This window comes from Dendropsophus ebraccatus, chromosome 5 (genome assembly GCF_027789765.1).
Source record: "Dendropsophus ebraccatus isolate aDenEbr1 chromosome 5, aDenEbr1.pat, whole genome shotgun sequence".
Classification (NCBI taxonomy): domain Eukaryota; kingdom Metazoa; phylum Chordata; class Amphibia; order Anura; family Hylidae; genus Dendropsophus; species Dendropsophus ebraccatus.
Window position 1 is genome coordinate 59,966,940 of NC_091458.1, and position 144,179 is coordinate 60,111,118.

General features: G+C 42.9%; 5 protein-coding genes and 1 long non-coding RNA gene across 11 annotated transcripts in view; 5 read left to right on the top strand and 1 right to left on the bottom strand.

Annotated features, from left to right (window-relative positions):
- The first annotated feature begins 8,361 nt into the window (after nt 1-8,361).
- On the top strand, nt 8,362-20,254 carry LOC138794160 (chymotrypsin-like elastase family member 1). The gene is made up of 9 exons (XM_069972929.1): nt 8,362-8,401; nt 9,923-10,020; nt 10,467-10,567; nt 17,110-17,235; nt 17,508-17,644; nt 18,848-18,993; nt 19,202-19,351; nt 19,877-19,971; nt 20,134-20,254. Exons 1-9 carry the CDS (start codon nt 8,362-8,364, stop codon nt 20,252-20,254), a joined length of 1,014 nt encoding a protein of 337 aa, XP_069829030.1.
- Nucleotides 20,255-22,928: 2,674 nt separating this feature from the next.
- On the top strand, nt 22,929-29,127 carry LOC138792645 (chymotrypsin-like elastase family member 1). Its single transcript, XM_069970306.1, has 8 exons — nt 22,929-23,005; nt 23,787-23,884; nt 24,362-24,462; nt 24,541-24,666; nt 25,523-25,659; nt 27,230-27,375; nt 27,569-27,718; nt 29,016-29,127. Exons 1-8 carry the CDS (start codon nt 22,966-22,968, stop codon nt 29,022-29,024), a joined length of 807 nt encoding a protein of 268 aa, XP_069826407.1. The 5' UTR covers nt 22,929-22,965; the 3' UTR covers nt 29,025-29,127.
- A 22,753-nt stretch (nt 29,128-51,880) lies between these two features.
- BIN2 (bridging integrator 2) lies at nt 51,881-79,547 on the top strand. Of its 2 annotated transcripts, XM_069972237.1 has the most exons (11): nt 51,881-52,110; nt 56,766-56,846; nt 57,426-57,480; nt 61,955-62,049; nt 64,232-64,327; nt 66,245-66,352; nt 67,560-67,645; nt 69,057-69,132; nt 70,967-71,049; nt 72,939-73,945; nt 77,960-79,547. In XM_069972237.1, exons 1-11 carry the CDS (start codon nt 52,033-52,035, stop codon nt 77,977-77,979), a joined length of 1,785 nt encoding a protein of 594 aa, XP_069828338.1. In that variant the 5' UTR covers nt 51,881-52,032; the 3' UTR covers nt 77,980-79,547. The 2 variants fall into 2 exon arrangements, with proteins under 2 accessions (XP_069828338.1, XP_069828339.1); XM_069972238.1 differs by lacking the exon at nt 66,245-66,352.
- A 4,784-nt stretch (nt 79,548-84,331) lies between these two features.
- On the top strand, nt 84,332-86,854 carry LOC138792649 (uncharacterized). The gene is made up of 4 exons (XR_011363171.1): nt 84,332-85,235; nt 85,559-85,675; nt 86,322-86,630; nt 86,745-86,854. It is a non-coding gene; the product is annotated as an uncharacterized lncRNA (long non-coding RNA).
- Nucleotides 86,855-102,334: 15,480 nt separating this feature from the next.
- On the top strand, nt 102,335-123,371 carry SMAGP (small cell adhesion glycoprotein). Of its 5 annotated transcripts, XM_069970308.1 has the most exons (5): nt 102,336-102,469; nt 102,583-102,620; nt 113,325-113,416; nt 114,928-115,005; nt 122,742-123,371. In XM_069970308.1, the coding sequence occupies exons 3-5, from the start codon at nt 113,386-113,388 to the stop codon at nt 122,915-122,917; spliced, it is 285 nt and encodes a 94-aa protein (XP_069826409.1). In that variant the 5' UTR covers nt 102,336-102,469; nt 102,583-102,620; nt 113,325-113,385; the 3' UTR covers nt 122,918-123,371. The 5 variants fall into 5 exon arrangements, with proteins under 5 accessions (XP_069826411.1, XP_069826409.1, XP_069826413.1 ...); XM_069970310.1 differs by lacking the exon at nt 102,583-102,620 and having other exon boundaries at nt 102,335-102,469; XM_069970312.1 differs by lacking the exon at nt 102,336-102,469 and having other exon boundaries at nt 102,513-102,620; nt 114,931-115,005.
- Nucleotides 123,372-143,290: 19,919 nt separating this feature from the next.
- The window catches only part of DAZAP2 (DAZ associated protein 2), a 14,813-nt gene continuing 13,924 nt past the window's right edge, over nt 143,291-144,179 (bottom strand). Inside the window, exon 4 of the mRNA XM_069970313.1 lies at nt 143,291-143,674. Coding sequence (XP_069826414.1) covers nt 143,546-143,674 — 129 coding nt within the window. The 3' untranslated portion in view covers nt 143,291-143,545. The remainder of the gene's footprint in view (nt 143,675-144,179) is intronic.

Sequence of the window (144,179 nt, forward strand, 5' to 3'; positions counted from 1 at the left end):
CTGCCGCACAATGTAAGTTCTGTATGAATCACAGCCATTGTTGCTGTTGTACAACAACGGCCATGGTTAATACAGAGCCTACGTTGTGTGAACATAGCCTTAAGCGAAAATCTTTTTTCATTCAAATCAACTGGTGTCAGAAAGTTATATAAATTTGTAATTTACTTCTATTAAAAAATCTCAAGCCTTCCCATACTTATCAGCTGCTGTATGCCCTACAGGAAATGTTGTTTTATTTTCAGTCTGACACAGTGCTCTCTGCTGACATCTCTGGCCGAGACAGGAACTTTGTCTCGGTTTCCTATGAATCCCCATAGAAAAACTCTCCTGCACTGTACAGTTTCTGTCTCAGCCAGAGATGTCAGCAGAGAGCACTGTGTCAGACTGAAAATAAAACATTTCCTGCATGACATACAGCAGTTAAGTATAGGAAGACTTGAAATTTTTTAATAGAAGTAAATTGCCAATCTATATAAATTTCTGACACCAGTTGATTTAAAAGAAAAAGATTTTCGGTGGACAACCCCTTTAAGCTGCATTATCTCCTCATAGCGAACCTAGTTTCAGCAGATCTCATAAAATGAACATTTATCTACTGTACAACAAGTTGCCACAGGCTGCCTTAGTGCACTAGATGCTATATTATGGTTTGATACACATATCAGAGTTGACAGACTCCCTTTTAAATGAGTTCATTATAACTTGCCTGTACCTTCCACCTGACTCCTGAACCACTAAACCAAAGCTAATGGACATACAGACAAAAACAGACAGAGGAGTTTGAGAAAGACACCAGACCGGCATGTTAACTCATTGCTCAGAGGTACAGCTTGTATTTTTATTTTTATTTTAGAATAAAAATATATAGTTCAATTGACCCCAGAGTAGTGGATACCTGCGCCAATGCATACAGTTGTGATCTCTGCTGGTCCCATATTGTACTAAACCAAAGCTGTGTAAAATTTGTCACACGTAGCATTTACTTGCAAAATATTAATTTTCATTTTCTTCCCAGTTAAAGTCAAAGCCATGGCCCAGATTTATCAATCTGTCCAAACTAAAAACTGAAGTGTCCATACCAATTACTGCTCGGCGTTCATATTTTGCTATGGGCAAATCACAAGTCTCAAATTTGCGTCCAAGAATGTACAACTTAAAGTGTACCTGTCATTTGTAAAAACTTTTGAAATGTCTTAGAGATGTGTGAAAAGTTTTGATCGGTTCGGGTCTGAGTGTTCAGACCTGTACCAATTCGGAGAACGATCGGGAGAGGACACGCTGCAGCACGGTCCACTCCTGCTCTGTTAGAAAAGACGAGTCAGGCTCATAAAAGAGCTCTATGGAAGCTGACTCTTTTTCTCTTACTCAATCCAAGGAAAAGCCAGATGCATCCATCCCATTTAAAAAAAAAAAAAAAACACTTTTATTCAATATCGGATAAAAAAACTAATGTCCATATAGATAGTATACAAATACTATCTACAGTATATAGACATTTATTTTTTATCCGATATTAAATAAAGTGTTTTTATGGGAGGGATGCATCGCTGGCTTTTTCCTTGGATTGTGCAGTACAGACCCAGTGAGTCCCTGGGCGTTAGCGGCGCCTCCCTATACCACATGGTTGCACAGGAGACAGTTCACACTAATTAAGAAGGCATAATTGTGGTTGCAGCGGTTTCTTTAGTTTTTTATCTTTTTCTCTTACACGGAGCGGGGAGGGGAAGTGCTGCAGCGTGGTCCTCTCCCTGCTCTTTCTCAGGTCTTTGACATGTCGAATGATTTTACAAACAACAGGTGCACTTTAAAACTACATGTCCAGGTGACTTAAAGCGACTCTCTACCCACAATCTGACATCCACCCCCCCACCCCCCCAAACCGCTTGTACCTTCGGATAGCTGCTTTTAATCCAAGATCTGTCCTGGGGTTCATTTGGCAGGTGATGCCGTTATTGTCCTAAAAAACAACTTTTAAACTTGCAGCCCTGTGCTCAATGACCAGGGCTTAGAATGTGTATGCATTAGGCTGGCACACCCTCTCTGTCCCTCCTCCCCGCCCTCTTCATCATACTGAATACTGAACATGGGCTGGATTGTTAAGGCACCTGTGCAATGTTCAGACAGGAGAAAATGTTCCAGTGGCATTCCTAATGATGAAGAGGGTGGGGAGGAGGGACAGAGGGGTGGTGCAAAGTTAGGGCACAGACACTCTAGGCCACGGCCGTTAAGCACAGGCCTGCAAGTTTAAAAGTTGTTTTTTAGGACAATAACTGCATCACCTGCCGAACAGACCCCAGGACAGATCTTGGATTAAAAGCGGCTATCCAAAGTGGTTTGGGGGGGTCAGATTGTGGGTACAGAGTCACTTTAAGGGGACCGGCATTTACATACTCACAGCAGGATGACAATTCCGCTGCGAGTATGGAATCACATTGAAAATTACAGGGAAGGTATCCACAGCAGATTTTACTGTGAAATCTGCTGCAGATATGGTATGTGTTAATCTAGCCTTACACACGTTGCTGAGCATGGCTTAGGCTGGTGTAGGTACAAAAGTTTTTCACAGAAAAGTTTTCTCAGTTTATTTCACAGGCATTGTAGTTGGTAGTTGGTGCACAAACCTTGTAGAAAGTGTTATTATGCCATATATTTACCTTATCAGGTCAAATCTTGATTGGAACCCTTTAAGTACCAGGGCCAGTGTACATGCCCTACCTCCGCTAACTGATTGATATTATATTATAAAGGATACAATGACCGTGATTTACCAAAACTGTCAAGATTAGACAATCTTTAAATGTGGCAGATTTATGTGGAGAGCTGTTTCATAAATCTGTCACACTGAAAGACTGTCTACTCGTAGTTTACACCAGCTATTTGGCTATTTCAGCCAGATTAAGGTGTATATTTTTGTACAATTTAGGCCATGTCCCCTTAAGCATTAGCCATGCCCTTTTTTGCACCCGAAAGAAAAGTATCTAACAGTGGCAGAAAAATGTCTAAAATGCATAATAAATGTGAAGAAAATTCTGAAGGAGACATGCAATATTCAGTCTATTGGATAAATCTGTTCTACAAAATAACAGGAAAAGACATGTTGGTATTCAAATGCCGAATGATTAAACTCCCGGTCCCATTGGGGTACATTAGTCACAGACACCCTTCAGGATTTTTCCTAAAGGGTGTCCGTTCCAGAAAATAGGTCAGGAGTAGAGATGAGCGAACCTCGAGCATGCTCAAGTTCATCCAAACCCAAGCGTTTGGCATTTGATTAGCGGTGGCTGCTGAAGTCGGATAAAGCCCTAAGGCTATGTGGAAATCATGGATATAGTCATTTGCTGTATCCATGTTTTCAGACAACCTTAGAGTTTTATCCAACTTCAGCAGCCACTGCTAATCAAATGCCGAACGCTCGGGTTCGGATGAACTCGAGTATGCTCGAGGTTCGCTCATCTCTAGTCAGGAGTCTATAGATCCTGTCCTATTTTTGTCCTGAATTCCTGCACAAAGTTGTCAGCAGGGTCCTCTTTGAGGACTGGGCCTTGACAGCACTAGACGCTCCCAAGGCATTCAATTCTATTAAGTGGCGTTTCTTACTTGCAGTGCTCAATAAATTCATCTTTGGCCCAAATGTTATAGCATGGATGGCCCTGTTATACAAAAGCCTTAAAGCAGCAATATCGCTAAACGGGCTAACTTTATCTTTGTTCCCCCTGGGACACAAAACCTGTCAGGGTTGCCCCCTCTCCCCGCTCTTACACACACTGGGCACAGAGCTGTTCGCTGCCATTCTAAGAGCCGATTACATCTATTCTTGAATACAGTATATTGGAGGGGAGGATAGTATTGGGCTTTATGCTGAAGAAGCGTTTGTAGAAGCGTGGTTCCGACACGCGAAACAGCTGTCAGGCTGCCGCGCTGATTGAGGAGCTCTGGCATCCACATCATGCTCGTCCTGCACTTATGTTTGTTCGCATTTTAAGAAGATGAAATAAAGGAAAAGATTTTAATGGTGAGTGCCCTCTGAAACTTTTTTTCTTTTTTGTTTCTACTCACTTTGGGCTTTATGCTGATATACTCCTATTCCTCTCCCATCCTGACACATCTCTTCCATGTGCCTGACACCTTTGGTATTTACTCAGGTCTTTCCATGAACTGGACCAAGTCCTTTCTTATGTATATAAGCCCAACGAGGTTGCATCTGGTGGATTCCACGGTGGAGGGCTTATCTGTTGTTGCTAAATTTAAATACCTATGAATATATATTAACAAGACACCTTAAGATATGCTTGCCCAGAACACAGACCCCTTAATACAGGGGTAGGGAACCTTGGCTCTGAAGCTGTTGCAAAACTATAACTACCAATGCCTGGACTGCCAAAGCATGATGGAAGTTGTAGTTTTGCAACAGCTGGAGGGCCAAGGTTTCCTACCCCTGACTTAATAGGACAATTTAGACACAAATTGAAAATCTGGAGTGCTCTTCCACTGCTAGTAGCTGGTAGGATAAATCTCATCAAAAATGGTAGTCCTCCCATATGTCTTACAACATATATTTGTCATAATTTTCAAGATATTCTTTAAAACGTTAGACTCGGCTATTATCAGTTTTATCTGGGGTTCCAAGATCCAAGCTGCAATTAGCTAACTTGCAAAGGCCCAAAGATTTAGCGGACATAACTATGCCAGATATATACTTGTATTACCTAGCTGGTCAACTTAAATACATGGCCTTGAGGAGGGAGGCAGACCCTCCTACCACATCAGACAGACACCCACTGGACTATGTTGGTATGCCATCCCTGTGGTCGTTGCTGTTGGTAGAAAGAGTGTCTGGGCAAAAACTATTACCTATACACATAGGGGGAGATTTATCAAAAGGTATAAAGTTTAGACTGGTGCAAACTGGCCACAGCAACCAATCACAGCTCAGCTTCCAGCTCTGGTGAAAGGAAAGAGGAAATGTGATTGGCTGCTGTGGACAGTTTGCACCAGTCTAAACTTTACACCCTTTGATAAATCTCCCCCAGAGTCTCCTGTCAACTATGGTGTGCAGCTAGCTATATGGGGCAGCTGTTTTCTGCCACATGATATGGACCTGTCCGTGTTGTCATGCCTTTTGGTGTGAGGTAGTGGAGACTTTAACAAAAATGCCAGTACCCATGCACCCCACTGTATGCCTATTTGGTGCCTTAAACAAGGAGATGTGGACCCACCATTTGAGTATTTACCTTACGGAAACATTATTTTTTGCATTGGAGGCCATTATGCTTAGGTAAATGGATAGGTGATGTGGATATAACTAGTGAGTACAGCAGTATCATATGAGCATATACAGTAGTTTATATGCATAGGAGATGTCCTTCCAAGTTCAGAAAGGTATGGGTGTCAATCCCCTCTGACAATGATTTCGGATTTAGAAATACCTAATTGTGGCTGATTTTCATGTGATGGATAAGCACCTCACTCGCCCACTGTATGCTAGGTTACTTTCCTAGTTCCATGTTTTGTTTCAGTTATGCAGTAAATGGTAATGTTTGTACAATTATATATTCTTGAATACGTTGATGTGGAATAATAGACATTAGCCAGAAAACGTTGCATTGTTTATTGATGTATTCCTTGAAGTACAATACTCTGTATGACTATGTACGTATATTTTGCAAATGGTAACCAAGAGCCTCATTATTTTTGTGGAGATTTTTTTAGCTTTTGGAGGGCTGCTTTTAACTATTTTCATATCTGTAGTGGGTCTGTATCTTGCCATTGCAGTGAGCTGTTGCATTTTTCTGTGTTTTGTGTGTTTGCAAGTTCAGCCATAGCAATGTGCTCCTGCCTAGTGTGAATGGGGTTCTAGGAGAGCTGACCAAATTGTTTTATTTCTGTGTTCCAGATGGGGGAGTGGCTGCCTCTACTTGGTCGTGCACTCCACCTATCCCACCCAGGTGGTGTAATTACTTTTGCCGGTATAAGATGGATCCTGCATGCCCAGAACATAGGCGTATTTCATGCCATGTACAGTGTAGGGTCCGCCCTGAGCATGAGGCCACCTTATCATGGTGGGGTGGTTTACACTGTTTTCAAATGCTAACCAGAGTGTTTTTGTGAGTATGTATGTATACTGTCTGTACTGAAAATACCTTCCAATAAAATTGAATTAAAAAGATGCTTCTGTATCTGTATAAACAAAGAAAGTACTGCAATTCCCTGACTGTTGGCCTCCTTCTCAGGCTTTAATGCTGGTACGTTCCCTTGCTTTCTTTTTTAGGTAAAAAACTACAGCGGAATTTTTAATGTAATAATGCATTCCATAAAAGTCAATGGGAAATTAGACAACAGTGGACACAATATATAGATAACTAAATAATGAACGTGCTAATTATTTATTACTGCTTTTGCAAGAAAAAATCCATTCAGTCTATGTTCAAACACAGTAAAACACCAAAATACTGCAGCTATTTTGAGAGGAAATAAAACAATATGTGAACAGGTGGAAAAAAAAAAATTTTGCTAAAGGAGGTTGTCCAATGGAGTGCATTAATACATTGAAAATATGGTCTTATTTTTACCTCAAAATTATAGATGTATTTTGCTTTTATTTAACTGTGTGTAAACATAGCCTTAGCGTTAAGCAATGCAAGAGGATACTACAATATGCACAATAATAATGGCATATTAATGTTGTTATTTATTTGCAACAACTTCACAATGTGCTGAGTAACACATCAGTGTAAAAAAGGTTTTGTCAAGGTTTCCAAGAAAAAAAAATGCAAAAATAGCCATCGCACAGGTGGTAGATTGTTATGTGCAAAGGTTGAGTTCACTTTTCCTTATATTTCATCACCAGTTAGACAAAAAAAATGTAAATTAAATGTAGTTAGTTTCAGTGAGGTTTAAGGAATATAAACAGTAAGAAATAAGAAATATAATAGGGGACAATACATATCCTTATGTAAAGAAAGGGTAAATGTAGCAATAGCATAGATACATGAATGTAATAAATTAATAATCTATAGGCAAGGAAGCACACTAGTGATGAGCACAGCGAAATCCATTCCATTTATTGTGTGTAAAGGTTCCAAAGGGGATGGTACTCAAAACTCTTATACAGAATAGCTTTCATTCTGAAAAAAATCTGCGAGAGAGAATGAAAGTAAGATTAAGACCAGGTAGGTTAGAGAGCATTTTATTTTTTAGCTCTTGGGTGGAATAACCCTTTAACCCCTTCCCAAACAGCCCATGTTTATTAATGGGCTAGGCAGGGGAAGGCGTGTATGGAGAAGGCTAAGCCCACTTCATACACAACGGGTGTTTGTTGCTATGGGTAGCAGACACTCCGTGCTAATAGCTGACAGTCTTTTAGTCACACTAGTGTCAGTCATTTAACCATTTAAATTCTGGACTAATAGCAATCACAGCATTTAAATGTCCAAATGACAGGGGTTGTTGATCAGCACCTCCACTTTGTAATTGCAGGGGTCTTATCAGCCATTTCTGTAGCCAGAGGGCTTTACTTACCCTCCATAGCTGCGGAAGTGTCTCTGTTACTAGAGTCAGACTATGCTGCCTATAATGCAGACTTATGTGCCAGTGAGATATTGAGAAGGCTAGCACCAAAACATCAGTTCTGTTTTTGAACCTAAGAGCCCTTGAGGTGCTCAGCAGCAGAAAGAATTATGGTTCACGAAGATCAATGGCACTCACCATGTAATATAACGCCAACAATGTGTTCCACGTATGCCAGGGACATAGCAGTAGAGACACAGAACCAGAAGCAAATCTATAATACTAGATTGCTTATACATTGGAGTCCACATTACTATCCAAAGAAAAAGAATCTCCCTTTATGGTGCGTTCACACCTACAGGATCTGCAGCTGATTTTCTGCAGCAGATTTCATTTAAATAACTGAACACAGCATCAAATCTGCTGCAGATCCTGTAGGTGTGAACGCACCCTAACAGGGTATAATATGGGGTTCATCCTGTGTTTCTCTTGACGTTGTAGGCTGAAGGTGGTTAGATGCTGAGCAGTGAAAAATTTAGAAAATATTGATTGACTAGATATATTGGTTATTAGAAAAATACGATGGCTTAGTAAAAACATACACCAGACTTGGGGGGGGGGAAAAAACAGCAATCTTCTTTTCTGTTTATTATTTCTATTTCTGATACTAAACTTATAGGAACATATTTATTTAAGTTACTTGCCCTTGAGAAAAGCTTAAACTTATATTTATCTCCATGTTTAAATGCAACAGCTGGAACTTTTCCCACTATAGGTTAGCACTTCTTTAATAGTATATAAGGAGACACCACCAATAGGTCTGCCACAGGAGAATTCTCACAGAATTGTCTCACAATGTTCAGGCTTCTTGTGCTCGCTGCTCTTGTCATCTGCGGTAAGTGGTTGGATTGTGTGCGGTATCACATCTAACTTTATTGCTAACTAGGAAGAAAAATTAGAAATAAAGATTAAATAATATATTGTTTGCAAACATTCTGATTTATATTGATTATACATGACTCTGCACTAGTGAGCAGCTTTGCACAACAGCCATTTATGGATTCAATGCTGATAAAAAATTTAAAAAAAATCACTAGACTTTTGCTTGCTAACATAGTGATCAGCCTTGCTGAACATTTGTGTCCATTAAATATGTGTATAGCATGTAAAAACTAGTGACTTTACAGTAAGTTTAGCCAAACCAGAACTTGATTGCCCAGCCATAGGTCTTCTAGGGTTTTATCAATGTTTTCCAGGCAGCATTAAAGTGTCACTGTCGTTTATTTTTTTTGCAGAAATCAATAGTACAGGCGATTTTAAGAAACTTTGTATTCGGGTTTATTAACCGAAAAATGCATTTTTATCATGAAAAAGCAGTTTGAAGCTCTATCCCCTGTCTTCATGATTGTCTATGGAGAGGTGGAGGGAGATGAGGCACCAAAACAGGACAACAAAGAGTTAAATTATAGCTACATCACCAAGCTATCTCCCCTGACAGTCAGCACTGACCTCTCTGACCTCTGAATAGGGGCTTTCACACAGGTCCTGCTGTGTAATCCTTTGTTCTCTGCTCTCTACTGGCGACTAATCTCCCTCTTCCCTCCTCCCCCCTCCCCTCTTCATAGAACAGACAGGATCCGACTGTATAGAAGAGTCGAGATTTACTGATAATGAGCAGTGGATGAGAGAGAGAAGGCAAGGGGGGGGACCTGGGGAAAGGCTTTTTGGCATATTTGCCTAATAAACCAAATTACAAAGTTTCTTAAAATCGCCTGGACTATAAATTTCTGCAAAAAAAATTAAACAACAGTGACACTTTAAGGTTGAATCCATCTTCTCCAGGCTGGGAGATTCAATGACCAAGCGATCAGGTTCAGTTTGGCTGAATTTACTATAAGTTCGCTCATCTCTAGTAAAAACAATTTACTTTAATGCAATAAGATATCTTATATAGTCAAAAAAAAGATGCATTTTTATTTCTTGCATACGGTGTAGATCATCATTGCTAGTTTACATATGCACATTATGAGGTTCTCCGTAAATCTGTGTGGAATAGTATCCCCTGATCAGCCATCTCAATCTGACATGGCAGGGAGGGGGTATAACATCTAATGTGTATACTGCTGGTAGTTTTGTTTGGTTTCCAAACACCATGGAACTGTATTACTTTGATATTCTTAACTGATCAAAATTAACAATGTGAATGTACATTATATCATCATTATAAGTCACATTATAAACAATGTAATAGTTATTCTCTTCCTATACATCACATACTGGTATAATACAACATGTATGTAACTACTGTTAATCCAAACACCAACATACAACACACTCTTGTCTTACTGAAAATAGGGAAACCTGCCAAATATTTTCCAATTTCTCCTTTTGTTAATCTGGATTATTCTGTACATAGGACAATGTCATGATGATGACATCCGCTATTTTGAAGACAATGAAAATGGACGCGTAGTAGGAGGAACTAATGCAGCAAAGAACGCCTGGCCCTGGCAGGTCAGTATTACATACTAATATATGTGACATTCTTTATATAAAATCATTTACTAATAATTAGAGATGAGCGAATCTACAGTAGGAACGAAGTGCTTCACTTCGTTCCCATCTGCATTCTGCTCATCAGGCTGCAGGCTTTGAAGTCGGCTCCGCTCTGTGTTGCTCCTCCCCAGGTGCTGAGAAAAGATGGATCCAGTCCTGAGAAACTTTTCCCAGTTCCCTAGGACTAGATCCTTGGTTTCACCAACATTCTGCAGCATTTCAAAGTAAATCATAACTAGCTGTAATGATGGAAACTGTGCCTGTGTAAAGCTGCCCTTGTCTCAGGCATCATGAAACTTTTCCCTTTTGACAATCCTTTCTAAAAATAAATTTGGCCCTAAGAGATGGAGACCCTTTAGGAGATAGTGCCATTTATAGTTTCTTCCTTTATTGGCTTCCTCTAGGTATCTCTCCAGTATCAGTCTGGCAGCAGCTGGTACCACACCTGTGGAGCCTCCCTCATCCGTGCTAACCGTGTGTTGACCGCCGCACATTGTGTGGACAGGTAATCATTGCATTTTGTACTATCACCTGCTATATTATTATATTTGAATAATGTAGGTAATCTACTGAAAAATATCTATAATATATAGTTGCATAATTGAAAAAAAAACAGGTCCTTCGACTACAACCTATAACTAGAGACAGGGGTGATTCTAGCGCCTCTGCTGCCCGAGGCGAACTATAGGATGACGACCCCCCCCCGGGTCAATCCGCCCACATTATAATCCACTACTGCCCCCCCCCCCAACTGCTGTCCCCAATAAACATAATGTTTGGTCCCTTGCTGCACAGAGGATGTCAGGAGAGGAGGGGGCTGATCTTATAGGGGAGGTCACAGCAGCACAGAGGAGGTCAGGAGAGGAGGGTGCTAATCCTATAGGAGAAGTCCCAGCAGCACAGAGGATGTCAGGAGAGGAGGGTGCTGATCTTTTAGGAGATGGTCCCCCCCCCCCTTATAGATGGTCCCCCTCTTCCCTCTCCCTTATATATGGTCCCCCCCCTGCACAGCAGATAAAACAAAAACAAAAAACAGCACACAACTCACCTGCCATCCGTTCCCCCGTCGAGCCTCTCTGGTCTGGTCCCGGCTGATGTGCGGCTGCCCGGGGTGTCCCGTCCTGTCCCCGGCAGCGCGCGCATCAGAGAGCTCCCCGTGCGCCTGTGGCTGTGACTTCCAGTGCACAGGGAGCTCTCTGATGCGCGCGCTGCCGGAGACAGGATGGGACACCTCCGGCAGCCACACATCAGCCGGGGGACTAAAGGCTGCATTCCCACGTTCCGTGGAATGCCGGTACCGGAGACCCCTGAGCCCGGACAGCATCTGTAATTAGATGCTGGGAGCGGGGGAGACTGTATTCATAAGCGCCGCGCTGTAGTAACAGCACCGCGTGGCTGATTCATTACACTGCGGCGCTTATGAATACAGTCTCCCCCGCTCCCAGCATCTAATTACAGATGCTGTCCGGGCGCGGGGGTCTCTGGTACATGGTACAATCAGTGGCGGATTATAATGTGGGCGACCGCCCGAACCGCCCATATTATAATCTGCCACTGAATGCCGCCCCTAGGGGCGTAGCTAATGTCTCTTGGGCCCTGGTGCAAGAGGTCAACTTGGGCCCCCCCTTTCTCGATGCTATTGGTATATATATATATATCTCAAGACTGATATTACCAATAATACCAGTATACAGGAAATATTATCACCGCCATACTGTTACTAAACAAATCCTGTTTACTGAGACCAATATTGCCAATATTACCAGTACACAAGGGGAAATATTACCGCCACACCACAACCATCACCACCATATTGTTACTGACCAAATCCAGTATACTAAATCCAATAAAACACAGTACCAGATAACAAGTAACAAATAATACCACCTCATAGTGACTAACACCACCGCTGCTACTGAATATAATCCTCTGTACATAGACCAATATCACTTCATACAGTCATATAGAGGTGGACGCACTGTACACAGGATCTATACACCATATACATTACAGTGCAGTTATATCAAGTGACTCACAGGGGACGTCTTCTCTGATCGGAGTTCTTCCCTTTTCATCTTCTCCATCTGTTGTGGGCGATTTTGAGAACTTCTCTGGGCCACGAATCCACAGAATCTGCCAGACAGACATATTAGGCTCCTCACACTGACACCATCATCTCTCTAAAAACTGCACATCTGTACTGTCCCCTTTACACCCTCATTTAGTAGGTAGCCCTGACACTATGTGACCCCCCTTAAAGTACATGCCCCCCTCTGTGCATGCCCTATTGTATACACCCCCCATGTAGTCCACCTTATAGATGGCCCCCAATGTTTCCCCCTTATAGATGGCCCCCTGTGTTGTCCCTCTTATAGATGCCCCCCATGTTATCCCCCATATAGATGGCCCCCCATTTTATCCCCCTTACAGATGCCCCCCATGTTGTCCCCTCCTCCTGCCCCTTTATCACCATACTACTACCCCTTTCATCCTCCTGCCCCTCCATCATCATACTACTACCCCCTTCATCCTCCTGCCCTTTCATCATCATACCACTACACCCCCCATCATCCTCTTGTTCCATCATCATACCACTACACCCTCATCATCATACCACTACACCCCCCATCATCCTCTTGTTCCATCATCATACCACTACACCCTCATCATCATACCACTACACCCCCTATCATCCTCTTGTTCCTTAATCATCATACCACTACACCCTCATCATCATACCACTACACCCCCCATCATCCTCTTGTTCCTTAATCATCATACCACTACACCCTCATCATCATACCACTACACCCCCATCATCCTCTTGTTCCATCATACCACTGCACCCCCCATCATCCTCTTGTTCCATCATCATACCACTACACCCCTCATCATCATACCACTACACCCCCATCATCCTCTTGTTCCATCATCATACCACTACACCCCCCATCATCCTCTTGTTCCATCATCATACTACTACACCCCCCATCATCCTCTTGTTCCTTCATCATACCACTACACCCCTCATCATCCTCTTGTTCCATCATCATACCACTACACCCCCATCATCCTCTTGTTCCATCATCATACTACTACACCCCCCATCATCCTCTTGTTCCTTCATCATACCACTACACCCCCATCAATCTCTTGTTCCATCATCATACCACTACACCCCCCATCATCCTCTTGTTCCATCATCATACCACTACACCCCCATCATCCTCTTGTTCCATCATCATACCACTACACCCCCATCATCCTCTTGTTCCATCATCATCATCATACCACTACACCCCCCCATCATCCTCTTGTTCCACCACCATACCACTATACCCCCCATCATCCTCTTGTTCCTTCATCATACCACTACACCCCCCTCAATCTCTTGTTCCATCATACCACTACACCCCCATCATCCTCTTGTTCCATCATCATACCACTACACCCCCATCATCCTCTTGTTCCATCTTTATCATCATACCACTACACCCCCCATCATCCTCTTGTTCCATCATACCACTACACCCCCCATCATCCTCTTGTTCCATCATCATACTACTACACCCCCCATCATCCTCTTGTTCCTTCATCATACCACTACACCCCCATCAATCTCTTGTTCCATCATCATACCACTACACCCCCCATCATCCTCTTGTTCCATCATACCACTACACCCCCATCATCCTCTTGTTCCATCATCATACCACTACACCCCCATCATCCTCTTGTTCCATCATCATCATCATCATACCACTACACCCCCCCATCATCCTCTTGTTCCATCATACCACTACACCCCCCATCATCCTCTTGTTCCATCATCATCATCATCATACCACTACACCCCCCATCATCCTCTTGTTCCATCATCATACCACTACACCCCCCATCATCCTCTTGTTCCACCACCATACCACTATACCCCCCATCATCCTCTTGTTCCCTCATCATACCACTACACCCCCATCATCCTCTTGTTCCATCATCATACCACTACACCCCCATCATCCTCTTGTTCCATCTTCATCATCATACCACTACACCCCCCATCATCCTCTTGTTCCATCATACCACTACACCCCCCATCATCCTCTTGTTCCATCATACCACTACACCCCCATCATCCTCTTGTTCCATCATACCACTACACCCCATCATCCTCTTGTTCCATCATCATCATCATCATCATACCACTACACCCCCCATCATCCTCTTGTTCCATCATCATACCACTACACCCCCCATCATCCTCTTGTTCCACCACCATACCACTACACCCCATCATCCTCTTGTTCCATCATCATCATCATCATCATACCACTATACCCCCCATCATCCTCTTGTTCCATCATACCACTACACCCCATCATCCTCTTGTTCCATCATCATCATCATCATACCACTACACCCCCCATCATCCTCTTGTTCCATCATCATACCACTACACCCCCCATCATCCTCTTGTTCCATCATCATCATCATCATCATCATACCACTATACCCCCCATCATCCTCTTGTTCCATCATACCACTACACCCCCCATCATCCTCTTGTTCCATCATACCACTACACCCCCCATCATCCTCTTGTTCCATCATACCACTACACCCCCATCATCCTCTTGTTCCACCATCATACCACTACACCCTCATCCTCATACCAATACACCCCCCATCATCCTCTTGTTCCATCATACCACTACACCCCCCATCATCCTCTTGTTCCACCATCATACCACTACACCCCCCATCATCCTCTTGTTCCACCACCATACCATTACACCCCCCATCATCCTCTTGTTCCACCACCATACCATTACACCCCCCATCATCCTCTTGTTCCACCATCATACCACTACACCCCCCATCATCCTCTTGTTCCACCATCATACCACTACATCCTCATCATCCTCTTGTTCCACCATCATACCACTACATCCTCATCATCCTCTTGTTCCACCATCATACCACTACATCCTCATCATCCTCTTGTTCCACCATCATACCACTACATCCTCATCATCCTCTTGTTCCACCATCATACCACTACATCCTCATCATCCTCTTGTTCCATCATCATACCACTACACCTCCCATCATGCCCTTTAAAACAAAAAAATCTTTACTCACCTGAATGGTTCCTCTAGTCTTCTTGTCACGCGCGCTGGCGGGCTTACCGCGGCTGGGGGCGGGGCTTCCAGCGGAGGGGGCGGAGCTTCGCGGGACCTGTTTTTTTGCCCTCAAGATGCTCCCAGCCCCGCACGTCAGCCGGGGGCCGTCCCTGCCGCCTCTTGTGATCGCAGGCAAAACATTGCTTGCGGTCACAAGAGGGAGTGGGATGGGAGCAGTACAGTGGCAGTACAGTAGCGGCCCCGTCGCGGCGGCGATGCGACCGTGGTAGCTACGCCACTGAATGCCGCCCCCATGATAGCAGCTGGTGGCGCCGCCTGAGGCAGACGATTCAGGTCGCCTCATCATTGCGGCGCCACTGACTAGAGATGATCGAACAGGGCCGAGGTTCAGATTTGTACAAACCCGAACCATCAGCATTTGACTCCCGCTGCCTTACTGTTCTGTGGGGAAGGTGGAGACAGCCCGAGTACCGCCTGGAAAACAGGGATACAGCCTATTGTACCGCCTGGAAAACAGGGATACAGCCTACTAAGCTGTATCCCTGTTTTCCAGGCAGTACTCGGGCTGTCTCCACCTTCCCCACAGAACAGTAAGGCAGCGTGAGTCAAATGCCGATGGTTCGGGTTCATATGAACCTGAACCTCGGCCCTGTTCGATCATCTCTACCTATAACCTGTATAACACCAAAAAACTTCTTCATAAAGAATAGATATTTGAGCCCACTGCCAGTTGATCAATAATTAATAAAGTTTATTAAATCAATTATTGTAGACAAACATGATTATAAGACGCAATTTCATAAGATTTATTATATACATACATAAAGGAGGACTACACAAGACCGACAATACAAACAAAAGGAAAGGGAAGCCACACGGTTCATGCATGAATAATTGGAAAAATACAGGGCATGCTTTAGCCAGTGAATCATATATATTACAAAGTGCAAAAGTGCAAACAAATGCAAAGCATGCACAAAAAGTCAAATAAAGAACACAGTTCATATATAGTTGAATATCCTGAGGTGATAGTGATAAGGTGATAAGTAAACCATAAACCATAACTGTAGACCTGACGAAGGGTGTACCGAAACGGCATTGGGGTGTTCCTGTGGGTAAGGGAGCCGCACCGCATACATGCATGGTGTTTGTATTCTGTGGTATTTATTAGATCTTGATCTTTGCCTGAGGTGATTGTTAGTTTATATTAAGCACTTTTTGCACTTTATGGTTTATTTCTATCACCTCAGGATATTCAACTATATATGAACTGTGTTATTTATTTGACTTTTTGTGCATGCTTTGCCTTTCTTATGTTTGTTTATTGCATGCTGCACTTTTGCACTTTGTAATATATATGATTCACTGGCTAAAGCATGCCCTGTATTTTTCCAATTATTCATGCATGAACAGTGTGGCTTCCCTTTCCTTTTGTTTGTATTGTCGGTTTTGTGCAGTCCTCCTTTATGTATGTATATAGTAAACCTTATGAAATTGCGTCTTATAATCATGTTTGTCTACAATAATTGATTTAATAAACTTTATCAATTATTAATCAACTGGCAGTGGGCTCAAATATCTATTCTTTATAAAGAAATTTTTTGGTGTTATACACAAAGCTGACATTTTTTTGAGCATTTATTGTGTATCTTTTGAAAATAAATTTTTTTTAGTTTTTTTAGCCAAAGGTTTTTTGGTTTCTACCTATAACCTGGCTGTTTTCATTTAGGGGAAGAAAAAAACTGAAAAATTCCTTTGCAACCTCATATATAGGTGTCAAAATAAATCCCTGGATCAATGATTTATCTCCAGAACTCTCATACCCATAGCTTGTAATACAATACAAAATGGTTTATGTTACGTTATATTACCCGCTAAATATTTTTCATCTTATTTTCTGTAACAGGACACTTTCCTTCCGTGTGGCCCTTGGAGATCACAGTCTTAGTGCTAATGACGGCACAGAACAGTACATTTCCGTCTCTACCATCAGGAAACACGCTAGCTGGAACACCAACAACGTTGCTGCTGGGTAAAAAAAAAATCTTTAATTCACTTATACATAACAGCATTACACAAAACATAGCAAAGGACTGTATGTTTCCAAATACTTAGATTTTGGAATCATATAGGTACTGTTTTTATTACTATTATTGATTATTTAGTGGCTTCTGTAGGCAATGTCTGCTGCAGCAACCTACCAATAATTATTTAATTCATATCAATATTTGCTACACTGAAACACCTCACTTCTCGGGAGATGCAATTTTACCTCTACTACATTTGTATCTTTTCTCTGTACAGATACGATATTGCCGTCCTGTGGCTGGCCTCCAGTGCAACCCTGAACAATTCTGTGAAACTGGCTACACTGCCTGCAAGTGAATCTACCCTGGCCCACAACTACAACTGTGTTGTTAGTGGATGGGGAAGACTTACTAGTAAGTTGTTTGTATAAAGCTTGTCATACAAGAAGCTTTCTTCTGGTTTAAAAATTAATCTTTGCCCATAAGAGCATGGAAATGTACTGAATATACAGAAAGATGGTCACTTCTCAGTTGTGGACACCATCCACACCATGCCTTTCCTCACATGTTGGCTACTACCCATGGTGCAATTTGTTTCCAGAACAGTGGACTAATGTCTTGGGGAGCTAAACCAATGGACAAGCACTCAGGCTACAAGTTGTTTTTATGACCAGAACAGTTGTCACTGTCATATTAATAATGAAAAAGCATGTTGATTGATATTACTGTTCTTTTAAACTAACCCTATTATATTGATATTGGGATGTTGATCATACCCATCTATGAACTAATACATGCTGATTGTAATTGCTGTTTTTGTGCAGTATATTCACATTTTATAAAGTTTCACACTAATTTTATTTATAAACAAACTTCACCCCTTAAAGTTGCTGTTCTTTTAGTTTAGTTTTGTTTAGTGTTTTTTTTCATCACTGCATTTCAAAAGCCATAGATTTTTCAGCATCAGTAGAGTGAATTTGGGTTTCATTTTGAGGCTAAGTTCACACACAGACGTCAGTTACTTGTATAATAACAGTGGTGCGTGAACATAGCCTTAAGGTGCTTTTAAAAGAGTACCTGTACCAGTTACTAACAGCAGGAGCAGGATGGTGCACCAAGAGAGGTAGTCCCATGGCACCAAACTGTTTAATTTTCATATAGAATAAAGTAAAGATTTCCCAAAAATGCTGCTGAGGATGAAGGTAAGAAATTTACCTTCATTCTCAGGTAACCCTGAGGATGTCTTATGGGAACATAACAGTAGGTTAGACTGTTTTTGTGTGTCACCATTCTATCCTCTTGTGCTAAGTGCCACAGAAACAAGAGACTACCACTGTCTTTCTAGTGGTACACATGGTGACAAGTAAGGCTGCTATTTTACATGCTTGCTGCCAGGTTATCCCACAATATACACCTGTTGGAAAGTTGGACACTCTGTGTTAAGTTTTTCTTCTAACAAAAATTGATTTCACAAAGAGGAGAACCCAATGCATATTCTAGTTACAAATTGATAATTGTTGCAATGTAACATTTCATGTGCTTACTGTCACCTAAATAAGAAAAGCACACCTTATTGCGATAGCATGATTATAATAAGAAAATATTATTTCTGAACAGCTGGAGGAGCTCTTGCCACTATTCTCCAGCAAGCCAATCTGCCTGTAGTTGCCCACTCAACCTGCTCACTCAGCAACTGGTGGGGAAGCACTGTCAAGACCAACATGATCTGTGCCGGTGGGGATGGAGTCAAGTCTTCCTGCAATGTAAGTATTATCTTACTTTGCTTTTCTTTAATATAGAACTGCACAAAATATTTGTGATTTTTTTCATGGTTTCTCTACCAACATCCATTATTCTAGACAACCATTTGAGAATGTAGGCTACATTAAAAATTATTATTATACAAAGCTATACTTACTGTACAAAATATTAACATCATGCTCATGCTTATATTTCATCATTGCACATTAGGGTGATTCTGGTGGACCCCTGAACTGTGCTGTCAATGGTGTGTATGAGGTCCACGGTATTGTCAGCTTTGGATCTTCTCTTGGATGCAACTACTTCCAGAAACCATCTGTGTTTACCAAGGTCTCCTCTTACATCTCCTGGATCAACAGCGTAAGTGATGTACAGCCTTTCTGTCATAATCACACTCTATGGGAAGCTCGCACAGCTCCTCTCTCCACGCTGAAGAATGAACATGTTCATTCTTCAGCGCTGAGAGATGCAGCGCGCGAGCCTCCCATAAAGTGTCATTTCGCTGCTTTTGCTCCGTGTTCACAGGGCCTTAGTCATATAGAGATAGATAGATATTTGATACAAATGTAGAAAGCGGAATTTCAGTTACGGTCATCACTGTCATTTTGAAATCACTAGTTACCAGTTTACCGAATTTGTAATGAGCCTTATGGCACCAGTAATTTTAGACTTAAAGGGAACCTGTTTCCCCCCCCCCCCCCCCCCGGGCCAAAATGAAGGCCGTCCGACCCCCGACTAGAGCCCCGGATACTTACCCCATCTTGCCAAGTCTCGCTTCTGGAGCCGGTCCCGGGACGGAGATATCCTTGTCGGAAGCCCGGCATGTGCTCTGCAGGGATAAGTCCAATGCCCATAGAGAATGACGGCTCCATTTATTCTCTATAGGCATCGGACTTATCTATGCAGTACGCGCGCCGGGCTTCCGACAAGGATATCTCCGTCCCGGGACCAGCTCCAGGAGCGAGACTTGGCGAGATGGGGTAAGTATCCGGGGCTCTAGCGGGGGGTCGGGCGGCCTTCACCCCAGCACAGGGGGTGACAGGTTCCCTTTAATTCCATTTTGTAACTATAAACTAACCCAATATCTTGGTATCTTATCCATAAAAATAAATGGCTTACATTTTCTTTGTTTTCTTTTGCAGAATATCTAAATGGATCACTACTTTCTCTCTAGAAGGAAACATGATAACAGCTGCAACACTCAACTTGTCTGTGTTGTATAACTTTGCTGATAGCTTGCTAATAAAGAACTTACCTCCATGAAATGTTTCACTCTGTTTTTTAATAAATAATACTTGGGGACATCTCAGTATTTAAGAAAGAAAAAATCACTGGAGGTAAATCACTACCAAATGTGCATCTACGTAATTCTGACAATAATTTCAACATAGCAGGTTACTAACTTGTTACCGCCACATAAAATTGATGCCCGTCTTTCTGGATGGCATACATTTTAGCGCAAAAAGACAGCTGTCGGTAATGAAGGCCGCAAATAATATTGATGATCATTATGAAATGATGGAGGTCTTCTTTGGCAGCCATACAAAGAGATGACAGTGAAATCCTGTTGTGGGAACGTAGCCTAAAGAATTACCTTATTCAGTCATAAATGATGACAGAATTCTAGTAATGTGAAGACAAGATGTGACCATTCATATGGCTCTTATTAGTATTCTTCTCTAGTCCATGTGCCTAATATTTTTTTTCCTACATACTTGGGTCCATATATTTAACATGCAAAACATGATCACAGAATACAATTTGTTAAAGGTGATCTGTCAGCTGCAATTCACATTCCAAACTGCTTACACTGTTCTATAACTGTTAGGCCCAAAAGACAGCTTACCTTTTCTGTGCATATAGATATACAGATTTTAGGACAGGGGGATAGGCACCCCCAATACCCAGTGCCTCTGTCAACAGCTTTATTCTGACAGAGGTATAGTGTGTGTGGAGTGCTGGCGACCTGTGGCCTGCACACACAGCACATTTGCCCCTTTAAAAGGTCAAGCAGTGGTGCAGGAAGACAGGGGCTCCGTACACAGCTGCTCTGTGCCAGGAAGCCATGTCTGAGGAGCAGATACCAGAGCTGTGTCTACTGAGGACAGTTTGGGAGTATGAAATACTGTACAAAAACCACAGTACATTAAACCTGTTGATGGGGGGGGGGGGCAAAGTCAATTATATCTTAATGGACTCACTGGTGGCATCCTTTCCATATCATAAATAATCGCAATAATGGAACTGTGATCCAACTTAAAGTTGCAAAATTATTTTTATATATAAATCTTGTATCCTTTCCATCCCTCTTCTGTGCTCCATGCTAATCCTGGGAATGTTCATGTCTTCCAGAGTCTTCTTTCTTTCTCCTGCTGCAATGACAATCCAGAGCCACCTGCACCTACTTAAACTAGCTTTACCTGCCGCTCCCCATCTGAGTATTGTTGGATTCTTGTATTCCAAGTTAAGGTGTCCGCCTGCTGTTTTACTATATCCCTGTGTATCCTGACCCTTGCCTGCTCTTTGGATTATGCTTTCTGCCCAACCTGCCTTTGAAAGCTGCCTGCCCTGACCCTTCACCTGTCTGTCTAAGATACCTATCTAACCCCTGGCACTGCTCTGACTATCCTGCTGTCAACCTGGCTTGCTCCCAATGCCTTGCACTGACTCTGTCTGGTTCTAGGTAACCAGCTGCTGCTCATACCGGGACCACAGTTGTGGAGTTACCGGGTGTACCCTAGCCACAAAAGTTCAGCTTCCGCATCCTAGGGGATAAAGGGTGAAGACCTGAAGCGCACTTAGACTTCGCTTCCTGGTAAGGCCCAAAACAAAACCGGTTAAGTAGCACAGCGGGTCCACACTTACTGTCTGTTGCATCATTGTGTTTGCACATGACGTAAAAATTCGCACTCAATTCACAAAGGCATTTGCACTACTTTTCAGCAGTTTGCACAGGCTGTCCCCTTTTTAATTCTTTACAATTGGAGGGAGCATTGTTTCATATTAGCTACTTTGTCATTGAGATTTATCATGTGTGATTTTTCTGTTTTGCGCCAAAAAAATGTCGGCAGCAATACTCCACTCCTACCCTAGCATACTTTTTTCAGCCAAGCTGTTTAAGCCCCCCAAAAATGGGCAAAAAAGTGTTCAAGATTTATCAAGTCCTACGCCTAATGATAATTTTGCACAACTAGTGCAGAATTTTGCACAGCCCATAAAAAGTACCACCTGCTCAAAAAATTGTGCAGAATGATGCATCTGCCTTAGATCTCTTGGGGGCGGGGAGGGGGCAGAGTATGTTATGTCATTGAGAAGGAAGGCACAGTCGGTTAAAACTAAAGGGGGTAGAGTACATTATATCTCACTAGTGGGTGGCACAGTGCATTACAGTGTATCATAAGAGGGGTACAGAACTATCTTATTAAGGGAAACACTGAAATTTTGCCCCAGGTGCAAGATAACCTAGCGAAATAATAGGTAGGTTTAGTCCGCGCGATTCACCATCTGTTCCGCCAAAAGATACGCCGAAAACCTACTCTAGTCCTCAGCTGGCGTAGGTTTTCAGCCATGCGCACCGGAGCGCACAGGATTTATGTAGAGGCAGTCCACCTCTACATAAATCCCCGTAGCGCCGGAGATGCGGGGACATTTTTAAGTCCGGCGTAAAAAAACGTCGGACATAATAAATGTCCCCCTATGTATTGACTAGCGTTGTGAGTCAAATTAAATAAAAGAATTGACCTTGACCTTTTTTTATCAAACCGTTTTATGTTTTTATAATTTTACAATTGTGATATCTTATTCAAACAACATCTTTTTATATTATTTGCCCTTGAGGAATTGGACTTATTTCTTGCCATCAGTTTTATTTAGAACACCTGGAAATATTCTCACTATGAGCGGGCACCTTTCAGTGATATATAAAACAAGGCAACCGGTATTTTTTTACACATCGCCCACAGAATCCTATCAAAATGCTCAAGCTTCTTGTGCTCGCTACACTTGTCCTCTGTGGTAAGTATCTACCCAGAAAGATTTAGTGCTAACAACTTTATATCATAGAAGACTAGACCAATAAAATAAATGACATATTAAATAGGCAAGAAAATATAAAGAACACTAGCTTAGGATTACTTACTTACAAATATACTAAGCCATAGCAGCCAACGAAACCTGCTTTCACTGGCGTATTTATATAGAGAATCATAAAATGTTAATAATACAGGATTTACTTATTTCTGGAACTCTACATCCCCTGCCTCCTTTAATACACAATTAGACTTAAATGATAAATGAAGCTCAATGGTCGAGTCGATCCGAACCTGAACTTTCGGCATTCGATGAGCGGTGGCTGCTGAACTTGGATAAAGCCCTAAGGCTATGTGGAAAACATGGATATAGTCATTGGCTGTATCCATGTTTTCCAGACAACATTAGAGCTTTATCCAAGTTCAGCAGCCCCAGCTAATCAAATGCCGAAAGTTCGGGTTCGGATCGACTCGAACCCGAACCCGGTTCGCTCATCTCTAGTCATATTATCAAGAATGTGTACAGATTCCCAACACCAGGCAAACCCCGGAAGATATCAGGCCCACGGGGCTTTGGGGGCCCAAAGTGATCTGTATACACATGCTCTAGTTCTGATACACAAATAGATATCTAGTTGTATACAAGTTGTATTGGAGTAACATTGCATAAATTACCATATACTGCTATAGCTGATCAATGCTATCTAGTAACATTATTATTATTGCTGTTTATGGAAATTTTATGTATGTATTATTTTACACAAAAGGATATTGTCATGAGGATAACATCCGCTACCTTGAAGATAATGAAAATGTACGTGTGGTAGGAGGAACTAATGCTGCAAAGAATGCCTGGCCCTGGCAGGTTAGTACTGAGAAGGAGAACACTCAGAAAATTAAACAAAAATACTATATATATAATTATAATTTATTACATAGTAATAGTATAATTTCAACCTTCATGTATCATTTTTAAATATTATATTGGTTTCTTCTAAAAATATCATTTAAAAAAAATGTGTGATCCATTATATCACATATAAAGCATCAGTATAAGTATTGTCTTACATTTGTCCTTGTGTATTATTGAGCTTGGCCTTAACTAAGTAGGCTACTCAGTGTATCAACACCAGCAACATATAATGCTATAGCCGAAAAAGGGTTGTCTATCCTATTGTGACTATTGTGAGCTGGCTCTAAAGTCTATATATCATTGTAGGAACAGTTCAAAGTAAGGCAGAACATGAGCCAAAAATGAGGAAAGGAAAGCAAGCACCGAGGACTATTAAAAAAACATAACTATTAATATTGTACTATTTTCCCTATTACTGCCGTCTTCTAGGTATCTCTTCAGTATCGATCTGGTAGTAGCTGGTATCACACTTGTGGGGCTTCCCTGATCCGTGCTAACCGTGTCCTGACTGCTGCTCATTGTGTGGACAGGTAAAAAAAAATACTGGGAGATAACGTTTTTACCCTGTACCCATTATATATAACTTTCTATCTTGTCTTTTCTAACAGTAATCTTACCTTCCGTGTGGGCCTTGGAGAGCACAGTCTTAGCGCTAATGATGGCACTGAACAGTACATTTCTGTCTCTTCCATCAGGAGACATGCTAGCTGGAACACCAACAACGTTGCTGCTGGGTAGGTTTACATCCTACAAAGTGTACAAACATAAACATTAGTCATTATATAAACCAAAAAGCCACACTACCTACACTAAAGTATTAGCCCTTGTGCCCTACTTGAAACTTCTAGTCTTAGGCTATGTTCACACAATTACACACAACGGCTGTTGTTTGGCACTCAAAACCAATGGCGGTGTAGTGAGTGTCAAACAACAGCACTAAAAAACTGCATTGACTGTAATGCACAACGGCTGGAAAAGTTTGAAATGTCAATTACTTCCACGGTCGTAGTGAACAACAGCCATTGTTCAATACATTGTGTAAACAATGACCATTGTTAGCATTGACTTCAATGCAACATATTTTTTATGACAAGAACGGCAGTTGTTTTAATTGCAAACAACGACCATTTAATAAAAAATATGTTGTGTGAACATAGCCTTTAAGGCAAAATCTTATACATGTGCCATTTATAATACTAGTATCATCTTATGTGGGTGTTTGGGCCCCAATGGGCATAAGGGTCTGGGTGTGTCTATCTTTATAATCCATACACCTACATTCGTGCTAATTACATAGACAGCTATAGTACCTCTGTAGCAGGGCTTACGTCTTTCATGCTATTGCACTCTGAAACAAATGGTGCAAAACAGTGTCAACTTAGCTATTTCGGTCTGTCTCAGATTTAGGTAGTTGTTCAGTTTTGAATGCATTTTAATCTCTTTATTACCAGCAATATCTAGTAAGACCGATATCACAAAATATCACATTTTCAGTAAAATGTGATTTCTATTTTAAAAAATGGTTTAAAATTCCTAGAATTTTTAGAAGTACTAGAATACTAGGAATTTTTCTTTTCGCTCTCAATACAGATATGATATTGCAATCCTGTGGCTGGCCTCCAGTGCTACCCTGAGCAGTGCTGTGAAACTGGCTACGCTGCCTGCAAGTGGATCTACTCTGGCCCATAACTACAACTGTGTGGTAACTGGATGGGGAAGACTCAAAAGTAAGTTCTCTCTGTAGAACATAGACAGTTGGACAGATTTACTAAAATTGTCAAAATACTTACAGTTACTTACTACACGTTCTAAGAAAGTACCAGTGTCTCAGGATCTTTCAGAGATTTGGGGTATGTCTAAGAATTTTGGTCTAATATTACCCCACTTACTGGTAATTTATGCCAGAATTTTGTGCCGAAATTCTGGTTTGACATATCAGACCACACCCCGGTTAGGCCATGCCCCTTTGCCACTGAGTAATTTGCCTGCTTGCAAGTAATAGCTCATGAGCAGGCAGTTAAAAAGGTACTCTACTATTATGCTAATATACCCACTTAGTCCTCTCTCTGTATGTATACATGACACATTTTGAATAGGGGGTTTAAAAGGCTAGTGATGGATCCAGATATATACAAAATCACTGGTGGTTTAGGGTTAATAAGTCTTATATCTAGATATATGGATAGAATTTTAGGAGCATTCACAGTGAATCTGCTATTGGTTAGATTAGGTGGATGTGGATTTGGCCCTACATGTAATGGGCCAGATGCAGAGTGCCAGGTAAGGAGATAAGTGGCAATTTATGGCATCACCACTTACCTCTTTTTGGCCAGACAATAAGCAGAAATATTGCTTACCTCCTTTCAGCACAAATCAGTGAAGGTGAACTGGGAACCAGGCATACAATGTAAGCCTCACTGCTTTACAAGGGTACGTTCACACTGAGGAAATCAGGCGGAATTCTGCGGCGGAGAGTTCTGCCGTGGAATTCCTCCTGATTTCCTCAGTGTGCCATAGCTTGTCTATGGGAGAGCGCACGCTCCTCTGCTGCTGCCACCCTCCACTCGAAGAAGTGACATGTAACTTCTTTGAGCAGAGAGCGGCAGCAGCGGAGGAGCGCACGCTCTCTCATAGAGAAGCAGAGTCACACTGAGGCAGAGGGGATTCTGCGGTGGAGAGTTCTGCTGTGGAATTTTGCCTCATTTTCTCAGTGTGAACATATGCTTAGTATAGAAGCCCAAATTTACTGGCAAAAAAAATCGGATTTTGAAAAATCTGATTTTTTGTAAAATTCTGAACAAATCTAATTTGTTCCAAATCACTCATTTTTAGGGATAACCATTATCAATGATGGCCTAGGATGTTTATGGTTTAATCGTGGTTTTGGATTGTGAAGAGGTTGATAGAGATGATCAAATGCTGAAATGGGTGCTTTAAATTATTTTTAATTAATATAGTTGTTAGACCCACATGCAGTGAGACCCCTCTACCAACAGCAAAAAGAACTTTATTGTTTCATTTCAAAGCTTCTCAAGAAAGTAACAAACCCCACAGAGTCCACCAAATGTTGTGCAATATAAAATTGTATATAGCATGATGTCAGAAAGTAACTCATCACTGTAATCATGAAATAATTATGTTTAAATAAAAATGTAAGAACTGTGAGATACAAGTTACAGACCCCAGTCATGTAGCACAATATGGCAAGTACATGTAGTATCTATAGTCTCTATATTGACTATCAAAAATCATCTTCTAAGAGTATCTAAAACCTTAATAAAAACTTGCCATTTGCAGCCGGAGGATCTCTTGCCACTATTCTCCAGCAAGCCAATCTGCCCGTTGTTGCCCACTCAACCTGCTCACTTAGCAACTGGTGGGGAAGCACTGTCAAGACCAGCATGATCTGTGCCGGTGGAGATGGAGTAAAGTCTTCTTGCAATGTAAGTTGCATCTTTTTACCCTTCATAGAAAATAAAGTTAATTTAAGCATTACCCATAACAATTGTTCTTCCAAAATTCTAAATCAGATGAAATACGTCACAATACACATGTTCTGCCATTATACTCTTTCCTTTTGGGCAGGCATTAGCATTAGCAAATGGAAATTAAATTTTATTTTATTCTGTATTTTAGGGTGATTCTGGAGGACCCCTCAACTGTGCAGTTAATGGCGTGTACCAAGTCCATGGTATTGTCAGCTTTGGATCGTCTCTTGGATGCAACTACTACCAGAAACCATCGGTGTTTACCAAAGTCTCCTCTTACATCTCCTGGATCAACAGTGTAAGTTATGTATATAAAGGTATGTTGCTCAATAATTCCAACACTTTAGCCTGGTAGACTATAATGGGGCTAAAGTGTCGGAATTAGCAAGGAGCCGGGGATTGGGTCACACTGCTACCACGCTTCCCCTGTCATAAATTTTGACATGCCATCAGCTATTTATAAAGACAGTGAGTATTTTCTAGACAGTGCTAGTTTCATTTGCAGCGACCAAGGGGCACATTTTGGACTCCAAAATCCTTTTCTTTGGCGTACAAGCCCGCTCACATGATGGCTGAGTGGGGAGAGACGTAACAATTGCGCCTAATTTACCATGACTTAGACCTGGAAAGAGCTGTAAATCATGTCAGAAATCTACACTTGTTCCAGAGGACTTCATCACCCGCCATGCGGCAGGTGCAGGTCCTGCTGGATTAACAACAGCGTGCGCCTCTTAGTAAATCCGGCAGTGTAGAAGGGATCTGGGCCTTATTTAAGACTGGTGTAGGAGTATGCCAGTCTTAATAAATGTCCAATTTTCTAATCTTCTTAGAAAATTGACATAAAACATATTACCACTTTATGGCATATATCTAATATTATGGTATTGAGTATCTGATATTGTAATAAAAGTAACATGTGTGTGTGTAAAAGGACCCTTAGGGTCCTATTACATGTCACCTGTAAGCAAGTGCCAATCTGCTAGATCGGCGTCACTTACCTAGCCTATTACATGGCTTGATAATCGTTTAACAAGGACTGCACGGATATCATTAGCGATGTTCATGCAGCCCTTACCCTTGAACTGTATGCATTACCTCTCCACGGTCCTCAGTGTTCTTCTGCACTCTGCTCACTTCCCGGGACCGCAGCAGCCAGTGATTGGCTAAGTGGCCTGTCAGTCCAGAGACCCGCCATAAAGCTGCAGCAGCAGCTCCAGGAAGCGAGCAGAAAAACACCGAGACTGTGGACAGGTAATGTATACAATTTTTTTTTTTTTACAGAATTGTTAGCTGTCAGCCATGCATCATTATTACATGTAGCAGATTATTTTAGGTCAGGAGCAAAAGACATGATTAACTGATGATAGTTGTCATCGGCTGATCATTGTCTCTATTACACAAAGCTATAATCGTCCGAAATTGCCTGAATCAGCCGATTAATGCTCCATGGCCCTTAGACTTTATGACTCCACCTATGTAAATTGTTTTTAACAAAAACCAGTGAATGGAAAAAAAAATTACAAAGCTAGGTAAATGTATTTGATTTTGCATATTACCTTTTTATATGTTTTAACTTTATATTTTTTATTTATTAGAACATCTAAACGGATGACATCTTTCTTGGAAGGGGAAACCATCAAGAACAAAAAATAATTCCTTTCTGTTGCTTTAAGTGAGGACAACATGCTAATAAAAAAGCAGCAAAAATTGGATGTGTTGTTTATTTATAAGTAATACATGATGCCTGACATCCGTATCAATGTAAAACCAGATCCTGTCCGATGTCTCACTTACTCTTCATCTTAAAGCGACTCTGTACCAACAATCTGTCCCCCCCCAAACCACTTGTACCTTCGGATAGCTGCTTTTAATCCAAGATCTGTCCTGGGGTCCGTTCGGCAGGTGATGCAGTTATTGTCCTAAAAAACAACTTTTAAACTTGCAGCCCTGTGTCAAATTGGTGTGGCCTAGGGTGTCTGTGCTCTAGGCCTGCACCGCCTTTCATTCCCTCCTCCCCGCCCTCTTCACCACTTTCTTTCTCTTACTCATCACTTGTCTGAACACTGCACATGTGCCTTTTTTTTGCGCAAAAATAAAAAAAATTACACGATAATTCTGCCAAAAAAGCTATCTGAAACCACTCTTCCTGCTGTTGCAAAAACTGATTTAGGGTGCGTTCACACCTAACGGATCCGCAGCGGATCCCTGCCCTGTATACACTTAAGAACATCCCGCTGTGAGTATGTCAGCAGCCTGCCCGTTAACCCCCCCGCTGCCAGAGAGTATACATCACCACCTCCATGCTCCGGCTTGCTTCAGGGGTTCCCGGCACGTCCTGCTCGGCCAATGAGTTCACTGCCCCGCTGCAGCGCACTGATTGACTAAGCAGAACGTAAAGCCACCGGGTCCCCCGAAGCAAGCCGGAGCAGGAAGCAGGCGAAGTATACGCTCTGGTGGCAGGGGGCTTAACGGGGCTGCTGACATACTCACAGCGGGATGTCCACAGTGGGATGTCTTAGGTCTGCCCATAAGTGTACAGGGCAGGGATCCGCAGCGAGAAATCCGCTGCGGATCCGTTAGGTGTGAACGCACCCGAAATCAGTTTTTGCAACAGCAGTGGTTTCAGATACCTTTTTTGGCAGAATTATCGGGTAATTTTTTAATTTTTGCGCAAAATGTGTGAACGCACCTTAAGGCTATGTTCACACTGCGTATGAATCCGTCCATAGATCGTACACCGCCGTACATGTGCGGCTGAAACTACGGGCATGGGAAAAATAGACATGCGGCCAGATGCGTAGGAACCACGAACATACGCCCGTAGTACAGTTATGCTTCCCTAGCTTGTTTTGAAGCGATCTGAAGCAGGTCATTTACTTGGAAATCTGCGCCCAGCCCCGTAAACCACACAGAACCTTTTGGATCGAAAAATCTAGTTCAATTTGGCTGAAATAAGTACTTCGTACGGGACCGCATGGAAATCAACGGCCGTGAGTTTCAACATTTCCGTCCTCAAACAATGGTCTTGTTCATTTTTCACGGAGCCGTATACGATCCGGCCGTAAGCTCATTCGTAGTGTGCATTGTGCGGCCGTATATCGTATACTTTCAAGCGAACGCATCAACCTCAAAACTACGGGCGTATATTTGCGGTTCGCACTACGGACGGATTCATACGCAGTGTGAACATAGCCTTATAGTGGATGTGATGGTAAAGTAGAAAAATATAGCTAATTTGCCTTGATAAATGTTGTAAATCAAACAAAAAAGATCCACAAAGGGATACAAAGAATGCAGGACAATCAAAAATAAATATTATTGTAATCTTTATTTAAATAATTAATACTTAATAAAATTCATTAAAACAATGAAAAAAGATGAAACAGAACCATACAATAAAGAAATTGGTGAGGGGACATACATATATACTTTATGGAATAATATATTGCACATGCATAGAGAATGCTCATAGAAAAAAGTATAGATGTTGTAATGCAGGCAGCCTCCACTAGATGGCGAACAAATACAAATGCAGGAAGAAAGACATAGAATGGCAAGAGAAAAATAGTTTTTTCTTCAAACAGGCAAAAACCTATAAAGTGCCAAGGGTACTGGATAGGTACCAAACAACAGGTGAAGTCACCCAATCATGTTACATGTATACTAACCCAGGAGGATGCGTGTATTCAGCCAAGTCCCTCTCACCCACTCACCCTGATGATAAATGTTGTGCTAAAAAATTCACTGTGTGCAAAAACTCAGTATTAGCCAAAAAAGAGCGCAGACACATTAATACATTTGCCATTTAGTGATGGGGGTTCTGCTATAGGCTATGTTCACACTATGTTTAAAAAACAGAAAAGGCATCCACTTTTTCTATTAAGGCTAGATTCACACGTAACACATCCACGAAATCCGCTGCGGATACCGCTTCTGTCAGTGTCAATGTGATTACATTCTCGCATTGTCATATTGTCGTAAGTGCCGCCCCCATTAACCCCGCTGCTAGGAAGATACTTTACCTGCTCCACGCTGTGGCCGCATCAGAGGCTCCCGGCAGATTCGTTACGAACTTTGCAAAAAGTTTGGTTCGGTACCGAACCGAACTTTCAAAAAGTTAGTTCCGAAGTTCGTTAAAATCGCAACGGCGTCGCAAAACTGTATTGTTTTCACAGAATGGAAGAGGATACAAGGAATTATTACTCCTATAATCCCTTTTATCCTGTTTTTATGTGAATATCAAGATGTGTGACTTCACTCCAGGAATAGGAAGTGTCTGAGCGTCCCTGCTCTTTCTCATTATGTGTCTAGACTGCAGAGAGAGAGGAGCTCCGTGCTAGTTAGGCAGGGAAAGCACATAGATAGATAGGCAAACAAGTACATAGCTACAGGGAGGTAGAGAGAGGGAGAAATAGGCAGAGATAGGAAGTAAAAAACTTGTGATATCCAGGCAGAGATAGGGATATAAAAAAAAGACAGAGAAAAGTGAGAAGAGTAAGAACCAGCTACCATTCTGTGACTGAGAGGAGACGCTAGTTGTTGCTGCTGTGGTGGGTGCCGTCAACCCCCGTATAGCTGCAACCAAAAAAGTTGTTAAAAAAAAACCCTAAAAAAGTTTTTTAAAAAAAGGTTGTTTGTTTATTCGTTTGTGATAACCTGTACATTGCTGCTTTGCTGGGTGCTGTCAACCCCGTATAGCTGCAACCCAAAAAGTTGTTAAAAAAAAAACTAAAAAAGTAAAAAAAAAGGTTGTTTGTTTGTGATAACTTGTACATTGCTGCTTTGCTGGGTGCCGTCAACCCCGTATAGCTGCAACCCAAAAAGTTGTTAAAAAAAAAAAAACTAAAAAAGTAAAAAAAAAGGTTTGTTTGTTTGTTCGTTTGTGATAACCTATACATTGCTGCTTTGCTGGGTGCTGTCAACCCCGTATAGCTGCAACCCAAAAAGTTGTTAAAAAAAAAAACTAAAAAAGTTTTTTAAAAAAAGGTGGTTTGTTTGTTTGTTTGTTTGTGATAACCTGTACATTGCTGCTTTGCTGGGTGCTGTCAACCCCGTATAGCTGCCTGCAACCACAAAAGTTCTTTAAAAAGATCATTAAAAAAAAGTTTAAAAAAGTACAAAAAAAAACACAAAAAAAGTAAAAATAAAAATATTTTTTTTTTTTGTGATTACCTGTACATTGCTACTTTGCTGGGTGCCGCCAACCCACAAGATTGTCACTGAAAGTTTGTGCCTTGCGGCCAGTAGCTTCTTTTATTTTCCCCCAACAAAAGAACCATGTCCAAGCGTCCTACATCCAGCACTTCACAGGCAAGGACTGCAACAGGCAGTGAGGCTAGGAGAAATGGCAGCACCAGGCCCGGTGGCAGCCGGGGCAACAGGCGTGGCAGCAGGGTGCAGCTACCCCAGACACCCAGTGGTTCTGTAAGAACCACACAGCCAGCGGTTCTAGATTGGCTTACCCAATCCTCCACTTCCACCGCCCAAAGCTTCCAAACGAGGTCGGCTGGATCATCCGACACCACCCTTACATGGAACAATCAGCGAGAGTCCTCTGCCCCGTCCCCTGTTATTACTATGCCACTCACCTTTGGGGCACCTTCTGCCAGGGAACTGTTGGCAAATCTTTATCTGCCTTTGGATTCTCTACCACTTTTTACTGATGAGGAGGAGGAGGTAGTAGTAGTAGTCCCCCAAAGTCAGCAGGTGGAATGTGCTGAGACTGCAGAGGAGGTGTTGGCTGTAAGCCAAGAAGGGGCATCCAGTGCCACACCTGAGATCCTGTCCCAGCCACTGGAGGACAGTAGCAGTGGTGGTGATGATGATGTCGCTGATCGGATGTGGCGCCCCCAAGCACCCTTATCCTCAGCGTCATCAGGGGAGGAAATCGAGGTGCTACCGAGACAGCAACATCCCACTGGTGCAAGGAAGCGAGGCACAAGAGGGAGGGGTAGAAGACAACCTACCAGGCAGAGTCCATTACCTCCAAGCCTTGGTCCTGGGAGGGGACCCTCAGGCAGCGGTGGCAGTGATCAACCAGCAAGACCCCCCGTGGCTGGCAGGAAACCACGGTCCTCTGTCGTCTGGCAGTTCTTTCACTGGGGACAGATAAGCACATCGCTCTGTGCCTGCTGTGCAATGAGAGGGTCAGTCGTGGCAGGGGTGATAATCTTGGGACAACATCCATGAGGAAGCACATGGAAAGGCAACACCAACAGGCCTGGAAAAAACGTGACCCCAATACCACCTCCTGTCAGGATGCACCATACACTGCAGATCCCATCATGCAGCATCCTCTCACTGGAACTCAGGGCTCGTCAGCCTCAGTTGCCAGCAGCAGCACAGTCTCACTGCCATGTACACCCCTAATGAGGCAGCAATTCCTGACTGAGTCCATGGCCAAACGTCAGGTGTATTTCAGCAGCCATCCCATGGCACAGAAACTGGCCGGACACCTGGTTAAGCTGCTGGTGCTTTAGTCCCTGCCTTTTAATGTTGTGGACTCCCAGCCTTTCAGGGATTTTGTGGCGTGTGCGCACCCCAGATGGCAAGTCCCCAGCCGCTACTACTTCTCTGGCAAAGCTGTCCCATCACTGCACAGTTATGTGAAGAGAAAGGTTGGCGACTCATTGGGACTCTCGGTTTCCAAGACACCTGAGTGCTGATGTCTGGTCCTCTAATTATGGGCAAGGGCAGTACATGTCCGTTACTGCCCATTGGGTCAACATCCTCCCAGGAGACCATCAGGAAGTCGTCCCATTCTTACCACTGTCACCTCCACGATGCTTTAGGGGGCCAGCAGCGGGTAGCACAAGTTCTGCCTCCACCACCACTGCAGTCCAACCCGCCCCGGTGTCTTACCACCGATGTCAGGCCCGGCGCTCTCAGGCTGTCCTCCATTTGGTTAGCCTGGGTGAACGAAGCCACAGTGGGCAGGAGCTCCTCCGGACCATTAGGGAGGAGATAGCTGAATGGCTGACCCCATGTCGACTAACGGTGGGAAGTGTCATAGCGGACAATGGGAGGAACATTGTCTCTGCACTTCAGCGGGGAGGGCTGACTCATACACCTTGTATGGCACATGTGATCAAACTCATAGTGCACAGGTTTCTCCGATCATTTCATGCACTACATGACCCTATGAGGATGTCATGTAGAGTGTGCAAACATTTAAGCCACTCCTACGCTGCAAGGAACACCCTGCTCAGAATCCAGAGAGCCCCAACATCGGCTAATCTGCGACGTGCCAACCCGCTGGAATTCTGCCCTCCGTATGCTCGACCGCCTGTATGAGCAAAGGTCAGCCGTAACAGACTACCTCATGGGGTAATCAGGCAGCCTCATGCCACACTGCGACTTCCAAGTAACACACTGGCAGTTAATGCGGGAAGTCTGCCATTTGTTGATCCCTTTTGAGGACGCAACTCTCTTTGTGATGGGATCAACGACATCATCCCACTCCTCCATGTTCTGGAAAGTGCGCTGACCAACATCATCAGCAAGGATTCCCAGGCCACAACTCCAAGGCTGAACATCGCCTTGAGCCCAGAGCTGGATGAAGTGCAGATGGAGGTTGAGGAGGAGGAAGATGTCTACGCCCAGCCATTCCACACACTGCCACCTGGCTTCTCTGCCTCTCCATCACCGGAGGAGATGGAGGAAGAGGTGGTAGAGGAAGAGGAGGAAGGCCCCAGCAGACCCTGTAACTATACCGAGGACAGTGGAGAGGAGAGGCGCTCATTGTCCTTGGTGCAGATGGCAAGGTGTCTGCGGGAGTGTCTGCGGAATGATAGCCGGATTGTGGACATCCGCCAGAGGGACCAATACTGGCTGGCCACCCTGTGGGACCCTCGCTTCCGCCACAAAATGGCAGAATTCTTCTTGCCATCACAGAGGGAGGCTAAACTGGTGTACTACAGGGACATGCTCACCAGTCAGTTGGTCTCAACTTACCTGCGAGACCAGCCAGGTTCCCAGACAACATCCTCTGGGGGGGGAACCAGCGCGCTCCACTCCCACCACCACTAGTGAAGGCGTCAGAAGCCGCTACAGCCTGAAAGCCCTCATGAGCGATTTCATGCAGCCAGCTGGTAAAGAAAGGACACAGCACCGGACTCATGGCATGGACCAGCATGAGCTCAGCCACCAGGTCACTGCCTACCTTGATTCTGCCCTGCCCCAAAGTGTCACCGACCCCGTGCAGTACTGGGCAGAAAAACTGGAGATTTGGCCTCAACTGGCAGAGTTTGCCTTGGCTCTGCTTTCCTGCCCAGCCAGTAGTGTGGCGTCAGAGAGGGTATTTAGTGCAGCGGGTAACATCGTAACACCGCAAAGAACGAGGCTCTCTTGCCACAGTGTGGAGATGCTCACTTTTGTAAAGATGAATCGTGCCTGGATTATATCGGATTATACCACCCCCCTGCCTCATGTGAATGACTAAGTCATCAGTCACCCGTCTTGCATGGCAATCCGTGTGTCCAAGAAATTGACCTTAATATCCTAAATATGTGCCCAAAGTAAAAATCCATAATTTAACTTAATAAGTAATGTTTCCCCCTTAGACCCCAAATTAAAAAAAAAAAATCACCTTAAAAATTCCCTACTTAATTCGGATACATTTGAAAAAACAGATCCCCATTTCCAAATTTGATGGCCATGGTGTGTTGGCCCTTTAACATCTCCACACCAGATTAATGCCTCACACCAGTGCACCGTCCAACCCATACCCCAAGAACAGTAGCAACCCTAAAATAATCCCCACGACTATGCTTCAAAAAGTGTGGATTTCACCTTTTGTGAACTATAGCCGTGGGATTCTATCCCTGGCACCTGTGCCAAGGAACACTACTCACCGTTTTGTGAATGGGTACTAACTGTTTTTGAGGTATTTTGTGGATATCATGAGAGTAGTGAAATCTTGCACCGCAAATCCCGATGGGGTTCTTCTGTGTGCAAATTATTTCACGCCTCTCATGCAGTCACGCGTGGAATAAGGCTGTCTATGGGGTATATATCATGGAGGCTGCTGTCCTTCAACTGTGATATAAAAAACCACCACAGTTAGTTACAGCAACAAACAGTTGCTGAAAGGCAGGTTAACTTGCCTTATTTACGGGTGCCTTTACAATGGGAGGCTTTTTTGTGGTTCCCTGCTGGCTAAAATCCACAGCGCATCGTTGGCTGATTTTATGCCACCTTCAGTACTATGGGGCTGGACGCAAATACCCAGTTCAGAGCAGAAATGCATATGTCTGGCCGGCAACCTAGTACTGAATGCCATTTGGTGAACGGTATAAAAATGCCCTGTGGATTTTACTCAGCAGACCCGCAGCCACATGTGAAGGTACCCATAGGGTGAGGTTTTTTGGGAGTGACAAAAGCGAGGGTGGGAGGTCACTCCCATACCCCTTCAGGGGTTTTCCCCCTACCCACTTTAAAGTCCAGGCAATCATTTTTTCAAGGCAATCAATAATTTTCTGTACCCTTACGTGACCCAGAAACTTATAAATTGACCGGACTTATCCTTTAAGCCAGCTGGTGACATCACTTAAAAAACACAAAAGCACACATCCATTAGATTGGACGCTACACTCGGTTAGGACATCAAACTGGTGTTAAGAAAAAAAGTAAATATATATACTGTATGTATATATATATATATATATATATATATGTGTATCGCCAACAGCCATAGGCCCAGATTCAACAGGTTTGACACCAGAGTAGTTGCGTCAATTTGTAAAGCAAGTGCCAGTGAGGTGTCAATTTTATGAAAATTGGACATGTATTTTTGGATAATGGAACTGGGGTAAAGCCTTCTTGAATCTGTGCCTTTTTAAATGTCCTTTCTTCACCTCATGGATTCTGTGGGTGAGGTTCTCTCTCTATTTTACCGTATCCTGCTAGACTAGGTGTAGGTGTAGACTGTCCTGTGCTGAACTCTACATCAACCTGTTGTCATGTTTAAACAATGATTTTTACAAACGTGCATATCCTTAGCTTCAAACTTCAGTTGTCTGTAATAGGCCCTTCTGAGCCCAAAAGAATACTACTCCTACTAATGCCCCCACCGTCAATTGTCTATTTGGAAACATACTGGGTGGAATCAAGAGCTGCGGAAGCTGCCTTCTCAACTTGTCTGTTTTTAACAATACTGGCCTGAGAGCCATCAACTGCTGCCTTCTCCTGCTCCTCAAGTAGCAACCCCTCAATAATACTGGCCTGGAATCAATCAACTGCTGCCTCCTCCTCAAGTAGCCTTTCCTCAATAATACTCGCCTGGAATCGATCAACTGCTGCTGCCTCCTCCTGCTCCTCAAGTAGTCTGTTTTTAATTATACTGGCCTGGAATCGATCAACTGCTGCCTCCTCCTCCTCAAGTAGCCTCTCCTCCATAATACTGGCCTGGAATCGATCAACTGCTGCCTCCTCCTCCTCAAGTAGCCTCTCCTCCATAATACTGGCCTGGAATCGATCAACTGCTGCCTCCTCCTCCTCAAGTAGCCTCTTCTCCATAATACTGGCCTGAAATCGATCAACTGCTGCCTCCTCAAGTAGCCTCTCCTCGATAAAACTGGCCTGGAATCGATCAACTGCTGCCTCCTCCTCCTCAAGTAGCCTCTCCTCCATAATACTGGCCTGGAATCGATCAACTGCTGCCTCCTCCTCCTCAAGTAGCCTCTCCTCGATAAAACTGGCCTGGAATCGATCAACTGCTGCCTCCTCCTCCTCAAGTAGCCTCTCCTCGATAATACTGGCCTGGAATAAATCAACTGCTGCCTCCTCCTGCTCATCAAGTAGCCTCTCCTCAATAATACTGGCCTGGAATCGATCAACTCCTGACTCCTTCTGCTCCTCAAGTAGTCTTGTTTTTAATTATACTGGCCTGGAATCGATCAACTGCTGCCTTCTCCTCCTCAAGTAGCCGCTCCTCGATAATACTGGCCTGGAATCGATCAACTGCTGCCTCCTCCTGCTCTTCAAGTAGTCTGTTTTTAATTATACTGGCCTGGAATCAATCAACTGCTGCCTCCTCCTCTTCCTCCTCAAGTAGCCTCTCCTCAATAATACTGGCCTGGAATTGATCAACTCCTGCCTTCTCCTGCTTCTGAAGTAGTCTGTTTTTAATAATACTGGCCTGGAATCGATCAACTGCTGCCTCATCCTCAAGTAGTCTCTCCTCGATAATACTTGCCTGGAATCGATCAGCTGCTGCCTCCTCCTCCTCAAGTAGCCTCTCCTCCATAATACTGGCCTGGAATCGATCAACTGCTGCCTTCTCCTGCTCTTCAAGTAGTCTGTTTTTAATTATACTGGCCTGGAATCAATCAACTGCTGCCTCCTCCTGCTGCTGAAGTAGTCTGTTTTTAATTATACTGGCCTAGAATCAATCAACTGCTGCCTCCTCCTCAAGTAGCCTCTCCTCAATAATACTGGCCTGGAATCGATCAACTGCTGTCTCCTCCTCCTCAAGTAGCCTCTCCTCCATAATACTGGCCTGGAATCAATCAACTGCTGCCTCCTCCTCAAGTAGCCTCTCCTCAATAATACTGGACTGGAATCAATAAACTGCTGCCTTCTCCTGCTGCTCAACTTGTCTCTCCTCAACAATACTGGCCTGAGAGGCGAGCAATCTACTGCTGCCTCCTCCTGTTCCTCGACTTGTCTATTCTCAACAATACTGGCCTGAGAGGCGAGCAATCAACTGTTGCCTCCTCCTGCTGCTCAACTTGTCTCATCTCAACAATACTGGCCTGAGAGGCGAGCAATCTACTGCTGCCTCCTCCTGTTTCTCGACTTGTCTCTTCTCAACAATACTGGCCTGAGAGGCGAGCAATCAACTGCTGCCTCCTCCTGCTGCTCAACTTGTCTATTCTCAACAATACTGGCCTGAGAGGCAAGCAATTTACTGCTGCCTCCTCCTGTTCCTCGATATGTCTCTTCTCAACAATACTGGCCTGAGAGGCGAGCAATCAACTGCTGCCTCCTCCTGCTGCTCAACTTGTCTCTTCTCAACAATACTGGCTTGAGAGGCGAGCAATCTACTGCTGCCTCCTCCTGTTTCTCGAATTGTCTCTTCTCAACAATACTGGCCTGAGAGGCGAGCAATCAACTGCTGCCTCCTCCTGCTGCTCAACTTGTCTCTTCTCAACAATACTGGCCTGGGTGCAATCAAGTGCTGTCGCATCCTCCTTGTAAACTTTTTTTTTCAATATTTTTTGTCACTATTTTGGCACTTTTATTCACTATATTTTATTATTATTATTCCTATTATTATTATTATTATTATTATTATTATTAATAAAAAAAATTCTCATTATTTTTGCACTTTTTTTCCCCCCACTTTTTTCATTGTAATATCAACTGCAACTAAATGAAACTATACCCTATCACACTCCCACTATTGTAGCTGCAATAATTCAGCCTAGCTCCCTGCTCACTGATTGGCTGCGTGGGCCCCCTGGAAGCCGTGAGCCTCAGATGCTGTCGGAGCATGGAGCAGGAACAGTATGTTCCCAGTGGTAGGGGGTTAATGGGGGCTGCACTTACATACTTTCAGCGGGATGACAATCCCACTGCGAGTATGTAATCACATTGACACTGACAGGAGAGGTATCTGCAGCAGATTTCACTGCGAACTTGCAGCCTAAAATCCGCTGCAGATACGTTACGTGTGAATCTAGCCTAGAAAGATATCCGTTATTGTCACTATTTAATTATTTCAATGCAATGCATTTAAGTCAATAGGATGACGGATGTCCAATGCACAGTGTATTAAATTACAGACATTGTCTGCGCAGATGTCAAAAAATGTCCAAATGGTCTACCAAATGGTTAAATCGTTCAATACAGTGAAATCCTAGGTGCATTGCTCCCTGGGAAATATGAATATGCAAAAAGACCTAAGAAGCTTTAGTTATGAGTCTCAAAAAATGGGAATAGCCAGATATCCCTCCAGGGAAGGATCTAGAAAAGGGATGACTACTATACGGAGACCACCAAAATCACCATTATAAGTGGACCCTTCAGTCAATATCCAACCCAACAGTCTGATGATATAAACAGGGAAATACCAAAGCCAGGTATCAATCCACAGACAGCTGTTTCGGGGTGTTGCCCCTCATCAGTGTGGAGCAGGATTTTGGCTAGGTGGGAGCAATGCCTAGTAGACCAATATGCCAAACAGATCACTGATCTCAGGGAGACCAGCCAAAGAAGACACTGTCGGCTGCTGCTTAAAGCGCTTAATACAGTGAAATTCGCTTGTCGTATCATCAGACTTATAATTGGGTTATTAGAATCTAATAGTGTGCTACATTAATGTCTATGGAAAAACACATGGCTTTTTTTTATGTGTGCACAGGCTGACATTTTTACACAGACCTTAGGGTTATGTTCACACAACGTTCTTTGAAGCAAAAATACGTCTGTAATAAAGGTAATTATTGATCATGCTCTTTATTTAGGGCTGTGTGTGAACACAGCCTAAGGTAACATATTATCAGATTCAAAATATGTCCATGTTTTATAGTATCAAACATATATAATGTACCAAAGTGTTGTTGCACAATTCTAGTATAATGTAAGTCAATTAATTGGTGTATACAAATACAAAAGGTTTATAAAACAACCGGATCCACTGTGATAAATCGGGCACATTGCAAGACTGTCCATCTTGGTTTTCACTGCATAAGAATTAGGCTGGGGCTATACAATGACTTTGATCACGTGACACCTCCTTCCATCCCTTACGGCCCTATTACACCAAACAATACCATACTTGTCCGAATACCGGCCGTTCTGGCTGATAATAATTTGGTGTAGTTGAGCATGTTAAAAGGCCACAATCAACTTATAGCTGATCTTGGTCTTTTAACATCACAAATCACAATCATGTCAGCAACGGTCTGCTGCTTGTCACTCTGTGTAACAGGAATGGCGGCACCAGATGGCCGCTGACTTCAATGGGCAGCCCAGATTACCTAAGGATTGTCTGGGCCACCCCTCCTGCTGCTCCTGTATGTGTGTGTAACAGCACAGGCAGCAGAAGATTAGGAGCTGGGAAAGCCTCTCTCACACATTTCACGTTAGAATAAATGCATTTTCTATGTTCTGGAAGCACAGACAGATATGAAAGGTACCAAGTGTCTCCTTGACCTATTAGCTGTGTAATAGTATCAGCATTTTGGAATATGAATTGCATCTGGCATATTCACTTAATATATTCATGCTGGGAGAAGGAAGAAAATTCAGTATAGAGGATCAAGGATACCATATTGAATTATACATTATAGGATGGTACATTATAGGATGAAAATAAATGAACTGTCAAGTACATATGTCATGTACAGTCTACTTGTGGCCTAGAGTGCATATTTCACAATATAACTACCAGTATTACAGGAAACTTGGCTTAGCTGTCACAGATATGGATCTTCTTGTTACTAGTGTGTGCAAGTGGATTGCATATCTGTATTTGCATACTAACTGGTTGCCTGATTTGTTACTTCTCTTCATATTTTCTCTCCATTCCAATGCTGCAGGGAGGCAAAGAAATAGCCACAAAGGGTAAAAATGACACCAGGGAGCATTGTTTTCCCGTGGGTAGAATAGTGGTGTGTATATTTCCAAGGCATTACATTTATTTTTCCATTTTGTGGGATAGCCCATTTAAGGCAGGCCATCAATATTAGATCAGTGAGCGTCTGACTCCTGACTCCCCACCAATCAGCAAGAATAGTGCCCCTTCGTTTTTTTACACCAAATATGGCTCCATTCTGTTAGTAGTTGCAGTTTACTACAGTTTCATTTTATTCAAGTAAATGCAAGAGATGCAATACCAGGCAGAGCCCGCACACATAGAAAAGATAAAATAACTCTGTATGTCTTCATAAGGATAGAGGAGGATCCAGCTACAGTAGAGTGGGATACCACTGGGTGAGTAAGTATATATTGTCTATGAATCGTGGGTGAGTAAGTATATATTGTCTATGAATCGTACATGCCAGTACTAGTTGACAATAACAGAGGCCTAATAGTAAGAAAATAACCTGATTCAGCAAGGTAAAGTGTATAATATCACAATGAAAACAAAATTAGAGGCCTATGTATATGCAAACCAACAAATAAACAACATATTAGGTATATACATAAACAGGACTATATGAGTGCTAAACGGTAGACAAGAGGTCAATGTGTGTATCCACGCAGATAACACAATGCTATTGACAGCATATGCGAGTGGCTAAAGTACAGTACAGAGAAAATCAATGGTACATACACATAAACAATAATGTAGTGCTACTGAAAGCTGAAGCAAAAATACACACCTAGGGGGCCGGCTGGAGGGGGGCTGGCATCAGGGAGGGCTGGAGCAGTCAGGCCGGCCTCCTGAAGAGTGACGTTATCGTCCCAAGATGGTATCCGGGACTGAAGGGGTCGACAGTGATTTTGCGAGTATGCGGTATTACACTTCCAGGTCGAGTGGGGGGGTGGAAACATGGGGAAGGGGGCCATTCACATAAATAACACACATTACAAATCAGGGCATTACAACAACCATATCAACAAAAAGGAAAGTAAAAATTTGAATAGTCATATATGGATGTTTGCACAAAGGTCTGTTGTTTACAAAGCTTGTTTTGCACTATGGAGCACACAAAAGGACTACGGAAATAGTGCATATAAAAGGTGTTACAAGACCAAGAGACTGTTGCAATATATGAACTAATGTTTACATGATGCGTTATTTGTACAGAGGCCAGAATATTTAGAATATGATGGTGGCCGGTTTAGAGTAATAAGAGGAGTGAATCACGTGTGTTCAAAGGTTTTTTTATTTTTTTTAAAAGAACTTAATAAAGATTAAAGTTTTAATGTTTTCTACAAATTTAGTGATTTATAAAAGTAACAAGAAAACCTACATATTTATACAAATTCATTTTGCAACACACATTACAATGTTGTATAACTTTGTAACGTGTGTTATTTAGTGAAAAAACGTTTTACACCGCACCACTCCTTTAAATAAATCCCTGCCCCCAGTTTACGGACTGATTTGCTAAGAGACATGCACCTCTTAGTAAATTCGGACAGCCCTACGTGTGGCACAGGCATTGCACAACAACTCTACACCTGCTTACACGCAGGCATAAATCATGATAAATCAGGCGCAGGAGGAGGCCATGCTTCCTCCCAGCCTAGTCACACCCCTCTACCCACCCATCAAGCAAGCGGTGAATACAGCTTAAGTACGCCATCCTAGTCACATTAAGTTTAACCATTCATTAGGAAGGTATCCTACTAAGTATTGCACTCCACTGTAGCTTGATCCTTCTCCATTGTTGTGACAATATACAGATCTAATTCATATTTTTTATGTTTACCGTTTTTGTTTAGACAAATTAAATAAGATGTTATTTGTCTGGTACATTTGGAGTTATCTTGGGTATTATCTTTCAGATTACTGCACACTCACAATAAAATACATTCACAAAAACCTTCAGACATCACAAGATTACCATGTTTAATATTGCTGTGCATACAACCATCAGTCAAAGCTTTTGTTTATACCATTACTAACACTTTCATCAGTCTGTCCTTGATAGTGAAATTATCTATGAATAACATAAACAAAGAAAAAGATCACATGTACTATTTGAAACACGTGCAAATGTTCTCATTATTACTGTGGATGAAGGACAATAAACCACTGCCATATATTCTCTACACTGCTCAGCTAGAATAATAAAACTACAAGTCTCATATTTTTTAGGTTCCCCCTCATGCTACCAAAACAACTCAGAAGGTGTCCTGTGGTATCTGACAACAAGACCCACGCAGCAGATCCTTTAAAGTGACTCTGTACCCACAATCTGACCCTCCCAAACCACTTGTTCCTTCAGATAGCTGCTTTTGATCCAAGATCTGTCCTGCGGTCCGTTCGGCAGGTGATGCAGTTATTGTCCTAGAAAACAACTTTTAAACTTGCAGCCCTGTGTCAAATTGGCGTGGCCTAGAGTCTGTATGTCATAGGATTGCAACGCCCCTCCGGCCCTCCTCCCCACCCTCCTCTTCACTAGGAAAGCCCCCGGGCAGGATTTTTCTTATTCATCACCTAAATACTGCACACAGGGCAGTTTCTAGGTCATTTTGGCAACAGGGCGAATTTTGATAAAAGCGCCCCCCCCCCCCCCCCCCCACCTCACTCAGTTCCGCTCTGGGGAAGAAAGGGGGGCTTTTATCAAGATTCGGGTTACTAGGAAGAAGCAGTGTGTGTATTGCAGCATAGAGCAGTGCAGCGCTCCTAACAGATAATGTTCTACTCAATACAAATTCATCATACAGTGACTCACAGGTGACGTGTTCTTTGATCTGAGGCGTCACTTTCACTTTTTCTCTCCATCCGGCTCCGGCCTCCATGACGGTTTCTTGCAGCTACAATTCATCTCTTCTGAACCTGCCAGACAAACATCTCAGGATCCGCACTTCCAGAAACTTCCTTCCCCTTTCCCACCTATAAGGTCCCAAACTGTATGCTGGGAGAGCTGGATGACCTCCATTACACTGACATACAGGATGCTGGGAGAGCTGGATGACCTCCATTACACTGACATACAGGATGCTGGGAGAGCTGGATGACCTCCATTACACTGACATACAGGATGCTGAAAGAGCTGGATGACCTCCATTACACTGACATAGAGGATGCTGGGAAAGCTGGGTGACCTCCATTATACACTGACATACAGGATGCTGGGAGAGCTGGATGACATCCATTACACTGACATAAAGGATGCTGGGAAAGCTGGGTCACCTCCATTATACTGACATACAGGATGCTGGGAGAGTTGGATGACCTCCATTATACACTGATATAGTGACATACAGGATTAGGGGAGAGCTGGGTGACCTCCATTATACACTGACATACAGTATTAGGGGAGAGCTGGGTGATCTCCATTATACTGACATACAGGATTAGGGGAGAGCTGGGTGACCTCCATTATACACTGATATACAGGAATAGGGGAGAGCTGGGTGACCTCCATTATACTGACATACAGGATTAGGGGAGAGCTGGGTGACCTCCATTATACAGACATACAGGATTAGGGGAGAGCTGGGTGACCTCCATTATACACTGATATACAGGAATAAGGGAGAGCTGGGTGACCTCCATTATACTGACATACAGGATTAGGGGAGAGCTGGGTGACCTCCATTATACACTGACATACAGGATTAGGGGAGAGCTGGGTGACCTCCATTATACTGACATACAGGATTAGGGGAGAGCTGGGTGACCTCCATTATACACTGACATACAGGATTAGGGGAGAGCTGGGTGACCTCCATTATACTGACATACAGGATTAGGGGAGAGCTGGGTGACCTCCATTATACTGACATTCAGGATTAGGGGAGAGCTGGGTGATCTCCATTATACACTGCCATACAGGATTAGGGGAGAGCTGGGTGACCTCCATTATACTGACATACAGGATTAGGGGAGAGCTGGGTGTCCTCCATTATACTGACATACAGGATTAGGGGAGAGCTGGGTGACCTCCATTATACACTGACATACAGGATTAGGGGAGAGCTGGGTGACCTCCATTATACACTGACATTCAGGATTAGGGGAGAGCTGGGTGACCTCCATTATACACTGACATACAGGATTAGGGGAGAGCTGGGTGACCTCCATTATACTGACATACAGGATTAGGGGAGAGCTGGGTGACCTCCATTATACTGACATACAGGATTAGGGGAGAGCTGGGTGACCTCCATTATACACTGACATACAGGATTAGGGGAGAGCTGGGTGACCTCCATTATACACTGACATACAGGATTAGGGGAGAGCTGGATGACATCCATCACACTGACATACAGGATTAGGGGAGAGCTGGGTGACCTCCATTATACTGACATACAGGATTAGGGGAGAGCTGGATGACCGCCATTACACTGACATACAGGATTAGGGGAGAGCTGGGTGACCTCCATTATACTGACATACAGGATGCTGGGAGAGCTGGGTGACCTCCATTATACTGACATACAGGATTAGGGGAGAGCTGGGTGACCTCTATTATACTTTGACATACAGGATTAGGGGAAAGCTGGGTGACCTCCATTATACTGACATACAGGATTAGGGGAGAGCTGGGTGACCTCCATTATACTGACATACAGGATTAGGGGAGAGCTGGGTGACCTCCATTATACTGACATACAGGATTAGGGGAGAGCTGGGTGACCTCTACTATACTTTGACATACAGGATTAGGGGAAAGCTGGGTGACCTCCATTATACTGACATACAGTATTAGGGGAGAGCTGGGTGACCTCCATTATACTGACATACAGGATTAGGGGAGAGCTGGGTGACCTCCATTATACTGACATTCAGGATTAGGGGAGAGCTGGGTCATCTCCATTATACACTGCCATACAGGATTAGGGGAGAGCTGGGTGACCTCCATTATACTGACATACAGGATTAGGGGAGAGCTGGGTGTCCCCCATTATACTGACATACAGGATTAGGGGAGAGCTGGGTGTTCTCCATTATACACTGACATACAGGATTAGGGGAGAGCTGGGTGACCTCCATTATACACTGACATACAGGATTAGGGGAGAGCTGGGTGACCTCCATTATACACTGACATTCAGGATTAGGGGAGAGCTGGGTGACCTCCATTATACACTGACATACAGGATTAGGGGAGAGCTGGGTGACCTCCATTATACTGACATACAGGATTAGGGGAGAGCTGGGTGACCTCCATTATACTGACATACAGGATTAGGGGAGAGCTGGGTGACCTCCATTATACACTGACATACAGGATTAGGGGAGAGCTGGGTGACCTCCATTATACTGACATACAGGATTAGGGGAGAGCTGGGTGACCGCCATTACACTGACATACAGGATTAGGGGAGAGCTGGGTGACCTCCATTATACTGACATACAGGATGCTGGGAGAGCTGGGTGACCTCCATTATACTGACATACAGGATTAGGGGAGAGCTGGGTGACCTCCATTATACACTGACATACAGGATTAGGGGAGAGCTGGGTGACCTCCATTATACTGACATTCAGGATTAGGGGAGAGCTGGGTGACCTCCATTATACTGACATTCAGGATTAGGGGAGAGCTGGGTGACTTGTCAGCTCTGGCGCCAGGGGTGGGGCTTATCACAGGGGGGGCGGGCTTATCGGGACATATCGGGGCTCCCTCTGTGCTGGATCCCGCACCAGATACTCACCTGTCACCCTGCAGCCTCCAGCTCCTCTTCTTGGTGAGTCCGTCCTCTTCTGGCTTCCAGTGCAGGCAGCCACCTGTCATACAGAGGCCGCCTGCACAGGAAGCCTCTCTGTCTCTGCCCCGGCTGCTGTTTCCTTTAGCTGTGCGTGCTGTACGCACAGCTAAAGGTCTCTCTGGCCAGGGGATCTGGAACTTAGATTCCAGATCCTCGGGCCAGTCCTAATGATGCGGGCGCTGCAGGCCGGGTACTGTCGGGCGCCGCCTGGCGCCCCCTAGCTGTGGGCACCCCGTGCGGTGGCCCGGCTCGCCCGCCCCTAGAAACGGCCCTGACTGCACAGGTGCCTTAACGATCCAGCTCATGGGCAGTGTTCACACAAGTGATAAATAGGGGAAATTGTTCTAGGGGCATTCCTAATGATGAAGAGGGCGGGAAGGAGGGACGGATGGGTGTCGCAATCCTAGGGCATAGACACTCTAGGCCACGACGATTTGACTCAGGGCTGCAAGTTTAAAAGTTTTTTTTATTGCAATAACTTTATCACCTGCCAAATGGACCCCAGGATAGATCTTGGATTAAAAGCAGCTATCTGAAGGTACAAGTGGGTTTTTTTTGGGGGGGGGAGCAGATTATGGGTACAAAGTCGCTTTAAGTCCTGTAAATTGCGAGGTGTGGCCTACATGGATTGGATCAGATGCTCAATAAAACTGAGAATGTACCTTGGCTAATCGCGCCATTCTGACCAGCTGCAAACTCATTGACCATCACCATGTATCTCCCCGTATAAGAGGTGAAGTGCAGGCAAAGGCTGATCGCAGGAGAAAGCTGCATGACTCATAAAGACTTTGGGGTAGATGGATCAATGTTTGTGTCTAGCACAAGTTGACAAAAAGTTGCATATTTTCGTTCAATGACCCCCCCTTGTGCAAAAAATGTACACCATGTTTGTTTACTGGGGAAAAAAAAGATGAAAAAACAGCTATAATACGTTTTGATCTGTTTTTCCATTGAATTCCATTATACATTTTGTGTACGTGAACCTTTTGATAAAAACAGCGAACCTGGGAAGATTTTTTAAAAAGTGTGGCACAAAAAAGCCACCTATTTATGCACCTGCCCCTTCATTTTCAAATGAGATACCAACCAAGAAACACCAACATCCAGGCTGTGTAGTGCTTCCGCACAGCAAAAATGGCATGAAGGAGGAGATTTATCAAAGGTGGTAAAATATACACTGGTGTAAACTGCCTAAAGCAACCAATCACAGCTCACCTCCCGGCTCAGTTTACCTGCACTGTACAATTTCCCTTCAGTGCCATCACTGGGGATATAAAGCACTACGCAGCACCTATTCAAATAAATAGATTATCTGTGAATTGAAGGATAGGTCCTTCAGAGTGAGGGATGTACTTTGTGATTGCCCTCCACTCTATCCAGGAGGTGACAATTCTAAACAGTGCATACCCCTCAATTATCACAGAATTATATGTGTTATATGGAATGGGTTTTCTAGCCTGGACATACTCTGTAAGCAAACCAATTCCATTGGAAGTTTCTTCTTTGTAAAAAAGTTTCGGTTACCAACGGATAAACAGAGAAAACAAATGGAGGGGAGTTTATTATTATGGGAAAGAAGTTTATTATCATGCGGGAAAAGGTACAGATTCTTGCAGAAACCACCCTGTTTGCACATGTGCTTCTTTTCCCCGAACGTACATACCTGGACTCCTCCTGAACCTGAGTCATCATGAGTTACGCATGCTAGCAGGCAGAAATCATGGCAGAAATCTACACCTGCCCTTGCGCATCCGTCGGGATGCATGGGAGTGGGGTTTTACAGACTTGATAAATTCCCCCCATGGTCCCTGCTTATTTAAGCTATCCCTAATAAAGCACTAAAAGGGGAGGGATAGTTAGCCAGTTCCATCAAGTCTAATATGTTTTATCTAATATATGGGCACATGATTTGTAAAACCCATATCATGCAATCTAATGGACAGTAGAAAGTTCTATTATTACATTTATAATGTTGCAACACGGAGTATACTGAGTCATTGTGCAGCTGCTCAGGTTGAACATATGGTTAACCCCCGTATATGCTCTTCCTTTCTTCTATTGTCTTCCTTTAACTTCTTTCACTGAAGTTTTCATCACCAAATACTAATACAATGCAAATACAAAAGTCACCTGCTGCCATCAAGGTAGTGATGAAAATATCATTTTGTTTTTCTGCACAATATTTTAGATTCACAGTATGAATTAGTTACTGAACATTAACAACTCCACTGAATCAACTGTAAGATAAATATTCAAATAATGTGATGGCTTTTAATATCCATATATATATCCCTGCAGGTTTCTCTGCAATGTCTTTCTTATTACCACACCCGTGGGCGCTCTCTGACTCATAATAACCAGGTGTTAACAGCTGCTTATTGTGTAAACAGGTGAGGTTTGTTGCTTACAATTCTAGATATTCTTTTATATGGCTTATCTGATTTAAAAAAAAAATGTGCTCATGTGCAGGGGACACAGAGACAGCTCTATATTTGCACAGGGCAAGATGGGTATTCCTTTCACATATAGGTTTCTTTTTGTGATTTTCTCAAAATCTGGGCAACAAAACAAAGCATGAATAAAATCTGCAGGTGGCCTCTCCTTACTGTGTAGCATTTACCGTAGCTAGACAGATTATTTTTTTACTTTTACAGAAGTTACATTTCAGTACGTGACATTAGAAATAAGGAATTACTCTCCTTCCCCTCTCATGAGCATGGCACAGGCATTCATTGTGAATTCAGATCTCAGGAGCATGTGTTGATGGCATGACTCTACTTCTGCTTTACACTCCAGTGCTGTATCTGTTAACATGACCTCAGTGTATCTTATATCTTTACCATCTGTTTTTTCTAATTATTTCATTTTTTTCCCCACCCTGATCTGTCTGGGCTGATCAGACACTAATTGCGCTATGAAGAGGACTCCCCCCCATCCCCTTCCCCCCGTTCAACAGATATTGTGATTGATCTGGTTGACTATCTGCATTGAATAGTCCAGTGAGCATGAAATTTATTAAAAAAGGGTGTGAATGCTAGGCTCAAGAGATATGAGCCTGATTCACACAGCCTCAACCTCATAGCCCATATGCCTGATTCATGCCCCCTAAGACTTATATTCACACACCCTAAACCCGATTCATGCCACGAAACCTCATATTCACACCCCTGAGTCTGATTCATGCCCCCTTACCCTCGTATTAAAACCCCTGAGATATTTATGCCCCCACAGGCTCATATTCACAACCCCTGAGATATTCATGCCCCTCAGCCTCATATTCACACCGCTGAGCTATTCACGGCCCCTCAGTCTCATATTTACACCCTTTTTTAAAATAACATTCCCGCCCATCTGGCTCCTCAGGGAACAGTGCAGGTGTTAAACCAAATAGAAAAATACCTATATTTCAGGAGTAGGGTAGGCTTATAGCAACAAAATAAAAACAGGGTTAGAATTACAGCAAACAAGGATTCAGAACAGCATAGAAACTTTTTTTTTATTTTGACCTGCATTACACCTAACACAGTGTTCCTTAAAGAAGAAGTCTGGTGTAAATTTTTATTAAATTACTGAATTGCACCGCAAAAGTTATACAAATTACCAGAATACACTTATTATGGTAAATGTTTTTAAAGTCCTTTTTTCCCTGCACTTCCTACTGCATCAAGGCTTCACTTCCAGGATAAAGTGGTGATGTCATGACCGGACTCCCAGAGCTGTGCAGGCTGAGGCTGCTGGAGAGGATGATGGCAGGGGATGCTCAGTGTCCTCCAGTGCCCTGTGTCCCTCAGTGTCTCTCTGCCATCATCCTCTCCAGCATATATACAATTATATCTACATGAGACTGGACGGGTCTCCTGTAGGTCCACAGAACAAAAAAAATCATTCCAAAACAGTTAAAAAAATTTTTCATCTAAAGCTGCAACAAAAAAAAAAAAAAACAGGAAAAGAGACACTAGTATTGGGTAATGATACACATGGATGTATAGATTACTACTACTATACATTGTTGGTATAACTGGTTTAGTTACATTGCACAATACAGAGTTTTGCATAGCATACTAATAAGCAGAGTTTAGTTTCAGTCCCTGCACAATCTTTTTTTCAGCACAGAGAAAAGTAATGCAATAGAGAGACATCTAAAAAAGTGAAGTGGTTTTAGAACCCTTGCAGCGGAAGATGTAAAGCTTGGGAGGCGTTGACACTTCTTTCTTTTAGTGCAAACATCCCCTCACCGAATTAGATATCCACATATACTGCCAAACAGCTATGGCAGAAGCCAAGCAAGGAGGTGCAGGGGTGTTTGCCAAAAATGTCCAGAAAAGATTCTCCCGAGCACAGGAAAAGGTATTGTAGTAGCTCTCTATCTATCTATCTATCTATCTATGTAGCAAAAATACTCTGCAGCACTCGGAAGTTCTTGAGCAAACGTGACGTGGGTTTATTTAAACATCGTAAACACAGCAAACAAGAAGTAAAGAGACACCTGTCTCTTTACTTCTTGTTTGCTGTGTTTACGATGTTTAAATAAACCCACGTCACGTTTGCTCAAGAACTTCCGAGTGCTGCAGAGTATTTTTGCTAGTGTCTCTTTACTTCTTGTTTGCTGTGTTTACGATGTTTAAATAAACCCACGTCACGTTTGCTCAAGAACTTCCGAGTGCTGCAGAGTATTTTTGCTACATATCTACTTTGGTCCGTTGTCCAGGACCCGTCTGCGGGCACCTATCTCGTGCATTCAAGGTGCTGCCCATATTTCTTAAGATATCTATCTATCTATCTATCTATAGTATCTATCTTTCTTGTACACTGCAAATAGTTGTGTTTCTGCAAACATTTACTTGCTAGTCTTTTGAACATAGCACAAATAAATGCCAACACATTACCACACATTTTATGCAGATTTTTTGCAGACATATTATGTACTGGAAACATTTAAAACTATTAAACCCTCCAGATTCCAAACGGTCATCATTACATTAAATTAGGTGGAATGCTTTAACGTTATAAATGTGTAAGGTTCAATTATGATGGGTTTCCTTAGGTTCAACAATGCTACACTGTAAAGGGTTTCTATGATTCTACTATTAGGTGTCATTAAATGTTACCTAAATTAATAATATACGTTATTGTGAACACTATGATGAGGTTATATTTCATAACCTCAGCTGTTTCATCACTTATATCTGTTTATGAACATAATATTTACATCTATCTCTATATACACACCGACAAAAAAAAGTGTCAGCCTTGTCCATAGTGGGTTCCAGAATTCTTTTCTTTGAAGTAGGGTTGAAAATGAACATATTGGCACATTTTATTAGAATTCTTTTTTTACATGAGGCCCACTGTGTACTGCCTGCTGTAGTGGTTAAGATAATAAAAAGCATTTCATAGTAATTCACATAAGAGCTAATAGATAACTTTTTTAAAATTTGACTTAAAGGGATTATTGAAAAACAATGCCACACCTGTCATCAGATTGTGCGTGGTATTACAACTTGGTTCCCTTTGCTTCAATAAAAGCTGCAATACCACACGCACAATCTGAGGACAGTAGTGTTGTATTTCTAGAAAAACACAGTTTTTCAAATCCTGGATAACCCCTTTAAACCTTAGCTTTGGATATAATGTGAATGGTAGTGGCTGTATGACTAGGTTGCTATTATGCTGCTGTACTTGAAAACAAGAAAGGTAATGCAGTGTTACACTAGCATTTTCCTTTCATTCATGTCATCAGTGAAGGTCCTAAAGTTAAGCCCCTATTACTCGGGGCAATTTAGAGGTGCAAGCCAGAGCCGACCTGTCAGGTCAGCGCTCGCTTGCTCCTCGTCCCCACTCACTGCCAGCACTATTACACGCGTTGGCGGCGAGTGGGAAAGAGTCAGATCTTCCAGGCAGCCCATAGATTATAGCATCGGTCTGCTGCCGCCGTTACTATTACACGGAGCGACGGCAGCAAATCGCTGCTATCTAGATCTTTGACACTGAAAGACAACAATCAGCCAATATTGTGCATGCCGGCTGATCGTTGTCTTCTTTTACACAAGACAATTATTGACCGTAACGGCCCATATCGGCCAAATACAACCTTTATATTTAGGGGTAGTAATTTCTGCCAAACTCACATTCTGTGTACAGTAGGAAAAAAAATTGCAAACAAACTGCACCAATTATAAATCCCCCTCAAGGTATATCACACACTATAGTGAGAACCTTGTTGTAAAGTACATCTAGATGTGGAAACTTTCTTTCATGTTGCAAGCTACTATTACAAGTGATGATGCACTGTCATATGTTTAACCCTATAACCTTACCCTATTATACTAAATATAATCTGGTACCTTTTAGAGCCTAGGTTTTGCAATGAGAGCAACTTTTTCTGTGGGTTACACTGCATCGCTTACATCCTTTCATATAGCAAAACAAAACTATAAAAATGTTGCTGCCTGAAGTGTGATATTGTGGTTTTAACTTCCTGTTAAACATACAAGAGCAATACAGGAAGTGTACTTACTATACAGCTAAAGAACAATGTGACTGACTTTCTAAAAATTATCATAGAACGGCTTACAATATATTTATTCATAAAATAAGCAATACAAGAAAACAGAGGAAAAGGGGGCTTTAGTGTTGGAGTCCATACCAATCACAACCCCCTAAGAAGCAAAAACTATTCCTCTTCTATCTCATTGCAAGACAATGAAGACCTGTGTTACCCTTCCGGTGATTGCTATTATTGGAGACCCAAAAGGCCCCATTATACAGAAAGCGATTAACGTCCGTATTCAGATGATATTTACCATTACGGTTGATAATCGTCTAGTGTAATAGAGGACAACGATCAGCTGACATGCACGATGTCGGCTGATCATTGTCTTGATGTTGAAACTATCTAGATAGCAGCGATCTGCTGCCACCATCCCGTGTAGTAGGAGCAGCGGCAGCAGACCGCCGCTCTCTTCTATGGCCTGCTCAGACGATCCAGTGATCACCCGGGAAGCCCCCCCCCCCCCCCCCCCCCCCCCCCAGCTCCCCATGGCAACCTCAGCTCTTACCTGCTTGCTGCTGGCGCTATTACAGTGGGAAACGAGGAGCAAGCGCTGTCCTGACAAATTGGCACTTATTTGCTCCTCTGAATCACCTTCTGTAATAGAGGCTTAAAGGGGTAGTGGGGCGCTAAACATTTATTCACTAAATAACACACATTACAAAGTTATACAACTTTGTAATGTGTGTTATGTAAGTGAATGGCCCCCTTCCCTGTGTTCCCCCCCCACCCCGGAAGTGTGGTGCATTATACTCACCGCATTACTGTGGAGACCCCCAGCTGTCATCTTGGGACAAAGACGTCATCTTCGGGAGGCGGGCTGAACCGCTCCAGCCGTCCCTCATGCTGGCCCCCCTCTGCCGCGTCATCAGCTGCTCAGCCGCGATTAGCTGAGCATAACTGTGGTGGCCGGGGGTCGACAGTAATGCGTTGAGTATAATGTACCACACTTCCGGGGTGGGGGTGAACATGGGGAAGGGGGCCATTCACTTACATAACACCCATTAGACAGTTGTATAACTTCGTAATGTGTGTTATTTAGTGAATAAATGTTTAGCTCCACACTACCCCTTTAAGGAAAATAAAGGGCCTTTAACACAGGCTGATTAACGGCAAGTGGCATTGCTAGAAAATATTCCTTCAACCGATATTTAGCCTATGAGTGCATCTTCTGTACTGCAGCAAAATATATCGCTATTGGACGAACATCTCTCTGTGTAAACCAGGGATGTGCAGCCGATAGAAAAACATTTAAATGCCTGCATGAATGATACAGCGATCGTCTGTATGGCCCAGCCGCTCGATACTGCAAACAAGTGTTAATTTCGCTGATTGGCCATTGGCTGATCATTTGTGGCCATGGACGGCCAAAGATTGATACATGTAAAAGGACCCTATGCTGTGTGACTTAGGTGACAAAGTTTCCTAGCAATGATTCCACAGAAAATGTCCCCTTTATAATGTGTAAAAAAAAAACCTTTGTCCACCCTTTCCCAACCCCATTTCACAGCCTCCCTGCCCCATCAGATTTGACTGACAGGCAGGGGAAAGTTCTGTTGATATCCTGTGTAAAACCTATATAAACCATAATAATGCTTGCAAAGGTTTTCAGCATAGGATTCTCTGCTTCTACTACCACCGTCATCACTGACTATCTGCACTCTTCATGTCGTGCTTCCGTTCCGCAAAAAGAGACAACAAAAGTGCAGGTCCTCCTTTTTTGCAAACAGATAAGTGGTCAAAAACAGATCCATTTTCAAAATGGATGTGTGGATGACCACATTAAAATCAATGGGTCCCTAATCTGTCCATAAATCAGGAAAAAACTGGGGTGTGGATGAAGCCTCATAACTAACTCTGACTGCAGTCATATCACATTTGGGAGCTTGAATTGTCTGACCATGGGTTAACTCCAGGGAATTATTACTTTTACATTTTGTAACTCCTAGTATAAGTGAAAGCTTCCATATTGCATAGTTCCTTTAAACTAATCATTGGACACATATAGCATAAATTGTTATTACCTATTATATTATTATGACTTAAAAATAACTGCTTTACCCTTTTAGGCTGGGTTCACACTACGTATATTTCAGTCAGTATTGTGGTCCTCATATTGCAACCAAAACCAGGAGTGGATTGAAAAACACAGAAAGGCTCTGTTCACACAATGTTGAAATTGAGTGGATGGCCGCCATATAATGGCAAATATTTGCTGTTATTTTAAAACAACAGCTTTTATATTGAAATAATGGCAGTTATTTACTGTTATATGGCGGCCATCCACTCAATTTCACCATTGTGTGAACAGATTCTTTATGTGTTTTTAATCCACTCCTGGTTTTGGTTGCAATATGAGGACCACAGTACTGACTGAAATACTGTATACGTAGTGTGAACCCAGCCTAAGTGTAGACAGTATTACAAGAAACATTCTTCTATTTACTTTTAGGTTCTACAAAAATTGGGAAGAACAATAGAAACCAAGGATGAGCTGTTTGAGCAGTGTGCTTATGAGTTTAACAAGCAACAGGTAACATCATAGAATTCAAGCAAGTAACACATAAGACTAACAGAGAAAAGTCCCGTCTTTTATAGTAATGTTTAAATCGGTGATATGTAAATCTGTATGAAAGTTCATCGTACATCTATAGGATGTTTAAACATGGATATTATACTTTAAAGGGAACCTGTCATCCCCCGTGCCGGGGGGGACAGGCTCCCGACCCCCGTTAGAGCCCCCTATACTCACCTAATCCCGCCAGGTCCCGCTTCTGGAGGTGGTCGGGTGACGGAGATCTCAGCCACTGCAGCCCGGTGCGTGCGCTGAGAGAGTCCAACGCTCATAGAGAATGACGGAGCACTGGACTCTCCTGTCATTCTCTATGGGTGTTGGACTCATCTCTCAGCGCACGCGCCGGGCTGCAGCGGCTGAGATCTCCGTCACCCGACCACCTCCAGAAGCGGGACCCGGCGGGATTAGGTGAGTATAGGGGGCTCTAACGGGGGGGTCAGGAGCCTGTCACCCCGGCACGGGGGGTGACAGTTTCCTTTTAATAATACTTTTTATAGTTAATAATAAGGAATTCTCATTAATTTTTTCTTATTTCAGAATGAAGGTAACAGGTTGTATAAGGATTTAAAGGCGGCTTTTAGCGCTGTAAAAGGTAAGACACTTTATCTGGAAAAATCTGTAAACTAAGATAATATTGCACTGAGCCAGGTTCACACAAATTCATGCTCAATGCAAGGTAAAGCCATTGAGAGATTCTCATTTTACAATGTGTAGTGTTAAAGAACAATACATTTTATGTGAAATTCTTTTCAATAACCCCCACTTTCCTCCAATAATTGTTACCTCAAATGCATAATGATTTCCTCAAACACTATCTAAAGGAAAACTCTGTAAAATAGAAGTCATCCACTGTTTATAAAAAGGTTTAAATTCTAAAACACCTTGTTAGATAATTTGAGTTAAAGGGGGTCCCGATGACCAATTCCACAAGCCCTAGGGCCTGGGGTACAAGATGTTAATAAAATCAGTATATATGCTACTACATGGCCACCACCCTCTAAATGTGGCTTCCTCTCTTAATTCATTAGTGCTATACTCACTCTATACTCACCCACAGCTAAAATAAAAGTAAATAGTATCCTATCCCCTCCCTTTCTCATAAGTAATGGCACCAAGCAGGGCTGCCCCCTTTCCCCCACATTGTACATAGTTATGGAAACTCTTCTTCAGAGCCTTTGACAAGATAACAATATTTTAGGGTTGAAAGTAGGTTCCCATAATCACCTGGCTGCAGCCACGAACTCTGAACAGGCCCTACCCATCATCCAAATTATCTACCTTTGAGACACTCACATTTTAAGGTGAATTACAGTAAATCAGAGATTCTGAGTTCTGAAGGCCTCCTTTCAGTTTTTCTGGCCAGACCATTCCATAAAATATTTAGGGGTGCAGGTTCCACCATTCTTTTCAGCTTTGTATGGAGCTAGTTTTAAACCACTTCTTAGTAGGGTCTCTCAGCTTCTTTCTTCATATACCCTTCCATACCTATCTTAGATGGGAAGGAAAAATCTCCCAGAGATATGTATTGCCTATTGTACTTTACACACTGTCAATGATTCCTATAGACCTTCTATGTGCCTTCTTTCTGGAAATTAAGCGTTTTATTCAGAATTCCTTTGGAACTGACGGAAGCCTAGGCTCCCAAATAAACTACTTATCCAAAAGTGGGTTAGGCCTCCCTGGCATTGAACTATATACCCAAGCTATCCATTTGCAGAATTGGGTTGACTTAGTTACAGTTAGGAGTCTATTAAGGGGCTCTGATTTGGAAACAGCCACACTTGGCGCCAATGATTTTCGCCTGCTATGTTGTCCCACAGCCCAAGATGTTAAAGCACAATCCAACCCACTCCTAAAGGGGATGCTTAGGTATAGAGCGAAATATATAGCTTGACCACCATTCTCCCTATCCCCGTTAACTCCCTCTTCTCTCCTACCAACTATTCTTCATTCTTCTTTTCAATCTGGTTCTGTGTGGAACACTCTGAGAAAAATACCACTTTCTACTTTGATGAAAGATAACTCAACCCCATCAGATTCTCTTATTGAAACATTGGTATCGCCACATACTTTAAACTTGCACGTGCTTTTTACGACTTCATAAGGCTAAAAGGGAGCTTACCGGGGTGGAAAAAGCCTGCCTCGCCAAAGCTGCCATCAAACGTCGTTTATCTTTCTTCTACTCCCAATTGTTGCAGGAGTTAGCCCCCTCTTCTCCAGTGTTTTTGCTATCGTGGGACAGGGAATTGAACCTCAACCTGATAGATACTGAGAGGGCAACAGTGCTAAAGAACATGGTTTTTCTTGTTGTGTGACAACCATTGCAGGACAACCATTACAAATTCTAACACAGTGGTATAAAACCCCTGAACTCCTGTACCACATGGGGCTTTCACCCACTCCTGATTGCTGGCGCTGGTCCTGGCTGTAGGTATCATCTTGCATATTTGGTGGCATTGCTCACTAATCAAACCTTATTGGGCCAAGATTGAAACTACAGCGGTACCTTGGTTTAAGAGTAACTTGGTTTAAGAGCGTTTTGGTTTAAGAGCTCACAGTTTTTCAAAATTTTTACTTGGTTTAACCCCTAGGCGACCTAGGACGTACCGGTACGTCCTGGAAGTCTGTCTCCAGACGACCCTGGACGTACTGGTATGTCCTGAGCTATGAAGCTCGCTCCGGAGCGGAGCGCGCTTCATAGCAGGTGGGGGCCAGCTGCAATCAGCAGCCGGGACCTCACTGGTGATGACACGCTGCAGCGTTTAAGTGTTAGTGACAGGGGGAGTCCCCTGTCACTTGCCGATCAGGACCCCCGCAGTGTGATGCCACCAAGTCCGCTAGTTCTCTTTACCCATTATTCCATCTCAAACCCGCTTCCCTACCCCCTCTCCCCTACCTCCTTCCACTGCTAAATATATTTCATTGCCCTTGCTTCTTACCAATGGTGTTACTAGAAAGTGTCCTTCTGACATGACCCCATAGTCACAATACACCTGGACCTTAAATGGACATGCTCAGTACCTACATTGCAATGCTTGTTAAATCTCCATGTGCATCAAGCTCATTGTAGACTTCCTTGTAGACTTCTTGGACTGTACCCTTTTCAAGACTTTTTGTCCCATTCTTTGCCATCAGAAAAGTATATAAGGTCTCGACCATTGAGACTAATTGAGAATACACTCACATCGAGACCTGTGATGGGTCTCTGTGGTGTTTTTTGGTTGATCTCCCTGAGGTCAACCATCATCCCTTTTTGCATGCACTTACTAGCATTGTTCCCACTAGCCAGAAACCTATTCCACACTGATGAGGGGCAAATACCCTGAAACAGTTGTCTGAGGATAGATACCTTGCTTGTGTGGTTTCCTTAACTGGAGACATTCCTTGGCTTGGCTGTTCCTTCCCGGAGGGAAGGTCTGGCTAGCTCACTACGTTGAGACCTGTAATGGTGATCTCTGGAGTGTTCTTTTGCATATTTGGTTTCCCAGGGGGCAATGTCCTAGAATACACTCACGTCGAGACCTGTGATGGGTCTCTGTGGTGTTTTTTGGTTAATCTCCCTGAGGTCAACCATTATCCCTTTTTGCATGCACTTACTAGCATTGCTCCCACTAGCCAGAAACCTACTCCACACTGATGAGGGGCAAATACCCCGAAACAGTTGTCTGTGGATGGATACCTTGCTTGGGTGGTTTTCTTAACTGGAGACATTCCTTGGCTTGGTTGTTCCTTCCCGGAGGGAAGGTCTGTCTAGCTCACTACGTTGAGACCTGTAATGGTGATCTCTGGAATGTTCTTTTGCATATTTGAGACTAATTCTTTGTAAGCCTTTGCACCATCGTTTTTTTCCCTCCTCCTCTCCCCCCCCCCCTTCCCGCTATATTAATTGTTACATGTTTGCCATTGTATGATTATGTGTCATGTTGTTGCTCTTGTACCTTGTATTGTCTGAAATCTTAAAACCTTCTTAATAAAAAGAGATTTTACACACAAAAAATCTGTATATATGCTGATATAACATGTTTCGTCATTTCTTACCAAGGCAACATCCTCAGGAAGAAATGCTGCCACATGGCTGTATAAGTGCAGTCGCACAAAGATTTAAATACTTTCTGCTCAATATGATGTCAGGAGGTCTGCAACTCCACTGCACAGCTTTAGAGATGAGCGAACCAGTTCGGCCGGTATGGGATCCGGGTCGGATTTCCCCAAAAGTCTGAGTCCGTTTGGATTCAGATTTTTGGAAGTCCGCTCTGAATTTTATTTGTTTTTCTCTTGCTTTCTAAAATGGCAGCCGCCATTTTAGAAAGCAGGAAGTGTTCTGAAGGGGAAAAGGGCTTTCCCATGATGCCCGGAACACTTCTGACCAGCAGGGATGTTGAACTAGCCCACCCCCATGTTCACTACTGCTGCTCCTGTACTGGCCTCAAATGACTATTGCTGGACCTCCACTGGCCTCCAATGACTACTGCTGCTCCTGTACTGGCCTCAAATGACTATAGCTGGACCTCCACTGGCCTCCAATGACTACTGCTGCTCCTTCACTGCATTTGTGACCTTTTTCCTGCATAGACACTGTAATGGTGAATTTCCTGCATAGACCCTGTAATGTTGAGTTTCCTGCATAGACCCTGTAATGGTGAATATTGAAGTCTAAAAAAAAAATTGATTTTGAGATATTGAAAAGATAATGATGTTACTGACATGTAGAGCCCTAAATTCAACCAAATACACTACCCCCGTATCATATAGATGCTTTAAACTATGAAATCCGATGAAATCCGAAATCCGGTTGAACCGAACTTTAAAAAAAAATCCGGAAGTCCGGTCGGAACAAACTTTTGAAAAGTTCGCTCATCTCTACACAGCTTTAGGCTCCATAGGGTCCATGCATTACAGAGTGTGTGAATGACTATTGGTAACATGTATGGCTATGCAGACGCTGGTCCCCAGTTTGGCATTATGATACAGTGTTTTAGAGAGATATTTATATTTGTATGAACTAATTCAATAAATGAAGATTGCATGATTATAACCTGTATGTGTAATAACCTTCCTATGTGTAGCAATGCATGAAAGCAATAAGAGATTATCAGAAACACTTCAAGTCATCTACAGACCAGACTGGGATGGATATGATTCACTCAAAGCAATTGTGGAGGTAAAAATTCAGGTGGATCATATAACTAGCATATTTTTCCCTTTATGTGATTCATTCATTTAATAATCCTTACACTGGTTAAAAACTGTAAAATAACAATACTTAAGTATTTGTATAGATAGACAAATATAAGAAAAAGAGATGAATCACAGCACTTCAAATGTGGATCAAAAAAGTATTTTTTCCCTTTATTTGAATATTCTCTCATGATATCTATCAGAGATTGAAATGGCTGTGGGGATTGAAACGTTGCTGTGTTTCTCTTTAGGCATGATGGAATAAAGCAGCTTTTTATTCATCCACATTTGGAGTGCTGGGGTTCATGCCCTTTTCTATATTCAGTTTGGCCCTGGGCCTAGAGCTGCGTGCACCACATTTATTTTATCTAAACTGCTGTGCTGATTGTTTTGGGGAAAGATAGATATTTAATGTAAAAGAATTATGCATTTGTACGCTGTAGTATGTTACGATGTATTCCAAATGCTTCTGGTCAAAGACCACACTTCTTAGCTTTATTGACTTCAGAATCTTAGCAGTCAACAAAAGCTGAAGTCAGTATTTGGAGACATTGGGGATTTTAGCATCCGCGAGCCCAGCATTGAAAAAAAAAATTTGATCATGTACAATGTTCTGTTTGCCTGTTGAGCAGACAGGGGAGTGCAACAAACCGGGGGGTGTGGAATCCTCTTGATGTTCTATGATTTACGCTAGCAAAGAGGTGGAAATAATGGCATAAATCTAGAGTAGCTCAGATCAGATCAGAGCTAGTGTAGATTTTTTAAGCTGACGCATTGCAGCATCGGATTTGCTAGATATACTGGGAGGCATGCACCTACATCTAGCGTAGAACATTGGGGGGTGGGGGAATTTAGCTTAGGTCCCTATTCCACGGAACGATTATCGTTCGCATAATCGTTAACGATATACGATCCAAACGACCGCTATTGCAAAAGACCTGAAATCGTTCACAATTGTTCTTGCGGTAATCTTGTCGTTGCTATTGCGTTTGTCACTACTGCGAACGACCGAACAAAATCGTATTCAATGCGAAATGATTTGCAGACAAGCAACGATAAAAATAGGTCCAGGTCTTATTAAACGAGTAACGATTTCTCGTTCGGACGTTAATCGTTAACTGCTATTCAAACAAACGGTTATCGTTTTAATTAAAACGATTTAACGATAATCTGAATGATAATCGTCCCGTGGAATGTCCCTTAGACTGGTTTACAGATATGCCAGTCTTGATAACCCCCCCCCCCATACCGAGTTAGGGGAGCAATGTGGTCAGTGAGCTCTATGAGCCCATACTGTAGCTTTGTGTTCCCCCCAGGCACAATACAGCAGCAAGATAATATGGCCTGGAGAGGAATCAGAATGCTATTCTATATGATCAGTGTTCAGCTATAACTTTGCTTAGTTTGTATGAGCTCTTAGTCAAAGTGCTGTACCTAAATAATACATTGCATGCCTGATATCAGAAAGCATAAACTGATACAATATGATTATTATTTTTTAAGTAGCATAAAACAAGTCTGTGTTTCCACATTTGCCTTTGAGAACACATTGAAAACCACATGTTTATTTCAAGACATTTTCTCTTTAGTTTTTAAATGCAAATGAGAAAGCAGCCTAAGGCCTTATTCACACATTCCGTAAATATATCCGTAATTGTGAATTTGCAATTACAGACAAATTTACAGTACATTCATTTCTATAGGGCTATTCACGCTGTCTGTAGTTTCACAGATCTGCAATCCGTGATGAAATAAAAAAGAATATCACTTAGTACAGGTGACAATTGTGGCACAGATTCACCCATAGAAGTCTATCACCTTTCCATTTTTTTGTGGATTCACAGAAAATATAGATTATGAATGCACACAGAATTTTTATGTGGATTGCGGACGACAATTGTGCACATGATATATGGTCCTGAAACACTACTGAATGTGTGAGTGAGGCCTGAGGTATTCAGACAGTGGCAGCTTGAACAGCTTAATTTCAGAATAAATACATATGGTAGGCATGAATACGATGTAACAGCAATGGGTACAATTCCACTATTGGCAGGGTGCAGTAAGGGACTGGTAAGGTTGTGCTTGTTGTCTTCCACTATTTCAGTAATACATTGATTTCACTTCTGTTATGCACAATGAGCCTTTTTGTGATTTGTTTTTAGAGCAATGACCTTCTCTGGAGTGATTATGAGGAAAAATTAGCTGACCAGACCGTCCACATAATGGAGAATTACATGTCTCAGTTCTCAGAGATGAAGGTGATATGATCATTGCACTTACTTTTACATTGTGATAACATAGCCTAATAATGTCCTTTTCACATCCTGATGTAGAAATACAGATACCAAATGATAGGGCACATGAGCACATAAATATTTGACTTCATATAGACTATGGAAGACTAACCTTCTCTGGAGTCATACTGTCAGATTCTGTATAAAAATGCTACACACTGTTGGATGTCTATTTCCCTAGAAGCTTAGCTTTGAGTCCACATCTGCATTGAAAGCTCCATTGCAGAATCCATCTAAGGGTATATTCACACGAACGGACTCGCAGCGAGATTCTCGCTGCGAGTCCGGCAGGTCCTGGCAGTTCCCACACACTATATACTCACTGCGGTCTAAACGACCGCAGTGAGTATATAATTCTACCACCCTTAACCCCTTCTGCTCCCGCCCGGCTCCCCCGCTGTAAGCATACATTACCTGTCCTCGCTGCACGGGTTCGGCGTCCTGCTCTCCTGTCCGGCCAATCAGTGGCTGCGGCTGGGCAACACACTGAGAGCAGGACGCCGGACCCGTGCAGTGAGGACAGGTAATGTATGCTTACAGCGGGGGAGCCGGGCGGGAACAGAAGGGGTTAAGGGCGGTAGAATTACATACTCGCTGCGGTCGTTCAGATCGCAGCGAGTATATAGTGTGTGGGAACTGCCAGGACCTGCCGGGCTCGCAGAGAGATCCTGCCAGTCCGTTTGTGTGAATATACCCTAAAAGACAAGACAAAAACCTCAGCATGCAGTGTTTTTTGTCTGGTCAAATGCAGTCAAAAGACAGACACCATGCGGAAGACTATTAAAGCCAACAGGATCCATCAGGCTCCTTTGGTATCCATTTTGCAACAAATTTACCTGCCTTACTTTTTTTGTTCTTCTGCTCCCAGACAGAGCAGATGAACATAAAAACCCCAGATGTTTTGATGCATATGTGAACTTAGTTTAAAGGGGGTTATGCAAAATGAGAAAAATAATGTCCAAAATAACAGATTATACCAGCTCACTGTGTGTCTGTAGGATTAGCAGGATGGGTCCTAGAAAGTGCAGAGCAGGTGGAGAAATAGCACAGGCCTTTCACTGGGATAATGAATGCAAAAGAGTGAAGTCCACAGCTCCATGCAGTGAAAAAATCATAGAAAACTTGATTCCATAAGCTTTAAAAATCCATACAGTGATTAAAACAGCGCCGACGCCAATGCATCTGCGCTATTTTAATCACTGTATGGATTTTTAAAGCTTATGGAATAACGTTTTCTACGATTTTTTTCACTGCATGGAGCTGTGGACTTCACTCTTTTGCAAGAATTAGAAAAAACAGAGATGTTTTCTTCCCAGGAACAGTGCCTCTCTTATCCTCAGGTTGAGTGTGGTATTGCAGCTTGGTTTCATTGAACTGAATACAGATGAGTTGTAATACCACACAAAGCTTGAGGACAAGGGTAAAGCTGTTTTTGGAACTTTAATCCTGAATAACTCCTTTGTGTGACACTGTATGGTCTGGCACTGTTCACTGTTTATGTGCCTGGAGTGGCACAAAACTCCAAGAGCCTTGGTATAGCTTCCATTAATGAGTTTGGTGTGTCTGTAAACTGTACTTACTAGTTTATATAGTCCTGTGATAACAGCAGAAGTTCCAGTGCTTACTGCAGTGTCTATGAGTTCAGAAAGATAACAAGCAATGATAACTTATTCTGTAATCAGATGGAGAGAAGGCCCTAAAGTGAACCAAGGATCACAGGTAATACTAATACCCCCAAATTAGTTTAAAAAAAAAAATCAACAACACCCATACCTGTGGTCTAGGTTCACAAAAAGCTAAAATAATTTAATACAATAATAAAATGCAAAAAAGGAACAGTTAGAATGTTATACTTATTACACTGTATGGTAAATATTACAGGAAAGAATAGCTAAGCGGGGGAGAAAACTTGTGGATTATGACAGTGCAAGACACCACCTGGAAGCGCTGCAAAGTGCCAAAAAGAAAGATGAGGGAAAAATTGCAAAGGTAAAACATTACAACCACAGTACAAGAAATGAAAACAATGTAAGGCCAGTGTTACCGATTGCAAGAATATATGTTGGCCGGGTGTCTATGGGATCCCGGCCGGAGCGTATACACATAGTATACGCTCCGGCTTGGACCCCTAGTGGTGCTGCAAACAACTGACATGTCAGTTTTCTGCGGCCGCTATTCAGTGAATAGCAGCTGTAGAAAACCATGTCAGTTGACACTATGAAGCGAGCGCCTGCGGCCGGAAGCTTCATAGCGTGCAATAGGGAGTTCCGATGCGGGCGAGCCCGATGCGCCCGCATCAGAACTCTGCGGGCCGAAAGATCATCCGGCCGATACTGCAGTACCGGACTGGATGATCTTTTCCGAGACCGGCCACTCCGTGACCCGGCCGGTCATGGAACGCCCGGTCTCTTACGCCATGTGAACATGGCCTAAGAATGTAATATAAAAATACAAACAACAAATGCACACAAAACCTCATCATAACCACATATACTTTTCTGGGAAAAAAAATCATATTTAGTTACTAGCTTAGTTTTTGACTGAAAAAAAAAACCTGTCTACATTGGAAGGGACTATACACACATGCAGTTTTGCAGGGGATTTCAGGCAGTGAGTTCCGCAGCAAAATCCGCCACTTTACTGAGTACTATTAAAGTCTATGGCTGCGAAAATGGAGTCCATAAGCTTGTAAAAATTTTGTAAATGTTCTGCGGGTATAGTTTAATAACAATAAAGCACCCATACTTATCCATCCGTGCTCCCCCATGCCCTCTGGCGCCAGCTCAGCTCCCCCCACTCACCCCAATCATTGGCTGCGGTGGGACAACGCAGTGTTTGGCTGATATTTATCAGTGATGGTCAGATACTACAAGATGAGGCGGATACTTGGAAGTTAGCTCTTAGGTGCCCTGCATGCTGGGAAATGTAGTTTCTTGGCTGGCGCCATCTTGGATATAGACTGGCTTTTAGAAAAACTTGTAGCTCAGGAACAGCAACAGCTAGAAATATAGGATATGTCTCAAATTACTCCGGAGGATTTGGTGAGTAAGACCAGCTATGTTTGGGAGCATTTCATTTTTTAGCTCTTCAGTGGAATACCCATTTAACAGTCCTGAAATATTCTGTACAGTAGTGGGCATATGTAATCATTTAAATGTTTTGGTCTATAATTGAAGTAAATCACTATTTTCCTTAGGCAGAAGAAGAGTTTAATAAAGCACAGATGATATTTGAAGATTTAAACAAAGAGTTAAGAGAAGAGCTGCCAGTTCTCTACAGCAGGTAAAGAGGGACAAAACAAATGTGTTCAAATCTCAGTTTAAATGATAATTTTTGTAATATAAAAACCTTTCTTTATTTATCTTGTACTGGTAGACCAGAGTCCAATTCACAAAAAGAAGCTGGTTGCTATTAAATCTAGGTGACAAAGTTGTTGACAGACACACCCCTTGAGTTATTTTCAACTAGTGTACAAAGCTAAGTACCTGGTAGAAAAAAATTTCCTAAAATGCAAATCACCAAATCACGTTCTATAAAGATACTAAACAAGTAGAATGATGGGGAAGAGTCGGCAGCAGGGAATTCTGGGGTTGTCTACAGCTCTCGTATTATGACCAGTTGGTGATCATCTCCAGCTGAGATAAGGGTTAAAGTGGGATAAAGCATTTATACAGTATTTAAGATGGCCTACATTTGTTGTCCAAAAGCCTAAACCAGACGTAATCTAGGTGTGCCCAGCAACCTCCAGAATTGTGAACAGTGTTGGAAAAGGATGTACTGTACTACATCCTCCAATTCAGGATTAGCAAGGCTTCTTTTAAAAGGGCAATGACTTTACGGCCAGGGCTACACAAATAATCACTGGATCATTGCTGCAGCCCTACATTTGCATTATTGCATCACCAACCATCATTTTTAGCGCTGCACTATGCCAGTGATCAACCAATGAAGGAGCAATTGTTTGTTCTTCCGTTGATCGCTGGATCTTTTACATGGGGCAAGAATTGTATTATGAATAAAAAATAAAGTCTGAAAAGTGAATAATCCATTGAACAATATTTGAGTGTCACACGGCAATCTTATTCTTATTCTGTTATACTTTTTTTTTTTTTTTTTTTTTTTAAGTATTCTTCAAAACTAATAGATTATTGAAGTATGCTGTAAATAATATCACTGCTGCCATCTAGTGGTTATATGAACAACCATTACTTTTTAAAAGTACTATACCTGGAAATCAGAACTAGCTAAAGCAATTCTACTAACAGCCAGCATGAGGAGCGCAAAGTCTCTGTGACTGCTTTCTCAGAGGTTGTCATGATGTGCCACCATCATTGAAAGCATTCATATAAATTTCACATTGACAGCTTCTTTCTTTCAGAATTGATCAGTCTTGTAAAGGAGACAATTTGGTTACAAATTAGAAAGTTATTATAGAGGATATATGTATTAGGTGACTGTTGTTTGTAGTGTTAAGCTACCAATTTTATTTATTAGTAACAAATAAATATATTCTATAATCCAGTACTGGATAGTTCTGATGGTGTCTTTGGTGACCTATTCAATCTTACTACTTTACTTGAACACACAGTTATTTGATGTTATTTGAAGATTTCACGTCTTGGTGTGTGTCCATTTTCATGGGCTATAAATATTTCACACTGATGCTATAACTCGTGTTTTCTGTGTACTGCAGTCGAATTGGATGTTATGTGACAATTTTTAAGAATATTTCCAATCTTAGAGATGTTTTCTACAAGGAGATGAGTAAGGTAAGTGTATGCTATCTGCACTGAATATACTTAAAATATTGAACTGAGAAAGGAGAAATGCAGAGCCACTGCTAGTTATGCACCAACAAGAAATAGGAACTTACTGGTTTTCAGGATCTATTTATGAATGCATTTGGTTCCTTCTTAAAAAATACTAGAATAGAATATATACCCCCTCTTAAACACAGAATTTTAACATAGACAGTAGCACTTATTCGCTGAGCACTGAGATACGTCGGGAGCCCCCAAAGCAAGCCGTAGCGGGGACCCAGTAAAGCATGGGTCTCCAAACTGCGGCCCTCCAGCTGTTGCAAAACTACATTTCCCATCATGCCTGGACAGCCAAATCCAAAGCTTTGGCTGTCTAGGCATGATGGGAATTGTAGTTTTGCAAGAGCTGGAGAGCCGCAGTTTGGAGACCCATGAAGTAAAGTATGTAAACGGCGCTGACTTTGACATACTCGCAGCAGGATGACAATCCTGCTGCGAGTATGTCATGCCATTGAAGTGAAGGGGAAAGTATCTGCAGCGGATTTTGCTGCGAATTCGCAGTGAGAAATCTTCTGCAGATAATGTATGTGTGTTTGTAACCTGAAGGTAGAATATGTTATTAAAAAGTATGAAGTAAAGTCTAACTGCAGGATCAGACCAGTTCAGTAGTACCATGGATCTGTTACAGTCACCATGGTGCCTGGTACCATCAGACCTTGTTTAGGCTGGGTTCACACTACGTATATTTCAGTTAGTATTGTGGTCCTCATATTGCAACCAAAACCAGGAGTGGATTGAAAACACAGAAAGGCTCTGTTCACACAATGGTAAAATTGAGTGGATGACCGCCATTTAACAGTAAATAACTGCCATTATTTCAATACAACGGACGTTGTTTTAAAATAACAGCAAATATTTGCCATTAAATGGCGGCCATCCACTCAATTTCAACATTGTGTGAACAGAGCCTTTCTGTGTTTTCAATCCACTCCTGGTTTTGGTTGCAATATGAGGACCACAATACTGACTGAAATATACGTAGTGTGAACCCAGCCTAAACAAGGTCTGATGGTACCAGGCACCATGGTGACTGTAACAGATCCATGGTACTACTGAACTGGTTTGGGTTTAGGCCATGATCAGAAGTGGAGTTCAAGTAGCCTCTAGATTTTCCCTGTGTATCCTGCTCCAGCATGCAGAAGCTGAGCTGCTGCTAGAAGGTACCAGTGCACTTCCGAGGTGTGCTCTTGGTGTGGGTAGTGGCTGTTTGGGACAGATAAGGGAAGAATTAGGGGTGTGCCTACTGGGCCTTTAAAGGGGTTATCCAGCGCTACACAAAAATGGCCACTTTCTTCCAGAGACAGCCCTTCTCTTGTCTCCAGTTTGACTGGGGTTTTGTAACTCATTTCCATTGAAGTGAATGGAGCTTAATTGCAAACCGCACTTAAACTGGAGACAAGAGTCATGCTGTCTCTGGAAGAAAGTGGCCTGTGGCATGTTTTTGTAGCACTAGATAACCTCTTTAAATCAACCAGATTATGCAAGTTAGTTTAAGTTGCATATTCTTTGTGGTTTTGTCATTGATTTGAAATGAATAGCGGGGGGGGGATAAAATCTGCAAATCCATTATTCAGGCCATTTTTAAAATCTGCTACTAAATACGCACCAAAATCTCCACAATTGAGCAGTTGAGCAATTGAGCAGTTGTGAGCAGCACAATTGAGCATTGAGCAGTTGTCTATAGCAGACAATCTACGGTGCACAACATTTTGTGTATATGCTTTTTATACATGTTGCAGTTTATAGCAATTAATTCCAGGAATCTGTGCCATCCTCCCTGCAGCTGAACCATGACCTATATGAAGTCATGAATAAACTAGACCGACAACATTCCAACAAAGTCTTTGTTGTTAAAGGAGTCAAAAGGTATGTTGTTAATGTAATTTATACAAAATATGAACCTAATAAGTGTGTTGCCAAAATGATTTCCAGTTACCAAGACTTTTTCTTTTTAGTCTATGTTTAGCAATTACCGACCAACTAGGAAATTCGAAATATATACTAAATCATTCTGCCCTTGCTGTAATAAAAATGAGCTCTCTATGCACTTCCTGTTGTGCAGGTGACACACTTGTGTTTCTATCCAGCAACAAACTGCAATGGCATGGAGAGAGCAGTATGAATTATACTGAGGCAGGAGGAGGTTGTTATGGTGTGTTCACACGTACAGATTTTTGTCTGCAGTCGGTCAAAACGAAGCCAGGAATGAATTTGAAAAGATACATCTCAGTCTTTCCTTTATGACCTGTTCACTATTTATAGTCTGTTCGTGGCTTAGGGCTTCAATAATTGCATTAGAAAATTAGTCTGTGTAAACACACCCTTACACTGTCCCAGACTCCAACTAGTCAATTTAACTAAACAGTGGTTACAGATCACAGCTGTGCTCTAATGTAACTAAGCTAAAACACTCAAGCACTGATTGTAATACATGTCACACAAGCATAATTTACAAAATTTACTGGGCAATTACTTTTAGGCTGGGTTCACACTACGTATATTTTAGTCAGTATTGTGGTCCTCATATTGCAACCAAAACCAGAAGTGGATTAAAAACACAGAAAGGATCTGTTCACACAATGTTGAAATTGAGTGGATGGCCGCCATTTAATGGCAAATATTTGCTGTTATTTTAAAACAACGGCTGTTGTATTGAAATAATGGCTGTTATTTACTGTTATATGGCGGCCATCCACTCAATTTCAACATTGTGTGAACAGAGCCTTTCTGTGTTTTTAATCCACTCCTGGTTTTGATTGTAATATGAGGACCACAATACTGACATGGTGCGTTTACACAGACAGATTTATCTGGCAGATTTTGAAAGCCAAAGCCAGGAATGGATTTGAACAGGGGAAAAACTGAGGAAAAATGAAGTAAAGTCTAACTGCAGGATCAGACTAAGGCTGGGTTCACACTACGTATATTTCAGTCAGTATTGTGGTCCTCATATTGCAACCAAAACCAGGAGTGGATTAAAAACACAGAAAGGATCTGTTCACACAATGGTGAAATTGAGTGGATGGCCGCCATATAACAGTAAATAACTGCCATTATTTCAATACAACGGACGTTGTTTTAAAATAACAGCAAATATTTGCCATTAAATGGCGTCCATCCACTCAATTTCAACATTTTGTGAACAGAGCCTTTCTGTGTTTTCAATCCACTCCTGGTTTTGGTTGCAATATGAGGACCACAATATTGACTGAAATATACGTAGTGTGAACCCAGCCTAAAGGGAATCTATCAGCACCAGGCCCTCCTAAGGTGCTGACAGTGTGCTGTAGCTCACAGTCCCCTAGTGAGCATGGTGACTTTTGGTAATTTGTCAGTGGATTATGTACAATCCTACTGTAATGAAGTGTCAGAAATGAGTTGTTTGTGCCACACTATGGCTGCTTCACCACTCCTTACTCCTCCCTCATCTTCATAAATAAGCAATGCTGCCCGGCCTCCTGCTCACTCAGTTGTCAGCCAGTGTATCTGATTGCAGATCAGTCTTCTGTAGGCAGGTTATGTCTGAAAGAAACACTAAGATATAGTTGAATCTCTGAGCCAAAATGTGTTGGAGCTGTGGTCTAGGGGTAATTAACCTGTGGACGACCTGCCAGCAGTTCATTCTTTGGTTCAAATGCCCTGATGGAAATTAAATATAGGTCCTAATTTTATTTTTATTCTCATTATTGTATTTTGTATTGTTTTTTCCTGCTATTCAGCATCTAATTCTTAATGTAAACTACTCTTATTTTCAGCAAAAGAAATTCTCTGCTAATCTCATCACCCATAAGTTCATCCAATTCCTTTTTCATGTCTGCAATAGACCCTGGAACAAGCATTTTAATTGGTGAAAAGGGTTCCTTAGATGAAAAATATAAGGACCGTCGCATATCTTCAACTTCAAATGAAACCCAAGACTCCAACACAGATGAAAATACTTCTACTTCAACTGAGGAAGTGACTCATGAAGAATCGAACGTTACTCCAGATGTGAAACAATTGGAAGAATCTGTACATCAAAAAACAGAGGAATGTTCACAAAATGATCCTTCTGCATCTAAAGAAAGTGCACACTTGGAGACTAAAACAGGGAGTGACTCAAATTGTAACACTAAGGAAGAGTCTCAACACCATCAGGTGATAACAGATGAACAGGTGTCAGAAACTTTAACGCAGGAAGATAATGACGTCAATACACAAACTGAAGACAAGGACACATGTGATACATTAGGGCACGTCAGTGAAAATGTGAGAGAAGAAGCCCATGAAGACACTAGTGATACAACTGGGCAACTGCGCACTGAGGACATAAAAGATGAAGATATTCAAAAAGGTCTAAACAGTGAACAAGAAGGCTGTAATGGAAGTCCCAAAAGAGACTCTGGAGAGTCAAAGAATGAAAAACATACTGATAATTCTAAAAAAGAAAAAGAGGATGGCGAAAGCAAAACCGTTAGCCACGAACAAGTTGCTACGGAAGGCCTTAGAACAGAACTGCCTCCAGAATCGGAAAATATATATGAAGGTGATGGTTCTGAAAAGCAGATAGATCCCTGCCAACCACGTATAAGTGATGGAGTGAAGAATCCATGCGATGAACCTTCTTCGGTCCTAAATGCATGCCAGCCATGTAATACTAATGAAGTGAAGCAGAATCCAAGTGATGTACATTCTTGTAAACCATGCACCACGGATGAAGTAAAGCTTAATCTAAGTCATGAATCATCTGACAAAATAACTGGGACACTTCAAAATGAATCAGGTAAGCTGCAATGTTTTAATACAAAGCACTTGTACTAACCCCCTGGTACTGGGAAGAGAATACTGTGCCCCACCCCCCTTCCGCCCCAACTGTTGCAAAACTACATTTGCCATCATGACAGTTGGGGTCTGGGTGTTTGAACCCCCACTGGTTGCTAGAATGAGCCATGAGAGGTACTTTTGCCCTGCTGTGCCCTTGTGGCAAGGTAAGGACTTCTATAGTAATTTTATGGACCTATCTTTGGCAGCAAGAAGAGACACAGGAAAAGAAACGCTCAGCTGCGTACTTCTCCTTGCTGGTTCTAGCAATTGGAGCCCAGATCCTAGCCTACTAAACTGGCTATACACATCAGATAGGTGTCAGTCAAAGTTGACTTTTCCCGGATAAAACATGATGTAAAACGGGGGATCAGGCATGTACACTTTTAACTTTTTTTTTTTCTTAGGAAAATAAAGGTCATCTAGTAGTCTGGAAGTGGCTTTATCTCTGCTTCCGAAAGCCTATGGGGGATTAGGGACATAGCTGGGAGCTGAAGCTACTGGCATTTTAGGCTGACAGCTATCTTATTGCCTGGCCAGTCCAACTTTAAGACAGTAACATGGTGCTATGGCTGTAGTTTTGTGAAAATAAAGATGTTAATGGGGTATTTTTATCTCAACTAACATAGTTATACTTGTAAAGCTCACCAAATAAAATATTTTTGCAAATACATTAATTTAGCAAACCACCCCCTTCTGATATGCTGTTCTTTCCCTTACATTGTTGACAGCTCCCTGTCTCTCTTACTGACCAACACTCTGCTCTAAAACCAGCAGTCTGGCTGGTGTATATGTAGCTATAATGTAATTGTATAGTGAGATAGTGTATATATACTGTATTATCCCTACAAATATGTATAATATCTAAATATACACCAGTCAGACAACTGTTTTTACAGAAAAGTGGCGGTCTGTAACTTTGACAACGAGCTGTCAACAATGTAAGGGAAAGAGCAGGAATATCAGGAGAACGGGGAAAGCTTGATAAATGTTTCCAAAAATAATTAGATTTATTTTATAAAAACAAAAAATTCACACACACTGTGTATGATTTTAAAGAGACTCTGTCACCTTCAAACCACCCTCCTCAAAACCCTAAACTAAAGCCAACAGATTCTGCAGCAAGGGGGGGGGGGGGGTGAAGTAAAGGAAGTATGGTTGTATGGTTGGAAGTATGGTTGGAAGTATGGTTCACCAATATATATTGAGGTATATCAATATATACTGTAGTATATATGTATATGTATATATGTATGTATGTATACTGGTGTAGTCATTGATTGCCCAAAGCCAACTATTTGCCAAGAAACCATACTCCACAGGGGGGGCTAGTGTCCAGAGCTCTCATGGTCCCTAAGTGAGAAAACCTTCACTCTCATAGACCGGCAAGGATCCAAAACCCTGATAACAAATCCCCCTACCTAGAACAGAGTAAATAACTCCAGACTGCATGGCATCACAGTTCCATAACAAGTTATGGAATTAATGCACGGCCTAGCCAAATAAGACTTACATCTTCCGAGTTGCCTCACCCCCCCCCCTCCCCAAACGTCGTTCTGCGTCTTGCTCCTCTCTGGGACTCCGGGATAGGGAGATACAGGGAACTAGTAGTCCGAGGTGTGTAGAGGAGTCATGTTTGGTCTCCAAACATTTTAGGGGCCCAGCCGGACCCAATGGTACCTGTACCATCTCCCTATGACCCGGTGTTATGAGGATATGACCCACTTTAAGGTTATAGGTTTTTGGGCTGTAAGCCGAAGAGGGAGTAGGTAAGACCAGCCTACACCTGGGAGGGGGGGGGGGGCGTGTCGGCCAGGTGTATAGGCAGGATTCATTGTTCTTTGTTCGGGGAGAAGTTCCTGAAAACCAAGCAGCAAGCACATGCCTCCCATGCTTTGCTTTACCACCCAGACCCGCAAATTATGGTAACGACCAACTGCCAAAACTGTCTGTACTACCACCTGTACTTTGTCTTTGACCCCTGTATATATTATTCCCTGTGTATATAGTGTTTTGTTTAGCACGCCCTTAAGGCAATTAAATATCCCATTTAATCTGTGGCTGTTCTTTTGTCTTGATCAACGAACCCCCATGCCCATGCTGACTTCTGGCCCCATATATTATTATTATATCTTAACAAGAAGCTGGTGGCAGCTTTACCAGTTTCCCTGTGCCCACGTGGACAGGGTGTCGGTGTAAATCAATACCCAGCTGACCTCCTGTACTCCTGGTGGAGTGTGGGACTTCCCATATTGGTAATTAGTAACTTTCTACTCCTTTGTATTTCCCCATTGTAAGCCTACAAACTGTTCATGTTGCTGCATAGAGAGGACTACTTAGCTCATGAATATAATGGGGAGGACTACTAAGACTCCATTATTGGTGGGCTTATAGCAAAGGAAAGCAAGGACATAGAAAGATATAAATTGCAGATACAGAATCAGCATTGTGTACTTTACTGGTGTATAATCTACTGATAACTTAAAGGACAAGTGCCATGAAAAACATTTTCCCAGTAATTGAAGCACATTACAAAGTTATATAACTCTGTAATATGCTTCAATCACCTATCTGCCTCCCTTTCCTGTCTTTTCCCCCCTCCACCCCCCACCAGGAAGTGTCCTAACTCACACAGACCTGATTACTGTCGTCACCGTCACCAAGCTCTTCTCTCAGCTCCTTCTCCTGTTACACTAGCCTCCCCCCTCCCCTGCCTTGTCAGGTGACAGGCTTGCTCAGCTCCCATTGGCTGAACAACTGCAAGCCATCACTTGGACTGGGGAGGGGGAGGCTGGTGTAACAGGACCTAGAGCAGCCCTCCTGCTGATGACTCATCCTCACAAGAAGGAGCTGCCTGGTGACGGTGACGACAGTAATCAGGTCTGTGTGAGTCAGGACACTTCCTGGTGGGGGGTGGAGGGGGGAAAAGACAGGGAAGGGAGGCAGATAGGTGATTGAAACATATTACACAGTTATATAACTTTGTAATGTGCTTCAATTATTGGGAAAAAGTTTTTCATGGCACTTGTCATTTAAGTTTAGTGGGTGTTTTGGAGGTGACAGAGTCCCTTTAAAATGACTCTGTACCCACAATCTGCCCCCCCCCCCCAACTGCTTGTACCTTCAGATAGCTGCTTTTAATCCAAGATCTGTCCTGGGGTCCGTTCGGCAGGTGATGCAGTTATTGTCCTAAAAAACAACTTTTAAACTTGCATCCCTGTGTCAAACTGCCGTATCTCTTCCCTAACTTTGCACCATCCCTTCGTCTCTCCTCCCCACCCTCTTTATCATTAGGAATGCCACTGGCAGGATTTTTCCTATTCCTCTGCAGTGAACACTGCAAAGGTGCCTTAACAATCCAGCCCATGTGTCGTCCTCACACAGCTGATGAATAGGAGAATACCTGCCTGGAGCATTCCTAATGATGAAGAGGGTGGGGAGGAGGGACAAAGAGGTTGTGCCAGCCTAATGCACAGACACTCTAGGCCACGCCAAATCGGCACAGGGCTGCAAGTTTAAAAGTTGTTTTTAGGATAATAACTGCATCACCTGCCAAACAGACTCCGGGACAGATCTTGGATTAAAAGCAGCTTTCCGAAGGTACAAGCGGTTTGGGGGGGACAGATTGTGGGTACAGAGTCGCTTTAAAGTTGCGGTAACATGGATAGGTTGTTATGCTTATATCAACTATTGGCTAATAGTAGTAAGTCACCCTGGTATTGTTTTCCTTTCCCATTGTTGTTTTTTCTTATTGTAGATCTACTGTTTACCTTGTGTTATGAGATTTCTCTCTAAAAAATAAGTTACAAAAAATATTTTCTAAATATTTGCAGAAATATTTCATTTAGTGAGCTGTATAATTATAAGTATAATTATGTTAGTTGAGATGAGAATACCCCTTTAATGTACATGCATCCTAAAAGCCATATAGTATATGCTATACATACATAATTTCTGTATGTTTTGTTTTATATAGGTACAAGTACTGATCTATAACTTCAGACACCAAAAAACAGCAGCAAAAGCTGGTGGCAGTAACTAGGATATTGCTTCCACCCTGGATTACTCAGTCTACAATCTCATGCTAATAATCTGTCTTTAGAGACTTGTTTTTTTGTTTTTAAATGAATTTTTATTGGTTTGAAGAACAGAGTACAAGGAAGCACATTTAGCACAACTATGTCCACCACAAAACCGAGTATCAAACTTTCTACTTATAACTAATGCATGTTTAGCCTTGTTGTGTGTTAGTAGTTATTTAGTAAGGCTATTATTTGGTACAGTTGTGGATAGAACTCCAAGTGGTTAATCAAACCTGTTAGTCAGAGACTAATATACTGTTATTAATGTCCATTGGAACTATTGTGTATAAATTATATCTAATGCATGCATAGTCTTAATGCATAATGAAAACTTTTGGAAAAGGACAGTGTTATAGTTGTATATCATGGCTAAATTGCTTTAACACAACAAGCAAAACAGAACAAAATCTGATCTGAAACCGTAAAGGGTGAAAAGGTAGGTATCTGAGTATTTTATATTGATATGGACTATATTAGGCCCTAGCCACCTGTACCAGGTTTACAATGTGCCTGACTTCATCCAAGGCCCTTTGCAACCAGCCACAAATAAAACTAAGTCTGAAAGGGAAGTTTATAAAATGAATAACAATGATTTTTACATAAATGTTGAGATCAGTATTGAGAAAGGATGCAAGATGAATTTAGCAAGGTTTTCAGGTTTTAGGATATTACTGTAGATACTGAAAACATTTCAATAAAATCTTCCACCATTTGCTACTTTATTAAAGGCATCTCTGGTATTAAGAGAGGCAAAAAGTGTAATGGTGGTTTTACACGGAACAATTATCGTTTGAATTAGCACGATAACGATCGCATTTGAGCGATAATTGTTCCGTGTAAACACAGCGAACGATCAAGCGACGAGCGAGAAATCGTTCATTTTGATCTTTCAACAAGTTCTCAAATCGTCGTTGGTCTTTTGCAAAAAATTCGCAGATCGTTCCGTGTAAACACCGTCTTTCACCGATGTAACCTATGTGTGAGATAGGCTTAAATGTTTGCAAAACGATTTTTCCATACAATATACCGTTCCGTCTAAATGCTGATCGTTATGAAAAACACATCCTTCATTCGGAATCGTTAATTGTGCGATCAGACGAATTATCGCACCGTGTAAAAGTACCTTTAGGGTGGTACTAGACAAAGCCATTTCCACATTCTCCAATCAATGATAAAAGATCGCTTCTGAAAACAATCTGAAATGAATCACCTCAATAGTGGGGGCAGGTTTGTCAGTACGCTAGTGTGAACTTTTAAACTGTTTAGGAGCTACTGACGTCATAATAAATCATGATGCTGGGAGCTCCTAGGTCTAGTCCGCAGAACACTATCCGCCTCTGAATCTCACCTGCCTCAGTGTCATACAGTCTGTGTATGGGAAGGCTTGCGCGCCTCTGCTCTGTTAGTTGTTAGTGTATCCCATTTTGGACGCAAGCGGGGTATGCGTTAATGCATCTTAAGTGTTTTTAAAGGGAACCTGTCACCGGGGACGCAGGCACAGAGCCCGCCCGACCCCCCGGTGCAGCCCTGGGATACTTACCCTTTCCGACGAGTCCCGCTCCTAGAGCCGGTCCTGGGACGAAGATATCAGCGCCCGAGAAAGTGCCCACGCTGTATGCAAATTACCTAAGGTGAGTCCAATGCCCGTAGAGAATGAATGGAGCTGTCATTCTCTATGGGCATCGGATTCATCTCTGCAGCATGCACGCATGGCTTTGGGCGCTGATATCTTCGTCCCGGGACCGGCTCCAGGAGCGGAACTCGCCGGAAAGGGTAATTATCAGGGGGCTGCATCGGGGGAATGGGCGGGCTCTGTGCCCATGTCCGCGGTGACAGGTTTCCTTTAACCCTGTAATGGTCTTTTAAGGAGACCTGCCTCCTTTTGCCTTCTTTTATTAATTTTGTGACTAAATAAAATATTGTTTGGATGTGCAGCTCGTGTGCATATGCTTTTTTTCTGTCTTTGAAATTTAAAAACCTAAACTCATTTTTATACTAATTTTCTTATACACATTTTCAAAATACGATAACAAGAGCATGAAGCAGGGAAAACAACAAGGGCACATTAATGACATGAGAAAGATCCAGGGGGAGATTTATCAAAAATATACACCTTTTTTTTGGAGTGGAAAAGTTGCAAAATTTTGAGCAACCGCATAGCTGCGCAAAATTTTGCGACCTTTCCCCACATACACTGATCATGCCTGCTTCAGCTTACACTGAAAGTAGGCATGATTTATTATGTGCGACTATCTAAAATAGTTGCACATGGGTTGCAGACTGACTCCACACTAGAGGTGGAGAGTTCATAGTGGAGAGTGCACTGCATCTGCCCCAGCAAGGAAGGGGGCACATAACCCCCTTCCTTGCTGGTGCAGGTGCAATGCCAGAACAGTCTGGTTCCCAGGGAGCCAGACTATAACTCCCATGCCCATGCTGAAGGTCACCCAGCTTTCCCAGCATCCTGTAAGGGTTAACCTTACAGGATGCTGGGAAAGCTGTGTGACCTCCAGCATGGGCATGGGAGTCACAGTCTTGCTACCAGGGACTTAACCCCTTACTTGCTGTTTGTTTTTGCTTGTGTTTTTTATTTTTTAGATACCGGTATGCAGAGGATTGCGTCGAATTTGTTTGGACTACGTCGACGACCAGCGGACTTTAATGTACAATAAAATAGTCAATGAGGGGTGTGGCAGTGTTTTAATTTGAATAAAAAAAAATTCTAGGTGTGTTGTGTTTTCTTTCATTACTTTACAGAATTAGAAGTGGAAGATAGACGGAATCCATCACTAAGTCCAGTGTTAGCTGGTATAAAATGGCTAAGACTAATCCCCCCATTATTATACATCCAAAATGGATACACACATATACACATGTATAAATACTCAATGTGGAGTTATTGTAATATGCATAACAAACACAGTCTCAAATACAATAATAATCCTATGAAGCAAAAGAAGACCTTGCGTGTAATAATAAATTGCAATCAATACAAGTAGAATATGAAGGTTCAAAATTTTATTAGCTAAAAAAATTTTTTAAACATTGGCAGTAAAAAATTCAAAAACCACACATGGAAGACAGCATCACAGGTATGGACAGATCCGGGTAACCTGATAATACAGGCTGCAACACGCTGTGAATTATAGGGAGATAGTCAAATGACCATGCACTGATGCTATATGTAACCTGGATAAATGGCTCTAAAGCCCGAACAATAACTTAAATAGACCATCCATGGCAAAGTGACTAAGTGCTAAAGTGCATAAAGCAAGGTGCAGAGCATACCCATCTACAGTTCACTGCCCGTCCTGGATGCCGCCAAACCCCGACGTACGTTTCGTCTCCTTCATCAGGGGGTCCATATCTGTCCATACCTGTGATGCTGTCTTCCATGTGTGGTTTTTGAATTTTTTACTGCCAATGTTTAAAAAATTTTTTTAGCTAATAAAATTTTGAACCTTCATATTCTACTTGTATTGATTGCAATTTATTATTACACGCAAGGTCTTCTTTTGCTTCATAGGATTATTATCCCCCCATTATTACCCCAGTACGTCGTCTGTCGTTCGCTAAAAATTCGCAGATCATGTAAACAGTCTTTCACTGATTTACCCTATGTAAAACATGGGTTTAAGCGATCTTAAAAACGATCGCAATAACAATTTTTCTTAGGAATTTTCAAATGATTTTTCTAACGATTTATTCGTCTAAACGCTGATCATTATAAAACCCAAATCGTTGCTTCAAAATCGTTAAATGATCGATTGGGTGAATGATCGCTCCGTGTAAACGCAGCATTATTCCTGATAGTAAATTGCACTTTAAATAGACCAGTCTATTCTTGCCAAAGAAGAAATAGACCACACCTAGAAAATTCCCCTGTTGATTAATCCCCCCCCCCCCAGTCTTCAGATATAACAACACAAATAGAGAAATAAAAGTATAGCCAAAATATTGGACTTCTCTCATAACTTCAGTGCTTTACTTGTTTTTTGTGTTGACTAAGGATAATTTTAATTACAGACTGTACAACGAAGGAAGCGAATAAGTGGAAGCAGATGGTTCTATTTTCTAAAAGCAGGCATTTTTCATCATTAATCCACTTTCAAAATCTATAAAGGGTCTAGTTAATATCAATTACAGGGTGCAGGCACAAGCTTCTAAGCTTAGTTGACAAGTATATAGATGGGCGGTACTAATAATTCACAGTCCACCAAACCCAAACAAATGTTAGTGTTCAAAATAAAAGCAGGACGGGTTGGTTTGGGTTTATATTTTTCTCTAAAGAATGTTATGCTTTTCAGCTGTTCCATATACCATGGGAATAATGTAGACTTCACAGTGTACTAAATACATTTGTAATTTTACCTTGATTCTAAAAAGTTTATGTTTGATTGCCTTTCCTGTTCTCAATGCAGATATCACAAAGCTGAATTTGTTGTTTTGCTCAACTCATGGAGAGATATCATGTGTTATCTGCAGATTTACATAGGCCCTAGGGAGTACAGGAAAACATGGATGCAGCCTATGCTGTATCCATGTTTTCCAGACAGCCTCAGGGCTGCATACAACTTTTTCAGCTGCCATAATCAAATGCCGCATAATTGGGTCCAGACAAACTAGAGTATGCACGAGGTTCACTCATCTCTAGTGTGAACATCTCCAGCCAGATGCCAGCAGGGCGCACGGTAATAAACCATTTCTCTGTCAAATTGCACTTCTATGGACAACGCAATCTTTTTTTCTGGGGGTCCACAGAAGCGCATTGTAAAGGGGAAATTGGCTGTCACCATGCACCCTTCTGGTATCTGGCTTCAGATGTTCGCACTATTAGGCCAGGTTCACACACAGTATGACACCGGCCGTTCTGTGACACGGCTGTGTCACAGAACAGCCGTTGTGAATGAAGTTCATATCGGCCTGTACTGCACGGCGCTCCGGTCCCCGTTTCCCGGCCGCTTCCGGGTGTCTGGCGCCGCCCGAAACGCTACGTCTCAGGGCCGCTCAGCCACTCAGTGAAGGAGGCGGGATCCGAGCGGACTTCAAACGGATCCCGCCTCCTTCACTGAGTGGCTGAGCGGACCTGAGACGTCACGTCTCGGGCCCGCATCAGACACCCGGAAGCGACCGGGCACCGGAGCGCCGTGATGCGGGACCCGCCGCTGGAACCGGGGAGGTAAGTGGACGTCTTTTATTTCAGCCACCTCCTCCCCGGTCCCCCCAAAAAAGTGCCCCCCCGCTGGAGCACCCCTTTATTTCTTTAGAATTGGGATGCGGGCACATTTGGGTGCACCGCATTCCAATTACCCATAGCCGACGATGTAAAGGGCGGCCGGTCTTGTACAGCCACTATTCAATGAATAGTGGCCACACAAAACTGACGTTTCCGTTTTTTCTGTGGCTGCAAGGAATCCCGGACGGAGTTTATACAGAGTGTATACACTCCGGCCAGGATTCCATTACAATCAATGCAATGTACTGTATTTTTTCATTTAATAAAGGCTGGTATTACAACGGCCATTATTAAATGAAAAAAATATGTTGGGTCAACTTAGCCCTAGGGTTCATTTAAACAGAAAGATTATCTGACAGATTATCTGCCAAAGATTTGAAGCCAAAGCCAGGAACAGACTATAAACAGAAATCAGGTCATAAAGGAAAGCCGGAGATTTCTCTTCTTTTCAAATCTATTCCTGGCTTTGGCTTCAAGTGTTTGGCAGATAATCTGTCAAATAATTTTTCTCTGTAAATGGACCCTTAGTGTGAATTGTTTACAAAAAGTTTATTAAAAAACAAGCAGCACCTGGCCACCACTACGAGAAAGAACAATCAGGGCCTTTACTTGTCTCTGATGGCATTTATAAAGTAAAAAAAAAAAAAGGAGTTTTTTTTCTGCAGCTGAAGTGCTATAAAGACACCACAGGGCTGCAGCAGCACACCTCCTACATCAATCATACAGGGCAAGAAAGAAAGGGGGAGGAGGTAGGCATGTCTGCCCAATGCACGTTTCGGTACGCCGTTCGTCACGCCCCTGACGAAGGGTGTACCGAAACGTGCGTTGGGGTTTTCCGGGGGTAAGGGAGCTGCACGGCTCTAATGCATGCTGTCTGCACTTTTAACTATGTATCAAACCAAAAAAGATCCACAAGGGATCACAAAAAATGCAGGACAGTCATAAATAAATATAATTGTAATCTTTATTTGAAATATTGCTTATTAAAAAATACCATGAATATGAAGGGGTTGAAACATAACCAAATACATACCTAGGTGAGGGGACATAACAAAGTATTTTATGGAATCATATATTGCACATACATGAGAATAAGTAAGGACTGAAATAAACTGCAGCAGTGCAAACAACCTCCACTGTGTAGTAAGCAATGTAAACAATAGTAAATAGTAGCAGAAAAAAAATTCTTAGTTAAATAAATATATATAGTGGATATACACAGAAGACCTGCTCTAAACAGTTTCTGCAGCTCATTATTGAGCTAAATTTTAAAATATTGGAGGATGTGGAATTAGAAATCGAGAGGACTCAGAATCAACTAACGGCTGACCAATCACCGGAGGAAATTGACAAAATGCGCAAAGAGATGGACGAATGGTTTAATGACTGGGAGAAAACTATCCAAGGAATAAAAGTCAAAAAATATTAAGGAGACCTAGCTGACTTTACTTCCAAACGGGCGTACCGATGGCGACAACAGAAATTCAAGATCACCAGGTCTATGTCTATTACATCTGTATCCTCAGCTGGAGGGGAATCCAATCTATCATCAGTGAGTTCACATGAAAATAGAGGCAATAAACGGAAATGGGAACACAAATACCATGGCGATCAAAAGAGGACACCAAGGCGTGGGGGGAGTGATCAGCGTCCATCATCCTCAAAGGTAATCAATTTATCCTCCATTATCCTTTCCAAGCCTCAACTAGAGGTCCTTGAATATGGCTTAACATTTTCACCTGTGGCCAATTTTGATTGTTTTACAGCCATAAAGGATTTACAATTATTTGGAAGAAAGTTGTTTTACAAAAAGACTTTCTCTGATGGAAATAAGGCGGATACAGTGTTCTCTACTCGGGAAGAACAACAAGCCATACATACACTTGTGGAACTACTAAATGAACAAGAGACGGATATCTCATCAGATACACTAGGTAAGTTTCCCAAAACTTTACTTCCTAAATCCACTAGGTTTCCGATGCTATCCCTATGTCCAGCCATTGATACTTTTGTGAAGTTGGTGACAGCCGAATTTGAAAAGATCTCTATGTTTCCCAAGCAGGATAATCTTAATCATGCCCAACGCCGTGCGTTACAAGAACTGTCCCAGATGAAAGAGGTTGTCATAAAACCCTCCGACAAGGGGGGCAATGTGGTCATTTGGCCTACCCCCCTATATGAAAAAGAAATGCTGAGGCAGTTTAGAGATATAACATGCTATAAGAAACTTACCTTTAATCCCCTTCTTTCCTTCAAGGGCCAACTTGAGGGACTCCTGGCATCAGCGGTTGGACATGGCATCTTGACATCTGCTGAGAAAAAAGCATTGACAGTGGAGTCGCCAACAATCTCGACAATATATCTATTACCGAAGGTACATAAAGACCTTAACAATCCTCCGGGGAGGCCTATTGTGTCAGGGAATAACAATTTGTGTGAGCCCCTGTGCAAATACATAGATTATATCTTACGTCCCCTTGTGGAAGTCCTGCCATCCTATATTAAAGATACGAGTGACTTCTTGGCCAAAATGGACGGAGTACAGCTTGATGATAATATGCTCATCGTCACCTGTGACGTGGAGTCATTATATACTTCAATCAGACATGAGGACGGCATAAGAGCAGCCCATTTTTTTCTATCAACTAGCTGTCAGAGTTCGGAAACGTGAATTTATTGCAGAAGCTCTGCGTTTTGTCCTTACCCACAATTTCTTTATCTTCAGAGACTCCCTCTACCTGCAGCTCCAGGGCACAGCTATGGGGGCGGCTTGTGCGCCCTCCTATGCTAACTTGTTCCTGGGGCTGTGGGAGAGGGAGATCTTTCAGGTGGACCCCGTGCCAGGCATTGAGCAGGTTGCTATGTGGGGACGCTATATCGATGACATTGTCATGGTATGGCAGGGGTCATCACTGGAGTTACAGACATTTATGCAGTCACTTAATCAAAACGACCGGAACATCAGGCTTACGTACAAGTTTAGCCGTACAAAAATTGACTTCCTTGATGTCTCATTACAGATTGACCAACGTGGCTTTGTCCAAACTGACCTATATCGGAAAGCGACATCTGCCAACACACTTCTACATGCATCCTCCTCTCATCCCTCACATTTGATCAAGAATATTCCAGTTGGCCAGTTTCTCAGGGCCAGGAGAATATGCTCTACTGATGAATTATTTGAGAAACAGGCTGAAGACTTGAAAATACGTTTCCGCGAACGGGGCTATAGCAATAGATGCATTAAGCGAGCGTACTTGCGAGCGAAACATTCCCATAGACCTGACTTGCTCCATCCTAAGAAGAAGGCAGAGACTAATGAGACACAGGTGAGATTCATCACAAACTTCAACGGACAAAGCCGCGCAATTGTTCAGGCATTGAATAAATATTGGCCTGTGTTGCGCATGGATGAATCACTCAATACAGTCTTACCTCCACAGGCATCTATTACCTACCGTCGTTCAGGGAATTTGAGGGACCAGATGGTTCGTAGTCACTATCAACCAGCAAACCCAGCTGAAATCTGTAAAGGAATGAGGAGTAAGCCTGAATCTATCACTTGTGGTAAGTGTGTGTCTTGCCCAAATATGTGTAGAACTAATCTCTTCTATAATTCCGACCACACGAAACAATACAAGATTAGACACCATATCTCGTGATACAAAGGGAGTAATTTATTTTGCTACGTGTCCGTGTGATAAGATCTACATCGGTATGACGACACGTCAACTCAGAAGACGTGTCCGGGAACATGTTCTGGACATTCGAGCAGCCAAGGACACAACAGAAATTGTAGGTCTTAAATCACTGCCTAGACATTTCAAATTGATGCATGACTGTGACGAAAGTGGTCTAAAAGTGCGGGGGATTGACATGATCCCTGGAAATATACGTGGCGGTGACATTAAAAAACGCTTGGCACAAAAGGAGACAAGATGGATTTATCTTCTCAAAACAATGGCCCCGGTTGGTTTAAATGAATATAACAGTTTTGCCCCTTTTTTATAGATATGCCTTTTTTGTACCTACATGTAATTTAATAACTTTGCATCTATATCCTCACAAATAATTTACTTTGTTGAGGAAACCTTCTTCTTTTTATTTTAATCATGTGTTTGAGCCTTCGGCACACACATTTTTATCATCTTTTATTTATTTTTTATCTGGTATGTATGTCTCATTTATGTCTATTATGTTGCAGTTTTTTATGGTGGATCTTCAATCAATTGAGACCTGGTGGTCTTTCAAGCCAGCGGATGCAAGATGGGAATGATGCTCAAGGACAATTTTTCCTTATTCTTTCATGACACTTTATGGAAACATTGATACCTCTTGTCCCCCTATTTATTGGCACTTTATGTGATCATATATTGCACTGCAGATTTGCACATTCACATGCACTTTTGTATACTATATAGATATATAAGTGATGCTTATGGACAACTTTTTCCCATCTCTCCTGACCTATTATAATATTTATGGAAATACTGATACCCCTTTTTTTCACTTATTATTACTGGCACTTTATGTGCTCATACCATGCACTTTAGATTTGCACATTTATATGTAATTTATATACTGTATAGATATATATACATATATTTATTTATTTATTTTTTATACACATGGAGTAGGAATAAGTATACACATATCTAATTGTTTTATATGGCACTTAGATATACATACTAGAAATAATATTTATGACTAGCATATGGCACTTTCACTTGTAACACTGACTGTTCATGTGTATATATATACACATGTACATAAATACAATATTAATGTTTTTGCACTTGGCACTTTCATATGTAACACTGATTGTTCATGTATATGTACACATAATCCTGGTTGGATATATATATATATTTTTTTTTTCATATATATTTTTATATATGATTTTGTGTCTAATTTATTGATTATTTTAGATAATAATTTTGTTTTTGATATGGTGGTAAGTATGCACTTTATTTTGGTTTTTATTTTTATTTTTGGCACTTTTTTGTTGCACTGAGCACTCTGCACTTTATTCACATTTTTCACTTGTCATTTATGAAATTTGGTGTTCGGGTTTGATGTGTGGGTGATCGCTGTCTGTTGGCCATTGCATTGCATATTTATGTGTTACTATGAATGGATAGGTGCGTTTGCCCATGCGCATGAATTTGAGTCGATCACAGCAACAAATGGGACACTGTTTGATATGGGAGGAGCTTTCGCTCTAATTTACTTGGATATAGCTATTTGCCGTTTTAAATCTTTTAGGTTTCCATTCTTTATTTCTATTTCTTTGGTCATGTGTCTTTTCGGTCACATGATCGCATGTGCGGTCATGTGACCTGACTATGTTGACATCATTTCCAGTTATGTATGACGTGCCGTATCACATGATCGGCGCGTACTTCCGGTTGTTTCCGCCATGTTGGTCTCCTGGGTCTGCTGCTATTACTAAGGTGAGTTATCTCACCTGTGTTTGAGTATTCCGATTGGCCGCTTCCAGAATAAAAGAATTAGGTTTCCCCTCACTACTCATATCCCTTGACAAAGCGAGTCACGGAAACGTGCGTAGGGTGAGTGGGTGAGTGGGATCTGTTGCAGTGCACGCATCCTCCTATTGTCCATTTATTTATACTATATAATTTTGGTGATGTCACCTACACATGTTGCTCATTGAGCAACTGTGATTTAATATAGGATTTCTTCTGTGTATATCCACTATATATATTTATTTAACTAAGAAATTTTTTTCTGCTACTATTTACTATTGTTTACATTGCTTACTACACAGTGGAGGTTGCTTGCACTGCTGCAGTTTATTTCAGTCCTTACTTATTCTCATGTATGTGCAATATATGATTCCATAAAATACTTTGTTATGTCCCCTCACCTATGTATGTATTTGGTTATGTTTCAACCCCTTCATATTCATGGTATTTTTTAATAAGCAATATTTCAAATAAAGATTACAATTATATTTATTTATGACTGTCCTGCATTTTTTGTGATCCCTTGTGGATCTTTTTTGGTTTGATATATATTCTTTTGTGCGGTAAGGACCAAATAATCTTTTTGGGCAATCTATTCAGGTTATTACTTTTAACTATGTGTTGTATTTTTTTCTGAGGCACTTTGCACCTTTTCCCCTCTTTTACCTCTAAAACTATTTTTGTGATTTATTATACCTACTAGTAGCACGCTTTGCCTCCGTCATTTTCTATTACTACATAATGCACTTGGCACTTTGAAATATATAAAATTCGCTGGCTAAAGCATGAAATTCATTTTTCTCATGACACATGCATGACCCGTGTGGCTTCCCTTTCCCTGTGTTGTGCTGTCTGTCTTGTGTTGTCCTCCTCTTTATATAAAAAACTTGTTATGAATTTCTTATGATAATCATGTCTTTAAACAAATTGTTCAAATAAACTTTATTAATTATTTCTAAAATTTGCTCGGACGTTTCTTTTTGAAGAATTTTGGGGGTGGTAAAGTTGGATGCAGCCCTAGGCTGAAACAAATACAGTATTATGACATCACAGTAGAACTGTGCTTAGATTAAAAAATAAATACAATTGAAGTCTGCAGAGGAAACAATACATAGTCTTGTGATGTCATAATAGAACTCTGCTAAGAAAATAAAATAGGCTCATGCATACAACCGTATCAGTTTTTAATGTCAGGAAATACTGATCAGAAAGGGTTTCATGAGGCTTCAAGAAATCATCAGTAATTCTTGACAGAGAAAACAAAAAGAAAAAAAGAAAAGTCCATACTTACCTGCTGCACGGCTGAAGTTCTGTTCTCCTCTCCTTTTCCAGTCATTCATGTGCCAGAGCAATGCAGGAGAGAAAGAAAATGCCTCTTGTGGACAGAGGCATAATCACAAGTGTGGTTGACAGGGCGGGGAGCCATTGGCTTCTTTCCCTGTAAAGCACAACACCACATTTAAATGTATGTGCGGAGCCTCCCTGGAGACGGAGGCCTGGCACTTGCCTGGGTGCTGATACAGGTTTGGGGGCCTAGCAACACATCCGGAAATCTGGCCACTTTCTGGATGCACAAAAATAGGGCCAGTTAAATTTTTCACGGTCCTATCTTCTGTGATGGACACCCTTTAGGAAAAATAATGAGGGATATCCGTGCCTAGTATAACTACGAAAATTTATCGAGATTTTCTGATTTCACAGCTGTGTGCATAGGGCCTTTAAAAAAGAAAACTGTTTCTGGGAAAATCACCACAATACAACTCTACTGAATAAAATAGGCACAATATTGTGACATTACAGTAGAACTTTGTTCAGGAAGGAAAAACAGTATTGTCACACCATAATGGAATACTGCTGAAGAAAACAGAAAACAAATGCTGCAAGCTCGAGGCCCAAATCAGCCTGTATCCTTATGGGGTTAACTATATTAAATTGCCTGTGTGAGTTTATCTGACTCATTATATTAGATATTATAGATTATTATTCTAAAGTAATAAATAACTAACCTCACTCATTATGTAATCCACACTGCACTTGTAGTTAAACTGGAAAGTCAAGAGCAAGGAAACGCCTTAAGCTATGTAAGCATTAACCTCAATATTCAAAGTTGTCAAACTCAGTTCAAGAGATTTCCACTGCCCACAGAGCACATACAGTGGCCAGTTGTTTCTATTCATTATGTTCCTCAGAAGTTAAAAAAAGTTGTTTATTACATTATATGCACCTAAATATGATGCTATTAAAATACACAAGAAAACGTAAACAGTAAACAGTGCTACTCGGTGAACAATTTTGTTAAAATACAGTCAATATTAAAAAGGGCAAAGGCTCAGATTTATCAAAATGTTTAAAATAGAAACTGCCCACAGCAACCGATCGAAGTTCAGCTTTTATCTCTAATAAAATTAAAGCCGAGTTGTCATTGGTTGCTTTGTCCAGTTTTGGAGACCTCATCTAAAAAAGGATGTTGATAAAATAGCCGACGGGCTACAAAGATGGTCAGGGTATCAGGCATAGACCATATCAGGAAAGACTGAAAGTGGAACTATCAGCAGGTTAGAAGGAATCTAGGTATGAACGTATGTCTGCTACCTTCATCCTCTGCAGCGTAACCGTGCACTTATAGTCATTTACTCCTTGGTCTGTTAAGACTGTTAGGAGAACTTCACCGCCCCCTAGTAACGATCTGGCACACCCCCTTTAGAGGGGGCCAGCCAGGGGCAGATCGGCACTATGGGAGTGAGGGCAGTGCCCCTAACAGTGCCCAAGTGCCCCAGTGCTCCAAACTGTCTTACCGGACTGTGGAGTAAACAACTAAGTGCACAGGAACAACGCAGAGGATGAAGGTAAGAGACATACCTTCATCCTTGCACCTCCTGCACAATAGGGAGCTATCAGCAGGTTAGAGTCATCTAACCTGCTGATAGTTTTCCTTTAACCCCTTAACGACATCGGGCGTAAATGTACGCCCCCCGCAGCGTGGTACTTAACACAAACGGACGTATATTTACGCCCGATGTTTACCCGATCGCTGTGTGTAACTTACGGCAGGCCATCTTAGCTTGTCGCCACGGGGGGTGGTTACAAAGTGGTTAAAAGGGCAGACTAGACGGTCTTTTTCTGCCCACAATCTTTTCTAAAAATCTTTACACAGTGCCTTTTAAAGTCAATCTGACATAGAAGATTGTCGAGAGAAACCTGGTCTGCCCTTATAGTATTTACTTCCTTATTATCTTTCTCATGCTCCTTTTGATCTTTCCACAACCAGGTTCAGATTTAGTCTCGTTGTTCTTGTGTTTAGTTTTTTATTAGTATGATTTCTTTCTCAGGAAGCATTTCTCAAAACACAATAAGAGGTTAGACTGGACCTTGAGACATGTAAACAAAAAAAAAGGTTTTTATGTATTTACTTTTACACTCAAGTTTTATAAACAGCACCTCGCACCTGGCTTATGTACTGTAACATACCATTTATCCAGAAACAAATGAGACCTTATATAGCAATTTTTTTTATTGAAAAAAGTTATAGCTTTTAGAATGAGAGTAAAAAAATACTGATATTTTAAGGCCCATATCAGGATGCGACCATATGGGGTTAACTGACTTAGTTTCTCATTAATATTTATCTGGTGGTTCCTCCCAATCAAAAGATTGTATAATACATAACTTGGCAGCTTCCTATACTATAAATGAAGCCAAGAGAAGAAATGAAAAACAAATAGGTGGAGACAATAGTCAATATTTGCGGCGGAACTGGTAGGAAACGTCACAACTTAACAGTAAGTATACACACACACGTATATATATTGCTGAAAAATTAAGGAAATTGTAAAGCATTACAGTATAAGGGTCATTGTACACTGAGTTAAAAAGAGGAGGAATTTATGAACAAAGTACGCATGGTGGCTTCCGCTTGTCCTCATGCCTGTCCTATTGTTTCAATGGGATTTTTCGTGCAACTCTGCTCTCCGCTCAAAGAAGGAACATGTTCAAGAGGGAAAATTAGTTTATTGCTCAGGGCGGCAGATTTTATGGAGTGGCCATAAACTATACTGTCTGCTACACACTACTGTCTCCATTGACTCCATGAACTTTATAGCTGGACACAGACTAGAATGCAAGGATGTCAGGACTGCAAACACTTTGCCGGTATTGTTATATGCTTCAGACATCACAACTAGAGATGAGCGAACATGCTCGTCCGAGCTTGGTACTCATTCAAGTATTAAAGTACTCGATGGTACTCGTTACTCAGACGAGCATCTCACGATACTCGAGAAAATCTCATCATCCGTTTCCTGTAAGTTTGGGCGCAGTTTCTCAGCCAATCAACATGCAGGAGACTCTTTGGTACATCCTGCGATCACGTGGGACCCATACATGTCGATAGCAGCGATTGGTTGGCCAGATCAGATGACCCTGCCATATGAAAATCTCGGCCGCAGACGCTCGGCTCACATGCATGCTGTAAGAGAATAGGGACAGAGCTGCTGCTTGTCAGGGAGAGCGTTAGGGCGGGAATAACTGTTCCAGTAGACAGGGAATACTAGACAAAGAACCCAACAGCCCTTTTAAGGGCTTAAAATCTTTATTTTTTTTGTATTACTTCAGACTGCTGGCTGAGACTTGCAGTGCAGCTACCACGATTTTAGCAGCACACGGTGGTAATCGGCTGCTGGCAGAAAGGGGACAGCAGGTGTTGCATACAGACCCCTAAGAAGTCCTCAGTACTATTATATTATATTGTGGCTGGTGCTGCTGCTGTTGTACATTATATTGCTCTGATTTGTAGTACAGCTGCATGGAACCTCACTGCTCATTGTCCTGTGTAACAGGTGGCATAGACCATATACCACCACCACATACACACAGACTATACGACAGCCTCCGAAAAAATAGTGTGACCAGTATATGTTCTTATTTCTTAGTGCTGCCATATCCAAGCTCACTGCTAATTGCCCTGTGTAAGAGGATGGCATCCACTATGTACCTCCATTTACCAACAGATTGTATACCACAGCCTCCAAAAAACTATTGTGACCAGTATATGTTCTTATTTCTTAGTGCTGCCATATCCAAGCTCACTGCTAATTGCCCTGTGTAAGAGGGTGGCATCCACTATATACCTGCACTCCCACACCCATACACTATATGACTACCTCCAAAAGTAGTCTGAGTAATATATTTTCTTGGCTTGCTGTGATCTTAAGTGCAGCTATCTCAGTCTTGACTGTGCAGTGTCCATAAAATAGTGAACCCCAGGGGTAAGGGTCGAGGACGAGGGTGTAGGGTTCCAAGCGATGCAGTGGGCAGAGGCCATGGTTCAGGGTAGGGTGACACAGTAGCACCCGTTGAGGAGGGAGCAGTGGCACACCGCAGACATTCACTTCTTCTCGCAACTTACGGGGTCTCAGGGTACACCGCTATTGAAACCGCAGCAGTGTGAACAGGTTATCACGTGGATAGCGAATGTGTCCAGTAACTTATCCACCACCCAGTCCTCCACGCAGTCCACCCACGCTAGCCAAGGGAGTGGAGCCCTTGTTCCAGCAGCTCAGCCTCCTTCCCCACAGCCTGGCCCCTCTAGGGAAAGGAGGAGGGATTCAGATCCACCACCACCCAGGAACTCTTTTCTGGACCCTTCCCTGAGTCTGAGCAGTCACGTCACATTGTTCCATATTTGTGCCCGTCACCAGTGGGGTCCATATGCTCACTGCACCCCTTGTTAGATTCCTTGAGGGGTGTAGTTTCCAGAATGGGGTCACTTGTGGGGGGTTTTCCAGTGTTTTGGCAGCACGAGGGCTCTGTAAATGCGACGTGGCCCTTGAAATCCATTCCAGTGAAATCCAGCTTCCAAAAGCCAATTGGCGCTCCTTCCCTTTGGAGGCTCGTGCTGTGCCCGCTTGGCACTTTATGTCCACATGTGGGGTATTTCCGTACTCGGGAGAAACTGCGCTACACGTTTTTTGGGTTGTTATTCCTTTTATCCCCTTGTAAAAATGAAAAATTGAAGGCTAAAACAACGTTTTAGTGTAAAAAACATTTCTTTCTTTTTTCACGCCATATTGCTCTGAAAATCTGTGAAGCACCTATGGGGTCCCGATCCTCACCGCACCCCTTGTTACATTCCTCGAGGGGTGTAGTTTTGTAAATGGTGTCCCTTTAGGTTTTTTTTTAGGTTTTGGCACCCCAGAGCCTCTGCCAACCTGAAGTGGTACAGTCAAAAATGACCAAATAAAATGGAGGCATTGAAATTCACTAGGCGCTCCCTTATATCTGAGGCTTGTGGTTGCGTCAAATAGCGCAATAGGGCCACATATGGGGTATTTCTATAAACTGCAGAAATGGGGCAATCAATATTGGGGTGCATTTCTCTGGTAATAGGTTTACAATTATGAAAAATATTGGATTACAATAAAATCTCGGCACAGAAAATTTAAATTTTCAAATTTCTTACGCACTTAGCTTTTATTTCTGTGACTCCCCTAAAGGGTTAAAAAAAACTTTCTGGATGTGCTTTTGCAGAGTTTGGGGGGTGCAGTTTCAGAAATGGGGTGCTTTGTGGGGCTTTCTAACATACAGTCCCCTCAAATACACTTATAAACCTGAACAGGTCCCTAAAAATATCTGATTTTGAAATTTTACTGAAAATTTGGAAATTTGCTGCTAATGTATTTAGCTTCCTATTGTCTAAAAAAAAAGAAAGATAGTTTAATAAATGCTGCCAACATAAAGTAGACATGTTGCTAATGCTATTTAATATATAATTTATGTGGCATAACCATTTTCTGTATAAGCAGAAGAGTTTCAAAGTTGGAAAAATGCATTTTTTCACAATTTTTCATGTCATTTTGTTTTTTTTTATAAAGATTTGTTATAAGTATCGACTCCAATTTACCAGAAATGTGAAGTACAATATGTCACGAGAAAACAATCTCAGAATCAGCCGGATAGGTAAAAGCATCCCGAAGTTATTAATGAATAAAGTGACACAGGTCATATTCATAAAATTTGGCTCGGTCCTTAAGGCCATTTTAGGCCTGGTCCTTAAGGGGTTAAGGGTGCCCCCCGCAGCGCACTGATTGGCCAAGCTGGACGTGAAGATGTCGGGAGCCCCAAAGCAAGCCACAGCGTGGAGCAGGTGAAGTATACGCTCCAGCAGCGGAGGGTTAACGGGGCAGGCTGCTGACATACTCACAGCAGGACGTCCATTCCGCTGAGAGTTTGTCTGCCCATAGAGTTTACAGGGCAGGGATCCGCAGCGGATCCGTTATGTGTGAAGGCACCCTAAGGCTCAGAATATATGCAGAGGGAAACGGGTTAATGCCTGGAATCAGTAGTGGATTATAATAGGGGCGTTTTGGGCGGCAGCCCGGGGCCCTGAGCTCCTGGGGGGCCCATGACCACCCAAAAAGACTTATACTTTCAATGGTGTACTGTCTCCTGGCTACACTTCTGCCATTAATTGGAAAAAAAATCACAGTTTTTTTTATGGCAATTTTGCACAAATCAGGACATCATGACATTATCTATCCTGTACTATGAACACCAGGCTAGTGCTTCCATAGTTACAGTGGGGTGGGGGGGCCCAGGTTTGGTGAACAGCCCGGGGCCTATGGTAAAGTTAATCCGCCCCTGCCTGGAATATGTGGTGCAGTAATAGTGTTGTCATTGTCTGAAATAAACTTTTGGTCTGGCGCAGTGTTAGTGTCACTCTCTGAACTGCTGGAGCATAGAATGACATATGCCAGCTCCGCACTCAAACAAAAACAATTATACATGAAAGAAAATACAAAGGGTACTCACCATAAAACCGACTCTCTGTTTTGCTTAATACAATGCATGAAAGCTATGAAAAGTGGCAGCAAACAACAAACACCAACACCTCCACAATCACTCTGAGGCTAGGTTCACACTACGTAAGTTTCCGGCCGCAGCGCGCTCCGTGAATAAGCGGCCGGAGATTTACGTAGCTTGCGTACAATGGAAAGTATAGGATCTACGGCTGCACAGTTCACACTACGTAAGAACTTACGCCCGGATCGTATGCGGCGCCGTAAAAAAGGAACCAGACCATTGTTTCGGGACGGAAATGCTGTAACTTACGCCCGTAGCGTAACATGCGGTCCCGTACGGAGTGGTGATTTCTTCTTTTTTACACTTTGATTTGCCGATCCAAAAGGTTCTGTGGGGTGTCCGGGGCTAGCCGAAGATATCCAAGTAAAATACCGCTGTCAGATCGCTACGTACGCCGCTCGGGAAGCGTACGTAGCTTACGGGTGTAAGTTCGCAGACCGTACGTAGCCAGCCGCAACTTGCGTAAATCCCGGCCAGAGTTTTACACGTATATGTCTGGCCGCGAAAAATATGCGGCCGGACATATACGTAGTGTGAACATAGCCTTAGGGTAGCTTCACACGTACTGGATCCGCAGCAGACTTCATGCTGATAGTTTGCAGCGAAATCTGATGCGGATCCTGGTAGTGTGAAGGTCTATGGGGTTACATATCCGCAGTGGAATGACGCTGATCCCGACTAGGCCTGCTGCAGGCCAGTGCAATGTATCACCGATCTGATGGATCTTTGCTGTGTATATACATAGCATTATTCTCTATGAGAGATCAGTGCTGTGTATATACAAGTCCCCCAGGGGGACTTCTAGTTAATGTAAAAATAAAAGTAAAAATGTTTTTTTTATTAATAAAAAATCCCCTCCCCTAAAAAAAGTCCAAATCACCCCCCTTTTCCCATTTTATAAATCTAAATAAATAAATGAACAAATAAATAAACATATTTGGTATCGCCGCACGTGTAGTCACCCGAACTATTAAATTATCACATTCCTGATCTCACACGGCAAACGGCGTCAGCGCAAAAAAATCCAAAGCGCATTTTTGGTCGCATCAAATCCAGAAAAAATATAATAAAAAGTTATCAAAAAGTTGCATATGCAAAATCAAGGTACCAATAGAAAGAACATGTCATGGTTTGAATTTTTTACAAATCATCTAATAAAATAAAAGTTATACATGTTAAATATCGTTGTAATCGTAACAACTTGAGGAACATGCATAACAAGTCGGTTTTACCCCAGGGTGAACGGCATAAACATGAAACTCCCTGAAATAAAAACAAATTCCTTTTTTTTTCAATTTGACAGTGCAAATGATTTTTTTCCGGTTTCGCAGCATATTTTATGGGAAAATAATGCCTGTCATTGCAAAGTACAATTGGTGTCGCAAAAAATAAGGGCTCATGTGGGTCTCTAGGTGAAAAAATGCAAGTGCTATGGCCTTTTAAACAAAAAGTGGAAAAAGCAAAAGTGCAAAAACGAAAATTGGCTTTGACCTTAAGGGGTTAAATACCCGTCCGCTCCTGCCTCTCACTGCGGGGACGCCCTGTACAGAAGGAGGCTGCAATGACCTGTGTCTCCACATCCCCCCCCCCCCCCCCCCCCGCCGGCCCTGAGCACTTCCTATACGCCTACTCAGCTGGTACACTTCCATAGCCTGCGGCACGCCCGCTCTGTTGCGCCCGCGGCCCCACTCACCAGCTTCCCGCCGCCTCTCTAGGGTGAAGGAGAGTCTGCAGAGGCGGTGGGGAGCAGCAGGAGCAAGAAGCTAAGAAGCTGGTGAGCAGAGTGAGCGCAACAGCACGGGCGCACCGCAGGCTATAGAAGTGTACCGGCTGGGTAAGCGTATAGGAAGTGCTCCGGGCCGGCGGGGGGGGATGTGGAGACAGGTCAGTGCGGCCGCCTTCTTTACAGCGCATCCCCACAGTGAGAGGCAGGAGCGGACGGCTATTTAAACTTGCTGCCGTGCTCCTGCTCCTCTCAGCTTCGGGGGACATCCTGTAAAGAAGTGGGGATTCCCCTCCTTATGATGGGATTCCCCACTTCTTTACAGGGTGTCCCCCGCAGCTGAGTGGAGCAGGAGCATGGCGGCAAGTTTAAATAGCTGCCTGCTCCTGCCTCTAACTGTTGCGGGGAACATGGAGCGTTTTTACGCTCTGTGGGCCAGGTGCTCTGCACCTGACCCACAGAGTGTAAGAACCAATTAATCAGATTTACATTGTTCCCTATGGGAACTTACAGCTCGGTTCTCGAACTGCTCGGTTCTGGAGCAGCCTTCCAGAACAGATTATGTTCGAGAACCGAGGAACCACTGTACATCTATGAGAGATCAGTGTGCTTATACTAGAAGTCCCCCAGGGGCTTCTAGTATAAGTGTAAAAAAAAAAAGTGTTATTATTAATAAAAAGCCCCCTCCACAATAAAAGTTTGAATCACCCCCCTTTTCCCATGTTATAAATAAAAATAAACATGTTTGATATCGCCGCTTGCGTAATCGCCCAAACTTTTAATTTATTTAATTCCTGATATCAGACGGTAAATGGCGCAAGCGCAAGAAAATCCCGTAGTGCAAAATTGCGCATTTTGGTAGCATCAAATCCAGAAAAAATGTAATAAAAAGCGATCAAAAAGTCGCATATGCGCAATCAAGGTACCTATAAAAAGAACACATCATGGCGCAAAAAATGACACCTCACACAGCCCCATAGACCAAAGGATAAAAGCGTTATAAGCCTGGTAATAGAGCGACTTTAAGGAACATATATTTGTTAACAATGGTCCAAATTTTTACAAGCCATCAAATAAAAGTTAAAATGTTACATATCGTTGTAATCCTAACGACTTGAGGAACATAAATAACCAGTCAGTTTTACTCCAGGGCAAATGGCGTAAAAGCAAACACCCCCCAAATAAAAGAAATGTGTTTTGTTTTTTTCAATTTCACCACATATAAAAAAAAATTCTGGTTTCGCAGTGTACTTTATGAAAAAATTCAGCCTGTCATTGCAAAGTACAATAAGTGGTGCAAAAAAAAGGGCTCATGTGGGTTTCTAGGTGAAAAAATGCCAGTGCTATGGCCTTTTAACCTCTTAGGCTGCATTCACACTTAGGTTACAAACCCACTTGGCGGGTCTGCAGCGAGTCTCCATGCTGCGTTTTTGCAGCGAGACTCGCTGCAGATCCCGGCCCTATGCTTTTAATGGCAGACAAACACGCAGCAGGGATGTACATCCCTGCTGCGAGTTTGTCTGCAGCCCACCCCATTAACCCCCCGGCCGCCGGAGCTGATACTTCACCTGATCCCGGCTCCGGCGGTTCCCGATGTCTTCAGCAAGCCGGAGCGGGGACCAGGTGAAGTATATGATCCAGCCAGCCGCCCGCAGCCCCGGCCGCCCGATCGCCCCCCCGTAGCCCGATCGCCCCCCCCGCAGCCCCGGCCGCCCGATCGCCCCCCCCGCAGCACCGATCGCTTACACGCCCCCCTGCAGCCCCGGCCGCTCGATCGGGGGGGCGTGCGATCGGTGCTGCGGGGGGGGGGGGGGGGGCGATCGGGCGGCCGGGGCTGCGGGGGGGGCGGCCGGGGCTGCGGGGGGGCGATCGGGCGGCCGGGGCTGCGGGGGGGGCGATCGGGCGGCCGGGGCTGCGGGCGGCTGGCTGGCTGGAGCATATACCTCACCTGGTCCCCGCTCCGGCTTGCTGAAGACATCGGGAACCGCCGGAGCCGGGATCAGGTGCAGTATCAGCTCCGGCGGCTGGGGGGTTAATGGGGAGGGCTGCAGACAAACTCGCAGCAGGGATGTACATCCCTGCTGCGTGTTTGTCTGCCATTAAAAGCATTGGGCTGGGATCTGCAGCGAGTCTCGCTGCAAAAACGCAGCATGGAGACTCGCTGCAGACCCGCCAAGTGGGTTTGTAACCTTAAAGTGTTTTTCCCGGTCCGTGATTGTGGTCCGGCAGCAACCTCCGTGATCCGTACAAAACAGTCCGTTTTTCATCCGTTTTGTATCCGTGTCCCTTTTTTTCATTGATCTGTGTTAAAGCATTTTAAATTACATTGATTACATCACATCCGTGTTTTTCACGGATGAACACGGATGTCACATCCGTGTACATCCGTGAAAAACACGGATCTAATTGATTTCTATGGGGAATCCTTTACGTGCATCCGTTCCGAGTAATGACATGTCCTATTTTTTAACAGAACGGATCACGGATCCGTAAAATAACAGAACATCTGAATAGCCCAATAGAAAGCAATGGCCTGTAAAATTGTCTGTGCGCACGGATCCGTGAGCACGGACAACTTCCCGGAACGTGTGAATGCAGCCTTAAGGACATATGACATACCCGTACGTCATATGTCCCCAGGAGGTGTTCCCGCCGCGATCCCGTGTGCCACGTGTAGCCCGGGATTGCGGCTATTAGCGGGCACGGTCTTATTGCCGTGCCCGCTAATCAAGTAATCGGAGGCAGCCGTTCCCTGGTGTCTAGTGGGGGAGATCGCTCCTCCGGGACGTTGTCCTGGAGAAGCGATCTCCGTGTCTGCAGCCAGCCGGGGTTCGCTCCAAGATGGCGCCGACCCCGTCTCGGCACTCGTTTGTGCCAATCTCATTGATCTTTGCTGTATAAGTATACAGCAAAGATCTCAATGAGAGATCAAAGTGTATATACTAGAAGTCCCCCAGGGGGGCTTCTAGTATATGTGTAAAAAAAAGTATTGTTATTAGTAAAAATCCCCCTCCCCTAATAAAAGTTTGAATCACCCCCCTTTTCCCAGGTTTTGAATAAAAGTAAATAAATAAACAAACATGTTTGGTATTGCCGCGTGCGTAATCGCCCGAACTATGAATTAATCACATTACTGATCTCGCACGGTAAATGGCGTAAGCGCAAATAAATCCCAAAGTGCAAAATTGCGCATTTTTGATCGCATCAAATCCAGAAAAAAAATAATAAAAAGCGATCAAAAAGTTGTATATGCGCAATCAAGGTACCGATAGAAAGTAAACATCATGGCCCAAAAAAACGACACCTCCCACAGCCCCATAGACCAAAGGATAAAAGCGCTATAAGCCTGGAAAGGGAGCGATTTTAAGGAACGTATATTTGTTAACAATTGAATTTTTTACAGGCCATCAGATACAAGAAAAGTTATACATGTTTCATATCATTTTAATCGTAACGACTTGAGGAACATGCACAATGAGTCAGTTTTACCCCAGGGCGAATGGCGTAATAACACAGTCCAACCCCCCCAAATAAAAGAAATGTGGTTTTTTTTTGTTCAGTTTCACCACACGTTGAATTTTTTCCTGTTTTTGCAATATACTTTATGCAAAAATTCAGCCTGTCATTGCAAAGTACAATTAGTGACGCAAAAAATAAGGGCCCATGTGGGTTTCTAGGTGGAAAAATGCAAGTGCTATGGCTTTTTAAACACGAGGAAAAACTGAAAACGCAAAAACAAAAATTGGCCCCGTCCTTAAAGAGTTAAGCACAAGGAGGAAAAAACCGAAAACGCAAAAATTGTAATTTAGCCCAGTCCTCGAAGGGTTAACAGTCTGTTCAGCTGTTTACCAATGGACTTTGCAACCAAGGGACACAAAGATCCATTGACTTGAATAGGGTCCCTCCGCTCTCCTACATGATCTACAGTGTTTTTTGTCCAGTACTTCAAAACTGAGGGAGCCTGTATACAATGTGGACTAGGGACTTTTAGCCAAAAACCGGTCAGGAAATGCCGTAAAAAAAGTAATATGATTCATCGTACGTTATCCAGCACACACCACCGGTGCATGATGGCTGCTATAATAGACATCCTATGGATGAGGTAACCCGCTGTGTATTTATAGTGTGGGGATAATGAAGGGTTACGGGGCGGACGGCGCTGGGTGTGGCGGGAGCGCCATATAACGCGGCTCACCACCTGTCGCTCTATTGTAGGCGCTCGGTGACGGGAGGCTGTGAGGAGACGTTAGACGGTGAGTAGTGGCGGGAAGTTTCCGTATCTTTCCCCCTCATACAGGACGCGGTGTACAGCGGGACAGTCCGCTCATAACATGAGGGGCGGTGAGGCGGACACAGGTGTCATCTGCTGACAGACCTGCGAGTGTGGTGACCGGGAGGCGGAAGTAAAGGGCAGAGCTAACACCTGTGTCATACAATGTATCCTGCGCGGACCCGACGACTACAAGTCCCAGCAAGTAGCTGACCGACCCCGTGTATCTATGTCTATGCGGGGCGGCGCTCCTGCTCCTTAGAGGCAATTGTTCGGTTGCAGTAGCCGCCGTATGTCGGATGCTTATGGCGGAAGTATATGCTGCTGTGTGTTGTAGTGATCCTGTGGATGCCGGTATACAGTATTTACCTGCAGTGCTGTGTTGCGTCACAATAAGGTATATACTGGATGTGCAGTGGTGTTTTATGTTCTCCAAAACGACATCTGACAGGGCACAATGGAGGAGGCACTTCACGACAGCTGGAGTCCTTTGGCGGTCAGGGCACGATGGGCGTTGTAGTACTGGGGACACTAAAGTGCTACAAACTTGCTTCATGGTACCCAGAAATGTCTGCCAGCAGCCACCTGCTTGCATCTGGCTTTCTTCAAAGTTAGTAATGGAGGACACCTGTGAGGCCCCTAAGGATGAAGTGTTTTTCCCTGGGAGTTTCTGCTGACCAGTCTTTGCTGTTGAGGAGAAGATGAAGTCTTCAATGGACTCTGGTTACAATGAGTGAACAAAGCTCTATGGCTGCCAGTCCCTGCTGCCAAGCCCTTCCTGTCTTATACTCAATTCAGGAAATGGCTGCTCAGGCCATCACTGAGGCGGTCCACCATTACCACCAGTATTTGGCTGGTACTGGGCATTTCCTATCTGTTGAAAACAGAGCAGGAGGTGATCAGCAGTATGGGACAGACATTGGTGGGGGATTGGGGGCAGGTGAGTATGTGTGTTATCTTTTTTTTCTTTAGTTATGATGACTTGACTCTGGAAAAAATTGTGAAAAAAATGCATTTTTCCAACTTTGAAACCTTTCTGCTTATACAGAAAATGGTTATGCCACATAAATTATATATTAAATAGCATTAGCAACTTGTCTCGGAAAATGGAGAGAAAGGAACGGCTGCACATCCCATCTATGGCTGATACTAATGCCGCTAGGCCTATATTAAAAATCAACACCAGAGTGTCTGTATATGATTTGATCAAGCCATAATAGCCCCGTGTACCAACGTGCAGGTCCTTGTAGCAACTTGTCTACTTTATGTTGGTAGCTTTTATTAAACTATTTCATTTTTTTTTTTTTAGACAATAGGAAGCTTAAAACATTAGCAGCAATTTTCCAAATTTTCAGTAAAATTTCAAAATCAGATATTTTTAGGGACCTGTTCAGGTTCAAAGTGTATTTGAGGGGACTGGATGTTAGAAAGCCCCACAAAGCACCCCATTTCAGAAACTGCACCCCCCAAACTCTGCAAAAGAACATCCAGAAAGTTTTTTTTAACACTTTAGGGGAGTCACAGAAATGAAATAAAAGCTAAGTGTGTAAGAAATTTGAAAATTTTTATTTTCTATGCAGAGATTTTATTGTAATCCAATATCTTTCATAATGATAAACCCATTAGCAGAGAAATGCACCCCAATATTGATTGCCCCGTTTCTATAGTTTATAGAAATATCCCATATGTGGCCCTATTACGCTATTTGACGCAACCACAAGCCTCAGATATAAGGGAGCGCCTAGTGAATTTCAACGCCTCCGTTATATTTGGTAATTTTTGACCGTACCACTTCAGGTTGGCAGAGGCTCTGGGGTGCCAAAACCTAAAAAACACCCCTAAAGGGACACCATTTAGAAAACTGCACCACTCAAGGAATGTAACAAGGGGTGCGGTGAGCATCTGGACCCCACAGGTGCTTCACAGATTTTCAGAACAATGTGGTGTAAAAAAAGAAAAATTCTATTTTTTTACACTAAAATGTTGTTCTAGCCTTCATTTTTCATTTTTACAAGGGGATAAAAGAAAAAAAACACCAAACGTGTAGCGCAGTTTCTCCAGAGTACAGAAATACCCCACATGTGGACATAAAGTGCCAAGCAGGTGCAGCACGAGCCTCCAAAGGGAAGGAGCACCAATTGGCCTTTGCAAGCTAGATTTTACTGAAATGGATTTCAAGGGTCATGTTGTGTTTACAGAGCCCTTGTGCTGCCAAAACACTGGAAACCCCCCCACAAGTTACCCCAATCTTGAAACTACACCCCTCAAGCAATTTAACAAAGGGGTGCAATGAGGATATGGACCCCACTGGTGACTGGCACAAATGTGGAACAATTGTTCGGTTTTTTTTTTTTACTTTCACGGCACAAATGTGCCTGTCATCAAGGGGTCCATATCCTCACTGCACCCCTTGTTAGATTCCTTGAGGGGTGTAGTTTTCAGAATGTGGTCACTTGTGGGGGGTTTCCAGTGTTTTGGCAGCACGAAGGCTCTGTAAATGCGACATGGCGTTTCATCATCCATTCTGGACAAATCCAAAATCCAAATGGCGCTCCTTCCCTTCGGAGGCTTGCCCTGCGCCCACATGGCGCTTAATGTCCACATGTGGGGTATTTACGGACCTGGGGGGGGGGGGGGGGGGGGAATTGCTCTACACATTTTGTGTGTTTAATCTTTTAACCTCTTGTGAAAATGAAAAATTTAAGGCTAAACCAACATTGTGTAAAAAATGTAGTAATTCATTTTCATGACATATTGTTCCACATTTGTGCCCGTCACCAGTGGGGTCCATATGCTCACCACACCCCTTGTTACATTCCCTGAGGGGTGTAGTTTCCATAATGGGGTCACTTGTGGGGGGGTTCAACGGTCTTGGCAACACAGGGGCCTTTTACATGCAACATGGCCCTCGAAATCTATTCCAGCCAAATCCAGCCTCCAAAAGCCAAATGACGCTCCTTCCTTTTGGAGGCTTACCCTGCACCCGCATGGCGCTTTATGTCCACATGTGGGATATTTCCGTACTCAGGGGAAATTGCTCTACACATTTAGTGTTTTTTTTTGTTTTTTTTTTTGTTTTTTTGTTTTTTTATCTTTTAACCCCTTGTGAAAATGAAAAAATCAAGACAAGATCAATGATTTGGTGTAAAAATAAAAAATTTTTACACTAAATGTTGGTCTAGCCTTGATTTATTTTTTTATTTTCCTTTTCCACAAGGGGTTAAAAAAGAAAGTGGACACAAAACGTGTAGGGTAATTTTCCCCTCAGTACGAAAATACCCCACATGTGGACATAATGTGCCATATGGACACAGGGCAAGCCACCAAAGGGACAGATCGCCATTTAGAGGCTGAAATGGAGGATGGAGGCCATGTCGCAATTAAAAGCTCCTGTGCTGCCAGGACAGTAGAAACCTCCCACAAGTAAACCCGTTCTGGAAACTACACCCCATAAGTAATCCAACAAGGGGGTACAGTGAGCATATGGACCCCACTGGTGACTGGCACATATGTGGAACATGTGCCGTGAAAATAAAAATTACAATTTTTTTTTTTCATTTTCACACCACAAATGTGCCCGTCACCAGGGGGCCATATCCCTGCTGCCCCCCTCGTTAGATTCCTTATCGGGTGTAGTTTCCAGAATGGGGTCACTTGTGGGGGGTTTCTACTGTCCTGGCCGCACAGAGGCTTTGTAATTGCATCATGGCATCCTCTAATGGGAATGGCGGCCATACCTATTTAGCTGGGGAAAAGGGACAATTCTAATTTATTTGGGGGTATTAGGCCAATTATTAGTTTATAAGGTTGAAAATGACAGGTGTCCATCAAATTCAACCTGTGTTGATCCAGAGGAAGGCAAAAAACCTCGTGAGGCACAGTAGCCTCATCACAGGGGAAAAATTCCTTCCTGTCTCCATATTGGCAATCAGAATAATCCCTGGATCAACGTGACCCCTGAAATAGGAATAAGGGAGAGAATTTAGAAAATGTAGAACCCCAATGACGTGTGGTACGCCTTGAAGCGATCCAGTATGCAGAGGCCGGGGTGATCAGGACAGGTGTCACACTGGAAAATGGTGTCCTTCCTGATCCCCCTGTTACGCCACACTCTGCACTTCTTCTGGGGTCTCCTGTCTTCCAGTGTGGGGGACGTCAGCTGGAAAATGTTTTCCTGGTGCGATACGGGGTTCTTCATATCCAGAAGCGCTGGGTCCGCTCCATGGCTGCTAAATATTAGGGCTTTATTACGGCTTCTGATATTTTCGGATTGTGCCGCAAGCTACAGTAGCTCGGGCAGCAAGGGACCAGAAGAGGGGGTGCTGGTATAAAAGTTATCCCCGTACAGGTGGTAACCTTTATCCAGCAGTGGGAAGATCAGTTCCCAAACTATCTTCCCACTAACTCCGAGGATGGGGGGAGGGGGCATCTGGGGGCTGGATTCGGGTGTCCCTTCCTTCATACACTCTTAAGGGTACGTGCACACTGTGGAATGGCGAAGTATAACCCTTTGTGCATTCCGCAGCTGGCACCCACTGGCGGACTGATGCGGGCGCGCGTCTCCTCTCGTGTCACACTCCATTCTATGCACGGGCGGATTCCGCCCTCTGTCCAAAGAATGAACGTGTTCATTCTTTGGACGGACAACGGAATTCGCCGGTGCATAGAATGGAGTGTGACACGAAAGAAGACGCGCGCCCGCATCAGTCCGCCGGTGGGTGCCAGCTGCGGAATGCACAAAGGGTTATCCTTTGCCATTCCGCAGTGTGCACGTACCCTAAATCTGTAAGTGTACCCTGAGCTAGTCTCAGAGTTTGTAGAATTTCACGCCATACCGTGATCTTATTGGGACAGTACTGGCAGGAAAGACGTGTCTGGGGGGGCAGCGTACGCTACGCTACCCCCAGACATGTCACTGGATGATGAGGATGAATGGAGGAACGAAGGATTTCCCCCCTCCCCCCCCATTTATCCTCACTGGCTGTTTCGGTGTCTTGAGGCAATAATAACATATGCCTCTGACGCCGAAAACACCCTGGGGGCCATCTTTATATGGGGATTGGTATATGGGGTATGTAAATGTGTAATGTAGTGTAAGCCTTTATTCCGTGTAGTGTTTCTTACGTGTTTTTTTGACAGTAAGAAAAAATATCCCTACGCCAAGAAAGGAGCTGCTGATAAATGCCGCACTTATGTGCGGCACTTATCAGCAGACAGTGGTGGTAGGATATGGGGAAAAAAATGCCCTACGCCAAGAGTTGCTGATCAGCGGCGCACTTGGGGGAAAAAAAAAAATCTTTTCAACCCAAAGCAACTGATCAGTGAATATTCACTGATCAGCCGCTAGGGGGCAGTAGAGCGACACTGGCGGAGATTGCCGAGGCCCGCCGAACCCGAGCGTTTCCGAAGATTTCCGACGCTGGACGACCGAACCCGGAAGTGACCCGAAGAAGATGCGCAGATCGTCGCTCCGGACGCCCAGATCAGGTGAGTATGGTACACCTGTTCTGCACCCCTCAGCTACCTAGCTGAGGGGTGCAGAACCTGGCAAAACTGTTTTTTTACAGTTTGATCGCCATGATGGGCCGGGCGGTACTGGCCGGCCTATCAAGGCGATCGTGGGGGGTGGCATCGGCACCATCTTTCCCCGGGACACTAATGGCGATTGGTGCTGTCTCGGACAGCACCAATCGCCATTGCTTTCCGGGTCACCGATGACCCGGAAAGCTGTTTTTAGCTGCTATATGCTGATCTGTATTGATCAGCATATAGCAGCGATAGTCAGCACGGCAATCTTCCCCGACCGCTGTGTGTGAACACACAGCGATCGGGGAAACATCGGGCGTAAGTATACGCCAGTTTGCGTTAAAGCCCACCCTGCGGGGGCGTATACTTACGCCCGATGTCGTTAAGGGGTTAAGCCCATCTCACACATGGGGGTTAGCTGTTGAAAGACTGTTTACATGAGGCTACAGTCGGCTACAGTCTATCTGTGACCAACGACTATTTGAGAACTTGTTGAAAGATCAAAATGAACAATTTCTCGCTCGTCGTTTGCTGTGTTTACACAAGCCGATTATCACTCAAATGCAATCGTTATCGCTAAAATTCGAACAATAGTTCAGTGTAAAAGCACCATTATTTTCACAGGAAATCTGGTCCATAGCGGTGGTGGGGAATAGTGATCACTTTTCAGATACCTGAAGGTCTCATTGTAAAACCAACCACCAAGCTTATCTTAAAAAAATAAAATAAAATAAATCCTTTTATTTATTTTTTTTATTGGAAAGCTTTTTTGATTTTTGACTGATCCAATTATCATTTTCCATGTATACCCTTTTGGCTTGTCTTTCCTAAAAGTGAGTTTGCTAGTTTATTACATAAAGACAGATGCCAAACAGGATGCCTATCCCACAGCATCCTGTTGCCATGGACAGCCTATTTGTCTATGCTCATGTTGGGGAAACCTATGTGTTTCCCCACCATCTTTACAAATTTTAAGGCATTTTGTTTGTGATACAAAGTGTACATAATGTGGTGGGGGTTTTTTTGTTTACCAGCTAGGGAGCTATGAAAGGCAATCAGATCGTGTATACTGACTAATGCTAGGCCTGTAAAGCAAAGATTTATCAGCGGTGTTAATATGGCTGTTAGAGGCCTACTAAAGGCTTCTGGTGCCATAGTAATTGACTGGCACCCCACAGTTGTGTAGTGGGGGTGCTGATTTGACCCCAGACAGGTAGCTTTCGTTAATCCACTGTCTACATCTTTCATAAGCAAATATGACTACAGCTGACCTGCTTCTGACCTGGGCCAGGGTCTGCACTGTAATGGCGCTGATCCCGACTCTGAACGCTATTGCTTTGGGCTGCAGCAACTGAAGGCAATAGGTGCAGTATAACTATACTGCATAGGATTCAATAAGAGATCAGTGTACTTATACTAGCCCCCAGGGGGGTGTCTAGTATAAGTGTAAAAAAAAAAAAAAAAAACTCCCTAAGTTTGAATCACCCCCCTTTTCCTATTATATAAATATAAATAAACATGTTTTATATCGCCATGTGCGAATCGTCCAAAATATTAATTTCATTCTTGGTCTTGCACGTAAACTGTTTAAGCGCCAAAAATCCCAAGTGCAAAATTGTGCATTTTTGGTTGACTCAAATCCAGAAAAATTGTAATAAAAAGCGATCAAAGTTGCATAAAAAGCTATCAAAGTTGCATATGCGCAATCGTGGTACAGATAGAAAGTACACATTATGGCGCAAAAAATTACTTCTCACTCAGCCCCATAGACCAAAGGATAAAAGCGCTATAAGCCTGGGAATGGGAGGGATTTTAACCCCTTGCCTCCGCAGCCTGTTTTGTCCTTAATGACCAGGCTCATTTTTCAAAATCTGACCTGTCTCACTTTATGCGCTTATAGCTCAGTGATGCTTTAACGTATGCTAGCGATTCTGAGATTATTTTTTTTCGTCACATATGGCACTTTATATTAGTGGCAAAATTTGGTCACTACTTTGTGTGTTTTTTGTGAAAAACCTCAAAATATCATGAAAAATTTGGAAATTTAGCATTTTATGAACTTCTGAAATTCTCTGCTTCTAAAAAGGAAGTCATAGCACATAAATTAGTTACTAAATAACATTGCCAATATGTCCTCTTTATTCTGGCATAATTTGGAAAACATATTTTACTTTTTTAGGGTGTTATGGGGCTTAGAAATTTATTAGCAAATTATCACATTTTGTGAAAGTTTCCAAAACTGATTTTTTTTTTAGGGACTTTTTTTTTTTTTTTTTTTTTTTTTTAAATGGATTTAGAAGTCTGGTATCCTGAAAACCCCCATAAGTAACCCCATTTAGGAAAATAGACACCTTAAAGAATTAATCTAGGGTTATAATGAGCATTTTAACCCTACAGGGGCTAGAGGAAAGTGCTCACAATTAGGCCGTAAAAAAATCGAAAATGAAAATTTTCAAATATATACGTTTAGATTAAAGTTTCTCATTTTCAAAAGGAACATGAGAAAAAAAGCATGCCAAAATCTGTAACGCAGGTTCTCCTGAATACAATGGTACCCCATATGTGGGCGTAAACCACTGTATGGGCACAGAGCCGGACTCAGAAGGGGAAGGAGCGCCAATTAGCTTTTTTAATGCAGATTTTGCTGAAGAAATTTCTGAGCGCCAGTTGCGTTTGCAGAGCCCCTGTAGTGTACGCAGAACAGAATCCCCCCCCCCCCAAAAGTCACCCCATTTACGAAAGTACACCCCTCAAAGAATTCATCTTTGGGTAGGATGAGCATTTTGACCCCACAGGTATTAAGAGTAAGTATTCAAAATTAGACAGTAAAAATGAAAAACACGAATTTTTCCAATAATGTTCGTTTAGTTTTGAAATTTCTCAATTTCACGAGGAACAAGAGAAAAAAAGTACTGCAAAATTTGTAACGCAGGTTCTCCTGAGTACAACGGTACCCCATATGTGGGCATAAACCACTGTATGGGCACACAGCAGGGCTCAGAAGAAAAGGAGCGCCAATTAGCTTTTTTAATGCAGATTTTGCTGAAGTTTCTGAGCGCCAGGTGCGTTTGCAGCGCCCCCGTAGTGTCCGCAGAAGAGAACCCCCCCCAAAAGTCACCCCATTTTGGAAAGTGCTCCCCTCAAAGAACTCATCTTGGGGTGCAGTGAGCGGTTTGACCCCACAGGTATTAGAGGAAAGTATTCAAAATAAGACAGTAAAAATGAAAAACTCGAATTTTTCCAATAATATGTTTGTTTAGTTTAAAATTTCTCAAGGACACTACCAGGGGCAGGTGCATAAGCGCTCAGGTAACGGGTATTACTTGTATATACAGCTTTGAGGATTCAACATGTGTGGGTCTTGATGTAGGTAAGGGCATTTAAAGGTAACCAATTAGCATGATTGTGCTGTTATGGTTCCCAGCTGCTTAGTATAGGTCGCATTTTCAGAGTACACTTGCTTACAGTTTTCCCCAATGTAAATCTACTGCTGCATTCACTCTAAATGATTGACAGAGACCACCAGACCTTGCATGCTAAATTAAAACTAATCTTTCCCTGATGTAAACCTACTGCCGCAGACATGGCAGGTAGCCCTGGCGGTTGCACAGTAGCTCTATAGTGTGCAGCTGGGAACCATTGTGCTGACTGGTTCCCTTTAAATAGGGATGGGTGATCATGGCCTAAAGCAATATCACAAACAATTGAACATTTAACCTAGTGCTGCGTTTACATGAAGCGATAATTCGCCCAATCGATCGTTTAACGATTTTGAAACTATTTGCTTTTTATAACTATCAGCGTTTAGACAAATCGTAAGAAATCGTTATCGCGATCGTCTTTAAGCTCGCTTAAGCCCATCTTTTACATAGGGTGAATCTTTAAAGACTGTTTACACAAAGCGATCTGCGAAATTTTAGCGAACGATAAACGACTATTTGAGAACATGTTGAAAGATCAAAATGAACGACTTTTCGTTCGTGGCTTGATCGTGTGCTGTGTTTACACAGAACAAATATCACTCAAATGCGATCGTTATTGTGAAAATTTTAACAATTATCGTTCCGTGTAAACGCAGCATAATTCATGATTATTGAACAGCAAGTCATTTTTCTATACTGGGTCATGGAAAGTGGTTGTCCCAACCTATACATACTAAATTGGCCCGACTGCCTATGGATCTTGTCAGCAGGGACCATTTAGTTTGATCTTAAGTGGAACTCCAGGTAGAGGTTAAAAAAACGAAACTTCTGCAGAAGCATAAAGCATTACTTACCAAAAATGCATTTGTTTTGGGGGGGGTTTGTTTCTGCACTTCTGGTTGAGCAGTTGTACACAGTACTACAGGTTCCAGAATGCAATGCTTTCCCTCAGCTGTTCATCCCAGTCTCCGCCCAAATCTGTTGCAGAACATCTAGGCTGTGTTCACACATTGCAGTTTTATAGTGTTACTGTATTATTTGCAGTACTTTATCATTCCATTGTTGTGCCACCCACACAGCACGCTGTATTCTCTACCTGTACCACCACACAGCGCTGTATTCACTACCTGTAACGCTAATATTGGAATAAAGAATTTTTTTTTCGTTACTTTTCATTTCCACGCACATTATGATCAAGCATCTCTTTATCTTTTTTGAATTTGAGCCCCACAATTGGGCTCTGATCCCCTATGCCGTTAAGCATCATTTACTTGTGTTACTGCATCATTTTTGTGAATATGCTGCAGTACTGCAGCGACACTCCAACCTGTGTGCAACACCTACTTTTGGCTGGTCAGAGGTGGTGAATCACTCAGCCAGCCAAGCCTCCTGTGAGATCACACCCTGCCCCCTGTCTGCATCATCAGCCTGCACTAAGCAAACACACACAATGTGAGACAGAGGCATGGAAGATTTGTCTCCTAAGGGGAGATAGCAGAAGGGAGCAGGAGACTATGTGGACTGCCACGGAAGCCATTTTTCTTCACTTACTGGATTTCAAACAGCTGCCAGTGTGGCAGAACAGTACAGATATGGTAATACATTATATAGACACGTCTATATAACTTTTGATGTACTAATAGAAAACAAGTTTTCCTTATCCAGCGTTCCCCTTTAAGGACTGGGCAGCTCTTCCTATGTGTTTAGATATTTAAAGTATCTATTATGCTTATTTGCAGAGTAGACCACTATACGCATCCATCTGATTGGCAACTGGAGGAAGACTAAGACCTTTTAATTATGGTGTTTTTAACCACAGTGGCTTCTGCAGGTAAGGAAACATTCAGCTAAGACTATTGTTGCCCAAGTTAATTTACTTGTATAAAGAAATAAAGTTCTGCAAACGCCCATAAAGTTGGTCATCATTGTTGTAGACCAGATGACCTTGTTACATCACGTGTCATAATGCTATACAGTGACTCCTGCCATGCAATAAATTTTGAACAAACTTAAAATGTATAAAGAATACAGCTAAAAAAAAAAAAAAAATATCCTTCAAGGTTTTGTTAGCATAACAATGTACACTATGTTTGAAACAGCAGAAGCACAGAAAGTAATGGAATGCCCTGGAATGGTGATGACAAGCTAAGTTGAGGGAGATTGCCTTCTAAGCAGCAGCAGTGTGTACATACAGTATTCGGAACAGCTGCCCAAAACTTTACCGATGGTCAGAAATTAGAGGGGAGCCTTAACTTTCATAGTTTAGATCCTTCGGAGGAGGTATACAGCCCAGGCATTCTGCTTTTCACCTGCACATAACACTAGCAAAGCCCTTCTGTGATTTACTGTATCCCTGACCTGTTACTAGTGACCTACTGAGTAAAAGGGGTATTCCATCTGGTGTAGTTATACTCTATCCTGTGCTTGGGGCATATAAACCCCAGATGGGAATACCAAAATTCCAATTGGTTATGTGAAATGCCTTATAATGCAAAAAAGTGGGTGACTGTCACTTTGACTTTACACGGGTGTGAAGGGTAAACTTTGCAGTTTTTGCTTGTTCCAGTAAGTGATCTCATCACCTGTGGATTGTGCTACCTGGGCGGGGCTTTACGGATGCAGCGCCACTTACCCCCGCCCACATCACCACAATATGGCCTGCCATGACATAGGCCCCGCTTCTCAAGGGCCATTGGTATGGTGTGACCTACACCTTTGGGCTGGCCCGTTCCAATGACTGTCGAGGGGGTGGGGCCTAAACGGTGATTATGTCAGAGGGGTGGGTCTATGGCTCCATTGTAGGCAGGGCTAAGTTGCGCTTCGGTCGAGAAGACCGCCCAGGTGGCACAATCTGAAGATGATAAAAGCTTGCTTTTTACTGAGAAAACAAGCACCATGATGTATGAAAACTGCAAAACTTACCCTTTACACCTGTATAGACAAGTCATAATGCAAATAGCCTTAAAGTGACACACTCACCCCCCTATGTTCACACTATGTACTGAGAAGCGCTAACAACGTCCATTGTAAAACAACCAGAAGATATGTTCATAACCATTAATTCCAGCTGTTTTACAACAGCTGTTAGCACCTCTCGGTAGATAGTGGTAACATAGCCTAAAAGAGGGCCTGTTGCCATTCCAGAGGGATATAAACCGCTCCTAGTATCTTTTAATAGAGCAGACAACCAGCAGTTGGACTTTTTTTTTTTTTTTTTTTTTCTTCAAAACGAATAATAAAAATTTATAATCAGCAGGGTGCAAATGGGCATACAGTTGCTGTATTTAATAGATTTTCCAAATGTTAACTAGCATATTAGCTTTTTTATTTTTTTTTGTTTAGCAGAGGCCCCGCCAGATGTGAAAGCAACTACAAGCTCTTCGTCTGATGTGGACAGTTTTGATACAGCTATTATTGCAGGTAATTTTGAGCTATATTTGAAGTAGCTGGTATAAGACTCCAGGAGTAGAGGTTTGTGCTTAATAGAAACAGAGTAAACACGTTTGCTTTACTGTCAAGTGAAGCAAAGTAAAACAGAATCCACATGAGATATTCATGTAGAAAAATAGGACATTATGCACATCAAGTGAACAAGTACAAATTGTGTAACAAAGGCTCCCTGAATTCTTAGAGTGAATCTCCCTAGGTTTATGCTGTCCTCATTTAAGGCAGCATAGTGACCGAAATGCTGAACAGATTGGTGTATTACTTACACGATTTTGTTCAGCTGTTCTCCTAATATGCAGAAGAATAGGATTCTTGCCACCCCCCCGCCCTCCAGCTGCTGATTGACTGTTGATCTACCTATACACAACATGGATAGATAACTGCTAATTAGCAGCTGGTGGGCGGAGTTTGAGTTTTCTGCTTATGAATGAAGATTAATTGGCTCATTTACATAATGGAAAGGATTACTGAATCAGCTGCATGGAAAGATCCAAAAGATGTAACGCCAGTCACCAGTTTATGCCACCCTGAGATAGGACAGTCTAATTCTGCTGACAGTCTCTTTACAGGGAATCCGTCAGCTCCCGGGCACTACCTAAGGTGCTGACAGTGTGCTGTAGCTGGCAGTCCCCCAGTGAGCATGGTGCCTTTTTGGTAATTTTCCGTCAGCGGATTATGTACAATCTTATGTCTCTTACTATCACAGAGAATTTGTTCATGCCACACTTGTCATGCATCCTCCTCCCTCTTCATGAATAATCAATGCTGCCCGACCTCCTGCTCGCTCAGCTGTCAGATGGCAGATCAGTCCTCTGTAGGCAGTTTGTCTGAAAGAATCTTTCCTCTGTAATGTGTTGGAGCTGTGGTCTAGGGGTAACTCACTTGTCTAGAGACCTGACAGCAGGTCATTCTCTGGTTCGAATCCCCTGGAGGAAATTAAATCTGTCGTTTTTTTTCTCATATCATTTTTAAGGCTATGTTCACACAGTATTTTTGCTCAGTATTTTGGAACCAAAACCAGAAGTGGATTGAAAACACTGAACGGCTATGTTCACACACTGTTGAAATTGAGTGGATGGCTGTCATTTAATGGCAAATTACTTTTTTTTGTTTTAAAACAACATCTGATATTTGCCATTAAATGATGGCCATCTGCTCAATTTCAACAGTGTGACAACATAGCCTTTCTGTGTTCTCAATCCACTCCTGGTTTTGGTTGCAAAATACTGAGCCAAAATACTGTGTGAACATAGCCTTAACAATGATACAATAATGAGAAAAAAACATCTATTTAATTTTCATCAGTGGATTTGAACCAGAGAATGAACTGCTGGCAGGTCTCTAGACAGGTGAGTTACCCCTAGACCACAGCTCCAACACATTAGGGAGGAGAGATTCTTTCAGAGATAAACTGCCTACAGAGGACTGATCTGCAATCAGCTGACAGCTGAGCAAGCAGGAGGCCGGACAGCATTGATTATTCATGAAGAGGGAGGAGGATGCATGACTAGTGTGGCACGAACAACTGCTCTGTGACAGTAGGAGACATAAGATTGTACATAATCCACTGAACGGAAAATTACCAAAAAGGCACCATGCTTACTGGGGGACTGCCAGCTACAGCACACTGCCAGCACCTCAGGTAGGGCCTGGGAGCTGACTGATTCCCTTTAACTAGGCTCATACAAAGATATGAATATCCTACAGATTGACATCACATCCAAAATTTTGTTTCATAATTTTAAGTATAAGTCCTGGTAAGACACTAAGAAGAATATAGTAAAGAAGAGATCAATAGAGCAAACTTTAAATGGCAAGTATTGCCTAGATTTTATTTAACTGATTTGGAGCTAGATCCTAAAACCTTGTTTGTTTTTTGTACATTATGAGGGGCTGTTAACTATTTAGTGATATTCTCTACATCAAGCCCCATGGACAGACTGGTTCTGTATATTGAGATGAATAAAACACCCCTGAGCATATTCTGTGGCCTTTTGAAGGGAGCTGCCATTGTCTTATGCTGTCTATCTACAGGTGAAACCTGTGGCCTCCTGCTTATTACCACAGACACAAAGTCTCAGCTTGGGTTTAAACCTAGTGGTGAGAATAGAAGCTGCAGGTTTTCAGGATTAATTTATAATATAGATAGTAAAATGGAAAATTAGAAACCTCACCAAAGCATTTACAGGGGTAGTGCGGTGCTAAACAATTCACTAATATAACATACATTACAAAGTTGTATAACTTTGTAATGTGTGTTATTTAGTTAATTGCCCCCTTGCATAACTGCTCAGCCAATCGCGGCTGAGCAGCTGATGACGCGGCAGAGGGCGGCCGGCACGAGGGACGATTGGAGCGGGCCGGCCGAAGATTACATTATTGTCGGAAGATGGCGGACGGGGGTCCACACGCATCAGGTGAGTATAGAGCACTACATTTCCGTGGGTGGGGGGGGGGGGGAACATGGGAAGGGGGCAATTCACTAATTCACTAATAAAACATACATTACAAAGTTGTATATAAGTTGTAATGTGTGTTATTTAGTGAATAATTGTTTAGCGCCGCACTACCCCTTTTAACCCTTTCCCGCATATGGACGTACCGGCACGTCCAAATCTGCATACAGTTCCTGCAGATGGACGTGCCGGTACGTCCACGGGATGACAGGGGCGCAGGAGCTGCACTCCTGTCATCCTCGACGGGGCCCGGCTGTCAGTGATAGCCGGGCACCCGCCGCAACTGCCGAGATCCGTGCCGTGCCCGGATCCCGGCAGTTAACCCCTTAGTGACCGCTGATACGGCGGTCACTAATGGGCCGGCGCTGTACTGCATTTCATCTCCCCCCACCGTGAATCCACGGCGGGGGGAGATGAAATAAGTCAATCAGACCCCAGATCAGCCCCCTAGTGCCCCAGTCACTAACCCTCTCCCTCCCCGCGGCGGCCATCAGATCCAAGATGGCCGCCGCAATCACTGTGAACAGACTAATGTCTGTTCACAGTGATCAGAAAATAAAAATGAATGAAAGCCCCATGCTCTCCGCCACCGGAGGTAGCGGAGAGCATGGGGCAGTCATCGGGACCCCCCCTGGGGGGTCCCGGTACAAGCGATCAGCGGTATATACTATATACCGCTGATCGCTTGTGCCATGTGGAACCCGGCACTTTTTATCCCCTGTCACCATCAATGATTGGTGACAGGGGATAAAAAGTGTCACCCTTGTCCCTCAGTCACCCCTCCCTTCCCCATATACTCACCGGCTCCTGGAGCTCCTTCCTCCTCGACGTCCAGGCTGGTTATGAAGTGCGCATGCGCTCCACAACCAGCCAAGCTCTGAAAATTTAAAGTGACAGAGACCAATTTGGTCTCTGTCACTGAACTATGATTACTGTGATAGAAAATATCACAGTAATCATAGTAATACAGTGAAAATGAATGTATAAAATACAAAAAGTGACAAACATACAAAAAAATAAAACACACACTTTTTATTATAGTAATAATTGCAGTTTACTCCCAAATTACCCTTAACCGCCCCAGGTTGTCCGTAATCACGCCAGATTGCACGTAACCCCCCAGATTACACGTAACCACCGCATGTTGCCCGTAACCACCGCACGTTGCCCGTAACTACCGCACGTTGCCAGTGACCCCCTCCAGATTGTCCATAATCACCCCAAATTACATGTACCCACCCCAGATTACCTATAAACACTTCAGTTTATCCATAACAATGCCAGATTGTCTGTAACCCCCCCCCCCCCCCCCCCCCAGGTTTCCTGTGACCACCCCAGGTTGCCGTAATCATGCCAGATTACATGTAACCCCCCCAGATTGCACGCAACCACAGCAGGTCGCCTCTGACCACCGCACGTCGCCTCTGACCACCGCACGTCGCCTCTGACCACCGCACGTCGCCTCTGACCACCGCACGTCGCCTCTGACCACCGCACGTCGCCTCTGACCACCGCACGTCACCACTGACCACTTCACCTTGCCTCTAACCACCCCAAATTGCCAATGACCGCCTCCAGATTGCCCGTAACCACGCCAGATTACAGGTACCCACCTCAGATTACCTATGAGCACTTCAGTTTATCCGTAACCACCCCAGATTGCCCGTAACCACCCCACGTTGCCCGTAACCACAGCAGGTTGCCTGTAACCACCCTAGAATACCCGTAACCACCCCAGGTTGTCTGTAACCACAGCAGGTTGTCCGTATCCATGTCACATTGCCCGTAACCACCCCAGGTTGCCCGTAACAACCCCAAGTTGCCTGTAACCACCCCAGGTTGCCGCGACCACCTCATGTTGACCGTATCCACCTCATGTTGACCGTATCCACCTCATGTTGACCGTATCCACCTCATGTTGACCGTATCCACCTCATGTTGACCGTATCCACCTCATGTTGACCGTATCCACCTCATGTTGACCGTATCCACCTCATGTTGACCGTATCCACCTCATGTTGACCGTATCCACCTCATGTTGACCGTATCCACCCCATGTTGACCGTATCCACCCCAGATTACCAGTTACCACCCCAGGTTGTCTGTAACCACAGCAGGTTGTCCGTATCCACCCCACATTGCCTGTAACCACCCCAGGTTGCCGGTAATCACCCCAGGTTGCCTGTGACCACCCCATGTTCACCGTATCCACCCCAGATTACCCGTAACCACCCCAGGTTGCTTGTAACCACCCCAGGTTGCCTGTGACCACCCCATGTTCACCGTATCCACCCCAGGTTGTCCGTATCCACCCCAGACTACCAGTAACCACCCCAGGTTGTCCGTATCCACCCCAGGTTGCCCATAAGCACCCCAGGTTGCCCGTAACCACCCCCAGACTGTCCGTAACCACCCCAGACTGTCCGTAACCACCCCACATTACCTGTAATCTCATTTTTTTTATTGTATTTTAGTAACTGTGCTATTCTAATAACCATTACTAGCTGCGGTTTTGCTCCAGCAAATTGGCGCTTCTTCCCTTCTGAGCCCTGCTGTGTGCCCATACAGTGGTTTATGCCCACATATGGGGTACCGTTGTACTCAGGAGAACCTGCGTTACAGATTTTGTGGTACGTTTTTTCTCCTGTTTCTTGTGAAATTTAGAAATTTTAAACTAAATGAACATATTATTGGAAAAATTCGAGTTTTTCATTTTTACTGGCCAATTTTGAATACTTTCCTCCAATACCTGTTGGGTCAAAATGCTCACCACACACCAAGATGAATTCTTTAAGGGGTGCACTTTCCAAAATGGGGTGACTTATGGGGTGGGTTCACTCCACTGGCACTACAGGGGCTCTGCAAACGCACCTGGTGCTCAGAAACTTCTTCAGAAAAATCTGCACTGAAAATGCTAATTGGCGCTCCTTCCCTTCTGAGCCCGGCTGTGTGCCCATGCAGTGGTTTATGTCCACATATGGGGTACCGTTCTACTCAGGAGAACCTGCTTTACATATATTGGGGTGACATTTCTCTCCTGTTCCTCGAGAAATTGAGAAATTTCAAACTAAAGGAACACATTATTGGAAAAATTCGCATTTTTCATTTTTACTGTCTACTTTTGAATACTTTCCTCTAATACCTGTGGGGTCAAAATGCTCATCTTACCCCAAGATGAATTCTCTGAGGGGTACACTTTCCAAAATGGGGTGACTTATGGCGGGATTTTACTCCGCTGGCACTACAGGGGCTCTGCAAACGCACCTGGTGCTCAGAAACTTCTACAGCAAAACCTGCATTGAAAAAGCTAATTGGCGCTCCCTTCCTTCTGATCCTCGCTGTGTGCCCATACAGTGGTTTACGCCCACATATGGGGTACCGTTGTACTCAAGAGAATCTGCTTTATAAATTTTGGGGTAATTTTTTTCTCTTGTTCCTCGTGAAATTGAGAAATTTCAAACTAAACGAACATATTATTGGAAAAATTCGAGTTTTTCATTTTTACGGTCTAATTTTGAATACTTTCCTCTAATACCTGTGGGGTCAAAATGCTCATCCTACCCCAAGATGAATTCTTTGAGGGGTGTACTTTCCAAAATGGGGTGACTTTTGGGGGGGTTCTATTCTGCTGACACTACAGGGGCGCTGCAAACGCACCTGGTGCTCAGAAACTTCTTCAGCAAAATCTGCATTGGAAAAGCTAATTGGCGCTCCCTTCCTTCTGAGCCCCGCTGTGTGCCCATACAGTGGTTTACGCCCACATATGGGGTACCGTTGTACTCATGAGAACCTGTGTTACAAATTTTGGGGTGCTTTTTCTCTCATGTTCCTTTTGAAAATTAGAAACTTTACTCTAAACTCTATATATTGGAAAATTTTAATTTTCCATTTTTTTACGGCCTAATGGTGAATACTTTGCTCCAGCCCCTGTAGGGTTAAAATGCTCATTATACCCCTAGATTAATTCTTTAAGGTGTGAAGTTTCCAAAATGGGGTCACTTATTGGGGTTTCCAGTATACAAGCCTCCTAAATCAACTTAAGATAAGAACTGGTCCCTAAAAAAATCAGTTTTGGAAACTTTCACGAAAATGTGGTAATTTGCTGATAAATTTCTAAGCCCCGTAACACCCTAAGAAATTAAAATATGTTTATGAAATGAAGCCAGAATAAAGAGGACATATCGGTAATGTGACTTAGTAACTAATTTATGTGCTACGACTTTCTTTTTTTAGAAGCAGAGAATTTCAAAGTTCATAAAATGCAAATTTTTTTAATTTTTCATGATATTTTGATGTTTTTCACAAAAAACACACAAAGTAGTGACCAAATTTTGCCACTAATATAAAGTGCCATATGTGACAAAAAAATAATCTCAGAATCGCTAGCATACGTTAAAGCATCACTGAGCTATAAGAGCATAAAGTGAGACAGGTCAGATTTTGAAAAATGAGCCTGGTCATTAAGGCCCAAATAGGCTTAGTCTTGAAGGGGTTAAAGAAGGTTCCCAGGCAAAATTAACTGACCTATCCTCAGGATAGTTCATCAGTATCAGATGGGTGGGGTGCCATTACCCAGATCCAACGACACTGTTTGAGCTGTGGCATATGTATGCACAGTGAAAAATGGCAGGAGGCAGACCACTCTGTACACTGTAGTGGAAAAGTTGCATAGAATTATTTACTTCTATTAAAAAAATCTGAGGCCTTCCAGTACTTATCAGCTGCTGTATGTCGTGCAGGAAATGGTGTATTCTATCCAGTCTGGCAAAGTGCTCTGTGCTGCCACCTTTGCCCATGTCAGGAACTATCCAGAGCAGGAGTGGTTCTTTATGGGGATTTTACTTCTCTGGACAGTTCCTGTAACAGGCCGAGAGCACTGGATAGAATTCACCACTTCCTGCAGGGCTTACAGCAGTTGATAAGCACTGGTATGCATCCACTTTTTAATAGAAGTAACTTATAAATCTATATAAACTTCTGAAACCGGTTGATGTAAATGTCCAACAATTAGCCTTTCCACAGATCTAGTCATTCATGCCACACCCCCTCACAGCTTCAACAGAGATCTGTAACATACAGGTATCTATGGGGCTATAGAAATGGCTGGGACTACTTTTGCAGGACAGAATAAACTACCTAAGCAGACAAAATGTAATGCGAAGGGGGCAAAATGAGGCAAAGCAAATACAAATCTATAAGGGAACTACTTAATACTAGTGACTAACTGTAAGCAATTTGCTGTTTTTCCTTTAGGTGTAATATCTGCTGTTTTTGTAACACTGCTAATAGTGCTGGGGCTGATCGCAGTCTACCTGTACAAACACAAGGGCACCTACCACACTCATGAGACAAATGAGGAAGTTGAGGCACAGAAGGCCTTGCCTATGAACAGTGATACTGGTGAAGAAGAGAAGGAATATTTTATGTAATCTCTGCCCGTGATTGACTAAATGAATCCTATTTATTTGGTATGTTATTAACCTATAACAAAAAAAATTCAGTGGAGCAGCGAATACTCTGGATGCCTTTTCTGTGGACATGTGGCTGTGCAACACCAATCTGCTTTTCCTAAAGCATAAGAAATTTGAAGGAATTCTGTGTATATACTTCCCCCCCCCCCCAAGTAATTTTAACACTAACCACACTCCCCATACCACCCTGGTCTTATTTTCGCACCGTTTGTACCATGTATAGTTAGTTGTAAATATCAGTTTGTTTCTTTGTTTTGGCAGTCTGGCTTTTCTTGTTAATATTGATAACTTTTGTTATACAAGAATATTGTTTATAGTCTGTTACTTGTTTCTAAACTATGTGAAACTTGGTGTAATACTGCATCCATGCCTGATTCAAAATATTCCTGAATAAAAGTTTGATTAAGATCTTTGCCTGTAATGCACTAAATATGGACTTGCTGCCAGTTCCATGTGTACATATTGGGGATTTCTAACTTCAGGTAAGTAAACCTGCTGTCAGGCTTTGTCGGAGACATTAGTACAGTCGACCATAGTATGGGAACATTAGCCTGCAGTTGACCATAGTATGGGAACATTAGCCTGCAGTTGACCATAGTATGGGCACAAAAGTGAAGGTGAGATGCTTGTGAGACTGGTCCCCCTTTCAGTGGCACATCAACAGAGGTTATAAACTTCCCCTTTTACAGCCCAGCCAGCAATACAGCCAGCATGGTGGGCAGATGAACAGTGTCGGACTAGGGTATCTGGGGCCCAACAAAAGGACCAGTGAGAAGCGACATGTCAGTCAGTGTTAATGCGGGTCCTAAAGCTGGGGGCCCATCGGAGGATCCTCTGGGGGGACAGTCAAACACTGGATGAACAGTCTGGCCCTCCTAGGCATACAGACCTGCATTGCACAGTCATCTTTACAGACAGTCTTCTGCTGTGTTTATCTTACAGCGGCTTAAAGAGAACTTAAGTCTATAAAGATACAGACTGCCTTTGCATCTCTATCTAATACTTTACCTAATCATCTGCCCCCTGGCTGTACCATTGGGTGCCGCCATCTTGGTGATTTCACTGCGTTGGTGACCTGATCAAGATGGTGACGCCCAACGGTGTACTTCCAGGGGAAGATGATTTGGTGAACTATTGGATACAGACTGCAAAGGTAATTTATCTTTATAAATAGACTTGGGGATATTTAGAAATGCACTCCGATCTCCTGCTGGATAGCATGCGATCACTGTACAGACAGAGGGGCGGGCAAGGGATCATAGGAGTTGGGCTTGTGCCGCCTCTAGCTCAAAGAATAATGGATTTAAGTACAAAACATGGCCACACTAACTATATTTAGAAAAATTAAAACTAAGTAGCAATAAAATTAAAGAATTTTTAAAAATGGTTTTATTGTGTATTCTGCTGAACCGGGCCCATGAGATTAGTTATGCCCCTGTCCCTTTGTACATGCTATGGCACATCTGTACAGGATGTGCTTCTCTAGAGAAACTACTGAAAAGACTTAAAGTGACTGTACCCACAATCTGAACCCCCCCCCCCCCCCCCCCCCAAAAAAAAAAACTGCTTGTACCTTCAGATAGCTGCTACTAGTCCAAGATCTGTCCTTGGTTCTCTTTGGCAGGTGATGTGCAGTTATTGTCCTAAAAAACTACTTTTAAACTGGCAGCCCCATGCCCAACAGTCAGGGATTACATTGCATATGCATTAGGCTGGCACAACTGCTCTGTACGTCCTCCTCATCATTAGGAATGCTCCAGGCAGATTGCCTCCTATTTATCAGCTGTGTCAGTGCGGCACATGGGCTGGCTTATTAAGCACATGTTCAGCATGGAGAAAATGTTCCAGTAGCATTCCTAATGATGAGGGTGGGGAGGAGGGGTGGTGCAAAGTTAGGGCACAGATGCTCCCATTTGGTACAGGACTGCAAGTTTAAAAGTAGTTTTTTTAGGACAATAACTATCACCTGCCGAATGGACCGCAGGACAGGTCTTGGATTAAATGCAGCTATCCGACGGTACAAGTGGTTGGTTTGGGGGGGTCAGATTGTGGGTACAGAGTCGCTTTAAGCATCAAGAACGGGGCTGGTTTGACATGGATGCAATACGAATTCAAAAGGTGTCCATATTACCATGTGAAACCACCTTAACTTTCCTGACTTGACTTTTCTTTTGCTAATGTGCTTGTCACTTCTGCAGGGTATGAGCTGCAGGTACATCAGTCAGGTTCCACAGGTCTTTCTGGATGGCACATCCATAGCTATCATTGCAGGAAAGGTTGCGGCGTGACTCCATAAAACTTTGTGTGAAGCAAATACTAGGACATGGGCTGTTGCATGAAGAGGAGCAGGACATGAATGTAGAAGGGTATAAACCCAGCAGCAAGACCAGTATCTGCTGGTAACTTTATCGGCCACTTACATAAGCAAACTTACTAGTGTGCAGGGCTTTGACACACGTCATTAAAGGCACAGTGCTCTTAATGTGATCTGTGCTCACAGCCCAGAATCAGGTAGCTTGACTAGTATTTGCCAGAAAACACCAAACTGGCAGGGCTGATGTTGGTACCAGTTATCTTCATAGAATAGGTTTCCTATGAGCACATATGAACATATGGGGATGCTATGCTGCCTGCACAATAATCCAGCAAGTTGGTATTTGTGAAAATTCTCTGACAGCTGATAGTACCCTAAGGATTTTATTTTACCTTGGTCAGGGTTTTTATGTTGGGGCATTGCAGCCTAGAATCCTCCTGGTGCAGGACAACACCTGGCCTTATGTGACCAGTTTGTAGAGAGGTCATGGCTGATTAAAAACCTGTCAAACAAAAATATGACCACTTTTTTTCAGAGACAACATGACTCTTGTCTCCAGCTCAGGTGCGGTTTGCAATTAAGCTCTATTCATTTCAATGGAACTGAGCAGCAAAACCCCGCCTAAGCTGGAGACGAGTGGGGCCATGTCTTTGTAGCGCTGGATAACCCCTTTAATCCAACTGAGAAACTGTCATTAATTTAGTGCATCTGCCTCTGGAGAGTACGTTTTCTAGACATGCAGGTGTCTCTGATGTAGCTAGTGGTGATCTAATAATGACTATATAAGAGACTAGAATATAAGAAACAAAAAAGGCAGAGTGCCTCATTAGGTAACACAATATTACAAGGTGAGCACGGTGCTGTAACTAGTCTCTCACCTGATTAAGTTGTGTAAAACTCACTGTATGCACTCATCAACTTTAAGGTAAATGGTTGTTGCTGGAGTACAAACACCGTAACCCAGCCGGCTACAAGCAAAGAATCCAGAGAAAAAGATTGAGTCCTCCGTGCAGACCAGTATAGTATGGAAACTTGTAAACATCTACAGGTAACGTATTTCAGGACTTGAACTGTTCCTTCATCAGACCTCAAGAATAGCCTATGCATATATGAGACAAGGCTTTCTGTCACTGGTATAGATTTGGAACATCTTACCCTGGGGACAAGCACACAGTAGTGGCCCATACTTCAAGGACCACTTTGGCCCTTACTTATTATTACGCTCCCCACATCAGTGCAGGGAAGGTAGATGGCCACCCGCTCCCATACTACTTTCAGCGGCAATCCTCTGACAGTCTGAATAACACATTCGGCCCTTCCAGTCATTTGTAAACCGGGAATTCCTACTGCGCCCTGTGAAGGTGTCAGAGGTCTCTTTCCTGTATAAGTATATGGGATGGCTTAGTGCTGACATGGAACCGTTCCATAGATTCACATTGATAAAATGAGTTTTGTCCCCTTCACAGAGCACAGTAGGGATTTCCTGGTCACAAATGACCGGAAGAGCTGAAGACTTGGCACAGTGCTGCTGGCCGAAGGACAGGTCTGGGTTGCACTGCACTGCACTGATGTGAGGACGGTAATAATCGGTAAGAGTGGAGTGACCACATTATATTGAGTATAAGATAGTGGGAAAGCTGGGTGACCGCCATCATACTAAGTATAAGAAACTGGAAAAGCTGGGTGACCTCTATCATACTGAGTATAAGATAGTGGGAAAGCTGGGTGATCACATTATCTAAATATAAGATGGCGGGAAAGCAGGGTGACCTCCATCATACTGACTACAATACAAGTTGCTGGGAAACGGGTTTCTGTATTTTCACCATAGTTCACTTTTTACTTCACATTATCTCTTGCTGTCAAAATGGCCCCCCCCTTAAGCAATCCCCCTGTGGGTATGAGTAATCCCCCACCCATAGTTCATTCCTCCATTTAGAATACCCCCCCTCATGTGCGCACCCCCTATTAGTAAAAATAATAATAAACAAAACAGCTGCAGGGTGCCCCTAAGGCCACCTGTCAGTCACTGGCAGCTGTGTGGCCCTATACTGTACTGGGAAAGACCAGCCCGGGGGTAGATGCCACCCTGCCCCCTGACCCAGCCCACCCCTGCACTTACTTATGTTACCTCTTAACTTTTAAAAAGGTATTCTCATTAGCAGGGCTGTGGAGTCGGTAAGGCTGGGTTCACACTGCGTTATTGCAATTTGTGTTCTGTGTACTAAATGTAATAGGATGTATTAATATATGTTGTTCTATGTATTCTGTGATATCAGTCTTAGGCTGGGTTCACACTGCATTTTTGCAATCCGTTCAACAAATCCGTTTTCAATTGGTTACTTTCAATGGACAGAAAAACATAGTCAACACTACTTTTGTGTCTGTTAAAAAAAACGCATCTGTTTCAATCCGTTTTTTTTTTTATAATGGAAGTCAATGGAAAAACGGATCCAAACAGATGACACACAATTGCATCCGTTTTTCTATAAAACGTATACATTAAATGGATTGCAAAAACCGCAGTGTGAACCCAGCCTAAGCCGTAGCTCTGACTCAAACTCCGACCCCAGCTCCTTCATGAATGGCCAGTCATATACCAGGGGAGTTATTTATCACACTGGCTCAGCAGCTTCTCCCTAATGTCCTACATGATCCTGGGGCGACTTCTGAGGGAATAAGGAAAGATATAAAGCACCTTCTCCTGTGTGTGCAGTGGATGCAGCTAGTCTCCAGCCTTTATGTCCTGAACTACTCACAACTAGACTAGATGGAGCAGGTGGTCTTTTTCTGCTGACAATCTTCTATGTTTCTAACTAAATATAACTAAAAAAGACTGCTAACAATGCCAGATACCGATACCTGTAATAGAGGGGTCAGCCAAAAGCCCAAATTTATCAGCTCTCTGTCAGTGTCCACACTCCTGAATCATCGCGGCACCACAGGAACTACCCGCTCAGCCAAACAGTGACTGCAGCTGTGTCCCATCTCACTGACTGATTGGCTAAGTGAGACCGTGATATCACATGATCAGTTGCCTAGCAGGGGACCATGACGCTGCACTACAGGAGGGGGGGATATGAGACTTCTTTATTATGATCCCACCACCCCCTGTTCCCCCTGAATTTTTCACTGTTAGGGTATGTTCACACTGAGTGAATCAGGCAGAATTCCGCTGCAGAACTATCCACCACGGAATCCAACCTGCCTCAGTGTGCCATAGCCTGTCTATGGGAGGGCTTGCGTGCCTCTCCTGCTGCTGCTGCTGTAAATACTTAACATGTCAATTTTATAAGCGGAGGCGTGCGAGTCCTCCCATAGACAGGCTACGGCACACTGAGGCAGGTGGAATTCCACCTGATTTACTGAGTGTGAACATACCCTTACCCAGAATACCCCTTTAATTTCTGCCTCTCTAAACCCCCCCCCCTGCTGCAGCCATAGCGCGCACAAACACACCCTGCTGCAGTAGCCATAGCGCGCGCGCACACACACACACAGCCTGCTGCAGCCACAGTGCAGCACAGATCTCCCACACACATAATGGACTCTTCCACCTCAGAAACAAACTGACAAATAGTGACCTAGAACTTTTCCCCAACCCCCCTTATCTAATAGGCACAGTGCTTTATTACTGATATATGGAGGAAACTAAATGTATGGGAAAAAGTGTTTTTCTGATTTTAATAAATAAGGTCCTTAGATTGATAGAACATAAATTATATAATTGAGGAACATTCGTAAAATTCATATGAAAATTCAATTTAAAAATTTTAAAAGTTTTTTTTAAAAACTGGAGTCACAGGCCTGCTCATTACCACTGTATAGGTCATTAAACGTAAAATTTTGGTTCTCTTCACCTTTTTATATTTGTCCCCCTGCTAGGCACTTAGAGCTGTCTGGTTACAGCTGCTTGTCTAGGGTCCCGCCCACTTTTCTGTGTGATCAGCTGTGGCTAGGCTGATGACTTAGGGCCCTATTCCACGGGACGATTATCGTTCGCATAATCGTTAACGATAAACGATCCAAATGACCGCTATTGCGAAAGAACTGAAATCATTCACCCATTTACATGGAACGATAATCGTTACTTATGATCGTTCATGCGGTCGTCTTGTCGTCGCTATTGCATTCGTCACTACTGCGAACGACGTCTTATTCAATGCGAACGAGCAAAATAGGTCCAGGTCTTATTAAACGATCAAAGATTTCTCGTTCGGTCGTTAATCGTTAACTGTTATTCAAATGAAAGGTTATCGTTTAGATTCGAACGATTTAATGATAATCTGAACGATAATCGTCCCGTGGAATAGGGCCCTTACTCCCTAATGTTTGGCAACTGAGAATATCCCTTTGATTTTAAAGTGATTGTGCCACTTAAGAGGCTTGTGTGTGCCTATATGTATACATATAATCTCCAAAGAACCCACCGGTAACTATTTCATCACACAGTGCAGAAACTTCAGAAAAATTATGCAGCATAGCAAACAACTAAACACTTGAAAATGGTGGTGTGACACCGTGGAAATGTTATGGAAGCACAGACAGATATATGAAAGGTACCATGTGCCTCCTTCCCCCAACAGCTGTCTAACATTGTCAGCAATTTGGAACCTGAATTGCAGCTGGCAGATTAACTTTAACCCCTTAACTCTGCAGCCAATTGTAAGGACCAAGGCCTAGTTTTCAAATCTTACTGATCTCATTTGATCTAATACCTTTGTGAAAGTTTAACTTATCCAAATGAGTTGTGTGTTTTTTTTATTTTTTGTTAGTGACACAATGTATTTCATGTTAGTCGCAACTTTTGACTGATACATTTTACTATTTTGTTAAAAAACTAAAATTTCATCAAATAGAAAAATTTATAATTTTTCTAGGTTTAAAATTCTCTGCTTGTAACAGTTGCGCAATTAAAATTTACAATAAGTCTTTTTTACTTTTTAGGTCTTTTAGGGCTTAGATGTTTATCATCAAATTTCATGTATACTAACAGGCTACAGTTAGGAACAGGACAGGGTGAGAAGGTACAGCAACAGAAGATTGGGACAAGAGATGATCGAACATCAGGAGTTTTCAGGCCTAGGTAATAGGCTGTTATTCCTGTTTTCCAGGCGGTACTCGGGCTGTCTCCACCTTCCCCACGGAACGGGAAGGCAGCGGGAATCAAAAGCCGAAGGTTGGAGTTCAAACGAACCTGAAAATTCCCGATGTTTGATCATCTCTAATTGGGACAACTCAGGTTAAGAAGGGCTTAATTTGTGTTTGTACTTCAGTAGCCACTCCCGACATAAGTCTAAAATGCTGTTACCAGATAGGTTTGACGGAAACCCTGATAGATTTCGGACTTTCCGGGAGTCCTGCAACCTATACTTTTGCTTTGACCCATATCCCTCTGACACTGGGAGAGTTTCAGTTGTTTCTCTCCTTCAAGAGTCTCCTCAGGATTAAGCTTTGTCTCTCCCTCTTGAGGCCCCTGTTGAGAGATTTTTTTGTGGCCTTAGGCCAAGTGTACGCTGACTCCAATTATGCAAAATTGGCGGAATCTTACCTCCTATCTATTCAGCAAGGCCACCGTTCAGTGGAAGAGTATTGCTCGGAATTCTGCCAGTTGTGTGCGGTGACAGGATTGCCAGACTTGCCGCTAAAGACACTTTTCCGCCAGAGCCTCTCAGACACCACAAAAGATGCTATGGTCAGTCACCCCATTCCTGACTCTCTCAATGACTTTATGACTCTAGCTGTGTCAATCAATAGGAGACTAAGAGAGAGCTGAGGAGAGAAACAGGGTGACCGCAGTCCTTACTAAGCTGAGTCAGTGCGTAAATCCTGCTCCTACCCTTCCTAAAGCTGCAGTGTCCTCACAATCTCCCCGAGGACCTGGCGAGGAACCTATGATGTTGGGGTATATACTTCAGGTGCCCTCTATAGGAAGCATCGACTGGAGAACGCTTTGTGCACAAGCATACAAGCATCTGCTAATCTTGTTAGCTTACTCCTCGGCCTTCAGCCCTGGGACCAATGGGAAAACTGAAAGGCTCAACCAATCTCTAGAGCAGAATCTTAGATACTATGTTTTAGATTGCCCAAATTTTTACCCATGACAGAATTCGACCTCAACAATCACGTCAACTCCTTGACACAACTGTCCCCCTTCTTCTGTAATTAAGGATTCATCCTAAGTTTTCTGCTGTCCCCAATTAGGAAACTCAATCCTCATCACTTAAAGAAGTGACAGATAAACTGCACATAAGTCCCATGGCACGAAACGATTCTATACTAGATGGAAGACCTTCCTGGAATCGCATTACCAACCACAGGATATTAGAGATATAGTTTTCCTGTTTTCTAACAGTACTGACTGGTGCTGTTAGAGTGATTTGGCAGGGACACTGGATCTCTCTTCCTCCCGCTGCCACTGGGGAAAATAGGAGTGATGGTAGGGAGATATAATAGGGCTTTTGTTTCAACGTCAGGTCATTCAGGGATAGTCCTGCTATGGTCGCTGTTGGATAGAGGTGAAATGGTGTAACTTCTTGATATGTTTATAGCTACTCCAGAAGTGATGATGTTATTTGTGCTCCAAAAAGCTAGATGTCCGTATGTAATATCTTGACCATATCTGTGTACTTTTTGTATGTTTGTTATAACTTTGGATTATATGTTTAGACAAATGTTATTCTCTTTGTTTATATAATATCAAAACACAAATAATTAGATGTTCTATTTGTGATACAACTTCCATCACTTGGTGCCACAGTGCCAGCAACATCATAAAATACAACCCAATGCCATGGGGGAAAAGGTTTCAAAAAAGTATTTTGTATGATCTGAACTCTGGAAAAGTAAGGGAAACTTGCTGTTATGTTATGCTAATGCCATAGGGCGAACAATTGCCATAGAGGCATGTATAGAGATACTGTTTTGTTGGCCATAATGGATTTTTTATGCTCTGATAAATGTATGATTAGACTTGCAATCCGCATGTACTGCCACATAATGCAGCATACAGCGCTTACTGAAAATACTGCTTATATTTGGAGGGACTGAAAAGTGTAGTAAAAGCATGGGAATTTTTTTTTCCATCTACTAGTCCAATATTAATGAAAGTTTATACCAGCACAGCGTACCTTTTGCCCCTATCCAGATGTAGACCCCTTGTGGGCAGCAGAAACAAGGTGTGAATGAGGCCACATCCACAATAGGGGCCCTAAATAAACAAACTCACCTTACACACCTTTCTATGCTCTCTGACGTCCTGCTGGCTTCGACCCACTCCTGGCGCAAAAGTGACAGGCCATTCAGCCAATCACAAGGACAGCACCACAGCACTGTTCAGATGATTGGCTGAGCGGCCTTTGACTTCACACAGTGTCAGGAGCGGGCCGAAATCAGCTGAAATCACTAGAAGGTCGTCAGGGAGCGTGGAGAGGTATGTAGGAGACAATTTTTTTTTTCACAAGGGCTACATGGACATCTTTTCCCAGCACCCGGGGAGGAGCGGCCAGAGCAGACCAGACTTAAAAGCCTGCAGCCTGATGAGAAGAATGCAGATAGGAATGAAGCAATTTGCTTCATTCCTACGGTAGATTTGCTCATCTTTAATTACAGTTTACATTTGTATCTTTTTTTGCATTATTGCACAGAAGCTTCTTACGGGCCTCTTTGCCTGTCATTTACTGCTGCAGAGCGTGCTGACAGACAGACTAGTCACAGCCCAGATGACTAGTTCCCAGCTCTCTCCCTACCTTGTGCCCTGGCATAAAAGATATTTGCCGGGATGCAAAGTCACCGAAAGAGGAACCCCAGACATGGTAGGGGGGTCCTTTACAAAACTGATTAGGCTCTGTTAGGAACCATATCAGCAAAATTGCACTGATTGGTTCCCTTGCATAGCAGATCAGACTATTCCTTAGGGCAGATCCTAATAAGGGTCTGTAGTTACTACATTGGAATTGCACGATTCACAGTAAAATATTGCTATTTTTTCAGTGATTCTGTCAAAATCTGCACAATTTGTGTTAAAATAGTGCTAATTAAACACTGTGTGAACTTAGTCTAAGGGCCCTATTCCACCGGACAATTATCGTTCGCATAATCGTTAACGATAAACGTTCCAAACGACCGCTATAACGAAAGACCTGAAATCGTTCGCCCATTTACATGGAAAGATAATCGTTACTTGTGATTGTTCTTGCGGTCGTCTTGTCGTCGCTATTGCGTTCGTCACTACTGCGAACGACCAAACGACTTCCTATTCAATGCAACAATTTGCGAACGAGCAATAAAAATAGGTCCAGGTCTTATTAAACGATCCACGATTTCTCGTTCGGTCATTAGTCGTTAACTGCTATTCAAACGAACGATTATTGTTTGGATTTGAACGGTGGAATAGGGCCCTAAGGGTGCCTTTACATAGAGAGATTTACCTAACAGATTTTTGTAACCAAATCTCAGTCTTTCCTTTACAACCAGTTGTCTGTTTATAGTCTGTTCCTGGCTTTGGCTTCAAAAATCTGTCAGATAAATCTGTGTAAAGGCACCCTTAGAAGTCCTCCTACTCTGCACTCATTACCTGTATTAATTGAATCGGTGTCAACTTGTTACCTGTATAAAAAAAAAATCCTGTCCACACAGTGTCAGTCACACTTCAACCTCTGCACCATGACCAAGACCAAAGAGTTCTCTAAAGAAACCAGGGACAAAACTGCAGACCTGCTCAAGGCTGCATTGGCCTACAGGACAATAAGCAAGCAGCTTTGTGATAAAAATGGAAGCACCACAAGATGACTGTCAATCTTCCTCGGTCTGGGGCTTCATGCAAGATCTGCACGATCTGAAACAATAATTCTGAACAAGGTCAGGAATTAGCCCAGAACTACATGGGAGGACCTGGTTCAATGACCTGAAGATAGCTGAGATTCTCTCAAAGATTACCATTAGTAACACACTACACTGTCATGGATTAAAATCCTGCAGGGCACACAAGGCCCCCCTTGCTCCACGCCAGCACATGCCCAGGCCTATTTTAAGTTTGCCAATAACCATTCAGATGATCTAAAGGAGGCATAAGAGAAAGTCATGTGGTCAGATAAAACCAAAATATAACTTTTAGGTATTAACTCCACTTTCCGTGTTTGAGGGAAGGAAGATGAGCACCACCCCAAGAGAGGAAGGAAGATGAGCACCACCCCAAGAACACAGTCATAACTGTGAAGCATGGGGGGTAAAAAAAAAATAATTATACTTTGGGTGTGCTTTTCTGCCAAGGGGACAGTATGACTGCACCATATTAAAGAAAGGATGGATGAGGCCATGTATCGCAAGATTGTGACAACCAACCTCCTTCCCACAGTACTAAAAACTGGTTGTGGCTGGGTCTTCCAGCATGACCATGACCAAAAAGACAAAGCTAGAGCAAGTGAGGAGTAGCTCTGTAAGAAGCATTTCAAGGTCCTGAAGTGGCCTAGCCAGTCTCCAGACCTGAACCCAACAGAAAATCTTTGGAGGGAGCTGAAACTCAATGATGCCAAGTGACAGCCCCAAAATCTGAAAGATCTGAAGAAGATGTGTATGGAGGAGTGCTGCTGCAGTGTGTGCAACTTGTTCAAGAGCTACAGAAAACGTCTGACCTCTGTAATTGCAAACAAAGATTTCTGTGTATAGAACTCTTACACTGGAGCAGTAGAAGGAAGTGGAGAATACTTTTTACCCTACAGTAGTTAGCTCCAGGGATATCCATATACAGTTTCACTTTCTGTTGCGGCTCTACTATACCCCAGAACAACTGCATAGGATGGGCATTTTAGTAACTAATACTTTCATACCTGATGTCAGTCAGGTCTTACTTGCATGCAGTTTGGGACTACCCTAGACTAATGCCTTATGGAGGATCATCATGGCATTTTTAGCGGAGCATTTTGAATTCCCTTTCATTTGCACCCCTAAAATATGTTTGTTAGAACTCATTAATGAGGTGACACATAGTAAATATTATCGTTTATTCATTTGTTTTCTTTTAGTTTGTGCCCGGAAGGTTATTATTATGGAGGGGAAAAGCTCAGATACTCTGTCCGTTTCTCACTGGATCCAACTAGTTAATAAATATGTTCCCCTATATCAAGCACTCTATACAGCGGGAAATTCTCAAGAAACTCCAAAGATTTGGATTCACTCAATAACTCTGGAGGTTACTAGTGTGTGATTTCTACTTGGGTTGTTGCTGCAGGTGGCTCCTCTTTGGCTGGGTTAACCTGGGGGATGGAAGCCTTGTACGTGTATGGCTGTGTGAGTGAGCGGTGTCATTGTAATTGGGTAGGTGTGCTGATTATTGACGTTTCTGTTTCTTGCCATTCTAACTATCTCCTGTAGGCGGGTACACAGGTTCCTTTATGTTCTTGCATTTTGTGCCTGTTCATTTTGAAAAGTCATTCCTGTATGCTTGTACCATGTACTCTAGCCTAGCATTTGTGATCTGTTCGCAAAGGCAGTATTGTTCTTAATTGAAAATGCTTAATAAATTCTTTAAAAAAAAATTGTATCAAATACTTATTTCATGCAATAAAATGCAAACTAAGATTTTTTGATTTCTTTATAGATTCTGTCTCTCACAGTTGTGTACCTACGATAAAGATTACAGACCTCGCCATTCTTTGTAGGTAGGAAAACTTGCAAAATCATCAAATGTATCAAATACTTTTTCCCCACAGTATGTTTGGTGCAGACAGTATCAACCTATCAAAAAGCACTGCCGAAATGTACAACAGCACACTGACATCAGACCCATTGAGTTTAATGAAACAAATATAGTCACCTAGTGATTACCTTCTATCATTTGCCGAAAGTAGATGTTCATTAATCAAGACACAAAAGTGCAGTTTGGGAAACATATTGAACAAAGTAATTTTTGGACTACATTAAGTCCATTAAAGGGAACCTGTCACCCCCCGTGCCGGGGTGACAGGCTCCCGACCCCCCGTTAGAACCCCCTATACTTACCTCATCCCGCCGGGTCCCGCTTCTGGATTCGGTCGGGTCCCGGAGATCTCAGCCGCTGCAGCCCGGCGCGCGCGCTGACAGATGAGTCCAACGCTCATAGAGAATGACGGAGCGCTGGACTCTCCTGTCATTCTCTATGGGTGTTGGACTCATCTCTCAGCGCGCGCGCCGGGCTGCAGCGGCTGAGATCTCCGGGACCCGACCGAATCCAGAAGCGGGACCCGGCGGGATGAGGTAAGTATAGGGGTCTCTAACGGGGGGTCGGGAGCCTGTCACCCCGGTACGGGGGGTGACAGGTTCCCTTTAACCCCTTTGTGCTGCAGCTAGTTTGGGCCTTAATGACCAGGCTAATTTTTCAAAATCTGACCTGTCTCACTTTATGCTCTTATAGCTCAGTGATGCTTTAACGTATGCTAGCGATTCTGAGATTGTTTTTTCATCACATATGGCACTTTATGTTAGTGGCAAAATTTGGTCACTACTTTGTGTGTTTTTTGTGAAAAACATCAAAATATCATGAAAAATTAAAAAAATTAGCATTTTATGAACTTTGAAATTCTCTGCTTCTAAAAAAAGAACGTCGTAGCACATACATTAGTTACTAAGTCACATTACCAATATGTCTTCTTCATTCTGGCATAATTTGGTAAACATATTTTACTTTTTTAGGGTGTTATGGGGCTTAGAAATTTATCAGCAAATTATCACATTTTCGTGAAAGTTTCCAAAACTGATTTTTTTAGGGACCAGTTCTTTTTTTAAATGAATTTAGAAGTCTGGTATCCTGAAAACCCCAATAAGTGACCCCATTTTGGAAACTACACACCTTAAAGAATTAATCTAGGGGTATAATGAGCATTTTAACCCTACAGGGGCTGGAGGAAAGTATTCACAATTAGGCAGTAAAAAAAATGGAAAATTAAAATTTTCCAATAATATATACGTTTAGATTAAAGTTTCTCATTTTCAAAAGGAACATGATAGAAAATGCACCCCAAAATTTGTAACGCAGGTTCTCTTGAGTACAACGGTACCCCATATGTGGGCGTAAACCACTGTATGGGCACACAGCCGGGCTCAGAAGGAAGGGAGCGCCAATTAGCTTTTCCAATGCAGATTTTGCTGAAGAAGTTTCTGAGCGCCAGGTGCGTTTGCAGAGCCCCTGTAGTGTCAGCAGAGAGAAAAACCCCCATAAGTCACCCCATTTTTGAAAGTGCACCCCTCAAAGAATTCATCTTGGTGTGTGGTGACCATTTTGACCCCACAGGTATTACAGGAAAGTATTCAAAAGAAGACAGTAAAAATGAAAAACTCGATTTCTTCCAATATGTTCGTTTAGTTTGAAATTTCTCAATTTCACGAGGAACAAGAGAAAAAAAGTATGCCAAAATTTGTAACGCAGGTTCTCCTGAGTACAATGGTACCCCATATGTGGGCGTAAACCACTGTATGGGCACACAGGAGGGCTCAGAACGGAAGGAGCGCCAATTAGCTTTTTCAATGCAGATTTTGCTGCAGAAGTTTCCGAGCGCCAGGTGCGTTTGCAGTGCCCCTGTAGTGCCATCAGAGTAAAATCTCGCCATAAGTCACCCCCTTTTTGGAAAGTACACCCCTCAAAGAATTCATCTTGGGGTGTGGTGACCATTTTTACCCCACAGATATTAGAGGAAAGTGTTCAAAATTGGCCAGTAAAAATGAAAAACTCGAATTTTTCCAATAATATGTTGGTTTAGTTTAAAATTTCTCAATTTGACGAGAAACAGGAGAGAAAACATACCCCAAAATCTGTAACGCAGGTTCTTCTGAGTAAAACGGTACTTCATATGTGGGCATAAACCACTGTATGGGCACACAGAAGGGAAGGAGCGCCAATTTACTGGAACAAAACCGCAGCTAGTAATGGTTATTAGAATAGCGCAGTTACTAAAAAATGAGATTACAGGTAATGTGGGGTGGTTACGGACAGTCTGGGGTGGTTATGGGCAACCTGAGGTGGTTACGGACAACATGGGGTGGTCACGGGGCAACGTGGGGTGGTTATGGGCAACCTGCAGTGCTTACAGACAATCTGGGGTGGTTACAGGCAACGTGGGGTGGTTACGGGCAATGTGTGGTGGTTACGGGCAACCTGCAGTGCTTACAGACAATCTGGGGTGGTTACGGGCAATGTGGGGTGGTTACGGATAAACTGAAGTGCTTCTAGGTAATCTCGGGTGGGTACCTGTAATCTGGCATGGTTACCGCAATCTGGAGGGGGTCATTGGCAATTTGGGGTGGTCAGAGGCAAAGTGCGGTGGTCAGAGGCAACCTGCGGTGGTCAGAGGCGACGTGGCGTGGTCAGAGGCGACGTGCGGTGGTTTTGGGCAACCTGCTGTGGTTACAGGCAACGTGGGCTGGTTACGGGCAACCTGCTGTGCTTACAGACAATCTGGGGTGGTTACGGGCAACGTGGGGTGGTTACAGGCAACCTGCAGTGCTTACAGACAATCTGGGGTGGATACGGGCAACGTGGGGTGGTTACGGGCAACCTGCAGTGCTTACAGGCAATCTGGGGTGGTTACGGGCAACGTGGGGTGGTTACGGATAAACTGAAGTTCTTATAGGCAATCTGGCATGGGCACCGCAATCTGGAGGGGGTCATTGTGGCGTGGTCAGAGGCAACGTGCGGTGGTTACGTGCAATCTGGGGGGTTACATGTAATCTGGCGTGATTACGGGGAACCTGGGGGGGTTATGTGCAACCTGGAAGGGTTACAGACAATCTGGGATTGTTACTAATAAACTGAAGTGCTTATAGGTAATCTGGGGTGGGTACATGTAATTTGGGGTGGTTACGGACAATCTTGAGGGGGTCACTGGCAATTTGGGGTGGTTACGGGCAACGTGCGGTGGTTATGGGTAATCTGGGGGGGGGGGGTAGGGGTAATTTGGGAGTAAACTGCAATTATTACTATAATAAAAAGTGTGTGTTTTATTTTTTTTGTATGTTTGTCACTTTTTGTACTTTACACATTCATTTTCACTGTATTACTATGATTACTGTGATATTTTCTAGGACGCCGAAGAGGAAGGAGCTCCAGGATCAGGTAACGTATAAGGGGTAGGGGGGGTGACTGGGGGACGGGGGGGACGGGGGTGACAGGGGGGGTGGGGGGGGCCATCACTTTTTATCCCCTGTCACCAATCATTCATGGTGACAGGGGATAAAAAGTGCCTGGATGCATGTGCCACAAGCGATCAGCGGTATATAGTATATACCGCTGATCGCTTGTACTGGGACCCCACAGGGGGGTCCCCGATCACTGCCCCATGCTCTCCGCTACCTCCGGTGGCGGAGAGCATGGGGTTTTCATTCATTTTAACTTTTCCATCGCTGTGAACAGACATTAGTCTGTTCACAGCGATGGCGGCGGCCATCTTGGATCTGATGGCTGCCGGGGGAGGGGGGTTAGTGATCGCCCTACAAGGGGGGGCTGATCTGAGGTCTGGGGGACACTTATTTCCTCTCCCCCCGCCATAGATTCACGGCGGGGGGAGATGAAAGGCGGCGGCACTGGTAATCCCCTTTACCGACGGCCGCCGCTATAACCTTAATAGCGGCGATCGTCGGTTAGGGGGGGCGGGGGGGGGGGCGGGACGGACCCCACACACTGCCCCAACCCCTCAGCTACCTCCGGCTAGCTGGGGGGATGGGGTGGGGGCCGTCCCAGCCCTGCAGCCTTATTCTCTGCCATCGCCGTAAAAAGCTGATGGCAGCAGAATAAGGACCTTTAGTGACCGCCGTAAAAAGCCGTATCGGCGGTCACTAAGGGGTTAAACTCAATTGATCCACTGTCAGTACGCTGGGGTCCACATTGATTATCCTGAATATATAGGGAAAACATTATCTGAAGTTTTTTATGTCTCCTATGGAGCAACTGCTATACATGTAAGGCGTTCACAGTGGTGGTTGTACTCTCATGGTCCTTTTACACAGAGCCATAATCGTTCAAATTTTCATAATAACAATCATATTTGAACGATAATTGGCTCGTGTAAACACAGCGAACAATCAAGCAATAAGCGAGAAATCGTTATCTTGGTCTTACCACATGTTCAACAAATCATTGTTGGTCGCTGAAAATTCTCAGATCGCTTTGTGTAAACAGTGTTTCACATATTCATCCTATGTGTGAGATGGGCTTAAAACGATTGCAATAACAATTTATCTTTTCATCTAAATGCTGATCGTTATAAAAATAAAATTGTTGCCTCAAAATCATTAAATGATCGATTGGGCGAATTATTGCTCTGTGTAAAAGGAACCATGTAGCGGACAACACCATCCTGCCAATCAATAGTAACAAATCTAATGAAAAGCGAAGCTTAAACACCTCCAAGTGTACTAACTTTGATCCTTGCAGTTTCTGGCAAAGGATACAAAATGACAACGTAGACCATTTGGAGATTTTCATTTATGATGTTTATTTCAACTTCATCAGTTTATTCAAATCTTCAAAATATTTTTTTTTTTATTCTACATTTGTTTTTAGTATATATAGATATATATAAAAAAATTCCACAAGTGCACCACAGTGTATTAAACATATGGACTGTTAAATGCCCTCTAGCATATCAGTCATAATAACAGCCAATACGCACAGTATGGAGTGACTGGGCTTTGCTCGAGACATGTGCAGCCTATGCTGAAGAACACTCAGACCACATTGGTTGTTTTATGTGTCTGATGATCCTTGAAGAGCAGATTCTCTGCCTATTGCTTCTGAGCAACACAAAATAGAAACCAAACGCAAGATCTTTGGAACAGCAGGGACTTGCAGAACAATAAAGTGACTTCAACAAGCAGCTAACTGATCACATACTCAACACGGTAACTGAACTGGCTCCCTGATATCTCTCATACGATAGTCATTTGAAGGGACACTAACATTAAATGCGTGTTTCTAATTAATGGGGTCAATATGAATGAGGTCAGTACAAGTTAAACCAAAACTGGAAGCAAGCTATGCTTTTTATGAAGAGAATTCAAGAGACATATGTGCGAGTGTTCCTTTTTACAGCTAAAATGATTTAGTCTTTACTTAGTTTCAATGGTTTGCCATACAGCATTTGCCAATATTTAGCATAGTGTCCCTCTAAACTAAACAATAATCCTTTATAACATCATTTGAGGTGCTTAGAAGGTCAATGGATTTTCACATAGTAAGTATTCAGCCTGATGCAAAAAGTAGCTCTATATATGAAAACCCATTCACTGACATTATTAACATGTAACTCTTATTGCATTCAGAAGATATCATGACTCCATCGGCAGCTCCATTTGGAAGAACAAAAGCCTCTCTTTCCAGAGAGGTGAGCATTTGTGTATAGAAAAGGACAAGTAAATATACTGGAGCATACTTCCAGCAGCTTACATGTGACATCTTGAATTAATGTGAGGGTGGCTACAGAAATGTACTATAGACACACTGAGTGCTATCAACCCATATATCTGAAATTGTTGGCGGTAATGCTTTCTTTATTTTCCAATACTTGCTGACAATGATTTATGGTGCAAAAACTTTCCATTCTTCATTCTAGAAATGTAGGCTACAGCAATAAATGGTCATAAGGGACTTATAGAGTGAAGGCTTCTAGCCATGTTTTATAGATTTGGACCCATAAAAAAAACTTTTTTGTTTTCAGACAACTGCCATCCTTAAGAATAAGTGTACATGCAACAAGACTGAGATTTATTTCAATTGCTGCAACAGTTGCATTTGGAGATATTCCATTTTAAGAGTCATTATGTTGACTAATGTGTGAACATATACTATGGTGTTACTTGCCAATACATTATTACAGAGCCTGATACTTGTATTGCTCCCAAGCAACAATAATAAACAGTTCATGTGATTCCTTGTGCATGTTTACTTTAACATATTACTTTATGTTTGTATTAATTGTAAGAACACTCCATTACTGAGTGCTAGCAGCCTGTCTCTTCTACCCATAAGCCATCATCACCACCAGCTATGAGGTCTAGATCCTACTATACAGCGAGTACAGATTTGTGCGGTCACACCAAACTTCCACCCATCAGAATGCAGTTTGTAGTGTGAGCACAATGACCGTTCACAGCAAGATGGAGCTAGCTGCGATATAACTCCATGAATAGGGACCACAGCTGTCATGCTACTTATTTAATTATTTACTACAGAAGTATAGGGTAATATAATGGGATAAAAGTCCACTAATGTGGCAGGCTAGAAATTTTGATTACTACAAATCAATCTAAAATCTTGCAATGGAAGTTGCAACATTGTTCCCACAAAGATTTTCACAAGCTAGTGTAACTCCTTGACAGCAACTACACATCTTTCTTCCAAAAAAAAATGTATAATACAAACATAAAAAAAATGTTACATAACATGGGAAATAGACAATTATACCCAGGGACCACGGCTGGACACTGAAAATGTAGGGCTATGAAATAGGAAGACTGAGAAGGTTGTTCTAACCTCCACCTACTGGCCAAAGTGTAAACTGTGTGCTGATATGAAAGAGCTATGTGACATATGCCAATAAGACAGTGACATATCCATAGCACAGGGGAATCAAAATCTAAATGTAATAAAGCCCTAATGTTATGGCTTTATGAGATGTCATACCACCTTCAAATTATTTAGTGTCTACAGGGTGTCATTTTCTGTTACCATACAGGCACTTGAAAGTACTGTAAGGTTTGGGAAGAAAAAGACATGAAGGGTTCATGGATTAGATAAACCCTTCATGTATTTACATACTGGCATTATTATTTACTTTTACATGTCCTTTTCTATAGATTATGCAGAACATAAATTGTCTTAGCAACAAAGTCAACAACTGCTGAGGTTCCAAGTTACCTTCAAGATGTAGTCCTTTTGTACCCCTTACTTACATGAAGATCCTATCAGCATGTTTAGTTATAATAAAAGGGTGAAGAAGTGTGAGTGGGAGGTAGGAAGTGGTATAAAGGGATGTAAAGCTTTTTTTTTATTATTTTTTTATTTGATTTTATATTTTTTATTTTGTTTTGTTTTTTCTCTTTATAAAGGATCTCCAGCAGGAGTACAAAGCACCAAGCAGACATCCCACAGCCTTGTTTCTAAACTTCAATCCTGGGTTAATATTCTAAAGCAGAGCATTGTGGGGAGTGCTCACGCGGTGAGATGTCATTCCTTGTACAAAATTATTAGCCTGCTTTTATTTTCATTTTGTTACTTTATGCCCCCCATCCATGCCTGCAGATCCTTCTCACCACATGGTATAACCTCCATCTGAGCCACCCATAAAATAGTTGCCTTTTCTCTGTGTGACTATGACATTGGCACCTTGCATGGCAGCCAGCTGGGCTGCATTGGGAGGGCAGCCAGGAGGTGGGGGCTGAAAGAAAAGAGAGATGACATGAAGGCATGAAAAACTGTAAAGACAAATGTTATCACAAATTTTCAGCATTCAGATTTTATTTCCATTAGAGTACAGTCACATGTATCATATGTATCATTTTTGGTTCAGCTCTGCATCATGCTTTACTCCAGTTACCAACCAGTACCTTCCTTGGAGGTAGACTGTAGGGCTATAAAGTAAAAAGACTTAGAATTTTTTCCCTGACCTCAAATGTTGAGGGTCAATTTCACCTACTGCCAAAGCAAAAAATGTCCAGAGGGAATCCTACATCAGTTATTTTCCCAAAAAACACATGTGAAAATCAAAACGCGCATGTAAAAAACGCAGCGATAAAAATGCAGCGATATGGTACGTGTGAAGACACCCTAAGGCTATGTTCACACTACGTATATGACCGGCCGTTCCGTGACCCGGCCGGGTCACGGAACAGCCGGCCTCTACAAAGATCATTCCGGCTGCTACTTAAGTACCGGACGGATGA

Coding starts and splice junctions, on each gene's coding strand:
- LOC138794160 (XM_069972929.1), top strand. CDS start 8,362: ATGTTCAGGCTTCTTGTGCTCGCTGCTCTTGTCATCTGCG. Junction 8,402..9,922: donor CGCTGCTCTTGTCATCTGCG/GTAAGTGGTTGG, acceptor TTCTGTACATAG/GACAATGTCATGATGATGAC. Junction 10,021..10,466: donor AGAACGCCTGGCCCTGGCAG/GTCAGTATTACA, acceptor GGCTTCCTCTAG/GTATCTCTCCAGTATCAGTC.
- LOC138792645 (XM_069970306.1), top strand. CDS start 22,966: ATGCTCAAGCTTCTTGTGCTCGCTACACTTGTCCTCTGTG. Junction 23,885..24,361: donor AGAATGCCTGGCCCTGGCAG/GTTAGTACTGAG, acceptor GCCGTCTTCTAG/GTATCTCTTCAGTATCGATC. Junction 25,660..27,229: donor TGGATGGGGAAGACTCAAAA/GTAAGTTCTCTC, acceptor TGCCATTTGCAG/CCGGAGGATCTCTTGCCACT.
- SMAGP (XM_069970310.1), top strand. CDS start 113,386: ATGGTGTTTTTAACCACAGTGGCTTCTGCAG. Junction 113,417..114,927: donor AACCACAGTGGCTTCTGCAG/GTAAGGAAACAT, acceptor TTTTTTGTTTAG/CAGAGGCCCCGCCAGATGTG. Junction 115,006..122,741: donor TGATACAGCTATTATTGCAG/GTAATTTTGAGC, acceptor TTTTTCCTTTAG/GTGTAATATCTGCTGTTTTT.
- BIN2 (XM_069972237.1), top strand. CDS start 52,033: ATGGCAGAAGCCAAGCAAGGAGGTGCAGGGGTGTTTGCCAAAAATGTC. Junction 52,111..56,765: donor TCTCCCGAGCACAGGAAAAG/GTATTGTAGTAG, acceptor ATTTACTTTTAG/GTTCTACAAAAATTGGGAAG. Junction 71,050..72,938: donor GTTGTTAAAGGAGTCAAAAG/GTATGTTGTTAA, acceptor TCTTATTTTCAG/CAAAAGAAATTCTCTGCTAA.